The 144,179-nt window shown below is 38.7% G+C and overlaps 1 protein-coding gene across 3 annotated transcripts; it reads left to right on the top strand.

Annotated features, from left to right (window-relative positions):
* Positions 1-24,852: 24,852 nt before the first annotated feature.
* On the top strand, positions 24,853-129,008 carry LOC131076211 (uncharacterized). 3 transcript variants are annotated; one of them, XM_058013275.2, is made up of 6 exons: positions 25,283-25,415; positions 44,910-44,958; positions 127,061-127,134; positions 127,643-127,722; positions 127,952-128,106; positions 128,246-129,008. In XM_058013275.2, exons 1-6 carry the CDS (start codon positions 25,407-25,409, stop codon positions 128,611-128,613), a joined length of 735 nt encoding a protein of 244 aa, XP_057869258.1. In that variant the 5' UTR covers positions 25,283-25,406; the 3' UTR covers positions 128,614-129,008. The 3 variants fall into 3 exon arrangements, with proteins under 3 accessions (XP_057869256.2, XP_057869258.1, XP_059073061.1); XM_059217078.1 differs by having other exon boundaries at positions 25,289-25,415; positions 44,874-44,958; XM_058013273.2 differs by lacking the exon at positions 44,910-44,958 and having other exon boundaries at positions 24,853-25,415.
* Positions 129,009-144,179: the final 15,171 nt, after the last annotated feature.

The raw sequence follows: 144,179 nt of genomic DNA, 5'->3' as shown, positions 1-144,179 counted from the left end.
GAAGGACAATGAATAAAGTGATGCTATTTTGAGTATTTAGAGTTATCTTTGTAAGCCCGGATACACTCATCCAAGGGGGCTCACTTAGTGAGTATTCCTGTGCATTTGTTAACTTAGTTTCCCTTTCTACTGCAGTAGTCATTCTGGCAATTGACTGTTCCTCCAGCCACTGGAAACAGATCCTGTGACTGTTCCTACGGCCAAAGCAAACAAAGTAATTCTTGTTTGTCATCTTTGGACTTAGTTAACAAGTTCTTTAATTGGGTTTTATGCTAATGCATAGTTTTCATGTAGCCATTCAGTTGTTACAATTCTTGCTTACTTATTTCAAATAGGTTTAGTTTTTGCAGTAATGCAGAATAGCTATTGCAGGAACTTAGTACATATATAGTGCAGACCCATTTCAAGTAATATGTCCCTGGGTTGATAAACAAATAAAATTCAGTTATGGAGATAATAACTTCATAGAGTTAATGTCCAAACTTTGGGTTGAGACTTTAGCTATAGTTATTGTTCCTATTGGTGAAGCAAATATTTTTGGCGTCATTGTCAGGGATGGTGTTAAGCTAAGAACCTGTTATGGTTATTAATTTTTAGCTTTTAGTATAGTTGTTTTTGATAAACTCGATTTGTTTAAAGTAATTCTCGTGAATCTGCATGCATAGATGAAGAAGAGATGGTCAAGGTAGATTCCTTCCCAGTCGTCCTAACCATACAAGACTCAATCCATATGACCCCCCAGATGTAAATCCTTTTGCTACACTATACCAAACTCCAGATAATTTGAACCCTCTTGAATTTGAACTTCTGGAGAACAACCTCCATTTCCTCTTTGGACCTCCTAAAGAGGAACTTCATTTGGTAACTCCTCCTCAAAGCCCAATGCAAGGAAATCCACCCCCTGGTGGGAATAACCCACCTTTTTCTATTTTTGATCAGAATGATAATGCTAATCTTAAGAACATTCCAGCTTCTTCCCTTCCTAAATTCTATGGATTAGTAACAGAAGACCCCGAGACTTTCTTGTTTGAGTTTAATGTCCTTTGTAGGAGTTTTGATTATACTATAGATGCCCATAGACTCAAAATATTCCCTTCAACTTTGAAAGAGTCAACTTTGAGATGGTTTATGAGTATAGGGAGTAGCATAGTCACTACATGGGATGAGATGAAATGGTTGTTTCTTTTGAAATACAAGGATTATTGTAGAGGGACTGACCGCCATGGAGATGATATTTTTAGAATGACACAAAAAGAAGATGAGAGTCTAGAGGATTATCTGGAGAGATTTCTATTTAGTGTCAAAAAGTCCAAGCATAGTGCTCTAAATGAAGAGTCTCTTAAGTTAATATTTTTAAGAGGAATCGGTGATGAATGCACAGATGATTTGGATCTTATGGGAGGAGGTGACATAACACAATGGAATGATATTGGACAAATTGTCAGAAGTATTCCAGATCTTCTTCTAAGAAGAGTAGGCGTTTCAAGCCGGGGGTTTCTTCATCAACATCCAGTAATGGAGTTTCTCGAATGGATCCTAGCCATCTGCTGAAGGATTTTAAGGAGGATATCATAAATAATATGACTACTCAATTAGACACACTTTCAGCTAAGAAGAAGCATGAGGAAGTTGATGCAATTCTTGCAGAATTCTGCCCACATTGTAAATAGAGGAAAAGAGATTGCAGATGTAAAATGGTTGCAAATCTTGAAGTTCCTAATTTCAAGACAATACAAGGTGATGATGAACAAGTTTTCTATGTTGCTCAGAGAAGGCCAAATTTTTCAAGACAAGGTATGTCTCCTGATCCACTTTCTTTTTCTGGTTACAATGGAAATTCCTATGCACAAAATAATCAATGGCAATCTCCATATGCTCAAAATTTTGGAAATTATCAAAATTGGTATAATCATCAAGGCCAAGGGCAACATTTTTCCAATCAAACTCCACAGTGGCAGCAACCACAAGGAAATTTGTCCCAACCTAAGGGGCCATGGCAACAATTCCAAGGGAATTGGCAACCTGCTCCTTAATGGAGAGGAGGTCAACCATGGGCAAATCAGTCATCTGGTTATCAGCAACCTATGTCGCAGCCACAACTACCTGCAATAATGCCTCCTCCTGCAGCCAATACTATTCCACCTAAACCTACACAGTTGCCCACTCAACCAATGCCAAATTCTAATAACAAGCTTCAGCAACAAAAACAAGTTTATTCAGCTCATCCTAATCAATACCTGACTTATTCTCTTTGTATAAGTGATATTTACCTCAGGTCGAGGACAACTTTACCCAACCCATCTCCATCAGTTATAACTGAGATACAAAAGGAACAAGAAATCTCTAGTCCAATAGCTCAAATACCTCAAAATCAGCAAATACCCCCATTTCCTCAAAGGTTGCAAGCTAAAGGGATTCTACGGGAAGAGGAAATAAGTTTTGATATCATAGATCATCTGAAACACATATGTGTTAAAATTCCATTGTTACTAGCTATTAAGGATGTCCCTATTTATGGTAAGGCACTTAAGGAGGCATGTTTGAAGAAGCCTGGTAGAAAGAAAAAGGATCCGCAAACAGTGCATGTAATGGGTCAATTGGTTGATATCATGTTAGGAAAGGTTTCAATTCCAAAATATACTGATCCTGGTAGCCCTGTTGTGAACAGTCATCAATGGCACTCAGATAAAGAATGCTTTAATAGATTTGGGAGCAACCATCAATGTAATGACAAGAGAGTTTATGCAAAAACTTGACATAACCAGTCTTAGACCTACACCTACAGTCCTACAGCTTGTTGACAGTTCCACAGTTCAGCCTGATGGTATGATTGAAGATGTGGTTGTTACTTTGGATTCTTGGGAATATCATACAAATTTTATGATCTTGTCTCTTAAAGCTACATTGGGAGGATATCCAGTTATCTTGGGAAGACCTTGGCTTGCTATAGCCGATGCATATATTGGATGTCAGTCAGAAGATATGACTATTTCAAATGGAAATACAACCAAAAATTTGGCTCTGTATTCTCCTAGTCAGCCCCAACTTGATCAACAACAAGTCGTTTGGCCTAACATGGGTGAAGAATTTGAGGAAGGAGTTGACTCTGTCAATCATCTTATGATGATTAATAGAGAACCATTCATACAACTTCATGATGATGATTCAATTCTCTATAAAATTTTGACAAATCAGTTGAGACAAGGGCATTAGTCGCAGGTGATAGTATCAAATATTCCAGCATCATATTTTCCTGCAGCCACTGATATTTTGCATACCCTGTTGCCGCAAGAAGTCTACACTTCTCATCTTTCTAAGGCATCTTAGGTTGATCTTACTGTCAAAGTGGAAGTTGATCTAAACAAATATTTGAATATCAACAATCAACTCATAGGGATTCAAAGAATAACACTGGTTGACTTGCTTAAATGTCATCAACACGCTTTTGCATGGGATTACAAAGACATGCATGGCATTGATCCTATAGTTTTTACCCACTGTATCTACATAAAAGAGGACTGTAGACCACTTAGATAGCCACATAGAAGAATTAATCCTGCATTAAGAGAAATAGTTAAAGAGGAATTGTAGAAATTATTAAATGTTGGATTTATCTATCCCATCTCAGATAGTCAATGGGTGTCACCTTTAGTGATAGTTCCAAAGAAAGGAGGTAAATGGTGGGTATGTGTGGATTATAGAGCTTTGAATTTAGCAACCAGGAAGGATCATTTCCCATTACCATTTGTGGATCAGGTATTAGACTCATTGGTAGCAAAGCAGTACTTCTCATTCTTGGATGGATTTAGTGGCTACAACCAGATTCAAATTGCTCTCGAAGATCTGGAAAAGACTGCATTTACTTGTCCTTGGGGAACATATGCATATTTTGTCCTTCCTTTTGGATTATGTAATGCTCCAACTAATTTTCAAAGGGCAGTGATAAGCATATTTTCAGATATCTCTCAGGATAGCATGGAGATCTATATGGATGATTTGACCACCTATGGTTCAGAATTTGAAGAGGCATTGAAGAATCTAAAGAAAATTTTACAGTGGTGTGAAGACTACAATTTATCATTAAACAGTGAAAAGTGCTTCACGATGATGCATGAAGGCATAGTTCTTGGTCATCATATCTCTATCAAAGGAATACAAGTTGACCTAGCAAAAATAGAAGTCATTCAAAACTTCCCTGCACCTGTAAATCAAAAGGATGTCAAAAGTTTCCTTGGTCATGTTGGATATTATAAGAGGTTTATCAAAGATTTCAGTAAAATTGCAGCCCCTTTATATTCTCTTTTGACCAAGGATATGGAATTTAATTGGACTTCATCATGCAATGAAGCTTTCTTGAAGCTCAAATATGCATTGACTCAAGCACCAGTGCTCAAGGGTCCGAACTGGTCCTTACCTTTTCATATTCATATAGCTGCATTAGATTATGCCATAGGAGCAGTTTTGGGTCAAAAGATTGATAGTTTGGAGAATGCAATTTATTTTATCAACAAGAACATGCGGGGGCCTGAGTTAAATTACACTGTCACTTAAAAGGAGATGTTAGCAGTTATATATGCACTTAGCAAATTCAGGCATTATATAATAGGATATCTGATATTTGTGCACATTGATCATACAACAATTAGATATCTCATGAACAAGCCTTCAATTACAGGAAGATTGTCTCATTGGTTACTATTGATGCAGGAATTCGGCATTACAGTTATTGATAAACCAAGTAAATCCAATGTAGTTGCAAATTATCTTTCTAGGCTTCAATTGTAGGACGATCATGCAGCCATAAACGATGCTTTTCCAGATGAAAATGTGTTCCTTATAAAAGCACACACACCCTGGTTGTTGGCATTATGTGAACCGGTATGTGGACATAATGACATTTTATGTTGTCATTGATGTCAATATATTGAAGAGGTGTGAACCGACATATGTGAGAACCGATATAACACTGTGAACCGATATTTGTGCCAAAGTGAAGCGGTGTGCTTGTTCATGATGAACCGACATATAGTTATGGGAACTGGCATATGGAAGTATTGTATGACTACCGGTTGGTAGTCTCAACTCCAGGGTTTCCGGTTGATGTGCTTCAAGCCTGTGTGGCTCAACCGGTGACATTATGTGATGAGTTAGCATTGTAAAGAAGAACATACCGTGTTGCCATGTAAGCCTATGTGCGTGAAGGATCTTGCATGAGGGAGATTGTTCCTATCTACCTCGGGAATGTGCGAAGTCTGTAAAACAGTGATAACGTGTGATGGGTTATCAGCCGCCATAAAATTGGTGGAAATGGACAATGGAGAATGTCTTGAGTTTGGATCAAGATCTGCTGCATTTAATACAGTGTGCTCAATGGTCAGGATTGAACCGTTTGAATTCCTTAACCAAACAGGTTTAGGGTTTAGGGTTTATGCTACCAACCTATCTATTTTCCTATAAGGTTGATGTTGTGTCTCTTTCTAAGGTTGTTGGCAAAAGTTGTGTGTGTGTGTATCCAAGAGAAGGGATACGCGATTCTTGCCAGACCAAAAGGAGAGAAGTGATACCTGCAGAGTGTAAGTGCAGAAGGTGAAGAGGAGCTTCAGTGGATCTAACACCTGTTGATCTCTAACCACCTCAACAGTTGGAAAATCCCTTAACAGGGTAGCCTTAACCGGCTTGCTGAAAATCCTTTAACAGGGTAATTCAAAGCTACTGAGTTCGAAATCCTTTAGCTATTGAATTCTTGAAATCCTCTAACAAGGTAACCTTTAATAGGGTTTAACCCTTAACTGGGTATTGTAGCCATCCCTTAACTGGGTGATCTCTAATAGGATTGGTTCCTAGCAGAACCTATTGTAATGTCTCTAACATGACAAGGCTTCTAACAGAGCGAACTTCTAAAGAGTTCAAAAACAACTTGTGGGTATTCATCCCCACCGTGGTTTTTCCCAGTTGGATTTCCACATGAAAAATATGTGTGTCATGTGTGATGCTTTTATCTTGTGACGCTTTGCTATTGTCTGTCAAGCATATGATGGTTCTGTGTTTTATGTCTGTCAATAAAACATGTTGAACTAGCTGTTATTATGATCTGATGATAGATTACTTGTTTATGCATAAGGGTGAAATGGTAGTATAGTCTTGAGCTGAGTGGAAAGATAAGTGAGTAACCGGTTAATGCTTGTCTCAAACGTTCTTAGCTTTACCAGTTGCACTCTGTTTCAAACCGGTGTCGCTGTTTGCCAGTCATTTGGAGTCTGCTATCAAACCGGTTTAGGACTATATTTTTTGTCTGTACTGATTCACCCCCTCCGCCTCTCAGTACCGGTTTGGTACTATTCGCTCATCATTGAGTTATCAATTGGTATCAGAGCGTCCTCTAGGTCCTCTGTGTTTTAAGCTTAACCGCTTGAGGTAAAGATCCCAGTCAAATGATGAAGAGGGAAGGCCCAAAGTTTAATAGGGAAAATTTCAGTATATGGAAAGACAGAATGAAGATATTCATTAGAAGCATGGGTGCTCAACACTGGAGCTATGTTGAGACTACCTGTGTTGCTCCTACCGGTACCCTTACCGATGACCAAAAGAGAGAGATGCAGGAGAATGGGCAAGTCATGGAAGCCCTAATTAGTAGTTTATCTGACATTGAGTTTATTGATGTTTAGGATAAGGTAAATCCCAAAGAGGTATGAGATACTCTTGAAAATATCTATGGCGGTGATGAGCATGTAAAACAGGCTAAGGAAGAAAGCCTCAGAGGGAAGTTTGAAGATATGCGGATGGTTGAAGGTGAGACCATTCAACAGTATGGAATAAGAATCAAAACCATTGTTGGAGATATCAAGAGTGTAGGTGGTAAAATAGAAGATTCCATTGTGGTGAGCAAAGTCCTGAGATCCCTATTGCCAGTCTATGCAATAAGGGTTGCTGCTATTCAGGAGCTGAGATCAATAGACAAGACTAAGGTATCCCTGGACTCCATCATAGCAAAGTTGATAGCCTATGAGCTAAATAGTTTTGATGGCAGTATTCAAAAGACTGAATCAGCTTTTAAAGCTTCTGTTGTACCATCCAGAAAAGGAAAAGAAGCTAGCACTAGTGGTGAACCAAGACAGAGCAGAGAAATGGATGACGAGGAGATTTTGATGGCATTTGAAGCTCTCCTTGCCTGGAAGCTTCCTAAAGGAACCGGTAAATACAAAGGCAAGATACCTTTGAAATGCTTTTCTTGTAACCGGATAGGACATATTGTTGTAAACTGTCCTAATGGCTAAAACAAGGACAAACCAGAAAGGTTCAAGAAATTCAAAGGAGGAAACCGGAGAAACTATTTGTGGCAGTTGATGAAGGTGTCACAGATGAAGAATTAGAGGACGAAGAAAATGAAGATATTGTGTTTGTTGTTGTCAAAGAAGATGTGTCAGACAAGAAGGCTCTTGTCTCTCGGTTTGATAATTCCAATGAGTGGATCATTGACAGTGGTTGTTCTCACCATATAACTGGTGACCAGAGCAAGTTTCTATCCTTAGAGGAGTATGATGGTGGTGTGGTTTGCTTTGGCAATGATGCACCATGCATGGTCAAAGGTAGAGGGTCCATCTCTCTGAATGGAAAGAGTAGTGTTGACAATGTGTATTGGGTTGATGGTCTCAGACACAACCTTCTGAGTGTTGCCCAACTGAATGACAGTGGCCTCACTCTGAAATTCAAGAATGGAGTTTGCAGAATCAAAGGAAAGAATGGTGAATTGGTGGCCACCGACATGCAGACCAAAGGTAACCTATTTCATCTAAATGCAAATATAAGTACATGTCTTATGGCTAAATTTGATGATAGCTGGATATGGCATAGGAGACTCTGCTATGTAAACTTTGATAACATTGTGAAGGCTAGTAAGATCAAGGGAGTTAGAGGGTTGTCGGTGCTAAGCAAACTGGATAATACCTTGTGCAGAGAGTGTCAATTGGGGAAAATGTCTTCCTCAACCTTTAAAGGTAAATATTTCACTGTTGACAACTTGCTTGATCTTGTGCATACTGATTTGTGTGGTCCTATGAAAACTAGAAGTGTGCAGGGTGATAGGTACTTTGTGATTCTCACTGATGACTGCTCAAGAATGATGTGGGTCACATTCTTGAAGGACAAGTCTGAATCCTTTGCAAAGTTCAAAGCTTTCAAAGCATTAGTGGAGAAGGAAAGCGGTAAAAGGATCAAGTGCCTGAGAACTGATCAAGGAGGGGAATTCACTTCTGGTGAATTCAACAAGTACTATGAAGAACATGGCATCAAGAGGCAATTGTCTGCCCCCCGAACTCCACAGTAGAATGGCCTAGCAGAGAGGAATAACCAGACTATGGTTGAAGTAGCTAGAACCATGTTGATTCAAGGAAAGGTAGCTCACACCTTTTGGAGAGAAGCGGTGAGCACTGCAGTCTACACAATGAACCGGGTACTCATCAAGAAAGGTAAGGATAAAACTCCTTATGAGTATTGAACCGGTAAGACACCTGTGGTTAGCTACTTTAGAGTGTTTGGTAGCAAATGTTACATCAAGAGGAGTGAACACCAGAGCAAATTTGATGCGAAATGTGATGAGGGAATATTCCTAAGATATTCCAACAAGAGAAAAGCTCTCAAGTGTTTTAACAATAGGACTCAGAGAATTATGGAAAGCATCAATGTAAGAGTTGATGAAACCTCTGAGAAAACTGAGGAAATCGGTAGTGAGCAAGCGGTAAGTGAACCGGTTGTCAGTCAACCGAGTACCAGTAACAGTGTTCCTACACCGGTAGATGTAGATGCTGATACTGATGGAGATGAGGATGAAGAAGAAAAGCAAGAGGAATCTATCAAGACCATTCCTTAGTATGTCAAGCTGAATCATGATCCTAAGCAGATCATAGGAGATAAGGATGCAGGAATCCTTACAAGAAGAAAAGTCAGAGAAAACTCATGTATGATCTTTGAATTCGAGCCTAAAACATTCAAAGAGGCACATAAGGATGAAGACTGGATCAAGGCAATGGAAGAGGAACTTGACCAGATAGAGAAAAATGGTACATGGTCCTTGGTACCCAGACCGGAGCACAAAAATGTTATTGGTACCAAATGGGTCTTCAGAAATAAGCTAAATGAGGATGGCACAATGATTAGAAACAAAGCCAGATTGGTGTGCAAAGGATATGCCCAAGAAGAAGGAGAAGACTATGGAAAAACCTTTGCTCCCATAGCCAGATTGGAAGGAGTTCATATGCTTCTTGCATATGCAGCTTTTAAGGCTTCAAAGTATATCAAATGGATGTAAAATCTACATTCCTAAATGGTGTACTTGAAGAAGAGGTGTATATTGAGCAACCAGATGGGTTTTCCCTATCTGAAGACAGTGACATGGTATGTAGGCTACATAAAGCCTTATATGGGCTAAAGCAGGCACCTAGAGCATGGTATGAGCGCCTGCATTCCCATCTTGTGAAGATTGGATTTGAGAGAACAAGTGAAGATAGCAATATCTACTTGAAGTCTGAAGGAGATCAGATCCTAATCTGTGAGGTATTTGTTGATGAAATTATCTTTGGCAGAGATGACAAGATGAGTCATGAATTTGTAGATGAGATGAAGAAAGAGTTTGAGATGTCACTCATAGGGGAGATTAAGTTCTTCATTGGACTACATATCCAGCAGGTGAAAGATGTAATCTTTATCACTCAGTCCAAGTATGTCAAAGAGGTGTTGAAGACCTTTGGCATGGAAGATAGCAAACCGGTTGGTACACCGATGGTGACCAGTTGTAAACTATCCAAAGAGGATGACTCTGCATTGGTTGACGAGAAGTAATACCGATCAATGATTGGTAAGTTGCATTATGTAGTGCATAGTAGACCGGATATTGCACATGCAGTTGGCATTACTACAAGGTTCCAGAAAAGTCCAAGAGAATCCCACTTGGTTGCAGTCAAGTGGATTCTTAGGTATCTGAAAGGAACTATTGACTATGGGTTATGGTATCCATACAATAATAATTTTAACCTGAAAGTGTTCACAGATGTTGATTGGGCTGGTAATGTAGATGACTAGAAGAGCACAACCAGTGATGCATTCTTCCTTGGTGGTCGACTGGTCTCATGGATGAGTAAAAAACAGAGTTGTATCTCTCAGTCTACAGTGGAAGCAGAGTATGTTGCAGCTTTCATGAACTGTACTCAGACAATTTGGATGAAGCATGTATTGAATGGCTTCAAAGTTCTTGTATCTGAACCAGTAAGTATATTTTGTGATAATACTAGTGCAATTAATATCTCCAAGAATCCGGTTTTACATTCTAGAACCAAGCACTTTAAGCTTAAGTATCATTTCTTGAGGGAAAAGGTTCAGAACAAAGAGATTGCACTGGAGCATGTTTCTAGTAAGGAGCAGTTAGCAAACATATTCACCAAGCCTCTCCCAAAGACTACATTCATATACTTAAGAGGTGAATTAGGGGTACTGCCCCTTCCGGAGGTGAACTAAAGTTATATGCTCCACATCAGTCATGTATTGCATAGTCAAATCTTTCTTCAGGATTGATGTGTGAAGGATGCTACTCCTCAGAGGGAGCAGCATAATGGAACACGGAAACGTGTGCCTCCACTTTGGCATTGTTGTCAAAGGGGGAGAAGATGTGAAGCAGAGAAGCTATCTCCAGACATTGGGGGAGAAGATGTGAAGCGGAGAGATATCTTTGTATATTGCCATCAATGCCAAAGGGGGAGATTGTTGGCATTATGTGAACCGGTATGTGGACATAATGACATTTTATGTTGTCATTGATGTCAATATGTTGAAGAGGTGTGAACCGACATATGTGAGAATCGATATAACACTGTGAACCGGCATTTGTGCCAAAGGGAAGCGGTGTGCTTGTTCATGATGAACCGACATATAGTTATGGGAACCGACATATGGAAGTATTGTATGACTACCAGTTGGTAGTCTCAACTTTAGGGTTTTCGGTTGATGTGCTTCAAGCCTGTGTAGCTCAATCGGTGACATTATGTGATGAGTTAGCATTGTAAAGAAGAACAGACTGTGTTGCCATGTAAGCCTATGTGCGTGAAGGATCTTGCACGAGGGAGATTGTTCCTATCTACCTTGAGAATGTGCGAAGTCTGTAAAATGGTGATAACGTGTGATGGGTTATCAGCCGCCATAAAATCAGTGGAAATGGACGATGGAGAATGTCTTGAGTTTGGATCAAGATCTGCTGCATTTAATGCAGTGTGCTCAACGGTCAGGATTGAACCATTTGAATTCCTTAATCAAATAGGTTTAGGGTTTAGGGTTTATGCTACTGACCTATCTGTTTTCCTATAAGGTCGATGTTGTGTCTCTTTCTGAGGTTGTCAGCAAAATTTGTGTGTGTGTATCCAAGAGAAGGGATACGTGATTCTTGTCAGACCAAAAGGAGAGAAGTGATACCTGCAGAGTGTAAGTGCAGAAGGTGAAGAGGAGCTTAAGTGGATCTGCATTGGTATTGAGTGTTGTTACCAGATCATTGTAATACCAGTTGATCTATAACCACCTCAACAGTTGGAAAATCCCTTAACAGGGTAGCCTTAACTGGCTTGCTGAAAATCCTTTAACAGGGTAATTCAAAGCTATTGAGTTCGGAATCCTTTAGCTATTGAATTCTTGAAATCCTCTAACAAGGTAACCTTTAATAGGGTTTAACCCTTAACCGGGCATTTTAGCCATCCCTTAACCGGGTGTTGTCTAACAAGATCGGTTCCTAGCAGAACCTATTGTAATGTCTCTGACAGGACAAGGCTTCTAACAGAACGGACTTCTAAAGAGTTCAAAAACAACTTGTGGGTATTCATCCTCACCGTGGTTTTTCCCAATTGGGTTTCCATGTGAAAAATATGTGTGTCATGTGTGATGCTTTTATCTTGTGACGCTTTGCTATTGTCTGTCAAGCATATGATGGTTCTGTGTTTTATGCCTGTCAATAAAACATGTTGAACTAGTTGTTATTATGATCTGATGATAGATTACCTATTTATGCATAAGGGTGAAATGGTAGTATAGTCTTGAGTTGAGTGGAAAGCTAAGTGAGTAACCGGTTAATGCTTGTCTTAGACGTTCTTAGCTTTACCAGTTGCACTTTGTTTCAAACCGGTGTCGCTGTTTGCCAGTCATTTGGAGTGTCTGTTGTCAAACTGGTTTAGGACTATATTTTTGTCTGTACTGCTTCACCCCCCCCCTCTCAGTATCGGTTTGGTACTATTCGCTCATCATTGAGTTATCACTAGTATGCCGATATTGCAAATTATTTAGCTCCTAATAAGATGCCAATTCATTTTTCTCCTAAGGAAAGAAGTCCGTTGGTTGAGAAAATCTTTAATTTCTCATGGATTGTTGATTGTTTATTTTATACTGGACCTGAACAAGTCATGAGAAGATGTGTAAGAGAGGATGAAACATATGATATCCTTCATGCATGTCATGATGAACCATGTGGAGGAAATTTTGCTGCTAAAATAACAAGACTTAAAATACTTAGCTCAAGATATTATTGGCCAACATTATATAAGGATGCATCACAATATACTAGAAAAAGTGATAGATGCTAGCGCATGGGTAGACCTACCAGATCTGATGAAATGCCATTATATCCCCAGATATTAGTTGCACCATTTGATAAATGGGGATTAGATTTTGTTGGGCCAATTGATCCTCCTTCAAATGAGAAATCTTATATTCTTGTATGTACTGATTATGTCACCAAATGGGTGGAAGCACGAGCTATGACACATGCAAGAGATAATAAAGTGGATGAATTTCTCTATGAAGAAATATTTACCAGGCATGGAGTTCCAAGAGAGATTGTTTCAGACCAAGGACCACAGTTTACTTCCACATTGATTGCAGCATTGGTCAATGAATACAATATCAGGCACATGAAGTCTATCCCATATCATCCACAAGCAAATGGTGAAGTAGAAGTCACCAACAAGGATTTAAAAGCCATTCTTACTAAGACAGTAGCTCTTCATAAGAAAGATTGGTCATGTAGACTTCCTGAAGCCATTTGGGCATACAAAACAACATGGAAGACACCAATTGGTTTTATACCTTTTGAAATGGTGTATGGAAAACCAGCAATGATGCCCATTGAGTTTGATCACAAAACTCTTAGAACAACTCTCCTTCCTGCAGCAACCCAGTAACTTCAACTATTTGCTACTCTGTGGCAATAAATCTCAATGCCTTGACAGATGCCTCTCCTTCATTGAACACATGCATCAATTCAGAAGCAATTTCTTCATTGTAATCTATTATTTTTCAAAAAATAATCAATCCACCCATGCATACAGAAATAATGCTCACACAGCATATCCTGCAACAACATGCCATGAACTACAGGTTCATGGTGGATAGGATCTCCACTCATGACTATTTCAGATCTCAAAATAATTTCCACAACAGAGAATGGGGAGCTGAAATAACCTGCAGAGCGGAAAATATTTTGCTCGAAAATACCTTACTTACTTCCAATTTCTTTCAATGATTTTGGCGACAAGATGAACTGATCACTCATGGCAAAGAAGGTCTTATTCAAAGATGATGTTAGAAAAATCAAAGTAGATTATTGACAAGGACGAATAATTACTCGACTTGGAAAATCGGACTTGAAGAAGACATTAAGGGCGTAGTTCTTGCAGCTTCTACAGGGAACGTTCTTAGCATTCAATAAATTCTTCAAGCATGCTTTCATAGAAATATTTCCAAGTCTTATGGAAATATTATTCTCCGATAATAATTTATTCCATCCATGTCATCCCATTCCATCTCTCTGTCTATCACTTCATTCATGTCACATCATCTCATTTCATCCCTTTTTATTAGTTAATCATTTCATGCAACATTTATTGGTACGACTGCAGGTATGTACATTGTTTATTTTTTATTAATTATGCATTTAGTATTTTGCTATGATTATTACCTATTTTAAATCTACGTACCCTTCCCTTTGTCTTTTCCGCATGTGTGGACATGTGCCATCATAAGTTGGGGGGGTGTTTTATAGTCCGATTTTCCAAGTCGAGTAATTATCCGTCCTTGTCAGTAATCTGCTTTGATTTTTCTAACATCATTTTTGAATAAGACATTATCTACCATGAGTGACCAGTTCATCCTGCCACCAAAATCATTGAAAGAAACTGGAAGTAAGTAAGGTATTTTCGAGCAAAATATTTTCAGCTCTGCAGGTTATTTTAGTTCCCCATTCTCTGTTGTGGAAATTATTTTGAGAGTCGAAATAGTCATGGGTGGAGATCCTATCCGCCATGAACCTGTAGTTCATGACATGTTGTTGCAGGATGTGCTGTGTGAGCATTATTTCCGCATGCATGGGTGGATTGATTATTTTTTGAAAATAATAGATTACAATGAAGAAATTGCTTTCGAATTCATGCATACATTCAATGAAGGAGAGGCCCCTATCAAGGGATTGAGAGTTATTGTCACAGAGCAGCGAATAGCTGAAGTTACCGGGTTGCTGCAGGAAGGAGAGATGTTTCCTGAATCGAAGGATGGGAGAAGTGCTAGGGCAAAATTTACACACCCAGCAAATGGACCCCTAAGGGTGGACAAACAGGGAACTCGACGGATATCTCTTCCAGCGGAATGGCCCCATGTGGCATTATATGTGATGAAATACATTACCTGCGATGGAAGGTACTCAAACTTGCATTCGGTCCATTTTAAACTGCTTAGTCATTTACGACATGGCCGAAGGGTAAATGTTCCAATTTCTATATCACCTTATTTCCATAAGTGCGAAAGAAACACGAAAGGGAGGAAATCATTCTGTCAGTCATCATGGTCTGATAAAATTATTAGTAGAACGTTCTCTTAGGAATGTTTCTCAAATGGCATGGGGGTATTCGAAGACATACTTCAATTTAGGGAGGAAAATGCTTCTGTTGTAGAAGAATTAACAACCCAAGAAGAGGATATCAAAGAACCCTCATCCCCTAGGGTTTTTACAGAGGATGAACCTCTTGTTGCCAATGAAGCTTTGATTATTGCAGAAGAAATGGTGATGAAAAAAAATATTGAGCAACCCTCCATTCATCAAAGTGGAGCGATATCTTTTAAAGGAAAAGGGAAAGAAGTAGAGACAATTGACACAAAAGGAGAAACCATAATACAACCTCAAGCAACGCAGGTTTCTCCTGCAGCCAAGAAGCGTAGGCTAAAAGAAAGTTCTCCTGCAGCAACACCTCTTGCAAGAACCGTTCTTGCAGCCACTCCAAAAATGTATGCAAGAAGGACTCGACGGAGTAAGCAAAAAGTTTGAACGACAGGGGAAGCAATGGAAATCATTTCAGTAGAAACATCAAAAGAAGGGCATGAGAGTCAAACGGAGATTAAATCATAGGAAGAACATGATGCTGACAAACTTTCAAATCTGGCACAAGTAGTAGAACAATTTAAAGAACCTGTTGAAGAAATCTCACACCCTCAGGTAACAACTAATAGACCTCCTTCATCTCTCACTAGTTTGTCTATTGCACTTACATTTTATAGGCAGTGGGAGATAGAGAGTGCTAGGTTACATGGGATTATTGATAAACAACAGAAAGAAATTGAAAAGAGGGATATCAGATTGAGGAATTAAAAGCTAAAGTTGACACAATTGCCAGTATGGTTCCTGAGTTGATACAATGTAGGGCTCCTCCAAGGGTTTATGCTTTGCATCTAAAAGAGCAGTATTTAAGTTTTAAGCTAAATCGCATTGTTAGAGACCTCAGTCCTTCTTTAGATACCCCAGAAGAATTTTATAGTGTTTATCAAACCTCTCCAACGACTGTTAAGAATTTATTATGTGAATTTTATTTGCATAACTATGTTGTAACTTCTGACAATGAATGGAATCCCTTGTTATACATTGCTGACATTCACATAAAATCATTAATGTCATGGGTGCAAAATGAGATCAACATGGGGACTTAGGCCAAAACATATAGAAATTTGGAATTTGACTGTCCATTACCACTCAGAGCTAAAGCCAAGAATCCATGACTTCTTTATTATGATTGGTAGAAATTGTTAGCAAGATATGATGTAAGGAGCTAGGTATTACCAATAAGAGAGGAAACATACTAGGAATATGAACATTTGATTAAATTTGAAAATGCAACTACAATGGACTGTCTGGTTCATCGTTGGAATAATCTTCCAGAAGACTTGAAATAGGGTGAACCTCATTCATTGCCTAATTTTCATGCATCTATACAAAGAGCCCCTAAATACATCCATTTGGGTAAGGTGAAGAGCAATAACTAGCTACCCTTGATATTTCAACCACCTATCCTTATGTGGCCATTATTGGGATGCAGGGTTGCAGATAAGCCATATGAGGAGGCCACCGAAGAAGCCAGATGGGCCAGACTAGAAAAAATGAAGAGATTTTATTGGAATTTGGCTACAAGAGGGACATGACAGGGAACTATTGGTGATTTGCAAGTAAGTGTCCAAATCAGAAATTTTCTTCTTGCCGGAGGATCAACAAGACTCTAAGTTGGGGGACATGATGAGCTGAGATATTAGCTCTTTTTATTCTTGAAACTTATAAGTTTTTTACCCTGTTTTAATTTGTATAATGGGATAGTAATGATGTATTAGAGTTTGACTATATGCATTGCAGATGTTAACTAAACTCATTAAATCCTGTTTTGTCTTGACCAATTATTCTTGTTGCCATGCAAATTATCATAGGTGATATCATGTGTAAAATGTATAAGTGATTTGATTAATTAAAATAGACATATGTGTATGCTTGTATGTTCTATCTTTTTAATTGCAGGAATAAATAAGATGCTACTTGGGCAGTTTTTTTGTCACGTCAGTAAGGCAGTTGGAGATATTCAAGGGGCGGTTAAAAGTTCAAAACAACAAAGAGAATAATGGGCGTAAGGAGCGGCAAAGGAGTAGCGAGGCATACAAGACTTATTTATGTCTGTCTTCAGTAAACTTAAATCTTATAATACCGCCATGCTATATTCTTGGTTGCAGTTTAGTAGTGATCCACGTTTTCAGTGGCTTAACTCTGCTTGTTCTCTGTCATAAATATTCTCCGCCTTGTTTAATTGGTGTGACCTAGATTGTAGGGAGTTGTTGTAGTTTTCTTTTAAATAAATGTCTATGCCTCCTCTCCGAGGTTAGAGAGGAAGAGAGGGGAAAAAGATACAGTAGATTTAGAAATAAAGTTGCAGAGTATTTTTAGCTTTCTTTCATTCTGTATGTTGTACCGACTTTTGAAGGACAATGAATAAAGTGATGCTATTCTAAGTATTTAGAGTTATCTTTGTAAGCCTGTATACACTCATCCAAGGGGGCCCACTTGGTGAGTTTTCCTGTGCATTTGTTAACTCAGTTTCCCTTTCTGCTGTAGTAGTCGTTCTGGCAATTGACTGTTCCTGCAGCCATTGGAACAGATCTTGTGACTGTTCCTACAGCCAAAGCAAATAAAATAATTCTCAGCTTTAGACTTAGTTAACAAGTTCTTTAATTGGGTTTTATGTTATTGCAGAGTTTTCATGTAGCCATTCAGTTGTTACAATTCTTGCTTACTTATTTCAAATAGGTTTAGTTGCTGCAATAATGCAGAATAGCTATTGCAGAAACTTAGTGCATATATAGTGCAGACCCATTGAACAAGTAATACGTACTTGGGTTGATAAACAAATGAACTTCAGTTATGGAGATAATAACTTCATAGAGTGAATGTCCAAACTTCAGGTTGAGACTTTAGCTATAGTTATTGTTCCTATTGGTGAAGTAAACAAACGTGATGCGTTGCTCGACGACCACTTTGTGTCTTTTGCAAGAAAGTTCTACCAAAGGCAAAAGCAAGGAAGACGATGACTACAGGGCCCTTTTCAAATTCCTCACCAAGGAATGGGCTTGGAAGCTCATCCCCAATAAGAGGCATGGAAAAAAGAAATAGTCTATTTCTATGTCTCGAATGTCCATTTTTTTTTGTTCTGCCCTAGTAGCCTTCGGGCTGATAGTTTTAATTTCTGTTTATATTTGAACTTATCTACATGTTGCCCTGCATGGCAAATGTTTAAAATGTTTATTAAGACTTTTATATATCTGTTGAACTTACGTAGAATGATCACAGTTTTTAATAGAGGAAAGTAAGAGGGTTGTAATTTTGCTGATATTCTACTGACAGTTGGCTTGCCACTATTTCTTTGTTCTATTCCTGGGTCAGCCCCCTTGTTTTGGCTACTTTTAATATCAAAAACATATTTAATTCTGATTTTCTTTTAATATGGAAAATGTATTTAATCCTAATATGATAATTTTAATTATATTATTGTACATATAGGCTTAAATATATTAATAATATTTAATTTAATTATATACTATATAGAAAATATATATTAATATATTTATCAAAGATATATATTTTATATTATTAAATTGCATGAGAAAATATTTAGATACAAATTATAAATAATTTGAAAAGAAAATTAAAACATACTAATTATTATTTTAATGACCTAAAAATAAGATTCAAATTATTTGAGCCAATTAGATTGAAGAAAAACAATTTCTATAATTTGAAAATGTAAAAATCATGCATAAAAAATTGAGTGCAACCCATTGCAATAGTAGTAGCCTAACGACAAGTAGGGAGAGCCAAACCCAACTCATACATTAATAACAATATAATATAATTATTTATAATATATTGTATATATTATATGTTATAACTAAATATTATAATATTAAATTTATAATATATAGTTATAATATTATATATTTTATTATATATATATTTTAATTTTTAATTTATTTTTTTAGGGGTAAATGTTTTTAATCCGGAGCTATGAATCGATGGGGCTTGAACCTTGATGGCAAGAACAACAACACAACAACTTAACCATCACAACATGCCACTATTGACTATTATTAAAATATATTATTATTAAATAATATTTTGATTAATATGTATGCTTATAATTTTTATATTCTTTTAATATTGCTATTATATTTTATTATTATCAATTAATTACTAATATATTAATTTTTTAATTATATTTTTAATATTGGTTATATTTTTTTTTTGATCGGTAATTTTGTGGTATATTGATTCCAAAAAAGAGATACAATCATCTGAGGCCATACCAGATTTAAACATCGACCCAAAAACTAATAGTCCTAACCTACTATGGGGAGCATTCAAAGCTGCAAATAAGGAAATAAGACACCAGTACTGTGCATCTTTGCACTAACATATTACAGTTATCCATAAAATATAGTTTTTAAAAAAACTAGCAGTAGAAGTAAAGCAAAACAAATTTATAGACCCGTTGCCACTCAGTCGGTATCGCTTTGGTTCATCTGCTTTTCCTCCTCATTTGCAATATCTGCCAGTGCTTTTCCTTTTGCTGCTTCGGTCTTCATTTTCGGGATGCAATCCAAACTCCCGAAATCAGGGTCTCCTTCTAGACCTACTAAAAACTGGACTGCCTGCCCTTCCTCAAATCAGTCTCGCAATTCTCTCCCAACCTCCATACGTGCCACCACCTTGAGGGCTTTCAACACTTCATCTATTCTGATTAGTTTGACGTAGAGCTTCATGGCTTCCCAGCCTATGCGAGCTTGCTCACGACATTGCTCCTTTATTCGATTTTTCGGCCCTCGAACAAAAGGTAACATCTCCTCCTCAACATCTCCCTCCTGAATGTGGATTCCTGTCTGAGGGACAACCCACTCCAAAATGGAGTCAAGGTTGATCAGATAGTCCCCGTCAATCAACTTTGTCATCGTGAGCTTTATTTTCTCCACCTCTAGTTCAAATTTGCATGCCCAGGCCATAATCAAGGAGTAAACCTCCATATTCGTCTTGTACCAGAAGTGAATGTGTGACAACTCCTCCCCCAACATTAGACACGCTACACTCCACAGTTTCTCTTCTTTGTATTTGAAGAGTCCTTGCATTCTTTTATCCGACACTGTCCCCAGAAAAGGAACCAATTTCTTCTCGGTTCTCAGAGTAAAATTTGCCTCCATTGAACCTGCACAAAACTGTTATCTCCAAACACTACAATGCAAATGACATAAAAACTCTCATTAATCAGATTATTTGATAATACTTCGCTCACAAACCAAAATAGTAATTCCTCCATCATCGTTTGTGATGGGTCATAAATGCATAAACAATGATATAAAAGGAATGAGATTTCGCAACAGATTTGTTGCCCTCCGCCATCATCTCGAACATATACTCTGCACTCGATAATTGCCTCATTAATTGCAGTGCCTTTGAGAGGGCGTACTTGTCATTATGAGCTGCCTTGCATGCATATTGATTATTTCATGCTTCTAGGACTGCATTAAATCCACTTCCACACTCTGCCATCTCCCTTCCACCACTTGGCCATTTGGCTTGTCATGTCACATCCGATGTTGGAGAGAAGGTTCGCCATTGCATTGGCACCTCACCTGACGTGGGAGACCCAAAACTCCTCGAAGAGGTTGAGTTTTTCTCGAATGATCTCCACCCAATGGGATAATTTCCATGATGGGGTATTGCCCTTAGCTATTGCGTTGATGATCACTTGGGAATCTACTTCCAGGTGCAACTTTGGGATTTTCATGTTTATAGCCAATTCAGTTGCCATAAGTGCCACCTGTACCTCTGCTTCATTATTTGTTCCATCCTGCAGTTGTTGTGCACCCTTGAAAAGGACTCCCACTCCTGAGGTTCCAGGGTTTCCCCTAGATGCCCCATCAAAGTTTATTTTTATCCATTCCTTGCTTGGCGGTTCCCATTTAACCTCCTCTTTTTCTAAAGGGGGATTTACCTGCAGGGACCCATTAACGGGTTAATATTGTTTATATTACTAGTATACTTATGTTTATAAAAAACTTTGTAATCTGATAATAAAAGAGTAAATAGTTATATATTTAAATAAAAATAAATAAAAATTAGTAAGTAATTTTCGAAATAATTGCCATTTTAAATTCTCAATAATATTTTTTTATATTATATTATATTTTTTAATAATAACATAATAAATACAAAAAAATTGCATAAAAATAAATATTATTTTAATTTTTACATTTTAATTATATTTTACTTTTACATGAGATGAAATGATAAAAAAATCATTTTATTTATCTAAGAGTTATTTTGATAGTTATACTAAAAGAGAGTCAATTTATTTACTTAAGAGTTCTTTTGATAGTTATAGTAAAAAAGAGTCAATTTATTTACTTAAAAGATTGCTTTATTTAATTTTGTTCACTTAATAGCTATTTTATGATTTTAGTTTTACTTTTTATTATTTTAAAGTAAATTCTATATTATTCTTAAATATTTTTTTGTTAACACATTCACATTGTCCACGTTATTATTATATTATTATATTATATATATATATATATATATATATTTTGATCGGTAATTTTGATATATTAATTTTTAGAAAATTTCAACAATCTACTAGGGCTAAACGGATATCAACATTAGCCCCAAAAATAGTTCAAACCTACTATGCAGAGTTCCAGCTAAACAGAAAATAAAAAGTATCACAGTATTGTGCATTTATGCACGACATATTACAGTAATCCATAGAAGTTTTTTTTTAAAAAACCAAACGAAGCAGAAAGCAAAAAACCCCCAGAGATTTGCACCATGACCGCTCAATCCGAGTCACTCTGGTTCGGCTTCTTCATCTCCACGTCATCGATGTCCGCCCGACTTCATCTTCGGGATGCAGTCCAGGTTCCCAAAGTCTGGGTCACCTTCCAGGCTGGCTAGGAACTGAACTGCTCTCCCCTCCTCGAAACGGTCCCGGAGCTCTCTTCCCACTTCCATGCGCGCCACCACCTTCAGTGCCTTTAAAACCTCGTCCGTTCTTATCAACTTCACACATAGCTTCATGGCTTCCTAGCCAAGTGGAGCACGTTCCCTGCATTGCTCCTTTAAATGACTCTCAGGTACCCTGACAAACGGTAAAATCTCCTCCTCCACTTCTCCTTCTCGGACATGGATTCCGGTCTGGGGGATCACCCATTCCAGAATGGAGTCCATATTAATTAAGTAATCCCCATCAATAAGCTTTTTCATTGTTAGTTTAACTTTCTCCACTTCAGGTTCGAATTCGCACGCCCATGCCATTATCAAGGAGTAGACTTCCATATTTGTTCTGTACTGGAAATGGATATGCACCAATTCCTCCCCCAGCATTAATCTAGCCACACTCCACAGCTTATCTTCCTTGTATTTGAAGAGACCTTGCAGACGTTTGTCCGAAACCGTTCCTAGGAAAAGAACCAATTTCTTCTCTGTTCGGAGCGTGAAATTTGCCTCCATTGAAAACTGCTTGAAACCTGTTAAAACCAGAGAACTAAACTACAAAGACAAAAAGAAGCTTCATTAATCTGATTTTTGGCAAATACAATGCACAATATTCAAATTGGTTATAAATCTGCCATCGTTTGCGATGGGATATAAATGCATAATCTGTGAAATAAATGGAAAGATATTCCACAGCAGATTTCCTGCCCTCCGCCATTGTCTCAAACCAATATTTTATGCTTTTGAACTGCCACATTAATTACAAAGCCAGTGATATCAAGTACTCGTCCTTGCGAGCCGTCTAGCGTGCTTGCTGGTTTGGCACTTCACTAACTGCATTAATACCACTTCCAAACGCTACCATTACCCTTCCACCATTTGGCCACTTGGTCTGACATATCACATCCAACATTTGAGAGGAGATCCGCCACTACGTTAGCACCTCTCCTGACATGGGAGACCCGAAAAGCTTCAAATGAAGTAAGTTTTTCACGTATTATCTCCACCTAATGAGATAGTTTCCAGGAGGGGGTGCTACCTTTCGCTATTGCATTGATAACAACTTGGGAATCCCCTTCCAAATGTAGTTTTGACACTTTCATGTTAATAGCCAATTCCACTGCCATTAGTGCCGCCTGTGCTTCCGCTTCGTTGTTTGTCCCTTTCTGAAGTCGTCGGGCCCCCTTGAATAGGATAATCCCCTTATCATCTCTTGCAACTACTCCCACTCCAGAGATTCCTGGGTTTCCCCTAGACGCCCCGTCAAAGTTGATTTTAATCCACTCCTTAGCTGGCGGTTCCCATTTAGCCTTGTCTTTTGTTGGTTCGGACAGGGGACTAACCCTCTAGGACCCATTAACGGGTTATTATATTATATATTATTATTAATACTATTATGTTCTTAAATTATTTAGTAATATTGTAAAATAAAAAATAGAATTTTTATAATTTTTAGATTTTTAAAATTTTTAAATTATATAAAAATAATTTGCAAAATTCATTAGAAAATTAGAAAATTTATTTTTGACTACCATAATTACAATCCTCAAAATAATGCAAATATTAAATAATATAGGTTAGTGTTAGTATTAGGGTTCAATTAGGATTATTGTTAGTGGTATTTAAATTTAAATTAATTATTATGATAAAAATATAAAAAATGAAATTTCTTTTATATGTCTTGACATTTTCTTTCTAGATATAATATTCTCCTTGTTTCTTAATAAAATTATTTTATGGTCATTTTTACAATATTTGCTTAATATTTCATATTTTATAAATAATAATTTAGATCATTATCTTTATAATATAAACTTGACAAAATTTGTTTTTAATAAATAAATACTAATGACAACTTTAATTCTATTTATCAAATTTGTCTTTTATACATAATTTGTTGTCACTCTAGAAAACTTTATATTTACACATTGTATTTGCTAATAATATAAAATTAAAAAAAAATTTAAATTTTAAAACATTGAAAATCTTAAAAATTATTGTGCAATACAAAATATTAGAAAATGTATAAAATTATTTTAGTAGAATATGTAAAATATCATCTTTTATGAATTGAATTACCATCCTCAATCTAACATGTAAATTTTTAAAAATATATAACAAAATTAAATAATATCATCTTTTGATCATAGTTAGAGTTAGGGTTAGGGTAAGGGTTAAGGTTGGCTTAAGATTAGGGTTAAGGGTTGGTTAAAATTAATGTTTCCATTCTAAAATAAAACTCAAGTTAGGGTTAGGATTAGTATTAGGGTTCAATTAGGGTTAAAATTAGTCTTGGAATTCAGATGCACAACTACCATTCTAGGATAAAGCTGAGGTTAAGGTTACAATTGAATTAAGATTAGGGTTAAATTTGATTGGATTTAGTGTTCATAAGATTTAAGTTGAGGTTAGAGATAGTGTTATGGTTAGGATTCAATTATTATTAGTTGTAGGGTTAGTATTATGATTAGAGTTATTGTGTGTTTTATTAGGTTTAGAATATAATTAAGGTTATGGTTCTATCTCCATAACCCTAATTCAATTTCTAACCATAAACTTTAACTTAATCCCAACCAAACTTTAATTCTAACCTTAATTTTATTTTTCACATTAACCCTAACCCTAACCCTAACCCTAATTAGTGGATAACCTTAAACTTAATATAGAAGACATATCTATGATCAAATATTAAATCTATTCACTATAAACCCAGTGTAAAAAAAGACGTGAAGAGCACTTACTAGTATACTTATATTAAATAAATATATATGTAAAATATGTTTGAGACATATCTTATAATAGAAAAGAATCATTGAAAAATAAATATCTAAAACATATCTGTCATCTGCATGTCAATTTTTTTCAAAAATAAATTTTTGTTTAAGACTCTTTGATGTGATTGTAGATGCCTCTTGACATAATTATAGAGACCATGATTTTTTTTTTGGACTGTTCCGTTGTCAAATTCTTTAGTTATTAAGAACACAGCAGACCAAATTCACGGAAGAATGCTGTGTGGAGATTGAAACAAGCATGTACGGAAGCAAACAATTCTGAATTTGCAGCTTTCTAAGAGTGTACAAGCCTCAGACCTTTCTGGCGGGAGTTCTTTCCATAAAATAAATACCCTATCAGCTAACTAATTAGATTTCAAATCAAAATTCCCAAAATATATAAAAATAAAAATAAATTCGAATAATTTTTTCTTACACTTACTAAACATAAACATACATTATTACACCGGGACAGAACAATTCAAAATGTGCCCCGAAGGAAAGAAAAGAGGTTAACATGCATACCTGATACCTCGCACATTTCGAAGACAAAGCTACATACACTACAGTTTCCAACTTTTTGTTTTACAGTTCACGGTTTAACGCGGCATAGAATTTGTAATTGACGTTAAGGGAAATGGAAGGAGCAGCAGGATCATCATCATCATCAGTATGTCAACTGGAGGGAATTGCATGCCTGGCTCTACTACCATCGGGTTCCATTTCTGGCCATTTTATCACCCATCCTTGTTCAAAATGTTTTGCTATCTATGGAACTCGTACTTACCTTCTACCCTCTCTCTAACTATGAATATCTTGTTCAATCAATTGATTGGAGCTTATTTATATCGGCACATTGTTTTGTATCAAAGCGCAGGATTTGCATTTACAGTTGATTGTTTAGTTTTCTACTCTTGCACTGTAAATTTATTTTATCAGTTTCTGAATTCTGTGTATCTGACTGAATAGAAGAAACGAAAAAGACTGAAAAACGAATTACAAGTCCGACCTTGTTATATCATATTTAACCCATCTCGATAGCTTTTTCTGTACCTCTCCAAGTTTCTCATGGCTTAGATTCAATAATAGTACATGCAAGAAGGAAGCAATATCGACCTTTGTACCATAAGCCATAAGCAAACCTTAAACCCTAAACTCTCAGCTCTAAACAAAAAACCACTGCCCCTTGTGCATTGAGACGAGTTATAGACAAAGATATGTTGTTTTAGTAACCAATGCCAAGCTATCCGAGTCTTCAGCATAACTTTACTGGTTTTGGGGGAATCAGCTGGGTGAGATCAAGTCCATCTTCATGATCTACTTTTGAGACAATGGCTCAGAAGAATCCATCTCTTATGAGCATGAGTAACATTTTTCAGTAGAAGATTTCATTGGCATTTTTTAAAGTTATCCGGATATTTTAAACAAAGAGTTCAGTTAGAAGCAGTGGTGTTCATGCTGTAATTTAGAGTACCATGAAAGAAAAAATATGCCCTACCTTTGTCTGTATTGCTGATGATTCATGTTTGTTGAAGGGAGGATCTCGTCTCTACAGCCTAGAAGGGTTTGATTACACTGTTGTGGGCTCAGCGCAATAAGGCTATTGTAGGATACTGTTAGTTTTGGCTATGGAGATATAATGAAATGAGAAGATCAATATGACAAGAATAAACTGTATTCCTATCAAGAATTCAAATAGAATTAATCAATAGAATGAGATTACAAAGGAGTCCCCTTGGTTATATAGGCTAAGGTGTAAATAGAATTGCGTAAGATTATGATATGAGACATAAAGTGATAACTTATTATCCACTTAAGGTTGGAAGAGTCCTATGTGTTCCCTAAGTAAATTTAAGTTACATGTGTGATAAGGGCCTAGGTGTCAAATTTGCTAGGTACAATACCCCTTTTACCCCAACAGATACATTTCACAATTCCAACTAGGTTTGGAATCTCTATTTTTAGTTGGCGTGTTTTTAATTGTTTTAATGGTTTTCATGGAATTAGACAGTCCATAATAAGATTTAAGCTTTTGGATATTTATCTTGGTATAAATGTATTTTACATTTACAGCTGCTTAAGTCCAACTTAGGCATTTAGCATTTTTAGGCATCTATATTTAGTTGTCATTTTCCCTTGCATAAATATTTGTAGCTAAGTTGGTCATGGTTGGTTTCTACCTTCCCTACCTATTCTCTCATTCTATTGGGACACGCGTCATTTCCTATACTCTCACCTCTTTTTCTATTGCCTATATAAGTAGGCTATTGTACACATTGTAACATAGATGCACTACTCGCCGAGTTTTTTTGCTTGGCGAGTAAATACGACTCTTACTCGCCATAAAAACTCACTGAGTTTTTGGCGAGTTTTTCACAAAAACTTGGCGAGTTTTTATAAAAAACTCGGCAACATTAAAAAAAGGCCCAAACATGTCAAAAAAAATCTATTTTTGTTTTTTTAGGTCAGTTTCATTCTCTTCATCAGAATATATACATGAAATATAATATTTAAGTATAAGTGACATTTCAATTTCAATATGTCTTGTCTTTTTCCTTTCTTATATTTTAAGTTATATTTCATGTATATATTGGCAGGATGTTTGAGTTTGGTTTCAGATTGCTAGGAGTTATAATGCAAATTCTAGGTTTTAGAAGATCTCTTTTAATTTTTCAAACTTAGTCAAACTTCAGTAATCAGTATGCTCCTATCAACATTCTTTCGCTCTCTCTATCTCACTCACTTTATCTGCCCCGAATTTTAGACCTATCCATCTCCCTATCACTCTTCCACTATCCCCCTCTCTACCACTCTCTATCTCACTCTCTCCTCTCTCCCCCAAGATCTAGACCTATCTCTCTACCCCTCTCTTTGTCACCCTCAGACCTCGGCGAGGGGTGCTACCCTCAACCTAATTTTAATTTGCAGATGCTTGGTGGCAAAGTTGGGGTGGAAATACCCCAAATCTCAAAAAATTTGCCCTCAGAATCTTATGTCAACCTTGTAGTTCATCCAGTTGTGAGCGCAATTGGAGCTTGTTTGAGGCCATTGACACGAAGAAGAGGAGCAAGTTACCTCAAAAACGCCTCAATGACCTTGTCTTTGTGCAATATAATCTTTGGTTGCGCATAAGGTAGAGGAGCCACCAACTGGTCTAATTGATTTGGATGATATAGATCCTTACAATGACTGGATATCACAGGAGCAACCTCCATTGTTTATAGAGGATGACATCAATGATTTGGAGAGGTAGGCTATGGAGGAGGAGGGTGGTGGATTTGGTTTCACACTGGATGACATTGAGGAGGATGAGGAGTCATTGCCAGTGCCAGGTGCAACTAGAGACAGAGCTACATCTGGGATGGAGGATGAGCCACAACTTGAGCTAGTTGTTGATTGTAATTAGGGATGGCAGATTCCATTTGCCTTGGGCAACATTGGAATCCGCCCAAGGGGGCCAACCCCTTCTCCAACGTGTAGGGTTGGGCCCTATACCTCACGACATCACGCTACAACTCCACGCTACAACTCCACGCTATAGCTCACACGCCAACATGATAGGGCCAACCCTATCCCAATGCATTTCGAATTAAATAAATTTAAAGGTCTTTAATTTATAAGGCAAGCTGACATGATTAGGAGTATTGCTCCACATATAAATAAACATAAACTTCACATCATTATTCACTCATTTCATGTTCATGCGAAATACTCATATCTGCCTTATGCGAATTGAAGGAGAAATATTACAGCGAAATATGTCTACTATACCAGCGAATTACATCTGCCATTAAAGTGCGAAATTCATCCATAAGGAGAGTGAACTGAAGTGCTAAAGGCTGCAGACCAGCAAAGTGCAGGTTTCATGTGCAATATAATACAGACCTAGGGTTTGGATCTGACTACTGTTGGAAGTGTTAAAGGGAGCAGATTTGACAACTTGTTGCTTGTGAAAGTGCAGTCTTGTGAAAGACATTATCAACCCTAAGTGCAATCACCTTCAAGTACTTGAGATAAGTGTTGTAATGTTCATATGAATATAATCTATAATCAGATCTAAGGATCTTTTCTGGCTGGGTTTTTCCTCCTAGGAGGTTTTCCCAAGGTAACCGTGTCTAGTTCTTATTTTGCTAATTTCTTGGTTATGCTTAAATCTGGAAAACTATGAATCTTTCATTTAATTAATTTAGTTAGCAATCAAATTCTGATTTTCTGAGTTTACATTAATCTAAAAGTGTTAAAATCAACATGGTATTAGAGCTATAGGTTAGATCAACTTTCAGTTTTCAGAATTTAGTACTCCTTTATTTCCAGATTGTTGTCTCATTCTCAGGTCAAGTGAATGGGGCTGAAAGTTGAAGATAGGCTTGATGGAAATATCAATTTTGCTGCATGGAAGGTTCAAATCATGTTGGCCCTAGAAGAAGAAGATATTCTCCACTTCATAGAAGCGAAAGAGCTAACTGAACCTAAGGATGCTGCTGAGCTAAAACAATTCAAAAAGGATGCTGTCAAGGCTAGAAAGCTTCTCATTGATTCAGTTAAAGACCACCTTGTCACCTCCATTGCCTCATTCACTACTGCAAGGGAAATGTTCAGTCATCTACAAGGTACCTATGAAATTAACAGTCTCAGTAGGGCAATTACTTTAAGACAACAACTACTTAATATCAAAATGTCAAAAGAAGATTCTGTTATTTCCTATTTTATGAGAATTTCAGAACTAAAGAATCAACTAGGTACAATTGGACATAACATAGAAGACAAGGACCTTGTCATGATTGCCCTAAATGGTTTATCACACTCATGGGAGTCATTTATTCAAACCATAAGTGATAGAACTGAGTTACCTACCCTTGATCGCCTTAAGAATAATTGCATCCAAAAATAATCTCGTCTTATCACAAGAGGGAAAACAAAAAGTCCTCATATAGATGACCAACACATGCTTGCAACCCAATGCAAGAAAAGTGGAAATTGGAAGAAGCACTATCCAAAGAGAAATAGAGAATTCAGACCACCTAGTTCTCAGCACTCTTGGAAGAAACCAAGAGATATCTCTCGTGTTTGATGTTTCAGATGTGACAAATTTGGTCACTATGCTAAAGAATGTCAGAATGATCCTACTCAAAGAGAAGTCAACCTAAATGAAGTCTCAGAACAAAATGATGACTTCTCATCTCTGCCCTATCAAGCAGCATACCTACAGACAGTAATACATGGCTGATCGACAGTGGTGCTTCCAGACACATCACAGGCTACCGTGATCATCTTTCAGACTTAGTAGAAAAAAGATACCAGTCTTCACGTGGTAATTGGTGATGATGCTCGATATTCGGAAAGAGGCTCTAGCACTACTTCTTTAAACTTAGAATCTGGTATTTCACTTCACTTTAGTGACATCTTGTTTGTTCCTGGAATTAAAAGAAACTTAATTTCCATTTCTGCTCTAGAAGATAAAGGTTATCAAATTGCATTTTCTGAGGGTAAAGTACTTGCTTGGTCTAAGAAATCTAGTTTTAAATCTGTTCGTGTAATTGGTAATAGATATGATAGTCTTTATAAGCTCTCTACTAACCCTGTTCAAGCCCTCATTAATGAGGCTCCTGAATCCTGTGAGCTATGACATAGAAGACTTGGACACTTACACTATCAAGCACTTCCCTCTCTTGAAAAGTTAGTCAAAGGTATGCCTAAACTCAGTCAAATTCATGATAATACTTGCAAAGGTTGTGCTATAGGTAAAAATGTTAAAAGTCATTTTCATAAAAGTGAAAATAGAGCTAAAGATAAACTAGAACTTGTTCACTTTGATTTATGTGGTCCTATGTCTATAGCATCTCCTAGTGGATTTCTTTATTACGTAATTTTCATAGATGATTTCTCTAGGAAAACTTGGACCTACTTCTTGAAATCTAAAGAATCTGATGAAGTCTTAAGTAAATTTAAAGAGTTTAAGGCATTAACGGAAAACTCCTCTGGTAAAAGAATTAAATGTTTAAGATCTGACAATGGAGGTGAGTACACCTCCGGTAGCTTTTATGATTTTTGTGTTGAGTCAGGAATTAAGAGGGAGTTTTGTGTTCCATACAATCCTCAGCAAAACAGAGTTGTTGAAAGGAAGAATAGGACTATTGTTGAGGCTGCAAAGGCTATAATTTATGATCAAGATTTGCAGACCTTTTTATGGGTTGAGGCATCTAGAACAGCGGTATAAATCCAGAATAGATGTCCTCACGGTGTTCTAAAGAGCATGACCCTTGAAGAAGCCTTCACATGATCCAAACCAGACATCAGTCACCTCAGAATTTTTGGAAGTCCTGTTTATGTTCATGTGCCCAAGGAAAAGCGAACCAAGTTGGAACCCTCCGGGAAGAAAGACATGCTATTCGGATACAGTGAATCCTCCAAGGCCTTCAGAATCTATATCCTTGGTCAAAGGTATGTTGAGGTAAGTAGGGATATTACTTTTGAAGAAGATATTGCTTTTAAGAAATCAAAAGGTTCTTTGGTTATTGATGAAGCTAATGACAATCAAGATATGAATATTGATGCTAACCTTGAGATTCAGAGGGAGCCTGTTGAACCTCCACCTCAAGAAGAACATAATGATCCTCCAGAGCCCATGAATCCTATTGACATTCCTAGTGACATTGTTGTTACCAAAAAGAGGCCACTTTGGGTAAGAAACACCATTCAAGAAGCCGAAAGATTTGCTGCTCCCAGTGGCACCTTCCGTGAAACCAAGAGACCTCAAGTATTCTCCAACTACGTTGCATTGATGTGCAATCTCATTGAATCCAAACCTTGCAATGTTGAAGAAGCCTTGAAGCATCATGCCTGGAAGCTTGCTATGGATGAAGAGTATCAGTCAATCATCAAGAATGATGTTTGGGATATTGTGCCCAGACCCAAAGGTAAATCTGTTGTTTCCTCTAAATGGTTATTTAAAATTAAACATAATGCTGATGGTAGTATTGAGAAATATAAGGCTAGATTTGTAGCTCGTGGTTTTTCTCAAAAGGAAGACATAGACTATGAAGAAACATTTGCTCCTGTTGCTAGATATACTTTTATTAGAACTATAATAGCTATTGCTGCTGCTAGAGGTTGGAAGCTACATCAGATGGATGTTAAGACTGCCTTCCTAAATGGTGTCATTGAGGAAGAGGTCTATATTGAACAACCTGAGGGTTATGAGATTCAGGATAGAATAACTCATGTGTGCAGGTTGAAGAAAGCTATGTATAGCCTCAAACAGGCTCCTCGTGCTTGGTATGAAAGAATTGATAAATACTTGTTAAGTTTAGGTTTTTGTAAAAATGATGCTGACTCTAACATCTACTTTAAGTTATCCAATGATGAAATGCTAATTCTAGTTTTGTATGTGGATGATTTATTTCTTACTGGTAAAGATGAACTTATCATTAGATGTAAGAAAGAACTAGCTTCAGAATTTGAAATGAAAGACTTAGGTCTAATGCATTATTTTCTAGGTTTAGAAGTATGGCAAAGATCTAATGAAATTTTTCTAAGTCAAGGAAAGTATACTATTGATATTTTGAAAAGATTTAGAATGATGGATTGTAAACCTATGTCTACCCCTATGGAATCTAACTTAAAGAAGTTAAGTGTTTCTGCAGCTAACTCTGATTTTGCAGATCCATCAGAGTACAGGCAGTTGATTGGATCATTGATGTATCTAGTTAACACTAGACCAGACATATGTTTTGCAGTGAATGCTCTCAGCCAGTTCATGAGCATGCCCAAACATGTCCATCTTGTTGCAGCCAAGCACATCCTAAGATACTTGCGAGGCACAGTTGGTTATGGGCTGAAGTATCCACTTAACACTTCAATAACCCTGGAAGGTTATTCAGATGCAGATTGGGCTGGAAGCGTCAAAGATAGGAAAAGCACTTCCGACATTTGTTTCAGCTTAGGATCCGCAATGATCTCTTGGGCTTGCAGAAAACAATCCTTAGTGGCATTGAGTACTGCTGAAGTTGAATATATTGCAGCAAGTGTAGCTTCTAGAGAAGCAGTGTGGCTTTGTAAGCTTCTTGCTGGGCTGTTTGGTCAGCCTTGGGATCCTACAGTTATTCATTGTGATAATCAGAGTTGTATCAAAATGTCTATCAATCCAGTGTTTCATGACAGGTCAAAACATGTGGAAACTCATTATCACTTCATTCGAGATATGGTACAAAGAGGCTCCATTTAGCTGAAGTATGTCAGCACTGATGAGCAGGTTGCAGATATTCTTACCAAGCCTATATCCAAAGTGAAGTTTGTGTACTTCAGGGACAGACTCGGTGTTTTGGAAAATGAAACCCTGATTGAGAGGGAGTCTCAACCTCAGTGATACATTGTGTTGTATCAAACCACCCTCTGCGGGCAATGTAAGGTGGTATTGTAATCTTCTCAAGGAGAAGAGTAATTGTTAACCATCCTCTGCGGGCAATGTAAGATGGTAGAAAAGATCCTCTCCACCCTCTGCGGGCAATGTAAGGTGGATCCAGTCTATGCTTGTGTGCGAGCTGGAAGATTATATTATGTAGTTCTTGTTGACGTGTTTTTTATGACGACGTCCAACACAGAATAAAGTTGCCCAACGGTCACTTCACTCTCTCTTGATCAAAGTACGATTGCATGCTGATATAGTAGGAGAATCAGACAACCAACTCCAAGGTTCCTTTTATGTTGCGGATGTGACTCAGTTGGCAGATGTGATTGCTGGTAATCCAAGGGGGCCTTACGTATGTCGAAGAAATTTGTTCAAGCTTAAGAATTTATTGATGCGGATGATTTGCAATGAAGCTCTAAGTTTTAGATTTTTTGGACTTTGAAATGTGGAGAAAGTAAATAGGAATAGGGTAGAGGGAAACTAAACTAAAGGTAATCTAATCCTAAGAACAAGGAGACGGGATAAACTTGTGCAAAATCCAACCGCGCTTCGCTTTGCCAGCAAAGCACAACTTACACGAAGGCGGTGCAATCTTCAGGGGGAGTGCTAAAGATTTTCAAATCGTCAAAAGAAACCATCAGATAGAACAATCTCTTCTAACAATCGAAGTTGAACATACACATATAACGAGGCTCAGACTAACTTTGCATGGTATGCAACAATCAGCTGCACACCAAAAGTATGAGCAAGAATTTGGCAACAAGTGATCTTATCAAATCCAGTTCATCTAATAGCATGAAAATAAATCTAATCTATGAAGAGAACGAGACCATGTGAGTTCCAAAACAACACAAGAACACACCAACAATTGAACAATGTATTAAGTGTTTGCTTCAAAAACTCTTAGCAACAATCTTTGACGATAGTCTCTCCCGATTACAAATGAGGGGGGTCACCCCCTTATATAGGCCTCAAGCCCAGATTACATGCAAAAACCTAATTAGGGCTTGCCCAAAAGATTCTCCACACATGATGCAACAAGGTGGGAATCTGCATTAAATAACCCACTATGCCCACTTACAATAAATTTAAAAGGGCCTAAAATAGCGCCCATGATGATGATCATGCCTGGAATATAACTGACGTTGTCATAAATACTCATCACTCTTCAAGCGACGGCGACATGCAAAAGAATCCGTCATAAAACCATTATGAGGGGGACCACATGCAAGAAGATTCCCTTATCCTGTGGTGGCATGCGTTGACCAGTCCCGCGCCTAGGCAATGTTCTCTTCAGCCATAAATACGCCATCATGGTTCAGTCAAAAGACTTTTGTCCAAAAACGGACGACCATTATCTCGTTCATTAATGGCGTAAGTAACGAACCTACCGATGACGGCTTCCAATTCTCCGATGGAGACACTTGGCACATTCTTGATGTTGAATTTCATCAAGGCAATCTCCTCTTCACTTCTGGAAAAGAAACTTTCCCAATCCGCCATAGCTTCCTGTGTTTTCTTCATCATACCGGAGAATGAAGAAACATTTGCAAAATGTTCCTTGGGAAACGAACCGACGAAGAAGAAATCATGCAATTGGGACTTCAAAGAATTTACTGTTATTCCCTCGTTGCTGAGTTTCCTTGAAAATAAAGCTTCCATGGCACTGAGGATTTCTTCCTGTATCCCTCTGATGGATTCTTTCAAGGTGACGGAATCAATGCTGAATTTATCAAGGGTGTTCTTCCCTGAACAGATGGCATAGAACCATCAGGGAAAGTCGTAGGCTTCATTCTCCTGGATTACTTTCCCGTCTACCAGTGTTTGCCTTGGAGTCCTCATCAGAGCCCTGAGTCGGGAAATGGTTAAGTCTTGGTAGACATCAACATCTTCCCATAGTCCTTCCGCCGTTTCCAACCTACTTAGGAGGGCTACGAACCTCGAATGGAGCTGAGCTAGATCTTCTACAAATTTCCCTGCCTTAGCATAAACATCCTCTACCCATTCTCGGGAATTCTATGCCATTGCCTTTGTAAGTTCTGCATCGTCAATTACTTCCTTAGGAAGGAAGGGAGGGGGAGTGGATGAAGGACCTGCTTCCCTGAGGGGTTTCTTGAAACTCCTGACATACTCGCATAGAAGTTCGTTTTCCTCCTTCAGCCGCTTACATTTTGCTTTTGTTTTCAGCAATTTCTCCTTCATGGCAAAGGAAGAATCGTCAAAATCTCCCATTACTTGACCGGTGGAAGCATGGCCAAGATCCACCTGTTTGATGACGTAATCTTCCTGCCTGATCTCACTCCTATCCCTATCCACAGTAGGTTCAGCAATGTGCAAGGTCTAGGCTCCGGATTCTTCCTTGACTACCTTGGAAAACTTCCGGGGGGCCTTCCTTTCCGGTGGCTGATCCATCCTCTTCAATAATTCTTCTAATTCCTGAGCAGGATTGGGCGCCCCTCTTGTTTCATTTCCCAATCTGCCTACCAACCAATCCAGCGCGGGTATGGAATGGCTGTACTCCCCTGCATGCTCCCGCTCTTGAGATTCCTCTTCCATTTCGCCAAGGATAGTCTCTATGAAATTATCTTGGCGAACTTCTTCCAGGCGCAGGGAAACCTCTTGCCTCTGACTTTTTGGCTGATGACGGCCCTGTGAAGCATTGATGCTGAGTATATCAGGTGCTGGAACGTTTCCTGGAAGTGGGCCTGCGGGATGTGGGAACATTTCTACTTCTTGTACGCTCGCGGAGCTGACTGGTGAATGTTCCCTTCTTGTCCTCGTTCTCTTTTGTGGAGGCTCCTCCTGCTGGGCTTCCTGCTGAACCTCGCGCGGGATTTCTTGTTGAGCATCCTTCGTCTTTGTTATCCTTGGCCTCTTTGGGGCACTTTTTCCTTTGTCTATCTGGGCCTCTTTTCCTGCCTGACCCTGTGAAGAGTCTTCGGTTGCCTTGCTATGAGAATCCAGATTTCCCATCAACTGGTATGTCAGAGGGACATGGTTTTCAACCAACTTTCTTGTCTGCCTGTCAATCCAGTGCTTAGTGAAATTTAGCACTGGCCTAGCCAAAATGTTCAAATCATCTACCTCAGGCTCTGACCAATCTGGCAACAGGATAGGTTGATCTTTTATCCTCTCGAATTCGGGTTGCATCAAATCTGAGTCTTCCTTTACCTGATCTGGCACCTGATGGATCTCACTTATTCTGATGGTATCGAGGGGCAGTCTGGAGTGCATTCTTCTCCGGACCTCAAAGTCATCCTCGACACCGGCCCAGTAATCCTCCAAGTGAAATCTGTGTATGAATTTGACACCAGCAACCTTCTTGATCTGGCAGTAAGGATCATATTGGGCCCTGGAAGTGTAAAATGGTAGTCGGTAGAATGCCAACTCGCCTGCTGCTGCACTTTCAACGGCCTCCAATCTTGGGCATATCTCCATGAAATCTCCTAAGACAACTGGAAATTCAATAGACTGCTTCTTCTTCTTCTTCTGCAGCTGATCGTAGGCAGTCAATTGCCTCATGAGCTCGAGCAGTATAAGCTTATCTGACGGATATCTAGGCAATTTGTAAGATTGGAAGGAGAAACCCTGTGTCCTGATGTAGGTGAACTTGGGGAACTGCAGGAATGCGGCGCCATACTTCTGGACCAAAGCACTTGCTTGCGGAGACAACCTCATGTGCAACTTATTTTGCATAAGTCGTGTCAGGTAGATGGTGAAGGTGTCATTCACCAACTTGTAAGAATTCACGTTGTGGAGATGCAGTTGAGGATAACATTCATGTACCTTTAGCTGAGCTGGCCCGCAACCCATGATTCGTCTTGCTGGCAGCCCATCGAATCCACCCCTTTGTGCCAGCATATAGAATAGGTAGGAACTCATGAAGAAGGACTGAGACCTTTTCTCTTGCAGGTTCTTCAATTGTTCGTGCAAGTAGTGGCTGATCAATCTAGCCCAGTCAATCAATGTATTAGAATTCATGATCTCGCCAATGTAGAACATCCAAGGCTCGAAGTTCACCGTGTGTGAGCATCCCATTACTCTGCTCAGCATTTTTATCATGTCCACATATTCTTGCTTGAACTCGAAGATTGTGAGAGTTTTGGGCATCTTGGAAACGTGTACTCTAGGTTTCAGCAACCATTGCTTGTTGATCAAATCAGCACACCTGGTGGGGCCTGCTTCATAGACTGCTGGGGCTCCACTGCTGGTCCTGTATGTCATGGAGTAATGTGAAGGGATTCTGAAGGCTTCACCAATCGCCTCTGGAGTCAATGTTGCCAGTACCTTGCCGTCTGGCGTTGAGATCGTCTTCCGCTCCAGATTGTAACGTGCTGCACATTCCAAGACTAGATCTGGGCATTGAATGGCGGGAGGAAAGCCAACTGCTGCAACTATTCCACTTCTCACAATCTTGACAGCTGTCGGAGATGGATTGTGTCCTGCAGTTCCGAACATTCTTATCTTGAATGCAGCCCAGTTGAACGTGCCGAAGTTGGTATCATTGATCTCTTCCCATCTTGAATTCAACCGAGAATGGGGGAGAAAACCCTTCGTCTCTGCTTTGATCATTGCTTGCCTGAAGATAGTAGCTATCCTACTAGGTTCCGCCATCCTGGGAATATTTCAAAATGATGAAATAGAGACTAAGTATAAAAAACTTTTTACTTCTTTACTCTTCCTTTCTTGAATCTCGCACGTGAAAAATGAAATGTTTTATCCAACTTCTATAGAATTCTCAAGAGGCATCAAATTAGTAACTGTATTTATGGCGTGTTATATTTTCCTTAGTTACTATGACATGCAAGGCAGTTTCCCATGCATGTGAGTTCGAATTTAGAACCTTCCTTAAATGCTGCCAGTCATGCGTCATGCTTTGGAAGATTCCTCCTGCTGTCTCGTTGATTCCGTACTTTCCAATTTTGGAGGGAGATTGCAGGATCTTTCTCAGGATTTGCTCAATTCCACTCTGACTTGTCATCTCCTGCCGTCGAAGGAACTTTCCCGGCCTTTTCTCCATATCCCTATTTTTTAGGAATCTTCCTAAATTTTAGGAGTCAGGTTCATTGGATGGGGAATTTTGTCCCAATTCGGAATCTATAAAAATTTCCATATTTGGCCGGGATTTGATGTCTAAAAATAGCATAATTGAAAATTCGCCCGAGGGGAATTTCTGCTTTTATTCTTCCTTGACTCCTTGGAATCCGTGCCTTCGGCAAAATTTCAAATTTTCTGTTTGGGTGAAATTTTACCATGCCAAGGATTCATGAATTTTCCACTTGTGAATGCCTTCATGATTTTAGCGCCCCAGACCTGACCTGGGCGCATTTTCACCCTGTCCATGGAGAGGCAGAAAATTGCACTTGTGAATGCCTCCTTGGTTTCAGCGCCCCAGGCCTGACTTGGGTGCATTTTTGCTTTGTCCATGGAGAGGCGGAAAATTGTGCCCGTGAATGACTTCTTGATTTTAGCGCCCTAGGCCTGACCTGGGCGCATTTTTGCTCTGTCCATGGAGAGGCGGAAAATTGTGCCTTTGAATGACTTTTTGATTTTAGCGCCCCACGCCTGACCTGGGCGCATTTTTGCTCTGTCCATGGAGAGGCGGAAAATTGTGCCTATGAATGACTTCTTGATTTTAGCGCCCCAAGCCTGACTTGGGCGCATTTTTGCCATGTCCGTGGAGAGGCGGAATTTCCTGATTGTGAACGACTTCCAGACTTAGAATATTTTGACCTTCCACTTCAAGGATGATTCTTCAGATTTAGCCATTTTAGACCCCTGCCTGTCTGCTTTCAACTTTCCAGATTTAGAAGTGATTGTGCATGTTGACTCTCCGTCGTCTGCTAGCCTAACCCTGCCACAAATAGACTTTCCTGAAATAGAAACTTTCCAAAATGTTAGAGTTAGAGCCCAAGATAGGGTGTAGGATGACTTACTAAAAATAGAAATTTACTAAAAATAGAAATTACTAAAAATAGTAAGTTTGATTTTTGGCAAAATGGCGACATTCTGGGACTCGAAAAAATCCCTAAAAAATAGGGACTTTCTAAAAATAGAAAGTTACTCCGTTTGGGCTCAAATTTTGCTGAGAGGTCCCCTGAAGGGTTCCGACTCCAGTCGTATGCTTAGTTTTTCCAAAACCCTAACAGGAACCCCTAAAATCTAGGACAGAAGGCAAAACCCTAGAAAAGGACAAAACAGGCCCTAGACCTCACAGAATTTGTTTGACAGAGAAGCAGATTAACCCCAACTGACTCCCAAACACCCGTAATGCGGAGAGATTGAAGAGATTGCCACTAACACACACAAAACGAAAGCCAAACGACCAAAAGGGCCTAAAAGCAAAGGGGGGTCCCTATCTGGGATGGGGTGATGTGTGATTAGGTCACAATAGTTCCATTATATGCTTGTGTGCAAGATGGAAGACTACAATATTCTGATTATGTAATCCATTCTTTGCTTGTGAGCAAGATGGAAGATTATGGTTATGTTTCTCTTCCCTAATTAAGAGGGAGTGTTGATTTTAATTAGGGATGGCAGATTCCAATTGCCTTGGGCAACATTGGAATCCGCCCAAGGGGGCCAGCCCCTTCTCCAACGTGTAGGGTTGGGCCCTATACCTCACGACATCTCTTAAAGACTCCATGCTACAACTCCACTCTACAGCTAACACGCCAACATGATAGGGCCAACCCTATCCCAATGCATTTCAAATTAAATAAATTAAAAGGTCTTTAATTTATAAGGCAAGCCAACATGATTAGGAGTATTGCTCCACATATAAATAAACATAAACTTCACATAATTATTCACTCATTTCATGTTCATGCGGAATACTCATGTCTGCCTTATGCGAATTGAAGGAGAAATATTACAGCGAAATACGTCTGCTATACCAGCGAATTACATCTGCCATTAAAGTGCGAAATTCATCCATAAGGAGAGTGAACTGAAGTGCTAAAGGCTGCAGACCAGCAAAGTGCAGGTTTCATGTGCAATATAATACAGACCTAGGGTTTAGATCTGACTACTGTTGGAAGTGTTAAAGGGAGCAGATTTGACAACTTGTTGCTTGTGAAAGTGCAGTCTTGTGAAAGACATTATCAGCCCTAAGTGCAATCACCTTCAAGTACTTGAGATAAGTGTTGTAATCTTCATATGAATATAATCCATAATCAGATCTAAGGATCTTTTCTGGCTGGGTTTTTCCTCCTAGGAGGTTTTCCCAGGGTAACCGTGTCTTGTTCTTATTTTGTTCATTTCTTGGTTATGCTTAAATCTGGAAAACTATAAATCTTTCATTTAATTAATTTAGTTAGCAATCAAATTCTGATTTTCTGAGTTTACATTAATCTGAAAGTGTTAAAATCAACACTAGTCATACCGAGCGAGGAGGCACAATCACGCCCACAACAAACTTCTAGGATCAGACCCTCTAGTTCTACCTCTCCCTTAGTTTTTACTAGAGTTGGGAAGAGGAAGATGTAATTGTATTGATTTATTTACTTTTAGTTCTACAAAAACTATTTACTATTTTGCTTCCAGCCATTAGCATTCCTCATGAGGATGCGATTTTGTACTCACTTTGCATTTAAATATATCTAGACTCAGCTTATTTATTTTGTGTTCTCATTTATTGACTCATGGGATGCATCTTCTCATTGAATTTTGCCAAAAAAATGCATTTCTAATTAAATTCAAGCAATTTTTTAAGTTGCCAAGTTTTTTTGTTGAGTAGTGGCCGAGTTTTTCCTGAGTTTTTTTTCAGGCCTTGGCAAGTTTTTGCTAATGGCAAGTAGTTCAACTATGCATTTTAATATATCTCAATATACATTTTTCATTCTTCTGGTGAAATATTATTTCCTCTCTTGTGAAGGTTTTCCATAGGTTGTGATTATTGGCCTCAATATGGTATTAGAGTAGGAGACTTGCATTTCTTTCCATTTTTGAGAGCCCTCACTAGAATAGTTGAGGTCCTGGGAAGATTGCAGATTGGCGATATATCTCTGTTGCCATTTCATTTTTCAGCTCCCAATCTACTACATATTTTCATTCTTAGTTTATTGGGTTTTATTAACCTCAGCATCATTGTTACTGCGATCTCATCTTGCTTGGGAGTATGCTCAGTGGTCCAAATGATATATATTTGGATCAAACCCTTTCTTGATTGCGATTTGCATGTATTACGGAGCTATACTAGTTAGGGTTTGCAGCGTTCAATTCTTGGTGGCAAGAGGCAGTGATACATTTTCTTTTGATGCTGTAATCCAATTTTGATTTGTGATAGCCGTATTCACCCTAGTGTGCCAACAAGAGTGCTTTGTTTGGTCAGCGATATATTACTCAATGATAGGTGCTTCGATTGGTTGCTCATTACCAGCGTTTAGTTACAAGTTTTTTTGATGCCTCGATGAATGTTTTGGCTTCATGTTGGCTAGCTTTGCACTTGCAGGGCACATCATTATTGTGGATCGGCTTCTGCAAATTTATTGGGTGACATCTCCATTTTGCTAGGCTGTAGTTTGTGTTTGCAAGAAGGGCGATTGCATTTTTTGGCTTCACCAATTTTCATTGGTCCCACATTTTATACAACCTGTGAGTTTATTGTGGGAGGTAAGTGGCTTATTGTTCGATTGCCTTTTTTTTTCATTTGGCACGATAGACTCGAGGCTTCTTGATCAAGATGTTTTTTGAATCATTGATAGTGGCATATCATTTGTGAGGAGTCTCATATTTGGTAGTTGGGCAGATCTTTGCTCTCCTTGCCTTGGCACGAGCTTTGTTTTTGCATACAAGCGACTCTCTTTGTCGATCGACCTTTGTTGTTGATACATCGAGCAGTGATTTGTGGCATTATTTGCCATTTCGTGGCTTCCTTGTCATCGAGCCTAGGCAGACTGTCAACAAATAACTCTCCTATGCATCATTGGATCGACCTCTATATCCTTGGATGGTCTAATTTATTTTGATGTCTCGGCAGTGAAATCAGCCTTCTTTCATGGTGTTTGGCTATTGGTTTTTGGCAGGGCACTTTGTAAGCTCGATATTTGATTGGTGTGATTGCTAATTGGCTAGCATCAAAAGTTTGTTCTTTCTTGTTTGATAGTAGTTTCCAGTGATCGACGCAAAGGCCACGTTGGATTTGGTGAAGGTGGCTATTATCTTCGTTTCCACGATTTGTTTGGTGTGTTGTAGCTTTGCTATTTCTTTGGACGGGCGCATTGCAGTGATTTGAGGGTCGTCTCATTATCTTTGCTATCTCTCTAAGTTTGCATTGATCAAGTATTTGTGTGCAGCCTCTGATTGGCTATTTTTTCATTTATTAAATTGGGCTTTATGAAATTCAAGTCTCGAGCAAATAATTCTTTTGGTGCGGATTAGGGTTTGGTTTCAGCATATGAAATTTGACGGTGGGCCTAGTTCGTAGGTTTGAGGTGGTTATTGGGACAAGCCATTTTGCACTTTATATTGTGTGCCACTCTCTTTATGCATCATGAGCATTGCTCACATATTAAATGGTTGGCCTCTTACGTGTGTAAGCTTGGACATGTGTGGTTTGATTGACTTGTTGAATGTGTGTGGAGATTTGGTGCTGCTGTTGACTTTGGTATATGCGGTTAGCAACTTGGTGATTGGTATTTGGTGGCATGGGTCACTCGCCACTGTTCGCCATCGTGTCCTAATTGGGCCATTTTTTTTTGCTTGGCTTAATCAGATTCAGTTTTTGTATATCAATCGAGGTTTATTGGTGTTTGAAATTTTATGCAAATTTCTATTTCGCCATTTTTGCATATCGTTATTTGGGAGTTTCTAGTATACGTGATGGCACTATCTTTGGTTTTTTGAAGAATTATTCACGGGGTTTTCATTTCATCCTTCTTTAATTATTTTTGAAGAGGGGGAACTACAAAAAATGGCGAGATGACATTATCACTCATCCTAGATGGCTTCACTTGTTGCCATATTTGTATAATTTAGTTCCTCTACCTAGCACACTTAGTAAGAGATTTGCGTGGAATTGCAAAAGGGATCATGTCCTAGGAGTCATTGGTATGCATTTAGATGATGAAATTTTGGAGTCTAATGTTGATTTTGAGTGTTCTCATGCTCTTTGGACTCACATTTGGGAGATATATGGAGATTATGATTCTTAGCCATTCCCAAATGATCCTCTTTCAGAGAAGATACCCTATGATTGCAATACTATTAGGGAATTTGATACCTTGTAGTATTTTGAGACTTAGATGAGGATGAGGTTGCTTTTGAGGTTCCTAATTCTTCTTTCGAGATAGTTGATCCGCCTTCACTTCTATTGACTCCTTATCCAAAGTCATTTGTGACTTCCATTGTTCATAATCAGTTGGAACATCACTGTCTTTCAGACTTGGCTAAAGGACACATTGTCAGTGATTCATTGCACGAGGTATCTATTTGTTTTTCTAACTGGGATTCCTATTTGACAAACATTGATTCATTGTTTGTGGAGTCTTGCATTTCAGATTTGGAGGACATGTTTGAGGGGTTATCTCTCCTCTTTGATAGCAGTCTTTGCATTTTTGTTGTCACATCATATTCGTCTTTGGAGCTTGTTCTATATCAGTTTCCACATAGTTTTAGTTTGTCACCATCTTGTTTGATTGGGCATGTACCTGATTTGATTGTGGCATCATCATCTTTCATGGACAAGGAGACACATGAGTAGTTTTTAGAGATATCATCATACATTTGGATTCCACTTCCTACCAATTCCTATCCAGAATGGGAAGCATACTTGCATCTATACACAATTTTGTTTTTTCCTAAGGGCAGACAAGTTTTTTGTAAGCGTTGGATCTTGTTTTGTCTTCAAACACTTACGATTTTTGAAGCGATTATTCATTATGGGGAGGCTATCCAGTCTCTCTTTTTCCCTCTTATGGGTGGGCTATTGTTGTTTTTTCGTGATGGATGTATTCTTGGGGGGTATTGGTGTTGAGACCTCCATATATCACTTCATTCCTCACTTGTACATGATTTGCATATCTCTTTTTTGGAGAGGAGATTTGTCCCATAGGGTTTTCTACTTTTCTTTGTTTCTGAGAGATTAGTTGCATGATTAGTTGTGCATGGATACCTAACATGGCCTAGTAGTTGGGACCCATATTGCATCATCATTTGCATAATATTTCTTTTCCCTAAGTTGCACTGAAGGGGGGGTGTTGGAGTAAATGTATTTTATATTTAAGGTTGCTTAAGTCCAACTTAGGCATTTAGCATTTTTAGGCATCTATATTTCGTTGTCATTTTCCCTTGCATAAATATTTGTAGCTGAGTTGGCCGTGGTTGGTTTCTACCTACCCTACCTACTCTCGCATGCTATTGGGAAACATGTCCTTTCTTGTTCTCTCACCTCTTTTTCTCTTGCCTATATAAGAAGGCTTTTGTACACATTGTAATATATCTCAATATACATTTTTCATTCTTTTGGTGAAATATTATTTCCCTTTTTGTGAAAGTTTTCCGCAGGTCGTGATCCTTGGCTCCAACAATTATTCTTGTATTTTCTACTTAAATCTTCTTTTTCATTAACACTATAAGTGGCTCCTACCAGCTGCTGTATTCACATCTCTTCTAATAAATAAATGTTTTCAATGATAAAAGAAATTGAACTATTGTTGGTTAAGAGTGGCCTCCTTCCCTAAAAGTCCATGGTTAAGTGGGTTGTAAGTAAAAAAGGCTCTCTTTTCTGAGTAACTTAGGTTCACTTTGTTAGTGTGTGTTTTTATTTTTCTAGTGGATATTTATTTTTCTGTTACTAGGTTTTTTACACTTTTTAATTAAACTCGTTTAGGTTAATAAAGTGAGTGTTACCAAATTTTCGCTACAGCTAAATTTGGCGGCTTGTTACAGGCCTTACACATTGCAATTGAAGAAAGGTACACAATTTTTTTTTACAAGTTTCTTCATTTTGCACATTCTGATTTAAAAGTCAAAGTTGTTTCACATATGCAAATATTCCAAAGAGATAATAGCAAAAGATTGCATAGAGATAGCTTTTATATTACATGAAATGTGTAAGGTGTCCCACACAAGCCATGGGAATAGCTGAACCAGCATATAACATATGAAATGTACTATATTGCTGAATAAAAGAAGAAGAGAATAGATAGGGTAACATAGCCATCATTGCCTGATACTAAGTCTTCAGGGGGTCTTCAAAGTTGTCATCTTCTCTAGATCTTGATCTTCAAATAAACCTGCAAATGATGAGAGAGATGTTAGAGCTCTGGTTATGAGACCTTATTTGTTCTACAAACAGAATATTGTACATCACATATGCCATAGTGATCAAGCAGATACCATGTTTTATCTAACATGTTTGTTTCATGTGTAGAAGCAGAGATTAAATAGTATATTAGTGTTTTATCATTTATGCATGTGGGGTTAAATGAGGCCCCCACAAGGGTTGAGCTCAGCATGCTAACGTGTCAATAAGGCTTCAGAGAACAGAAACTTGTCACCCACAACAGTGAACTCTCGAGGTCACTGTTATAAATGACACTTCAGTGTCCAATGGACCATACTGGCAGGCTAAAAGGGTGGACAACACTAATGAGGTCTCAGAATGATCATGTTGTCTTAGTTTTTGTGCAATAAACAGAGTATCAGAAGCATCTATGTGACTGTCATACAGTCAGTGAATGAGTGGCAGAGCATCATGAGATCAGTCACTAAATATCAAGACAGTCACAATGTCAATCACAGTGATGTGTATCACAGAGAGAAAAGCCTTATTTATGAAAGATAAAAGGTTTGCTTTACAGTTCACAGTAAGATTAAATCTCAAGAGGTGATAATACTCAGTTTCAGGATGCAGCATGTACAAAAGGTTTCAACAGTGGACTGCATAAGCAACCTTAGTGTCAACCATAAAAATAGCAAGAAGGGCTACCAAAGTCAAAGATATAATGATAAAAGACCTCAGATGTCAAAAGATGGACAACAAAGTGCTACCCACTGTCATGAGCATTTGAGAATGAATATCAAAGTTTTAGTGCATTCATTAATATATCAAAGGTATTTATCAAACAGATGCACTCAAACAGTGATTAAAAGAAGGAAAGTCAGTATGAATCAAAGGGGCACATAAAAGTAGTCATCTTCATCAGGACAGTAGATGTAAGAGCACATTATGATCACCATGAAATACCACACAAGGTCATACTAGCATAGAAGATCACAAAGTGGCAAAATAGAATGACAGCATTAGCAGACCTTGTAAGGATTTGACAGTAAGAGTGGTTTCCATCAGCAACATAATGATCAAAAAATCTTCGAAGATTAATGAGCCATATCAAATATCATCCTTATTGTTAAGGAGTGGCCACAAAGTCATGAATGACAATAGTTATCAAACAACATGATAATTAAGTTCAGAGCAGCAATGAAATGGCATCACAATTATGAGATACAGCAAAAACCATCAATCACTGTCAAATACAGTAACAAGAGCAATCACCATAAAGGCACAAAGGTATACAAAGTATCCACTGTCTCAGAACAGTGAGAATTGAGCACTCATCATTCATTAATAGCAGCAAAAGACAGAAAGAGTGATGATCATCCTTGCCCAAGGTTTTCTAGGTTACAGGTACAACACTGTCAAAAGGTGTTGTCCATGACAATTAAAACATCACAGAGCAGCTGACAGTCAAAGAATTTTGAGGCCAACCATCTGCAAAACAGTAAAAAGGGTATATTATATACAGTAAGTTTTATTACTAGGCAATGATACTACCATATTTTGAATAGCCACATCATGGCCAATAACAGTGAACAGTCTTTTATAAAAGTACAGTGAAAGACTTGCACCAAAAGGCCTTATACCAGTATTGAGGAAGCAATGATTCATTTTGTTAGATGCAATCACTAGAAGGCACATGAAAGATAGTCATTTGTGAGTTTGTAACTGTAGAAGATCATACAAACACAGCCATTAAGGTCATCTCAAACCTGTAGAATCATTCAGTCACCACACAAGACAAGGACAGTTACAAAGATTTTTAACAGTCATGCCATAACATCAGTTATTACAACCACAAGATAGCCATGCAATCATCAAAACAGAGAGTTGCAACATAACAGAACAGCCCTTAGCATGATAGCACAGTGAGCCACAATGAGAATACTAACATCAAGACTGTGAGGAAGTAGTCTCAATGATCATACACAACCAACACAAGCAGTCATGATGAAGGGAAAAGCATTGAGATAAATCAATAGTGAACTTGCAAAGATCATTATTGTGAGAAAATCATAGTTTGAACAGTGTATTACAGGTAAAGGGCAGCCATATTCTACTTGGTGAATATGAATACTTGTCAGTCATCCCAAAAATAACATCTTCACAGTGAATTCCAAAGCTTTATGACAGTTATGCCTCTTATAGACACTCAAATCAGCTAGAGCACATCAAACACATAAAGAGTAATGTTCAAGGTTAATGCTTACTACACAAGACTCCTTGCAGAATTTTATAATGTCAAATGGAAAGCATAGAGCTGTTTCCAAGCCATAACAGGACTTGCCACAGTCTAGAAGATTCACCTTCAAATCTTAAGGGACATAATGAGCCGTCCTCAATCCATTAAGGAATGCAAGGAGTATAAAGCAGTCCACATTGAAATGACAGTTCACTGTCATAAATAGCAGCCTTTCAATGATTTTGCTTTGAACAATAGAGAACTCAGAGCATTAGGCTGCAACAATACAAAAGTGGCAGGTCTGAGATCAATGCAACTCCCATAACTAAGCACACAGATTCCAGAAATAAGCAGTCACTTTAACAGCCAACAAGAATATCCATAACAGTCATGCACAGATTTAAGAGTGTAGATGCAATTATGAAAAGCAGTAAATACATAAAGAACAGATCAGAGAAACGACAGTGGTATTTTTGACATAAATAAGAGCAGTCCTTTATCAAGGTTTTACAGTCACAGTAAAAAGGGAATCTTAAACCATTAACACTTGCTAAGCAGTCCCTCATAAATAGTCGAGGCATAACAATGACCACAAAAAGGCCATCTTAGCAGTATCAAGTACAAAGAGCTACCAAAGGAAGTAATGTAATATAACTATCCATAATAGTAAGCAGGGTTAAAAGCAGCTGTCATCACATGAATTAACAGTCACTCATATGGGCCCGACACAGAAAATCCCTACCATCAAAAGAAATCTAAAGGATGATATCACGAATTCAAGGGGTTCTTAAGCAATTTAGAATGAAGTCATGATTGAGAGGCAAATGATAAAGCTACTATTACTGTCATACAGTCCTAGTGTGCAGTCCTTAGATAGCCTCATGAGTCACAGCAGTAACAGTGCAGAAGCCCTAATCACAGTTCAACAAACTATAGCCGTGCACAATGAACAACAGAAAAATACAGCCACGAAGACACTATTAGGGCAGTGACAAAATGACAAAGACATGCATAGACAGTGATATAAAGACAGAGATACCATATGATTAGTCATTTTTGACAGTCATGACTGAATTTTATTATAATGACAACCGTTAATGATGGTCAAATCAGTCTTCAAGTATAATTAGTGCAGCCAAAGCATAGGTTTCAGTCCATGGAACTGTGGATCAAACCCTAGATTCGTGATTAAAGTTCTCCCACAGAGTGTTTCACTGTTACAAACATCAAAGTCAGAGGCTAAAGTTTATTAGTAATACAGGTTAGACAGCCTAAGCTCAGTATGCAGTAGTCTCATCATAAGAACGAAGTCCAAACAGTGCAAGGCAGTCTTGTGACTGTTTATAACAGCAATCAAAAGGACTTGTGCAGAAAATGACCATCATGGCGGTCACATAACACACAAAGATATTTATATTAAAAAAAGTCCTAGTTGTATGCATGACAAAAGGCAAAGATCCTGCGAATGGCAGCATGAAGGAAAAGGCATAAGACTACATACCACGCGGCCAAAGAACATCTTCAAACTGAAAAGTCCAGCTCAAGCCTCAGAGCCTTCAAGTCCAGCTTGAGCAGAATACATGCATAATGGCGGCCCACATCAGGTTTCTCTCCAAAAGAATGAAAAAAGAATGAAGGCTATGATTAGGGTTTTCTCAACCTATTCACGCATTAATCCGAATATTCATGAGGGTTATTTTAAACATTCTTTTAAAATAAATCATTTCTTATTGTTTGCTCCGAGGTATTGACTTTAAGTCAATAAACCTTGTGAGCTGCATGTAACCCTTGTGCTATAAAAGGGTTCAATATATCATAAAGCGTGATGCCTTTATATTTTGCATGTTATAAATAATTTAAAATAATATTATTAAAACAATTTTATTAATTGTTTTTAATAATGTTATTTTAAATTTTTTAAAGAAGGCAATCACTTTGCATGTAATCATATCATATCATTAATAATTTTAATTTAACATTAATTAAAACAATTTTATTAATTGTTCCTAATAATTGTTAAATTAAAATTATTTATAAGTGCACTTGAAAAGATTAAGGCATATATATTGTGCATGCAACATGCAGTAAGGTTTAAAGACTTACTTGATCTTTAAGATCATGCAATTATCAATGCCTAAAAATGGGGTTTTTAGAGCCAAACATAGCAGTTCAACATCAACAGAGTTTCACTTGCATGCCCCTTTTTAAGGAGCTATTTTGGCTCACCAACAGTCATTTTTGGGAAAGTTTTGCATGCTTTTATGCATGCTTTTTGAGCAATTTCGACTAGCAGGGTTCACATGGAGATTATTGAAGATTGATTGTAAAATAAAGCTAAATATAGAGCCAGCTATATTTAGCTCTTTTTTTTTTTTTTTCTTTTCTTTTCTTTCTTAGGACTGTTTTCTATAAAGTCCCTTCTTTTCTTCTATTTTTGGCAGTTCTTTCTCTCCTCGGCATGATTGTAGACTGTTTTAGGCCCTTTCATGCTCAAGGATAACATTGTAGCTCATATTTTGAATTTGTAGCAGCAACAACTCCTTCATTTTTCAATAAAATAGCAGCAAATTTCCTTCTCAATACTTCTTGTCTGGTGTTGAATGAAAGATATTGATGATTTTTCTGTGATTCATTCTTCAAATCCTCTAATGTTGTGTCTTTCAATTAGTATTAATTCAAGAGGATGCATGGTTAATGTAGGTTATAGATTGTGTAATCTGATTTTGATGGGTTTGTAGTTGGGAAGACAATTTATTTTCCTTCAGGCAAGCTTTCTAATTAGGCCCTTTCTAGGAAATATTTATGTATTCGCATGTTCAGTTGAGTTGTGAAGTATTCAGGGTTATTTGTTGAAGGTTTTGTGAGTTAAGCAGTTGCAAATCTTAGAAAAAATATTTGGTGCATCACTTCGTAGGATAGGTTTTTTAATTACATGCATTCATCCTATCCCTTTTCCCATCAAGAGTTATTTGCAGGAGATTCATCATATAGGAAGTCGGCCTATAATCCGGAGATCTACTTTCATGATAGGCATACCCACAGGCCTGAAAGTATTCCCATGTTTCACAAGATTGTTGGGTTTCATACTTAGCATTTCAAGCGCAATCCTTTGTGACAATGATGAGTATTAGTGTGAGTGGTGTGAGGTGTTGACATCTTCTATGGGAGTTATATTTACTTTTTTTGGACACTTTTAGTGTACTCTCCCTATTGGTTGTATTTGCTACATCCCCTCTCTCAATTATCTATATATATTTACTCAGCTTGTATTTGTGTCTTTTAATTTGATATTGTTATTATTTCCTAATGCTACTTTGTTTCTTGAGCATTTGTATTATTCTCTTGGAGCTTAACTCTATAATACTATTTTGATTTTTAAAATCATCTATATTTATAGTTCAATAGTTTCTACTCTTTGCACTAGATCTTGGTTTATCGTCTGGTTTGCAAATTCCAACATGCTATTAGAGCCTTTGGTGCTAGGATAGATCTAGTTTTCATATTTGAAAGATTCAAGGGATGGGGATAATCAATGGGGATAATCAATTTTCTTTTAGGTTTCCTAAACATCTAATGTGCTATTTCGTTGCATCTTTAGATGATTTGGAGAGTTTGATAGAATTTTTAATCTCTATTATTTGCGCTTCTATTTTTTGAAATTTGGGTGATTGCAGCTTTTTAGAAATCCTAATAGCATTTTCAGTTGTTCCATGGTGTTCAAAAGGCTCAACAAAATCAAGACTTTCTTTTGTTTCGTCAAAATTGGAGATTGGGAAGTTTGTTTGCAAATGAGAATTTGAACGGTATATCAATCATGCTTCTTGTTTCTAGGATATTTTGAGTCTAAATAGACCCTACCATTGTGTTCAAAAGGCTCCAAAGTCCTTATTTTCATATAAAATTTGTCTTGTGCAGGGCGTTTATGAGACAATTATCTTTTGGAGGAGGGTGTTCAACTTTTTTTATAGGGAATAGGCTGATAGCTAGTAGTTAGCGTAGTGGTTAGGCCAATTGTTAGCAACTAGTGCTGTTAACTACAAATTGTTGCAGCCAACAACAGTTAGCATTACCAATTGTCAATTGTTGCCATTTGTAAGTAGTCCCACTGTTGCTTCGTTCAATCCTTTGCAGCCCTTGTGATTGTTTCACCTCCTTGACCACCTCCTTGCTAGTTAGCCCTTTAGCCACTAGGTTGCCATTGAATCATTGTTGCTACTAGTGACACCACCTTTTAGCTACTGAAGTGTCGCTCACTAGCCACCAGCTAGCTTTTGCTCCTCTCTATCGTGCTTCTACGATTTTCTTAGCCACATCAAGTCTTTTAGAAATTGAAGCTTTTTTTAGAATCTGCTACGCAATTTCCATTTTGATACTTTCAAGGGCCATAACATGTGCATGTAGATTTATTTTGGGTCCTATTTTTTTAGAGGGTATTTTTCTGTGTACTATGTATTGATGCTCTCAAATTGATCTTATATTGTACTAGAATCTAGTTTTAGTATTTGGACATTTTTGGGCCCTACAAGAGTTCGAAAATTTGATACTCACATTGTAAATCACATTAATCATAAAGCGCCACACATTGATACTTAAGATCAATGACATCAAGGATTGGTTTTTAGCCATTGGTTGGAAGATGGAAGAAGAGGACATGTTGGTTATTGTCGCACCTATATTTTTGCGTCATTTCCAGTGCAAAGTGATCCTCACTTTGGTTGCAAAACCAAGGCTTTATTTCTCCACCTCATTTCTTATCATGTATAACTGATTTGAGAAATCTTCATGGGTTTGTGATGCTTAGAAGGCATCTTTAGTCATTGTACTCATACCCTTCATTTTGTCCTAAGTACCCAAGTTGAAAAGCCAAGAATTTGTCTAATTGTGAGGGTTGCCAAGGTTCCCTTCTTGTAGAATGCTCAATTGGGTATCTCCATTTTAAGTTTGAAGGATATTGGGCTAAAATTGAAAACATTATTGTGTTGCAGAAGTTTTGTGGAGGATATTTAGGTTTTGCGCAACTTCAAGCTTGTTTAGGATATATCCTTCCACCCCTCAAATCTTTGCCTCATCTTTCCACCCTTCAAATCTCTGCTAAGATCTCCTTTTGCGAAACTTGAAGCCTATCAGGGATATGTTTTATAGGTCCATAAACCTCTGCTATATCCTAGTGCCTTCACTTTCTCCATCAAGATCTCCTTTTGTGGAACTTCAAGCCTATCAGAGATATATCCTATAGGTCATAATTTCCGCAAGATCCACTATACCCTAGTATTTTTACAATATCTACTTGTTGTGACCTTTTCACACATTGCCCCATTGCTAACGGGGACCCCCTCTTTTTTGGCTTTTGGCGTTGTTAGGTTAGGGTTTTGGCTGCTTAGTGGGCAATTTTGCGTTTCTTGTGCCCAAGTCTCGGAGTTTTGATCATCCCTAGTGTCGTCTAGGGTTTTGATGTTATAGGATCACGTTGCAAGCGTTGATATTTTAATGATCCTAAGTTTTGTCTAAGTGTTAGCGTTAACGTGTTTTTAAACACGCGCATTAGTGATTTTAAAAGTGCCAAGGTATTGCTAGAACTTTTGGAGTTGTTTTCTCGCTCCTAAGGTATTATTTATATTGATTTTGCACTTTATTCCAATATTTTCCTAGCATTTTGCTCATATTTTTGGAAAATTTGCCTAAGTCCAATCTAAATTTGAAGTTTCTAAGTGATTTTGAGTGGTTAAAATGATAAAATCCTAAGGGAAATCCACATTCCAAGGGTTAGAGGGTCAAATTCCATGCGAGAGGTGCTTTTCCCCTCACATTCCAGACTACCCAACCCATTCCCCCACTCAAAATCCACACTACACATGGGTTTCCCCTGAAATCCATACTGGCTACTATTTTTCCCCACTGTTTATCCATACCTGGATCGATTTTCCCCTGGAAGTGTTAAAATTTGGCTAAGTGTCAGGATTTATCCAAATTGCCATCAATTTTCCACCAGGAGTGCGGACTATAGTGCGGACAAAGTTAAGGATGATTCCATGCTCGGGTTGATTTTCCCCCAGGGTGTTTTGTGACAAGTTACTGTGGAGTTTTGTCCAGATTTTCATCCAGACATAGGTCGATTTTCCATTGGGAGTATTTTGATGAGTTTTGAGTCCGGATTTTCATCCAGACAAAGGTCGATTTTCCACCAGGGAGTATTTACTGCCATCGATTTTCCCCTGGGGAGTTTTTTGTGCATTTTTGATGAAGTTATGCATGGATTTTTATCCAAGCTAGGATCGATTTTCCCTTATGGGGAATTTTTTGACAATTTTAATGTTTTTTAAAGGGATTTTGCAATCCCAACCCAAGTCGATTTTCCCCTGGAGGCTTAATTTGGACTGAAATTGCAATATTTTAATAAGTAAGCCCCTTTTTTAATTGCTTATAAATAATTATTAACGATTATTTAAAATTTTAAAAGCAAAATTTAATAACTTGCAATAATCATTTAATATTTGAACCTTCTAGAAACAAGTTAGGTTTTTACCAAGCAAGTATTTAAGCAAGTGTTTTATCCCACATTGCTTGTGTGGTGAAAGTAAGAGGTAAAAGCAAGTATAAGAGAGGAGCCTTAGCATTATTTTATTATTAAATTTGCCAGGTGTCTCCATGAAAGGCGATTTTTGTCCAAGTTGGGTGAATTTTAGCAAGTGATTGAAGTGAAGTGTTGGGTTGAGGATTCTTTCCTCCTCTATTTTTTCCATCTTGCTGATCTATTCCCCTTTGCTGCCATTACAGACCAGTTCTAGATTTTCGATTTTTGCTAAGTTTCGCAATTTTTCCAAATTTGGCAATTTTTGGTGAAAAGTGGCGAGTTTGTGTTTGGAGACTTGGGCGATATTTTCCTCCATTTTTTGCTTGATGTTCCAAACCTCCATTGTTGCAAATCAAGGCTGCCGTTAATAACATTTTCAGAATTTGACTTTGGCGCCATAGCTGGGAAAATTTTGATTTTGCTTGGAAAGGTGTTTGGTGCCACATTTTGGTGATTTTCATGCATGCTTGGTGGCTGCCATCATTTCTAGCTTGCTGATTCGCTTCAGATCTGAGGTTTGCTTCAGATTTGACCTCCATTAATGGCTGACCATTAATTTTCAGACTTAAGTTTTTATTGCCCAGCCAATTCCAACTTAGGCGATTTGCACTTGGAGGTATTTTGTGGAGTTTTCTGTGCATTTTCAGATCTTCTTATCGCTGTTGCAGTGAGATTATTCTTGTGAGTATTGATGAGAGAGGTCTTGAGTTTCTCCCGCATATGGGTAGATATACAGATGAATAAGTTAGTTGACATGGGTGTTCCCTTCACCTATGAAAGGATGAAGCCAGAAGAGTCTACTTTCGAGGATGATCAGAGGACTATCAACGATGTCAGGATTCATGCAGACGAAGAGAGTCAAGCTCCCAAAAGAAGGAATAACACGTCAAGAGAAGTCAAGGCCAAAGGGAAGAAGATTGAGGAGGTGAAGAAGAAACAAAAGACTATCATTCCTCCACTTATCATTCCTTCACCCCCTTCCAGTGTCTCATCAATCGAAGTGATTGAAGTAACAAAACAAAACAAGGAGACTCAGCAGTGTTCCAACACAGTGATACTACCAGGAAATACTCAGGAATTTCATGCCACAGCGACATCTGCACCTCCTAATGAGAATGATGATTAGCCGGGATCCCCTACTGTCCTTTTGGAAGTTAGTTTGGGAAATGAGGTATATGATTGGACCAGGAATAATCTTGATGATAATGATGATGTTATCTCGGCATTGGGAGGACTTGATCGAGAAATATGTCTCGATGATGGTATGGAGATGGCCGCTATTCCCGAATGGCTGATGAGAAGTATGGAGAAAAGTAAACAAATGATAGAGGTATAGCCTATTAACGACATTGATGACTACCTAGCTAGGAGTGCTAAGGAGAAGGAGCCCAAGAGAGCGGAGATTTTGTCGCACATAGCTAGAGATGAGACAGGAATGCGGATTGTGCATATTGTTGTTCCTATTGCGGGCGTGACAACGGACATTGCTACTCCTATGGATTTCCAGATCACTTCAGTTGCCCTTGGTCGTACATCCAGAAAGCAAGAATTTCAGGAGGTTGGTGAAAACCTCAAAGCAATCGATGCAAGGATAGACAGAGAGATTGCAGAGAAAGAAAGGTACAGAGAAGAGAATATCAGACTTAGAGAGTATATTGCGGGGACAAGGCGTGAAGATCCCACCCTTATTTCCCCTATTGCAGTTGACCATGGAATGCATTCACACTGTGACGTAGCGAGAGGTACACTCTCGAAGGTGGAAAAGTGGATTGAGAGCGCAAGAAAGCAGGCAGATGATTTCCTTACTCAGTTTGTCCATGCATATGATAGGATAAAAGGGCTCGTATTCAGAATCCAGTATTTGGAGGGAGTTTGGGAAGAATTCCAGCCTATCCAAGAGAAGACTATTCCACGCCTCCAAGCTTTGAAAAAGATTCCTAATTCCACCTTGGTCATTGAGAACATTGTGCACAATGGAGACAACTATGATTTCCATGGTTGGCATTGTTCATTAGTTGTGAAGAAGTCAACTTATGAGAACGCCCAGTCGAGTTGTATGGAGATGGAAGGATTAATTCAGGACATTCAAATGAAGATCCTTGCCTCGATTGAGGAATTATTGGGTGTTGATGTTAGTGATGCTAGTGGTTTACACTTAGCCAAATTAAGAGACAAGATGAAATTTATGTATTTTTGCCAGTTGGACTCTTTGAAGAAGAGTCAGATAGATGACTTGGTCTCTTTGTTGATTCATGTTCATAGTTCGCAGAAGCTCATGCCAGAATGGGAGAATACTTTGAATGCTTGGACGTGATTGATTTACAACAGGATACCTTGCAAAGCATTTCCATGGAGGAGTTAGATTCAGTATTGACTAGATTCTTGGAGTATGCTAGGAGAGAGATGTAGGGAGGAATCTTCTAGAAGATTCCCTATTTGATGACTAGGTATCTTTTCATTGGGCCATATGTTGGTGGCACCATTTTTTATGTAAACCCTAATTAGGGCAATTCTAGGGTTTTGTTGGCATGATCTCGACCGTTGATCTTAGATCAATCTTGGCCATCCATTTTGTAAGAGACTCTATATATGCCTCCTTGTCTCTCATTTGTAAGGGAGAGTTTTTGTAGAATTGTTGGTATATGCTGCAGCTATTTGAATCATAATCATTGTTCAATTGTTGGTGATTTCGCTCTTCAAGTGTTGTATTTGCATTCATGGTTCTCAATTCCTCCAAGTTAGATTAGAATTTATTTTCATGTATGTTAGATTGAGTGGAAGATTTGTTGAATTTATTTGTGTGGAATCCTTAATCCATACCACTAGCCTCTTGCCAATGGTAAGTGCGCCTTGTGTGGTCAACTGGAATTTAAGTAAGCTTAACTTCAACTATTACACGTCCCTTGACAAACATCAACTTGGATGGTGTCAACGTTTGATGGTGATAGCTTGAAAATCTTTAAGTATACCTTAGACGATTGCACTAAGCTTGTGTTAATACCTGATTGTGAGACCTTGCCTAGTTTGATTCCACTAGATCCATTCATCATTTCCTACATTCCTAGGCTTAGAATAGATTGTCTAAACCCTATTCCTTTTCCCCGTTTTTTAGTAAGAAGTAAAATTCAGAGCCATATTGATAAATCTTAAGTTGTCAGCACACCTATTCCGCATCATTCATGATAATTCAAACATTTGTGTAAGTCCCCAAGTGAACACAACAATTCACATCGACCATTGAGTTACCCACTCGTCAAGACTTGACATGTAGAAACCTTGGAATCATTTTAGTTGATCTCATTCTTAGCATCTGGGTGATTTTGTTGAAGAGAGGGTAAATTATCTTGGTAATTTATTCTGTATTGTTATGTGCGTAAAATACACATCAACACTACTATATCCCAGAACTTCAACAATATCCACTATACCCCAAAATTTTCACAATATCCACTACCCTAGTTTTTTTTGCCAAGATCTCGATTTGCCATAGGTTCCCACAAAACTTCAAAAACATGTATTTGATCATTGATTGAAGTGGGGAACGTAGCATTTTCACGCCATGAAAGGAAATATTAGTTGCATGAGAAGATGTCACAAATTTCTCTCATTTGATCGCAAAAGTGAATTGCGGCATGCTATTAATGTTGAAGACTCTTAGCTGTCACAAAGAGTTGCACTCAGAGCATTGCTTTTTAAAATTAAGCAAATTCCTTTTTCTCTAGGACCATGTAGTTTCGTTTTTTTCTTTAAAAGGGGAAGTCAAATCATTTGTAAAGGGTCTGAAAAGCGTCCAAAGGGTTGTGAGGCCAGTTTATTTATGACTTGGGAGAAGTTGTAAAGAGGTGGTCATTTATAGGTGTGTTGTAGGTGGAGTTTGTGTCTGTAAGCCATTACATGATAGTATTACCGTATCCCAAATAATGCATATATGGGTATCATACTGCAGTGTAGTTGTCTCCAGCTTGGAATGCAATGCTCTTTGAATTAAATAATTGATTGTTGAATTCTTTAATACACATTTGTTGTGATGAGTTTTTCTCATGGTTTGCTCTTTGTTTAAGGAACAATATAAATGCTTACCAAGGGATAATGGGAGTGTTATAATTTCAATTGGATTGCCAAGAATGATCATATTGTAGGCTTATGGAGATCTCATTATCATAAGGTGATATGTTTTAATAGATCACCCGGACATGTTTGGTGCTGTGATATAAAATGCATGACATGCGACTTTGTAGCCCATGATAGGTAGTGATTAGTCCTTTGCAATTCCCATTTCCAAAATTGTTTTAAAATTGATAAATCTCAAGCCATTTTTACTTTATTTGTAATTATTTGCATACTTATACCAAAATTGTAAGGGTGATAGGGAATGGAGTAATCATGTATGCAACTGTATAACTCCTTGTTATAACTATATGAAGTCTTTCATTTGTTAGGTACTATAATTCGTTCATGTCTGATATTTAAATTCAATGTCATCAAGGGTAAACCCCCTAGGTCTTGCAGAGCCTAAAGTGCAGAGGAAACAAATTGAAAGTGTTTCTATTTTTTTGGCCCAACTTACAACAACTTTGAGCATAAGATTAGGTTAGTCTTTAGGAGTTAATTGAATACAAGCTGGGGAACCAACAATTTTCATGCTAAAAAGCTTACCATGTGCTTATGAGCATTTCATTGAGACACTCAATATCATCGCTATGGATGTTGACTTGAAGTTTGAAGAGGTATGCAATAAGCTCTTACAACAAGATAGATGGAAATAATTCGGCAGCAATAATGAGAGAACAAGTTGTGATTAGGTATTTGCAACCAAAGACAAAGGCACAAGCAAATGGTCACCAAAGACAAAGGCAGTAAAGAATTTGAAAAACATCATGTCATTATTGTGGGAAGTTGGGGGTCATATGAAGAAGCACTACAAAAAAAGGTTGGTTGAACAAAAATCCAACCAGGGAGGGCCTTGTCTGAATCAACAAAAGGCTCATGTCATAGTGCATTCAGAAGAGAAGGCATCAACTTTCTATGCATACATGGCCTGAAGACTAGTAGATCAGTCAGGTCATTTACATGGTACATTGATTTAGGAGCATCATGTTACTTCACCAATAGGCAAGACTGGTTCATAGAGTACACTGCTTGCTCCGATTTAGTGATCTTTGGTGGTGTTGACTGTTGAGAACTGTAAGGTTGTAGGCAAAGGGATTTTACAAATAGCCTTTGGAGGGAAAAGGTTACTTTTTTTCAATGTATGTTATGTATCGGGTATGGAGATTTATCTACTCTCTGTAGGTCAGATCATGCAACATAGTCCTAACCTCGATATTATTTTCAGCAAACACAAATGCACTATCATTGACAAGGACACCATGAAGATTATATCTTTTGGTATAGAAGATCATGGACTATATAAATTGGTTGAATAGGGATTTCAGTGGAGTCCTTTGAATGCCATTACTACACTTTGTTATAGAACACCATTTGATGATGAACAAGCTTGGAGAGCCAAGAGAGTCCTACTACTGGTTCATGCAAATATCTGTGGACCAATGAACATGACATTAGTCACTAGTTGCAAGTATTTTCTTTTGTTTGTTGATGATTTTAGTAAGAAAATGTGGGTATGTTTTCTAAAATTAAAATCCAAGGTGTTCAATGAACTTCAAAAGTTCAAAGCATTAGTAGAAAAGGAGTCAAGTTGTGCCATAACCACTCTTAGGTTTAATTATGGAGGTGAATTTATTATAAAGAATTCAACAACTTTTGTGCTCAATACTATTAGCAACCTTTGTGTTTGGCATTGATGTCAGTGTATTCATGTTGTTTGATGTCAATGTAATTGAACCCTAGCCTGAAAATTTACCAGATACATTTACTTGCAGCATCACAATCTGTAACAATATATTTCTGTATAATCATTGTGTCTTCATGAAGTTTTCTCTGCATTTGATCTGCTAGTATGAAGGATAACTGCAGTATGTTATTGAGATGGCGGTATATCTTTGTTTCAGAATGATATGATAATCAGAAATTATTATTCTAGATCATTCTAATAAAACATGGAAACAGAGTTAATCCAATCTTACCAGACTTTATCCGCATTGTTCCAATCTGTATGATGTATGACAACAGTTATAATGTGGGAAGGATATCAGATCGATTATTGAAGATAATATTCAGACATGTCTGTGCCACGAATTCTGGTTTAACTGTTGTATTTGCTGTCATTTTATGCTTGAGTTCTATTTGTAACTGATTGCCACCTGTCTTGGGAAGTTATATCAGCAAACCGTCGATATTGCAAGTTAAGCATATCATTGTTTTATAGAAATGATAAAAACCATCGATATTATATGTCAAGAATATTATTATTTAATAGAGATCATAAAAGAAATTAATCAGTTGGAATTAGTTAGCAGTTGGAAACAGTTACAACTGAGGAAGACAGTTTGATGCAGTAGGTGGGGTTCCAATCACCAACATGTAGACATATCAATACTAAGTATGCATATTTCACAACAATGGGCTCAAAACTTCCTCATAACCCAATCAAGCAACCATGACAACATTCTTGACACAAGAACATCTCTGAATGAGCAAGGATTCTGATAAGGTTTGTTTCAAACATCCCATCACCATGATACTTCACAACTTCATGCTTCCTCTTCACAAAGACACCTTGCCTTATAGGCTACAAATAGGAAATGAGGGCTTTAGTGTTCACAAGACTCAATCTACTTCAGGAACTCCTTAAATCCTCCCAAACATTACATTTCAACACCTTAGCAACTCCCAAAAAACACAAATTCCTCTAACCGTCACAATTTCCACATAACATGTCCTAGTTTCTAGTAGCCCTGTCCAGAGACAAAACTGATCACAATTCCCATGAACAAATCAATCCCACAAACCAAATAGAGTTTCAGATACCCTTTTGGGAATTACAAAATATATGTAAAACAGAGGTATGGTTGTTTTGGAACATGTGTCTCACATAATGACTGTTAATCTGCTTATGAGGGCTAATTTAGAACAGCAAATTGGGTTTTTTTGGTATAACTTTCACTATAGAATTCATAACAGAAATATAAAACCAGTTTTAGATACCCATTTTGAAGCTATACAACATATCTCAAAATCGCGTAAGGCTTCTTTGGAACATAACCCTAAAAAATGGACTGCCACGCTAGAAAAGCCTAATTTCTGAACTGGGTAACTGGAAAGATTCGACCATTAGACAACTTAAACGACTTTTTCTTTAGGACTGGTAAGAATGAAAAAGTTCTGTAATTCAATTATATTTCCAACCATATAAGATTCAAACCCTCATCATGTCTGTACAGGCCGTATTGAACAAAAGAGCAGCAAATTTCTGAAAAAAAGAAGAAGAGAAAAATGAGGTTACTTATTCATTTCATCTTTCAACCATCCTCACCACCTTCCTCCACGCTTAACCACGTACAAATGATTTACAAGGGCCTATTTATAACTTACTACACATTTTGTAACTTCTCCAACTACCCCTTAATAACTTTGTCTCTTCAACTTCCTATTTTAAACTTTTACAATGACAACTTTTTTTGCATTGTGACAACATTTACAACATTTTACATACTTTGCCAATTTGAAACCAAATGACCCTAACAACATTGTAAATGGTCTTTTAAGACCTTATTACATCACAAAATGATTTTCTTATGCCTAGACCCTATCTACTTGACCCCTTACATCAAAATTTGAACATGTTTTAGGTGCTCCTGCACCACAGTTTGTGAGAAGTTATAACTTCTCCTTAATCGATACTCATATATTTTATGATGAGAGACGTGGTTTTGTTGTTGGTTGATGGCAATTATCTGAAGCATTGAATGGGACGAAAATTTAAATGAACATCAAAAAGTTCGTTGAAGAGGTTCATATGAAATGATTTTGGCAATAACTTTCTACAAAAAACAACAGTTCAAATGAGGGTGATATCAATTGTTAGAAGCCTGACAAGTATCTTTGCAGTTGTGTATCACTCAATGAATTGGTGAGACTATTTTGAATCAAATATCTAAAGTGGATAAGATTTATTCTAAATAATACTTGCTTGCAGATTTAAGATTTTGTGAAGTGTGAATCATAGCAGTGATATATTGAAACCTTATTGATGAGTTTGTTCTGAGTTTGTGTGAACAGGTTTGTTGAAGATTGCAAACACTTTTCAGACTGTAAACACCTTGTTTTTCAGATTACTAAGTTTATCAAGTGTAAAGGTGTTCAAGAATATCTTATGAGATTAATATTCAATTTGTGACAATTTGTTTATCCATATTCAGTGCTGTAAATTGTAATGATTCAGATCGGAAAACATTGATAAGTTGTTTGGTTTGTAACATCCTTATGTTTGATGCTCCAAGGATGCTGAGTTGGTTCTCAGTTTGTTAAGTTGAGATTTTTTAGGGAGTTGGTGCTTTCAGACAAGGAATTTGGTGATTCCTTAGGATTGGTGCCCTAAATAATTTGTACACATTATAAATTTGTGAGGCTGGATTAGGACATTAGATCTTAGCAGCATTTCTGACTGGTTTTTCCTATTCAGGATTTTCCACTTATTTTCTTGTGTATTTACTTTATTGTGTGGTTGCACTTGTTTCAGTTTTAGTTTCAGATTTTACAAACTTCATCAAAATTCTAAATTGTTAAGGATCTAAAATATACTCTACTACTAATTCAACCTGCGCCCCCACCCCCCCCCCTCCCCTGCGCCCCCGCCCCCCCGTGCCTCACCTCTTGGCCCCCCACACCACCTCTCAGTAGTAGAATTGTGTTCTACAAACATGACATCAAAAGATAGGTTGCCATACCCAACACTCCACAGCAGAATGGAGTACTTGAGAGACGAAACCATACTATAATAGAGATGGCTTGATCTATGATGGAGAACAAGAGTGTTCCCAAAAGATTTTGTGTTGAGGCAATATATATTGCAGTTTATTTGCTAAACAAGTCTCCCACATAGGCGATGAAACATAAGACACAAGAGGAAGCACAGTCTAGGAGGAAACTAAAAGGTAGTCATCTTAAGGTCTTTGGTTCCATTGCATATGCCTGGATTTTTGATGAAAAGAGAATCAAGCCAGTTCCTAAGAGTAAGAAATTGATGCTTATAGGGTACAATGACAATCATAAACCCTATAGGTTGATTGATGTTGACACTGACTGCTTGAATTTTAGTAGAGATGTTGTCATTGATGAGGAAGTTGGGCCTTTCCAAACATCTCCAAATTCCAAATTATCGAAGACAAGCTCATTGTGGCTTAGGATAAAAGTATTCAGCTTCAAGAAGCTCCACCCAAAAGAGAGGTTTTAGAGTGCAATAAAATAGACTCAATTTTCATTGATGACAACCTAGATCAACATCTAGATGACTCTAATACAAGAAGCCCAAGTCATGATGACAATGCTGTTTTGAATGTAGAGTCTCCTAAGAGGAGACCAAACTGGTGGGCAAGTACCATTGGAGATATTTGGGCAAGTTGAATGACTGAGGGTAGATCATCGAGAGGCAAAAACAAGACAAACATAGTCAACTTTGCTTTCATGGCCAATTTTTTGGTAGTGTAAGGGCCACAAGTGTTTGCTAAGGCAAAAGAAAATCTTGATGGAAAAAAGGCCCATGGAAACTGAATGTGAGTCTTATGAAGAATGAGACAGGATCTTTGAGATCTTCTACCAGGGAAGAATCCCATTGGTTGCAAATGGGTATACAAGGTCAAATACAGAGCAAATGGTACACTTGACAAATACAAAGCTAGGTTGGTTGTTAGAGGGTTCTCATAGAGAGAGGGCATTGACTATGTGGAGATCTTTGTTCCTACAATAAAGATTAGCACCATTCGATTGTCTCTAGCCATGGCAACTTAGCTTGGTTGGTCAGCTCATCAAATGGACATAAAAATTTCCTTCATCAATGGATATTTGGAGGAAGAAATGTACATGACTTAACCGTAGAGATTTTAGGTTGTAGAGAAAGAGCATTTTGTATACAAATTGAAGAAAACTATATATGTTCTGAGGTAGGCACCCAAGGCACGGTACATCAAAATCGACAAGCATTTGGTTAAATAGGGATTTCAACAAAGTCCTTTGGATGATAATTTGTATGTCAAAATAATGGGTAATGATCTCATCCTTCTTAGCATATATGTGGATGATATCATTATTACAGGTAGTGAGGCAAGGGCTATTGAACAAATTAAATTTTTTATTAGTAAAGTTTTTTGACATGACCGATATAGGCCTCCTACATTACTATCTAGGTGAAGTTTGACAAATAGGTGGCAATATTTTTATTTCTCAGTCCGAATATCCTAGGAGTTTGCTCGACAAATTTAGAATGATAGGTTGCAAAATTTTGTCAATACCTATGGAGAAAGGGCTGAAACTTTCAGCCAAAACTAACTCAAAGGTAGTTAATGAGAACTTATAGGCAACTAGTGGGCATTTTTATATCGTATAATCATTAGACTTGATTTGAGCTATATTGTGAGTTTCATTTCCGAATTTCTGACAGCACCAAATGTACAACATTAAGTTGCAGCAAAGAGGGTATTGAGATATGTGAAAGGGACACTTGACTTTGGCATTTTGTACAATAGATATTTTTAGCCTTGGTACGAGTGCAGTCATATGGACCAGCAAGAAGTAGCAAGCAATAACTCTCTCCTTGATTGAAGCAAAATTTCGAGGAATAGTAAAAATGACATGTGAGGTAGTATGGCTCAAAAAAATGCTTTTGGACATAAAGATGCCTCAAGCAAAGCCTTCATCTTTGTTTTGTGACAATCAAGGGGTGCTCAAACTTGCCAAGAATCCAATCATCCACGAGTGAACCTAACATTTGGAACTACATTGTCATTTCGTCAGACAACTTGTGGAAGATGGATGTGCTATGTTGCAGTTTTGTCCTTTAGAATATCAAACTGCAAACATCCTTACCAAGCCTTTGGGTCTTGACAAATTTATAAAATTTCGACATAAGCTTGGTTAGTAAATTGATCATAAAGAGAGGGTCTTAAAGTAATGCTTTATATTGTAAATGACAATTAGTTTTTAGGAAAGACTTAGGGAATCTTCTTTAATAAAGTCTTGTTGATCTCAAGTTTATTTTTTGTTTTATAGTTGTTAATCTCAACCTTCGAGTTGTTAGTATTATCCTCTTTGGATTAGGTTTTTGCAATCCTCTAAGGATGCTTTTGCACCTTATTTCATAATGGATTATTATGCAATCTTGTAATCTTTTTGTGTGGTGTTTTTGTAATATAAACCAAATGTAGTAATTAAATTCAATTTTATAAATTAAATCTAACCATTTAAAAAAAACTAAAATAAAACATTATAGCATTGAAATTAATAAAACATAAGTTTTGCAACCTGTAAAGGCATTGAATGTTGTAAACTTGAAAAGCCTAAATGGGGGTGGCAAAAACCTACAATTGTAGGTAGGGAAAGAGGAACTTGCTATGTGTAGGGAGGATACGTGCAAGGGCATTGTGAGTGAGATACTTGAAGGGCATTCAAGTAGGAAGGTCAAGAGTTTTAATGACAATTCAAAAAACAGATTTAAGGTTTTTTATAGGATTAGCAAGGAAATTATGAGGTAGATACTTATTGGAGATTCATGCAATGAGTTTGGGAGTTTTAATGACAATTTAAAAAAAGGATTTAAGGTTTTTGTAGCTTAAAAATTTTAATTTTTTCTTTTTGGTTAAAAAAATTGCAAGGTTGTAGGGATGACAGGAAGACTCCACAACATCCCTTGTAGGGGTAATGTCCTTGGGACATCCTCCTTGCGGGTGGTGGTAGGGGGATGGTGGAGGGGGTGTCTTATCCTCATCTTTGTGTTTTAGGGATGTCCTTGTCTTGGAAACATTAGGATTTTAGGGGAATGCCCCTATGTATCATTGACAATATAAACTACCATCATACTTGTTCAAGCCATTATACAATTTTAGAGGATTGAATGTTGTCCAATTCTGAAATTAAGTGCAAAAACAAGAATAAATCAACACTTAAACTTAGAAACACGAGCTTGTAAGGGCAATTGCACACCTACCAAACATTGTTAATAAAAAAAAGAACAATTATAGACAATAGATACAAGTACAACTTATAGTTGCTCCAATTGCTCACTATCAAGTCTCCAATGTCCCCTAAATTAAGTTCTCAATTTGATCATTACAACACTTACACAAGTTTATAATGATGCAACCCAACTCCTCATGCACTTATATAGATGTTGGTATGTCCTTGTGCACTAGAAGGTCCTAGAAGTGGAATGGGATCAAGAACCATCAAATTAGGTACTTCAAATTATGAGTCTAATGTATTGGGTGGAAATTTCCCCATTGTGTAGATTGATTTTCAAAATATTTGAGGCAATTTTGAAATCGTCTCTTTAGGAGAACCAAACAATTTCAAAATCTGAGGCAGTTTTGAAACATCTCCTTAGGGGAACCAAAAATTCCAAAATCACCTCTTGTATGGACCAACATTTTCAAGACAATGTCTTTTACATTGCTAATCATTTTTAGAAAACCTCAATTTGATATGAAATTTCAATTCCAGATTTTCTCTATGGTGTGCCACTTTGCTTGCTTTATAGTTTTCTCCTTGAGTTCAACTCCCTGTTGGTGGTGGTTTTATGCACGTTCAACACAAAATAAAATACCTAGAGATATCCTATTCTCTCTTGATCAAAATCTTCTATGTGATAAACAGTTGAATTGTGTGATCACAAAGATGACTCCAAGGTTCCCAAATGTGTACGGATAGTCTCGGTTGGTTTGTTGTGATTTGCTGGTAATCTCAAGGAGGACTTACGTAATTGTTTGAGGAGTTAATAAATTAAAGGATTCCGCTGATTCCCGACACTTGTAACTTTTTTTTTTTGGAATGACTTCGCAATAAGCTCTTTCCAATCCTACTTCTACTAAGACTTGAAAAAAAAAAAGGAAAAAAGGGTGAGGGTTTAGAAAGAATTCTAATCTTAAGCTAATCCTATGAACTCTAGAGACAAAAACTGCAAAAGTGGAATTTAAACCAATTCTTGTTTTACCAAATTCAACAACTACACAAGAACAGTGCTATCTTCTAAGGTATTCAAAAGATTTTCATATCACTTATATTCACCAACATATTGAGCAATGAATATAGTATTAAAAGTTAAGTTTTCATTTAGTTGTTTAGGCTAACTTTGCAAAATAATTGAAAATCATTCAATTATAAAAAGTATGAACAAATCAAATCCACATTAAGCAATTTTATCAATCCAAGTCATTCAATCTATCAACTTGGAAATTAAATCTATTCTAATGAGAGCCAAGAAACCATGCTAACTTGCAAAAGTGGACAAAGATTTACCAAACTTCAATGAATTATGTCTATTACTTAAGAAGTATCACTACAACAATTTCTCTGAAATCTCTCTTTAATAAATGAAAAGAGGAGGGTTTATATAGACACCCCAATACAAAGCAACGGTCTACATTGATCCATGATCAATGGCCATGATTAAAACATTAAACTCTAATTAAGGCAAGCTACAACAATTATCTAAAACAGACCAATGAGAAATAAACAACTATTAAATCCAACTTTCTTCTAGAAGTGGGCATCCCTTATCCTTTTCTTTGGCAGCAAATTCAATGAACTTGGTCACTATGGGGTCGAGCTCTTTCATTGGGACACTTGGCATAATGTCAGTCTTATATTCCATCAGGTCCATCTCATCTTCACATTTGGCAAAAGTGGTTATCCAATCCATTTATAGTTTTCGAAAACCATCCTCAATGGACAAAAATGAGGATGCCTTGCTAAAATGTTGCTTCTAGATTGGATTTGTAGAAGTGAAGAAGTTGCTCTGAACTTTGGCTTTCAAGTTTTGTACATCCAAGTCCTTGTCTCGAACTATTTCCTGCTCAAGCACATCAGAGACTATGACGAAAACCTTGTCTTGGACAGCTTTGATTGTTTCTTCTATTCTGGCATCATCAATCTTCATCTTCTCCAAGACTCTCCTCTAGCCACTAAGGTGTGATACCATGTGCCAGAGTCATATGATGTCCTAGCATCAATTACATTTCCATTGACTAAGTCTTGTTCAAGGATTCCTATCAGCACCTTCAAACATGGGATTGACTTCTCTTGAATAGAAAATCTTCCCAGAACTCAACTATGCTCTGGATTCTATATATGAATGAAGAGATCCAACCATAGACTTGTGCCAATTCTTCCATGAATTTGATGGCCTTGTTTGCAACTTCTGTAATCCATTCCTTGGCTTCTTTGGCTGCCATCTTCATTCCTTCAAAGCTCTCAATTGATTCTTGTAGAAGAGAAAAAGGTGCAAAAGATTGAGGGTTTAGGGAATCTAACGTAAGTCCCCTTGTGAATCCAACATAATCACATCACACCAACAGAGCTTATCCACACGTAGAGACCCTACATACCAGAACCTTGGAGTTATTTCGATTGATCCTTAGGCAAATCTTCAACTTTCAAATAACTTTGTTCAAGAGAGGATAAGATACCTTGGTATTTTATTCTGTGTTTGCATGTGCATGAAAAACACATCAACAAAATTGGTGCTAGAAGGAGGGCATGATCGTGATGAACGCCTGAACAACTGAAATCCAGATTCTATCAATTCCTGTTTGTGGGAATAATTTTAAAGACTTTTCACCCTCCTCCTGCACTCAACAGCATTAGAAGAAAGGGCCTGATCGCTTTGATTGTTTGAACAGTTGAACTTCAATTCATATTTACAAGGAGCAATCTTAAGGATTCGCATCCTTCTCTTCTCGCTCAACAGGATTGAGGCAAAAGAGGGTGTCAAAGCGATTGCGAACTCTTGAATGCAAGGAATATCAGTGGAGAGCCTTTTTTCAACGCTCAACAAAGGTGGTACAAAGAGAGGAGGTGATCGCTGGGTCGTCAGTTGGACTTGCGAAAGGAAGGAAGCAGGTTGGAACCAGTTGAGCTTTCGAAGCTAAATTTGAGATTTCAAGATCTCTTTTATTCCAAAAAATCCCCAAAAAGTGAAAAATTAGGAAAATCCCCCCAAAAAATCAAAAAATTCAAATAATCAAAAAAGAAAGATTTCTCAATGGAGGAACAACAACAGTTTCATGATGAGCAACAAGTTGATATTCTTCAACTTTGGTGGAAATTGAATATACAACTTTACCCACTGTTAGTGTCCCCTCAATTTTTCATTAAAATTTCAAGCTTGCGGGTTGCCTTATGGTGTCTCTTTTCTTTTCGGTCTTTGTATTTCCTTGCTTTGAACCTATGTCGTTGAACCTTTAAACAGTTCAAAAGGTTCAAGGTTCAAAGCGCGTTTTGCGTAATGTCTTTAGCGGCCTTTATCTTCACTAAAGTAAGCGCGTTGCCATTATGTGTTTTGAACTTTGAACCTGTGAACCTTTTTTGGTTCAAGGTTCAAAAGGTCCTTTTGCGTGAGTCGCGGCTATGTAATGTTATTTAACGAGCAAGGGTAAATGTGTTTAAGTTGGTATCGAACTTGAACTTGAACCTTTTGTATTCTCGGTTCAACGGTTCAAAGTTCGAAGTCCTTTCACTTGTTAGTTATCGTTATTGCTCGTTCCCGATATTGTTTTGAGTCGCTAGTTCACTATTGTTCTCACTAAATGAACTTGAACCATTGAACTCCTTGTGAGATGGTTCAAGGTTCAAAAAGTTCACTCTAAGCTGATTCTAAGGATTTTGATAACACTAGAGGTAGTGCGGTAAGAAAGAATATTCCTGACATCTAACAGTTTAAAATTGTAAATTTGGAAAGTAATCATGAGGACATTAACTATTTGTGCGGAGGTGATGGGCAATTAAGAAAGTGTTAGGTTTTCAGTCATATCACTGTTACTTCACACGTTTGAATGAATGATTATGAAGCGTGTGTAGATTTCTCTCGATTTTCCTTCCCGTTTGCTTAAAAAGACATGTAAATTCATAGGCAAACTTGTAAAGGCTGTAGCTGTTATAATCGAACGAACTGGAGACGCCGAAGGTAAATTCAGCTCTACTGAGAGGGTTTCACAGATTCATGGTGGTAAGAGGTGAGTTCAGACAATTTCCCTATACTGTATTTCTTTAGTTCAGAAGATTTGTCAGTGTAAGAAGAAAATCTTTGGTTTTTTGGAGTAGAATTCCATCCTGCTTTAGAATTGCTTGGTAAAAGTATAAGTAAGCATTACGAGGCCGATACTGCCGAAACTGGGTTGGACATCATGTTTGGTGAGCATTTTGCCAGAATTAGATGATACTTCTTTAGCTCATGCCGACCTAGGGGATTTCTTAGAAAGAGCCAAAAACCCTGAAGCTGGTTCAATGATGGAGAAAATTGTAAGAAGCGGTCTCGTTGAAGCCGCCGCATTTTCGCTTGCTGCCCCATGCCCAGATTTGGTAATAGCCTGCATGAATAGGTATGATGCTGCAAATAGATGTATAAGAACCAGTAGTGGCAAGCTGTTAGTTGATATTAACTGGGAAACAGTAATGGCAACGATGGGAATCCCGCAGAAGGAGTCATATGAGGACTGGTCAATTGGGACCTCATACGCTTTCTTCTCTGAGAAGAAAAGTAAATATAGAAGCGTAATTGCAAGAAACTGGCTCCTCAAAGTTCAAAAGGGAGGGTCATGGCTGCCGAAGCCCCTTACCAGGGAGCACTTCATCACAGAAGTGCGAGACATTGTTATACTCTTGAATAGGCTAAAAGGGAATTCACACTCCTTTTATTGGGAGGGATGTATTTTTTATATTCAAGTGCTTCTATCAGGTGACAGATATCTTGACTGGGCGCAAGTAATTGCAGAGAGACTCCATGAAGGTTTAAGTAATTTTGTGAGCATGTCTAGCTTTTATATGTCTTCTTATCTATTCTACATATTAGCCTATACTAGAGATTGTCACGGCTTGCTCAATGAACCATGGGTGGATGGTATGAAAGTCTATGATTACTATCCTTTATTGCAGCAACAAAAATATGTGAAACATATTGTCAGATGGAATGGTGTCTTTGTAGGAAGACTTGCTTTTGAGCTACAGGGTGATGTAAATAAAAGAATGTCAGTTGAAGCTATGGAATTGATAAGTATATATGGCAGCTTCTTCATTCAATTTCCTAGGTTTACCTATCTTCGGGTAGGTGGTTTTGAAGGTGAACCGTTTAAGCTACCTAGGTACACCTTTGATAGCCTTGTACTCATTGAAGTGAGCAGACAACTAGCTCATGTTGATAAAAGGTTAGGGGCAAAAGGTGAATCTGGAGTTGCCTTTCCCATTGAACTTGGATACTACAACTGTAAGTCCGTGTTTGATGCTTTGAATTTGGAGTTGGAATTTAAGAAGATGAATTTGCAGCCCTATGTTGCTAGACGAAAGTTTGATAGCAGGGGCTATGTTGTTGAAAACCTAAATGTAGATGAACACTTCTGTCATGAACCCCAGTTGGAAGATTACTAGGAAAATTGTAGTGATGAGTATGAAGTAAGAAAGAGGCTATGGTCAAGATTTACTCTACAGCAAGTAATAACCATGAGACTTCTCATCAATGTGTCAGGGGTACAGGAGGAAACAGGGGAGGATGTTCTAGATCTTGAATTTAATAAGGAAGTTCAAGGGCAGCCAATCCCTGAGATTGACTGGGATAAAAAGGAAGACGAAAACATTTAGGCCAGGACTTTCAATGTTATAAGGAGAATTGGGAAATGGTTAAGGGATCAGAAATTTAGAAAAAGATCATGTTGACGTGTTTTTTATGACCGCGTCTAACACAGAATAAAGTCACCAATGGTCACCTTATCCTCTCTTGATCAAGATTAGTCCGTATGCTAGGATTACTTAAAGTTCAAACGGCTAATTCCCAAGGTTCCTTCAGTGCGTGGATGTGACTCAGTTGTTTGATGGGTTTGCTGATAACCCAAGGGGCCTTACGTATGTTGAAGAAACTTATGCAAGCTCAAAGATTTTTTATACGGATGATTTGCAATAAAAGCTCTAGTTTTGGATCTTTTGGATTTTGAATTATGTGGAAAGTAAATAGGAATAGGGTAGAGAAAAACTAGACTAAAAGTAATCTAATCCTATGAACAAGGAGACGGGATATCTTGCGCAAAATCCAACCACGCTTCGCTTTGCTAGCAATGCACAACTTATACGAAGGCAGTGCAATCTTCAGAGGGTGTGTTAAAGATTTTCAAATCATCAAGAGAAACCATCAAGTCGAACAATCTCTCCTGATAATCGAAGTTAAACATAAACATATAACAGAGGCTCAGGCTAACTTTGCACGGTATGCAACAATCAGCTGCACACCAAAAGTATGAGCACGAATTTCACAACAAGCGATCCTATCAAATTCAGTTCGTCTTACAACATGAAAGCAAATCTAATCTATGAAGAGAATAAGACCATGCGAGCTCCAAAACAACACAAGAACACACCAACAATTGAACAATGTATAAAGTGTTTGCTTCAAAAAAACTCTTAGCAACAATCTCTGACGATAGTCTCTCCTGATTACAAATGAGGGGGTCACCCTCTTATATAGGCCTTTGTAATATCCCACTAATTTTTTTTTGTTTTTTCAGGCCAATAGCAATTCATCCACAACAATTACCCGTTAAGGTTAGAGTAATAAGCAAAACAACTAAAGGGAACCCTTACACCTTTTGTTCACCGAGAGCCCAGACTGGGAGGGTGAGAGCATACGGTGTTTCGAGGATCGTCAGCATCAATAAACAAACTGAACATTACAACTGCATGGGCGGCAAGCCATCCCCTTCTGCTTATCCAGCAGGATAGAAACTAAACTTCTTGGCGGTAAACCGACCAAGGGAACTATTACAAGAAATAGAAGTTCAATCACTCTACCGCGTATTTCAGCGGGAGGACATTACATTAACAATCACTCTACCGCATATTTCAGCGGGAGGACCAAAACATTGAACTTTATCACTCGACCACTTATTCAGCGGGAGGACATTACATTAAAACATCACTCTACCGCATATTTCAGCGGGAGGACTATTTATCAAAGAAAACTGAATTACAAAACTGAGAAGGCGGCAAGCCAGCCTCTTCCACTTATGCAGTGGGAAGTACAAAATAAGTAGATAGAATGGGATGCTCAGTACTACTGAAACAATCCTTACAATAAGGAGAGGAGATGAGAAGATTAACTGCAGATTTCTACACAATACTGTAATTTTCTGTTACACTGCTCTGCAGGCTGAAAGTACAGTTCCAGCAGCCCATGAAAACATGAAAATACTCATAACTCACTCAATTCTTACCCGAATTGACTCAAATCAAGCCCAATCCCACCATACATCCAATACAATGACAACCAATCACAGCCACACCCCAAACAACCCTCTTTTTATTTTGCACGCATCCCAATGCAACCCAAAAAACCCACGCCTAGACTAGGAATTTCGATTTTGCATAATTAAATCAATACTCAAACAAATGGGCTAAAAACTTACAAACTTATTTGCCAGTGCTGGGAAGGAAGATAGGAATAATACCCATAACTATCAGACGCTCCAACAGAGAGATGTGAGCAAAAATGTGTTTCAGCCACAGGCAAAACCAGCAAGTCCAGAATCGTTGCAACACCAAGATGTCTATGGCAAAGCTCTGAAAGCGATAGGAGAATACAAGGCACAGCTAGGTACTGTATTTCAAGTACGAAACCGGGTAGCACTAGGGAGACGCACTCCGAAGCCTCAAGTTCTGTCGCCAATCCGGCAGCATAACATTACAGATTTTCAAGATGGTGCAAATGGGAACCCAAGCCTCATATTTATAACTTCATTCTTCAAATCCAAATGACATCCCTCCAAATTCCACGCTTGCATTTGAATTTCATTCCACTTTCATGTGGACCCAAGAGTAGCGCCCAACTCCCTAAGTCAAAAGTCACGCCCAAGAGAGGGGAGGACCCACGTTGGACACTTAGGCACAAAAATGGCGATGTAATAGTGAAATAATATCCCTTTTTAAAAAAACATTTCACATCCCATAAAATAATTGAATTTCGCCCAACTTAGGATTAAACAGGCATTAATCCCGAATTTAATAAACCAGCATCCAATAAATAGATTAATTAAATATTAACCTTAGGAAAGGAAATAATATTTAATTATGTTGCAAATATCTCCCGCACTGATTATTATCACCTCCAAGATGAAACTGAACCCAGACGACCACAAACTGCTGCAGAATTCAAACCCCTGACTACTGCCAAAAATAGAAATGTGCCACCCAGCCACTTACTAAAAATAGTAAGTCAAGAATTAATGCTCAGAAAAATATGATCATCGCGTCCAGAGGCAAAGCAAGGAGTGTTCGGTCGGACAATGGCACCAGAATGGTCATCCCCTGACTTACTAAAAATAGTAAGTCTTCGTTTCATCGATGCTAGACCCTGATTACTCATTCCACCTAGCCTACGGGTCTCAGGAATAGGCTAATGGACCTCTGAAAGAACATCAGTGAGAAGGGGACATTACAGCCTTAAGCCATGATTACATGCAAAACCCTAATTAGAGTTTGCCCCAAAGATTCCCCACTCAAGGTGCAACAAGGTGGGAATCTGTAATTAATAACCCATTATGCCCATGCACAATAAATTAAAAGAGCCCAAAATAGCACCCACTCAGCACATTAAATGCCTCATGACGTTGACCATGCCCGGAATATAACCGACACCATCATAAATGCCCATCATTCTCCAAGTGACGGCGGTCATGCACGAAGAATCTGTCAAAAAACCATAATGAGAAGGCGACATGCAAGAAGATTCCCTATCCGGTGGTGACATGCATTGACCGGTCCCACGCCTAGTCAATATTCCTTCAACAATAAATACGCCATCACTATTCAATCAAAAGACTTTCGTCCAAAAATGGACGACCATTATCTTGTTCATTAATGGCGTATGCAATGAATCTACCGACGACGGCTTCTATTTCTCCGATGGAGACACTTGGCACGTTCTCAATGTTGAATTCCATCAAGGCAATTTCTTCTTCGCTTCTGGAAAAGAAGCTCTCCCACTCTGCCATGACTTCCTGCGTTTTCTTCATCATACCGAAGAATGAAGAAACATTTGCAAAATGTTCCTTAGGGAATGAACCGACGAAGAAGAAATCGTGCAACTGGGATTTCAGGGAGTTCACCGTTATTCCTCCGTCATTGAGTTTCCTTGAAAATAAAGCTTCCATGGCACTAAGGATTTCTTCCTGTATCCCTGTAATAGACTCCTTCAAAGTGACAGAGTCAATGCTGAATTTGTCAAGGGTGTTCTTTCCTAAATAGATGCCGTAGAACCATCGGGGGAAGTCGTAGGCTTCATTCTCTTGGATCACTTTCCCGTCCACCAGAGTTTGCCTTGGAGTCTTCGTCAGAGCCCTGAGTCGGGAAATGGTTAAGTCTTGGTAAACATCTACATCCTCCCATAGTCCTTCTGCTGTCTCTAATTTGCTTAGGAGGGCCACGAACTTCGAATGAAGCTGAGCTAGATCTTCAACGAATTTTCCTGCCTCAGCGTAGACATCCTCTACCCATTCCCAGGAATTTTGTGCCATTGCTCTAATAAGTTCTACATCATCAACTACTTCCTTGGGAAGGAAGGGAGGAGGAGTGGATGAAGGACCTGCTTCCTTGAGGGGTCTTTTGAAACTCCTGACGTATTCGCATAGAAATCTATTTTCCTCCCTCAACCGCTTACATTTTGCCTTTGATTTCAGCAACTTCTCCTTCATGGCTAAGGAGGAATCTTCAAAATCTCCCACAATTTGACCGATGGAAGCATGGCCAAGATCAACCTGTCTGATGACGTAATCCTCCTGTCTAATCTCACTCCTATCTTTATCCACTGCAGGTTCAACGATGTCCAAAGTCCGGGATACAGATTCTTCCTTGACCACCTTGGAAAACTTTCGGGGGGCCTTTCTTTTCGGTGGTCGATCCATCCTCTTCAATAATTCTTCTAACTCCTGAGCAGGATTGGTTCCTCCTTCTGCTTCATTCTCCAATCTACCTATCAACCAATCTGGCGCAGGGATGGAATGGCCATGATCCTCTGCATGCTCCTGTTCCTAAGATTCTTCCTCCATTTCACTGAGGATAGTCTCCACGAAGCTATCCTAGCGAACTTCTTCTTGGTGCCGGGGACTTTCTTGCCTCTGACCTCTCGGTTGATGGTGGCCTTGTGAAGCATTGATGCTGAGTATATCAGTGCTGGAACGTTCCCTGGAAGTGGGCCTGTGGGATGTGGAAACATCTCCACTTCCCGTACGCTTGAGGAGCTAACTGGTGAGTGCTCCCTTCTTGTCCTTGCTCTCTTTTGTGGAGGTTCCTCTTGCTGAGTTTCCTGTTGGATATCCTTCATCTTTGTTGCCCTTGGCCTCTTTGGGGCATTTTTTCCTTTGTCCATCCGAGCTTCTCTTCTTGCCTGAACCTGTGAAGAGCTTTCGGTTGCCTCGCTATGGGAGTCCAGATTTCCCATTAGTTGGTATGTCAGATGGACCTTGTCTTCCACCAACTTTCTTGTCTGCCTGTCAATCCAGTGCTTACTGAATTTTAGCACTGGTCTAGCTAAGATGTTCAAATCATCTACCTCAGGCTCTGACCAATCTGGCAATTGGATAGGTTGATCCTTCACTTTCTCGAATTCGAGTTGCATCAAATCTGAATTTTCCTTCACCTGATCCGGTACTTGATGAATTTCACTTATTCTGATGGTGTCTAGGGGGAGTCTGGAATGCATTCTTCTCTTGACCTCAAAGTCATCCTCGACACTTGCCCAGTAATCCTCTAAGTGAAATCTGTGTATGAATTTGACACCGGCAATCTTCCTAATCTAGCTGTAAGGATCATATTGGGCCTTGGATGTGTAAAATGGTAGGCGATAGAATGCCAATTCCCCTGCTGCACTTTTAGCGGCCTCCAAACCTGGGCATATCTCCATGAAATCCCCCAAGACAATTGGAAATTCAATAGATTGCTTCTTCTTCTTCTTCTGCAGCTAATCATAGGCAGTTAACTGCTTCATGAGCTCGAGCAATATAAGCTTGTCTGACGGATAGCTAGGCAATTTGTAAGAGTGGAAGGAGAACCCTTGCGTCTTGATGTAGGTGAATTTGGGGAATTGCAGGAACGCAGTGCCATACCTCTGGACCAAGGCACTTGCTTGTGGAGACAACCTCATGTGTAACTTATTTTGCATAAGTCATGTCAGGTACATGGTGAAGGTGTCATTCGCCAACCTGTAAGAGCTAACATTGGAGAGGTGTAGCTGAGGATAACATTCAGGCACTTTTAACTGAGCTGGTCCGTAGCCCATGATTCCTCTTGTTGGCAGCCCATCGAATCCTCCCCTTCGTGCAAGCATATAGAACAGGTAGGAGCTCATGAAAAAGGACTGAGACCTTTTCTCTTTTAGGTTCTTCAATTGTTCATGCAAGTAGTGACTGATCAATCTAGCCCAGTCGATCAATGTATTTGAATTCATGATCTCGCCTATGTAGAAGAACATCCAGGGCTCGAAGTTTACCGAATGTGAGCATCCCATTACTTTGCTCAGCATCTTTATCAGGTCCACACACTCTTGCTTGAACTCGAAAATTGTGAGAGTTTTGGGCATCTTGGAAGCGTGCACTCTAGGCTTTAGCAACCATTGCATGTTGATCAGATCAACACACCTGGCAGGGCTTGCTTCATATACTGCCTGAGCTCCGTTGCTGGTCCTGTACATCATGGAATAATGTGAAGGGATTCCGAAAGCTTGACCAATCGACTCTGGAGTCAATGTTGCCAGTAACTTGCCATCTGGCGTTGAGATTGTTTTCCGCTCTAGATTGTAATGTGCTGCACATTCCAAGACCAGATCTGGGCATTTAATAGCGGGAGGAAAGCCAGCTGCTGCAACTATTCCACTTTTCACAATTCTGACAGCTGTCGGGGATGGATTATGCCCTGCTGTTCCGAACATTCTGATCTTGAATGCGGCCAAGTTGAACGTGCCAAGGTTAGTATCACTGATTTCTTCCCATCTTGAATTCAATCGAGAATGAGGAAGAAAACGCTTCATCTCCGCTTTGATCAATGCCTGCCTAGAGATAGTAGCTGCCTTGCTAGGTTCCGCCATTTTGGGAGCACTTCGAAATGATGAAAATAGAGACTAAGTATGAATAATCTTCAGTTCTCTACTCCTTTCCTGAATCTTGCATGTGAAAAATGAAATGCCTTTCCCAACTTATATAGAATTCTCAAGAGGCATTAATTTAGTAATTGCATGATGTGTCATACTTTCCTTAATTACTACGCCATGCAAAGGCAGTTTCCCATGCGTATGAGTTCAAATTTAGAATTTTCCTTAAATGCTCCAAGTCATGCGTCATACTTGGAAGATTCCTTCTGCCAACTCGTTGATTTCATCCTTTCCAATCTTGGAGGGAAATCGAAGGATTTTCTCAGGATTTGCTCTATTCTACTCCAACTTGTCATCTCTTGCTTTTGAAGGGACTTTCATGACTTTTTCGACATCCCTACTTTTTAGGGATCTTCCTAAAATTTAGGAGTCAGGCTCATTGGATGGAGAATTTCATCCCGATTCCGAATCTATAAAATTTTCCACATTTGGTCGGGATTTGGTGTCTAAAAGTAGCATATTCGAAAATTCGCCTGAGGGGAATTTTGCTTTTTTATTCCTCCTTGACTCCTTGGATTCCATGCCTTAGGCAAAATTCCAATTTTTAGCTGAGGTGAAATTTTCACTACGTCCATGGGTTCATGGATTTTTTCATTTGTGAATGCATTCTTGAATTTAGCACCCCAGCCCAGTCTTGGGCGCATTTTAGCCCTGTCCATGGACTGGTGGAATTTTCCTCTTGTGAATGCCTTCTTGGTTTCAACGCCCCAACCCAGTCTTGGGCGCATTTTAGCTCTATCCATGGATACATGGAATTTTCCTCCTGTGAATGCCTTCTTGGTTTCAGCGCCCCAATCCAGTCTTGGGCGCATTTTAGCCTTGTCCATGGACTGGTGGAATTTTCCTCCTGTGAAGTTTCAGCGCCCCCGCCTAGTCTTGGGCGCATTTTAGCCTTGTCTATGGACTGGTGGAATTTTCCTCCTGTGAATGCCTTCTTGGTTTCAGCGCCCCCGCCCAGTCTTGGGCACATTTTTGCCATGTCCATGGACTGGTGGATTTTTCCACTTGTGAATGCCTTCTTGAATTCAGCGCCCTAGCCCAGTCTTGAGCGCATTTTTGCCATGTCCATGGGCTGGTGGATTTTTCCACTTGTGAATGCCTTCTTGGATTCAACGCCCCAGCCCAGTCTTGGGCGCATTTTGGCCATGTCCATGGACTGGTGGATTTTTCCACTTGTGAATGCCTTCCAGACTTAGAATATTTTGACCTCCTGTGCTTTTGAAGTGTTTTCCTGAGCTTTCCATTTTAGGCATGGATTTCCAGCACTTGACCCATTTTTGGCTATCTTTATCTACTGTCTGACTTTCCGGAATTAGAAATGTCTGTGAATGCCTGATCCTTGTCGCCTTGTTTGACTGACCCTGCTAGTACTGACTTTCCAAAAATAGAAACTTTCCAGGTGTCAGCATTAGATCCCCAAACAGGGTGCAATAATGACTTACTATAAATAGAAACTTACTAAAAATAGTAAGTTTGATTTTTGGCAAAATGGCGACATTCCGGGACTCGAAAAAATCCCTAAAAAATAGGGACTTTCTAAAAATAGAAAGTTGCTCCGTTTGGGCTCAAATTTCACTGGGAGGTCCCTTGAAGTGTCCTGATTCCAGTCGTATGCTTAGTTTTCCCGAAACCCTAACAGGAACCCCTAAAATCTAGGACAAAGGGCAAAACCCTAGAAAAAGGACAAAACAGGCCCTAGACTTCATAGAATTCATTCGACAGAGAAGCAGACTAACTCTAATTGACCTCCGATCACCCACAAAGCGGCAAAGCAGAGAGATTGAAGAGATTGCTACCAACACACACAAAAACCAAGGCCAAACGACCCAACGGGCCTAAAAGCTAGGGGTGTCCCTATTTGGGATGGGGTGATGTGTGATTAGGTCACAACAGATCACTCATGTCTTCCCATGAACTAAGAGTTGGTTCACATGCAGCAACTCAACTTCCTATTTCATCTGCTAACGAGATTGTTGATGTTGCAGGTGGTACAAAGCCAGTTGTTGAAGAAATTCAACCCAGAAGATCAGAAAGGTCCCTGCTGAGTTCCTCACCAGTCCAAGTGACTCGGGCAAGAAGCAAGAAGAAGAAGAGTAAAGAGCCAACATTGAGCCAAATCGTTGTAGACCTGGATCCAAGTGAGGAAGTTGAAATAATAATGGAGCAACAGGAATTGAATGAACCACCGGCACAAGATATGGACACAGGTAAAGAACCAAAGGGTGAGCTGAATCCAATGAGCACCCTAAGTATTGTCAATTCACCGAGTACTCAGTCAACCCCTCCGTCCAAAGAACCTTCAAGCACTCCGCGATGGTTAGAGGCTTCCATTGGGAAGAAACGCAGTGTGGTCCCAATTACAATTCCTATGGAAGATATGGTTAGTAAGTGTCTTGGAAAAGTGTCCAAGCCAAAGAAACTTAAAACATAGACAATGCTTGAGGTAGATGAGGCAACAGGTCATTGGACAACCGAGATAGCTAAACCTATCCCAGGCAGAGACTCGGACAAAGCCATTGAAGATGACTTCACTGTGGAGAAAGTTGATTTGGGTGTTGCTTCATGAGCGGTTGATGTCAAACACTTGGAGTCCTCCACAAAGAGGATGATTTCTAGATCATGGAAGGATGAAAAAGATAAAAAGGAGTTGAAGCAAATCATCACCCAAATGGCTGAATACATTAAGGCCATACACCATCCAAGTCCCCAACCCTTGTCACAAGTGGCAGTATCCTTCGACCCCAAGTCTCCAGCGAACCAAAAGATGTTAGATCAGGTTCAGAGGAACAGAATGGTGGCGGAGATGTTCAATAAATGGCTTGATCTCATAATACAGCAAGGCTCAGACTATATTGTTAGTTTGGTAAAAGTATACGAAGATGCTGTGACTGTAAGCAAAGAATTGGAATTAGAAGTTGTTGCCTGGGAGAAGGAAAGGACTAAGTGGGTGGCAGTACTTGTGCAAATGAACGATGTCCAAAAATTTGGTGTGATGAAGTTCTTGGCTGAGAAACCTGTGGAGAGTTTGGATGGCAATGTACTATATGTGTCAAAGAAGAATGTAGAGTGGTGAAATTCAATCATCAAACAGGGCCACAAGGAATCTACAAGATTGCTGAAAGGATTGACAAATCTAATTGACACAATGCAAAAAGATCTTAAGTGCATTGACATCCAACTTATGAAAGAAGATGCTCAGACAATCGAAGCTGCTACAGATATGGCAAAAATCTTCCAGGAAAGGATACAATTCATCAGAGAAACAAAATCTTTGACTACAGATGATTTCTCGAAGGTGGCTAGAATAGAATCAATGCTCACAGTTTGTTCTGATCATCTGGAGGTGCACAAGGCAAAGGTGTTGCAGGTAAACATGGATAAGGAGGTCTGGAAGCAATGTATTGTGCATATTGGACTCCCCTACTTTCAAGTCATCTTGAACTTCTCAACTGCACATTTGGAGTGGTGGGGCATGTGCAGTTCCGCAACAAAGCGGGATAAATCAGCGGCTTCCTCTGCCACGACAGAGTCCTAATCAACCAAGGGATGAGCTGTCAGCTGATCTATGGCTGTTGTCTCAGTTTATTTTGTTTTTAAGCAAATGGTTTCTTTAACCTGTGGTTAAAGTTAAAGTTTGAGTTATGATGTAACAAACTATTAGCCTGGAGGCTATTTATGTTAGAAGTTAGTTTTATGTAAGGGTCCGAAAAACTGTGATTTGGAGGAACAGTTTTGATTTCCTTGAATTTCTCTAAGCAAATATCTCTGGTATTTGAATGAAAAATGATATTTTGGATGCAATCTTTTAAATCTGTGTATTTGATGGATTAGTGATCTCTGTTGGGATATATGTTGATGCATGAAATATATCATTTCATTTACCAGTTCTCTTTGTGTTCTTGATTCATTGATTTCATTATTTGCAAGTAAATTCATTGTGGATTAAGTGGTACTGGACCCCCTTGTCCTGTGAGGCATGAGAGAGAATCGATCAGTGTTCATACTGCTATGTGTTTGCTTTGTTTTGAGTTTATGAAATGAACATGTGTGGAAGTAGGATTCTGTGAGCTCTTCATTTGAAATAGATCTTCAAGATATTCTTTCAGTTTTGGTTTTGTAAGCATTCTTTTGTGTTGATGAATGCATGCGAAAACTTTTCGCGCTTTCTGGTTAAAAGTGTATTCATTTCAAAGTTTTCTGCATAAAAATTCATTGTAAATCTCACGAGGAGTTGCCCTCTAATGCAGAGGATGAGCTTATAATCGGATCACCCAATTGTTGGTTTATTTGTTTTCCTTTCATAAAGGGGTGTGCATGAGTCATATTGTAATTCAAAATATAATTTAAAGAAAGGGGCAAATCTGTTAACCAACACCCACGCAGATTGTCCGAGTTTGCAAGGCCAAGGCAGTGTCGAATCCATGAGACAGATGAACATGATGAAATGCATTGCTTGAAATACCTATCAAGAATAGAATTGACAACGCAAGGAAAGATCTTCTTTTGGGATGTTCCTATGCCAGAAGCAGAAGAAGGCAGTTTCAGTGTCCCAGAGAGAAAGGATCTGTTGACGTGTTTTTTATGACAGCGTCGAACACAGAATAAAGTTGCCTAATGATCACTTCACTCTCTCTTGATCAAAGTAGGATTGCATGCTAATATTGCAAGAAGTTCCAACAATCGACTCCAAGGTTCCTTCAATGCGTGGACGTGACTCAGTTGGCTGATGTGATTGCTGGTAATCCAAGGGGCCTTAGTTTGCATCGTTCTTTCACTTCTTTGCTGTGGCTGGAACTCCATCATCGGATATGGCAATTCTGCGATGCTGTTTCTTCGAACGAACTAAAATGAACTGAAAGTAAAAGGGAAAGGGTTCAAAAGGATCTAAATCTACTCCTAAGAGTAGTGATAACGATGAATAGTGCTCTGGTGGACAAATTTCAAATAAACCAAGCTCTACTTCGCCAAGATCAACCATAACTCTGCAAGAACTAGTGCAACCTTCTGGGGATGCTAGAGGATTTTCAAATCAAGAAAGTACATTTGAATACCCAAAAAACGACGCAATCCAAACGACCATCCACAATCGAACTTAGCGCAAATTCAAGGGGTTCAGGCTAACTTTACACTGCAACTTACAATCAGCAAGATGCAAAAAGTATGAACCATGAAAATTCATCAAACACCATTACATTCTCCATTGAAATCAAAGCACTATACTACTACTCTTAAGTGAGGAAGGTGAAACCATGCAAGCTTTGAAAAAATAATTTAAGTGGACACCATCAGAGAACAACGTTTCACTGTTATTATCTCAAAACTTATCGCAACAATTTCAGACAAAGCTCCCTCCCTTACAAATGAGGGGGGTCACCCCTTATATAGGCCTCAGGCCATGCAAACCCTAATTAGGGTTTTCCCTAAAAGATTCTCCACTCAAGATGCAACAAGGTGGGAATCTCTAATTAATAACCCATCATGCTGCCACTTGGCGAGAAAACCTTGGAGAGAGAAAAACTTCAAGAGGGAGAATCTCTGACTCTAGAAGTATTTTCTTGAAGTTTTTGAACTTGCCTTGCTCTGGAAAAGATTTTCAATGATTTTTCAACATCTATTTTTTAGGAATTTTGCACAAATTAGGGTTTCAAGTCCAAGAGGAAGAGAATTCTCCTACGAATCCAAATCTGTAAAACTTTCTAATTTTGGAGGTCATTTGAGCCCTGAAAATGAATTTTTCAAATTCTTCCCCGGGGGGGGAAATTTCTTGTTCAGTTCATCCTTGATTCCTTCCTTGCCTTAGAAATTTTATCTTCAATTCATCCTTGGATGTGATTTCTTGTTGTGGAGGAATTCTCCTTTGGAAAGAAATTTGTTCCTTACCCTGAGGAAGGAAATTCTTCATGCCTTAGCCAATTTTCATGATTTCCAAGAACTATGTCCTGAAGGAAGAAATTTCAAACCCTTAGCCAATTTTTTCACTTTCTTGGAATTTCTTCTTCTTGGGCGCAATTTTGACTTGGTGGAGGATTCAGTGAATTTTGTGAATCCTCCATGCCTCCTTGGTTTTGGCGCTTGTCCTTCATCTTGGGCGGAATTTTGACTTGGTGGAGGATTCAATGAAATTTGTGAATCCTCCATGCCTCCTTCATTTTGGCGCCCGTCCTTCATCTTGGACAAAATTTTGACTTGGTGGAGGATTCAGTGAATTTGTGAATCCTCCATGCCTCCTTGGTTTTGGCGCTTGTCCTTCATCTTGGGCGGAATTTTGACATGGGCCAGGGATTCATGAAATTTTCCATTTGTCCTTGCCTTCCTCATTTTGGTGCCCAACTGCATACTTGGGCAGAATTTTCACACTGCCATGGATTCATGGAATTTTCCCCGCTTTGCAGTTTTGGAATGACTTCCTGAACCTTGGTGAATTTTTGAGCTTTCCATTTTAGGCATAGGCTTCCAGCACTTGATCAATTTATGGCTTTCTCTGTCTGCTGTCTACTGTCTGACTTTCTGGAATTAGAAATGTCTGCGAACGTCTGATCCTAGTCGCTTTGTTTGACTGACCTTGCCAGTACTTACTTTTCAAAAATAGAAACCTTCAAAGTGTCAGCGTTAGACCCCTAGACAGGGTGCAGGAATGAGTTACTATAAATAGAAACTTTCTAAAAATAGTAAGTTTGATTTTTGGCAAAATAACGACATTCCGAGACCTGAAAAAATCCCTAAAAAACAGGGACTTTCTAAAAATAGAAAGTTGCTCCCTTTGGGCTCAAATTTTACTGGGAGGTTCCTTGAAGGGTCTTGATTCCAGTTGTATGTTCAGTTTTTCCAAAACCCTAACAGAAACCCCTAAAATCTAGGACAGAAGGCAAAAACCCTAAAATTCACAAAACAAGTCCTAGACTTAGCCAAATTTGCTCAAACGAAAGGCAAACTTGACCAATATGACCCCCAAACACTTGCAAAGCGGAGAAACTGACAAGACTGTTGCGAAAAGACCCCAAAAACAAAGCCAAAAGACCGGAAGGGCCTAAAAAGTAGGGGGTCTCCATTTGCAATGGGGCGATTTGTGAAAACATCACAACAGGATCCTCTTTCGAGCTTTTTGAGGATGATTGAAAGTTAGCTTGTTTTGAATGGTGAAATGTATTTAGAAAACATATTGCTACCGTTGTGGTGTAGGATTCACAATGCACTTCACTCTGAATTTACTTGCTTAGTGTGTGTGATGGCCATCAACCAAGTCAGATATCAGTTTGGAACGCCAGTCTTATCCTAAGAAGAGTGCATCGTGAACAGATCGTGAGTGCTTAACTTGCAGCTGAATTCAAAAGAACATATGAACAAGATATTACTACACCATCTGAAAGTGAAAGAAGGCAGTTGCAAGTTGATGATACAAGTTCACCTAATGATCAATGTATTTCAGTGGATAGCTCACCATGCCTTGCACCTGAAGAAGAAGACAATGGAATGAAAGTTGAAGGAACAATTGAGAATGCTCAAGTAGTGGCAAGCGATGATCAAAGTGTTGAACAAGCAATCAAGGACGAAGACTCATTCCTTGACGAATTTTCATTCATGCTACAAAAGGAGATTATTGAGAGTGAATTGCAAGAAGTTTCAAATAGCACGCTTGAAGAAGACAATCAAGTTGACATGTTGAACGAAGAGCTGCAAATTATCATAAGTGAGCCTAAGTATGAAGAACAATTCGAGGGGGTGCTCAAAGACGTCATTACCATCTTACTATTTGAGGGGGCACTGAAAGATCTCATGGAAGAAATACAAATGGAATCACTGTCAAAAATTTTTCAAGACAAACAAGTTATTGTGGGAGATTTAGTTCATCATCAACTTCGGCCTCCTGAGACAATGCTTGAAGAGATCATATTTGATCAACTAGAGGAAATGTTTGAAGCTCAATCTATGAAGGAGTCCCTAATTTTTTAAGATATGCTCGCGGAATTTCATGAGGATGCATGGTTTATGGAAGATGTCACTATGAAAGAAAAGAAGGCCGAGCTATTCGAAGGGGCGCTAAGCTTGTTTCAAGAGGAGCTTCCAAATCGAGGTCATTATGTTGTGAATGCTCGTGGAATGGTACATCACCAGTGGCGGCCTGCTGAAGCAGTTGATGATCTCGTTTCCAACAATGCACCTCCATCCGAGGCCGAAATATGCTAGGTTGCCTCTTTCCTTAATCCTAGCTTTGAAAGTTATTATGATTTTGATTACAGGGGTTTTGGGAAAACAACTTGCATTTGGATAGATCACGGTCCCGATGAACTACCCCAATTGATCATTTTGAGTGGGGATTCGCTTGAATATGAGAGATGTATGGTGAGAGCTTGCTATTTTGTGTTCAAGGATGAATTTGCCCGATTGAGAACCATCACCTTTGCCATGCTCATGTTGCACATATTGAGAAATCATGTGAAGTCATGTGTATATTTTACTTCTGTGAGTTGTGTCAAGTCTAGAAGTCTTGTATATAGCTTTAGAGTAGGTTTTCCTTTCATGTGTTTTAGTTAGAGGTCTTTTTGAGCCTTGTTCTTAATTTGACTTGAGTCATTTGACTCATGATCTTGAATGTCTCAAGTAGTTAAGTTGTTTGCTTTCTTTCGTTTGCTTTTGGTTTGCCTTAGTTGGGTTTGTTTTGTTGTGTGTGCTTTAGCTTAGTTTGCTTTGGGTCAGTTTGCTTTGGGTTTTGTTTACTTTCGAGTCAGTCGTTTGCTTAGTGTAGGTGTCCTGAGTGGGAGCCTTCATTAGTGAGAAAGGCGTTCATGTTGTTTATAATGACTCATGATCTTGAATGTCTCAAGTAGTTAAGTTGTTTGCTTTCTTTCGTTTGCTTTTGGTTTGCCTTAGTTGGGTTTGTTTTGTTGTGTGTGCTTTAGCTTAGTTTGCTTTGGGTCAGTCTGCTTTGGGTTTTGTTTACTTTCGAGTCGGTCGTTTGCTTAGTGTAGGTGTCCTGAGTGGGAGCCTTCATTAGTGAGAAAGGCGTTCATGTTGTTTATAATGACTCATGATCTTGAATGTCTCAAGTAGTTAAGTTGTTTGCTTTCTTTCGTTTGCTTTTGGTTTGCCTTAGTTAGGTTTGTTTTGTTGTGTGTGCTTTAGCTTAGTTTGCTTTGGGTCAATCTGCTTTGGGTTTTGTTTACTTTCGAGTCGGTCGTTTGCTTAGTGTAGGTGTCCTGAGTGGGAGCCTTCATTAGTGAGAAAGGCGTTCATGTTGTTTATCCACACACAAGTAACACTTTGGATCCTATGTTCAGTCCATTTCTTAGATATTTATTCATGAAGTGCTTTGAATCGGAGGTTATTCCTCTCTGACTTTATCATTTGGTTAGGACTTGTACTTGACCTGGAGGAGAAATCACCTTCTATATCTTGATACCGACATCTTTGATTACTATATTTTACACACTAATAAACTTCAAATCATTATGGTTTTCAGGCGAAGTTGTGATTAGTGAAAAATCTAAAATTTGGCTTCAGCGCCACCGCAATCCTCAAACCCTAGTAAGCTTCATTGCTTACGAGCCAAAGGAATTGACGGAATGAAAAAGCAATATCAAAAGAGAAAAAAATGAGAAAATGAAGGAGAAAAAAATCAAAAGAAAAAGAAAATGAGTGAAAAGAGATATCAAAAAATTGGCTAATGGGAACATGCGAGTAACTCCATCGGGGCTATAGACGCCTGGCCGGCAATGGAGCAATATTCGTGAGATTGCGGCGATAACCTCATCGGGGCTATAGACGTCCGACTGGCAACGAGGCTCTATCCAAGATGCTTATGAAGTTTAGACAAACTACGTAGCTAATCACGATGGAACTTCGAAGTCATAATGTTCTTGTTGAGGGGAATGAATACACTTGCACACATGTAGGTAATCAAAGACTAAGTGTCTTGATTTGGGATTGAGATTCTCCTTCCACTTTGAGTACATTTTCTAGTCTCTTGATAAGTTGGGTTGAATTTTCCGGAGGTTCTAAGTGTCAATTGAGTCTTTATCTCTGAAATGTTAAGGAACATTTATTCGAGGTGACGTTAGATGTTGTGACGTATTCACACATTGACCCATTGGAAATGGGGACCCCTACTTTTTGTTTTCTAGGTTGGTTTTCTTGCCTTGCTCGTTTGTGTCTTGGCTGTTGATCTTTGCATTAGAATTGCCAAAGAGCTTATTTGAATAGGATGCTCTCGTTAGGTTGAGATGAACCAATGGGTGGCCCAGGTCAAGGTCTCTTTAAAAGCCCTCTTTAGGTCTGGCCTTGGTCTAGTTTTGGGGTGAAGTCTTGATTAGGATGATGAATGAAGTAAAGATCAAGTGCAATCATGAAGGAGAGAATGGAGGGAGTTAAAGATTTCTTCACTTAGTTTGATGAAGTCCTTTTACTTCTAGGTTTTGATTGGCATGGAACTGGCCTATTTGCCCTTAGAAAATGCCTAATGATCAAGTCTAGACTTGAAAGTTTGACAAGATGAAGAGAAATTTGTGCTAAAAGGCCAAATTCGCTCTTGACCCTTCCAAGGGTGTAGGAGCGAATTTCTTGAGAAAGAGATTACTACCTTAGATTCTTGCACTTCAAGGTCTTGTTTGATGCAAATATACTTGTCTATCCATTAGGAGGAGAATGATGTTGGAACTTGAACATGAAAACTTGAGCAAAGGTGGAGAATTTGAGCTAGAAGGCCAAATTTGCTCCTGACCCTTCCAAAGGTACAGGAGTGGATTCCTCCTAAACTCCCTTTGCCATCCTAATTTGGATGAAATCCCACTCTAGAATGATTAATTGAGAGAGATTAGCATGAATTCACCCTTGGGGATGCCTTTGGGACTTGGTAATTTGGAGAGAAAGTCAAGAATTTGAGCATTATTGCAAAGTTTGCTCTTGACCCTTCCAAAGGGACAGGAGCGAATTTCCTTAGACTCTTCTCTTGCCCCCAGTTTGGATCATGAACCTTCTTCCCATGGTTTGAGTGAGAGAGAAAATGATCTATCCATGCCTTTAAAGGTGAGTTGATAGGAAGTTGAGCGAGGAAATGTGAAGAATTTGAGCTCTAAAGCCAAATTCACTAAGGACCCTTCCAAAGGGTCAGGAGCGAATTCTCTTGAAGCCTCCTTTTGTTCCTAATTTGCATCAAGCTTAGGCTCCAAAGCCTTGATTGAGGTCGATTGAACTTAAAGGTACCCTTAGACAAGCATTGGATTGAATTGTGGTTGTAAAATATTGACAATTTGGGTAAAAACAATAAATTCGCTCCTGACCCTTCCAAGGGTACAGGAGAGAAATTATTCAAAGACCCCCTTTTCACCCAAAGCATTGAAAGGATTTTGTTCTAAACAAAGTAGAAGAGCAAGGACACGAGGCTTGAACATGAAGACTTAAGGTATATTCGAGAATTTGAGCTAAAGAGCTAAATTCGCTCCTGACCCTTCCAAAGGGACAAGAGCGAATTTCCTTAGATCTCCTCCCTTGGTCTTAGCTTAGACCATTACCCTTGCTTCTCAACCCTAATCGAAGGAGTGACCTATCTATGCCTTGTGAAAGAATTCAAACAAGATTGGATGATGAAAATTGAGCCATGAAGCCAAATTCGCTCCTGACCCTTCCAAAGGTACAAGAGCGAATTTCCTTAGATTTCCCTTCTTGCACCTAGTTTGAACCATAAAACCTTGCTCCCATGGGGATTGGAAAAAGATTAATGACTTAAAGTGAATTGAGACCTAGTTGAATGCCCTTGGACCTTGAAAGAGTTAGGAATTTGACCAAGATTGCCAAATTCGCTCCTGACCCTTCCAAAGGAACAGGAGCGAATTTCCTTAGATCTCCCTTCTTGCTGCTAATTTACATCATAAACCTTGTTCCCATGGCTTGATTCGAAGAAGGTTAATCCATCCACGTCCTGGAAGTGAATTGCAAAGAGTTAAGTGATAAAAAGGAAAGAATTTTTGCAAACTTGAGAAATTCACTCTTGTCCCTCTCTAAGGTACAGGAGCGAAATTCTTAGAGGGTCATGTACCTTCCAAAGGTATTGTTGACGTGTTTTTTATGACCGCGTCTAACACAGAATAAAGTCACCAATGGTCACCTTATCCCCTCTTGATCAACTTGATCAAGATTAGTCCGTATGCTAGGATTACTTAAAGTTCAAATGGCTAATTTCCAAGGTTCCTTCAGTGCGTGGACGTGACTCAATTGTTTGATGGGTTTGCTGATAATCCAAGGGGCCTTACGTATGTTGAAGAAACTTATGCAAGCTCAAGGATTTTTTATACGGATGATTTGCAATAAAAGCTCTAGTTTTGGATCTTTTGGATTTTGAATTATGCGGAAAGTAAATAGGAATAGGGCAGAGAAAAAACTAGACTAAAAGTAATCTAATCCTATGAACAAGGAGACGGGGTAACCTGTGCAAAATCCAACCATGCTTTGCTCTGCCAGCAACGGACAACTACACGAAGGCGGTGCAATCTTCAGGGGGTGTGTTAAAGATTTTCAAATCATCAAGAGAAACCATCAAATCGAACAATCTCTTCTGATAACCAAAGTTAAACATACACGTATAACAGAGGCTCAGGCTAACTTTGCACCGTATGCAACAATCAGCTGCACACCAAAAGTATGAGCACGAATTTTGCACCAAGTGATCCTATCAAATCCAGTTCGTCTAACAGCATGAAAGCAAATCTAATCTATGAAGAGAATGAGACCATGCGAGCTCCAAAACAACACAAGAACACACCAACAATTGAACAATGTATTAAGTGTTTGCTTCAAAAACTCTTAGCAACAATCTCTAACGGTAGTCTCTCCTGATTACAAATGAGGTGGTCACCCCCTTATATAGGCCTCAAGCCATGATTACATGCAAAACCCTAATTAGGGTTTGCCCCAAAGATTCCCCACTCAAGGTGCAACAAGGTGGGAATCTGTAATTAATAACCCATTATGCCCATGCACAATAAATTAAAAGAGCCCAAAATAGCACCCACTCAACACATTAAATGCCTCATGATGTTGACCATGCCCGGAATATAACCGACACCATCATAAATGCCCATCATTCTCCAAGTGACGGCGGTCATGCACGAAGAATCTGTCATAAAACCATAATGAGAAGGTGACATGCAAGAAGATTCCCTATCCGGTGGTGTCATGCATTGACTGGTCCCACACCTAGTCAATATTCCTTCGGCAATAAATACGCCATCACTATTCAGTCAAAAGACTTTCGTCCAAAAATGGACGACCATTATCTCGTTCATTAATGGCGTATGCAATGTATCTACCGACGACGGCTTCTAGTTCTCCGATGGAGACACTTGGCACGTTCTCAATGTGGAATTCCATCAACACAATTTCTTCTTCGCTTCTGGAAAAGAAGCTCTCCCACTCTGCCATGACTTCCTGCATTTTCTTTATCATACTGGAGAATGAAGAAACATTTGCAAAATGTTCCTTAGGGAACGAACCGACGAAGAAGAAATCGTGCAACTGGGATTTCAGGGAGTTCACCGTTATTCCTCCGTCATTGAGTTTCCTTGAAAATAAAGCTTCCATGGCACTAAGGATTTCTTCCTGTATCCTTGTAATAGACTCCTTCAAAGTGACAGAGTCAATGCTGAATTTGTCAAGGGTGTTCTTTCCTGAACAGATGGCGTAGAACCATCGGGGGAAGTCGTAGGCTTCATTCTCTTGGATCACTTTCCCGTCCACCAGAGTTTGCCTTGGAGTCTTCGTCAGAGCCCTGAGTCGGGAAATGGTTAAGTCTTGGTAAACATCTACATCCTCCCAGAGTCCTTCTGTTGTCTCTAACCTGCTTAGGAGGGCCACGAACTTCGAATGAAGCTGAGTTAGATCCTCAACGAATTTTCCTGCCTCAACATAGACATCCTCTACCCATTCCCGGGAATTTTGTGCCATTGCTCTAATAAGTTCTGCATCATCAACTACTTCCTTGGGAAGGAAGGGAGGAGGAGTGGATGAAGGACCTGCTTCCCTGAGGGATCTTTTGAAACTCTTGACGTATTCGCATAAGAATCTATTTTCCTCCCTCAGTCGCTTACATTTTGCCTTTTATTTCAGCAAAATCTCCTTCATGGCTAATGAGGAATCTTCAAAATCTCCCACAAGTTGACTGGTGGAAGCATGGCCAAGATCAACTTGTCTGATGACGTAATCCTCTTGTCTAATCCCACTCCTATCCTTATCCACTGCAGGTTTAGCAATGTGCAAGGTTCGGGATCCAGATTCTTCCTTGACCACCTTGGAAAACTTCCGAGGGGCCTTTCTTTCTTGTGGCTGATCCATCCTCTTCAATAATTCTTCTAACTCCTGAGCAGGATTGGTTCCTCCTTCTGCTTCATTCCCCAATCTACCTATCAACCAATTTGGCGCGGGGATGGAATGGCTATGATCGTCTGCATGCTCCTGTTCTTGAGATTCCTCCTCCATTTCACCAAGGATAGTCTCCACGAAGCTATCCTGGTGAACCTCTTCCTGGTGCGGGGAACTTTCTTGCCTCTGACTTCTCGGTTGATGGTGGCCTTGCGAAGCATTGATGCTGAGTATATCGGGTGCTGGAACGTTCCCTGGAAGTGGGCTTGTGGGATGTGGAAACATCTCCACTTCCTGTACGCTCGAGGAACTAACTGGTGAATGCAACCTTTCCGTCCTTGCTCTCTTTTGTGGAGGTTCCTCCTGCTGAGCTTCCTGTTGAATATCCTTCTTCTTTGTTGCCCTTGGCCTCTTTGGGGCATTTTTTGCTTTATCCATCCGGGCTTCCTTTCCTGTGTGAACCTGTGAAGAGCTTTCAGTTGCCTCACTGTTGGAATCTTGATTTCCCATTGGCTGGTATGTTAGATGAATATTTTCTTCCAGCAACTTTCTTGTCTGCCTGTCAATCCAGTGCTTAGGGAATTTTAGCACTGGTCTAGCTAAGATGTTCAAATCATCTACCTTAGGCTCTGACCAATCTGGCAACTGGATAGGTTGATCCTTTACTTTCTCGAATTCGGGTTGCGTCAAATCTGAATCTTCCTTCACCCGATCCAGTACCTGATGAATTTCACTTATTCTGATGGTGTCGAGGGGCAGTCTGGAATGCATTCTTCTCCTGACCTCAAGGTCATCCTTGGCACTTGCCCAATAATCCTTTAAGTGAAATCTGTGTATGAATTTGACACTGACAACCTTCCTAATATGGCTGTAAGGATCATATTGGGCCCTAGATGTGTAAAATGGTAGGTGATAGAATGCCAATTCCCCTGCTACACTTTCAGCAGCCTCCAAACCTGGGCATATCTCCATGAAATCCCCCAAGACAATTGGAAATTCAATAGATTGCTTCTTCTTCTTCTGCAGGTGATCATAGGCAGTTAACTGCCTCATGAGCTTGAGCAATATAAGCTTGTCTGACGGATATCTGGGCAATTTGTAAGACTGGAAGGAGAACCCTTGCATCCTGATGTAGGTGAATTTGGGGAATTGCAGGAACGCAACGCCATACCTCTGGACCAAGGCACTTGCTTGTGGAGACAACCTCATGTGTAACTTATTTTGCATAAGTCATGTCAGGTACATGGTGAAAGTGTCATTCGCCAACCTGTAAGAGCTAACATTGGAGAGATGTAGCCGAGGATAACACTCATGCACTTTTAACTGAGCTGGTCCGCAATCCATGATTCCTCTTGCTAGCAGCCCATCGAATCCTCACCTTCGTGCAAGCATATAGAACAGGTAGGATTTCATGAAAAAGGACACAGACCTTTTCTCTTCCAGGTTCTTCAATTGTTCATGCAAGTAGTGACTAATCAATCTAGCCCAGTCGATCAGTGTATTTGAATTCATGATCTCGCCTATGTAGAAGAACATCTAGGCCTCAAAGTTCACCGAATGTGGGCATCCCATTACTTTGCTCAGCATCTTTATCAGGTCCACATACTCCTGCTTGAACTCGAAGATTGTGAGAGTTTTGGGCATCTTGGAAGCGTGCACTCTAGACTTCAGTAACCACTGCTTATTGATCAAATCAGCACACCTGGTAGGGCCTGTTTCATATACTGCCTGAGCTCTGTTGCTGGTCCTGTACGTCATGGAATAATGTGAAGGGATTCCGAAAGCTTCACCAATTGACTCTGGAGTCAATGTCGCCAGTAACTTGCCTTCTGGCGTTGAGATTGTTTTCCGCTCCAGATTGTAATGTGCTGCACATTCCAAGACCAGATTTGGGCATTGAATAGCGGGAGGAAAGCCAACTGCTGCAACTATTCCACTTCTCACAATCTTGACAGCTGTCGGGGATGGATTATGCCTTGCTGTTCCGAACATTCGGATCTTGAATGCAGCCAAGTTGAACTTGCCAAGGTCAGTATTGCTGATTTCATCCCATCTTGAATTCAACCGAGAATGAGGAAGAAAACCCCTCATCTCCGCTTTGATCAATGCCTGCCTGGAGATAGTAGCTGCCTTGCTTGGTTCTGCCATCTTGGAAGCACCTCAAAATGATGAAAATAGAGACTAAGTATGAATATTCTTCACTTCTCCACTTCTTCTTTCCTAAATCTTGCACGTGAGAAATGAAATGCCTTTCCAAACTTATATAGAATTCTCAAGAGGCATTAATTAGTAATTGCATTCATGATGCGTCATACTTTTCTCAATTACTACGGCATGCAAAGGCAGCTTCCCATGTGTATGAGTTCAAATTTGGAATTTTCCTTAAATGCTCCAAGTCATGCATCATACTTGGAAGATTCCTTCTGCCAACTCGTTGATTTCATTCTTTCCAATTTTGGAGGGAGATTGAAGGATTTTCTCAGGATTTGCTCGATTTCCTTCTAACTTGTCATCTCCCGCTTTTGAAGGAATTTTCATGCCTCTTTTCCACATCCCTATTTTTTAGGAATCTTCCTAAAATTTAGGAGTTAGGTTCATTGGATGGGGAATTTCATCCCGATTCCGAATCTATAAAATTTTCCACACTTGGTCGAGATTTGGTGTCTAAAAATAGCATATTCGAAAATTCGCCCGAGGGGAATTTTGCTTTTTATTCCTCCTCGACTCCTTGGATTCGATGCCTTAGGTAAAATTTCAATTTTTTAGCTTGGGTGAAATTTTCACCATGCCAAGGATTCATGGATTTTCCTTCTCTCCTTGGGAATCCCATTTCAGTGCCTAACTCCAAACTTGGGCGCATTTTTGCTTTGTCTGTGGACTCTTGGATTTTTTCTCCTGTGAATGGCTTCTCCATTTTGGCGCCCCAGTCCAGTCTTGGGCGCATTTTCACCATGTCCATGGATTCATGGATTTTTCCTCTTGTGAATGGCTTTTCCATTTTGGCGCCCCAGTCCAGTTTTGGGCACATTTTGGCCATGTCCATGGATTCATGGATTTTTCCTCCTGTGAATGGCTTCTCCATTTTGGCGCCTCAGTCCAGTCTTGGGTGCATTTTGGCTCTGTCTGTGGATTCACAGATTTTTCCTCTTGTGAATGCCTTTTCCATTTTGGCGCCCCAATCCAATTTTGGGCGCATTTTGGCCATGTCCATGGATTTTTCCTCCTGTGAATCGCTTCTCCATTTTGGCGCCCCAGTCCAGTCTTGGGCGCATTTTGGCCATGTCCATGGATTCATGGATTTTTCCACCATTTAATCTCCCAGACTTAGAATATTTTGACCTCCTGTGATTTTGAAGTGTTTTCCTGAGCTTTCCATTTTAGGCATGGATTTCCAGCGCTGGATTTCCAGCGCTTGACCCATTTCTGGCTATCTTTGTCTGCTGTCTGACTTTTCGGAATTAGAAATGTCTGCGAACGCCTGATCCTTGTCGCCTTGTCTGACTGACCCTGCCAGCATTGACTTTCCAAAAATAGAAACTTTCTAGGTGTCAACGTTAGATCTCTAGACAGGGTGCAGTAATGACTTACTATAAATAGAAACTTACTAAAAATAGTAAGTTTGATTTTTGGCAGAATGGCGACATTCTGGGACTTGGAAAAATCCCTAAAAAATAGGGACTTTCTAAAAATAGAAAGTTGCTCCGTTTGAGCTCAAATTTTATTGGGAGGTCCCTTGAAGGGTTCTGATTCCATTCGTATGCTTAGTTTTCCCGAAACCCTAACAGGAACCCCTAAAATCTAGGACAAAAGGCAAAACCCTAGAAAAAGGACAAAACAGGCCCTAGACTTCATAGAATTTGCTTGACAGAGAAGCAGATTAACTCTAACTGACCTTCAAACATCCGTAACGCGGAGAGATTGAAGAGAGTGCTACGAACACACACAAAAAGCCAAGACTGAACGACCAAAAGGGCCTAAAAGCTAGGGGGGGCCCTATCTGGGATGGGGTGATGTGTGATTAGGTCACAACAGGTACCAAGGCGGAATTCTTGAGAAAGCCTTAATTGCTCACTCAAACAATTAAAGGGATCCTATCATGAGCTAGGTTGAGGGCAAATGGACTTGATCTAGGTGGAAGAAGGACCCAAAAGCCAAGTGTTGACGTGTTTTTTATGACAGTGTCGAACATAGAATAAAGTTGCCTAACGGTCACTTCACTCTCTTGATCAAAGTGCGATTGCATGCTAAGATTGCAAGAAGTTCAAACAATCGACTCCAAGGTTCCTTTATGCTACGAATGTGACTCAGTTGGCTGATGTGATTACTGGTAATCCAAGGGGCCTTACGTTTGCATCATTCTTTCACTTCTTTGACGTGGCGTGGAACTTCATCATCAGATATAGCAATTTGGTGATGCTTCTGCTTTGAACAAACTGAAATGAACTGAAAATAAAGGGGAAATGGGTTTAGAAGGATCTAAATCTACTCCTAAGGGTAATGATATCAACAGTTAATGCTTCGGTGGACAAATTCCAAATAAACCAAGCTCTGCTTCGCCAAGTTAAACTACAACTCAACAAGAACCGGTGCAATCTTCTGAGGATGTTGAAGAATTTTCATATTGAGAAAGTGCATTTGAATACCCAACACGACGCAATCCAAACGACCTTTCACAATCGAACTTAGCACAAATTTGGGGGTTCAGGCTAACTTTACACTGCAACTGACAATCAACAAGATGCAAAAAGTATGAACCATGGAAATTCATTAAACACTATTATATTCTCTATTGAAATCAAAGCACTTTACTACTTCTACTCTAAGTGAGGAAGGTGAAACCATGCAAGTTTTGAAAAATAACTTAAGTGGACACCATCAGAGAACAATTTTTCACTGCTATTATTTCAAAAGCTTATCACAACAATTTCATAAGTCTCCCTCTTCATCCAAATGAGGGGGGTCACCCCTTTATATAGGCTTCAAGCCCTGGCTACATGCAAAACCCTAATTAGGGTTTGCCCAAGAAGATTCCCCACTCAAGATGCAACAAGGTGGGAATCAGCAATAAATACCCCATAAAGCCCATATACAATTAATTACAATTCTGCCGAAAATGGCACCCATAAAGCATTAATTAACCATTACATTTAAAAAGTGCCCACTATGCAATGAATGTACCCTCATGCAAAAAATCACCCATGATGCCATAAATGCACTATCATCTCCTGAATGTGACGGTTGCATGCAAAAGGAATCTGCCATAAATTCAACATGCAATGACTGGGTCGCCATTTGGTCAAATATTCCAGTAATGAATGCGCCACTATACTGCCACGTGTTCAATAGATCCTCGCCATGCAAGTGGACCCCGCCGTCGCATATTTGCTCCTGCATATCTAGAATTGTTGGAGAGGGAAAATTCGATTCAAGAAGAATTTTCTTGAAGTCTCCTCAACTTTCCTTGCTTGAAGAAGATTTTCCATCAATTTTCACCATCTCCTATTTTTTAGGAACTTTCCTAAAATTTAGGACTCGGGTCTAGGAGAGAGAGAGAGAGAATTCTCTCACGACTCCAAATCTACCATCATTTTCAAATTCGGATGATTCTTGATGCCCGAGAATGGATTTTTCAAATTTTTCCCGAGGGGAAATTTCTTATTCAGTATCAGTTCATCCTTGTTTCCTTCCTTGCCTTAGAAATTGTTTTTTCCACCTTCAATTCATCTCGGCGTGGAATTCATGTTGTGAAGGAATTCATTATTTCCATGCCTTAGAAAATTTTCGACTTCCTAACTGGGTATGGGATTTTGACTTTGATAGAGGAAATTCATCATTTCCATGCTCTTCCTTGATACCTTGACTTGGGCACCTGCCTTTGAACTTGGGCAATGATTCTGCATTGGTAAGGAATTTTGTGATTTTGAAGCTTTCCATGACCATCAAGTTTTGGCATCCTAGTACCTTCCTTACACACAAATCTCACTTGGTGATGGAATTTTGAACCTTCTTGGATTTTCCATGCCTGGGCCAATTTGACGCCCTCCTGAGGAGTAGGGTACAATTCCTCTCAAGGCGTGGAATTCACTTTGCCATGGAATTTCTTCCTTCCTTTGATTTTCTTTTCCTGACTTAGCCATTTCAACATCCTTTCCTTGGCCAAAGCGTTGATCCCTCCATTCCCTGGAATCTTGAATTTTCTCCATCTTCCAAGCCTTGTGTGTTTTGACACCTTAATGAACCCTTGGGCGCAAATTCTCCATGGAGGAGGAATTCTTGAGTTTGAGCATTCTTCCAAGCCTTCATGGATTTGGCGCCCCATCTTGTGCTTGGGCGCTAATTTTCTTGGGTCGTGGATTTTCATTTTTCTTTCATTTTCCTTCATCTCTCTTGTTTGGCACATTGATCATGGCTTGGGCGCTATTTCACCTGAGTAAGGAATTCACAACTTTTCCTTCCCTCCTTGACCTCTTTACTTCAATGCCCTACCTAAGTGTTGGGCGGAATTTTGCACTAGAGGAGGAATTTTGTCAATTTGTGAATCCTCCATGAGACATCCATTTTGGCGCCTATCCTTGGCCTAGAGCGGAATTTTGTTGTGGAGGAGGAATTCATGATTTTCAAAGTTTTCCATGAGTCATCCATTTTAGCACCCTCCCTCATGTCTAGGCACTATTTCTCTCTGTGGAAGGAATTCCATTCCTTGTTCATCTTCCTTGAGCATTCCATTTTAGCGCCTTCCTTGGTGAAAGGGCAGAATTTTGACTATGTGGAGGAATTCACAACTTTTTTGTGAATCCTTGAGACCTTTTTAGCACCCAAGTCCACAGTTGGGCTGAATTTCACCACCGTGTAGGATTCATGAATTTCCAAACATTTCTTGACCTGCCTCATCTAGCGCCCAATCATTTCCTTGGGCGGAATTCTTCATGCATGGAGGATTTTGATGCTTTTCACAAGTTCTAGGCTCTTCGTCAGGATATACTGGACTCCTTAACTCCCTCCCTGAAGACGAGGACCCGGTGGGAGAGAAGGTGGATCCAGCAAGACAAAACTATTGCTGCTCCCGTCCTTAATGCAGAGAGACCTCATATATAAAGTATAAGTGGCATCTTCAATATGTCTTTTTCCTTTCTTATACTTTAAGTTATATTTCATATATATTGTCAGGATGTTTGAGAGTGGTTTTAGGTCCATAGGAATCATAATGCAAATTTTGGATTTTGGAAGATCTTTCAAGTTTTCAGACAGTCAAATTTCAGGCCATTTTCGGATCAGGATGACATTGGTGGATTGATGTGAATTTCTGGACTTGGATGATTTTGTATGCTTTCCTCTTCTAGAATAGGAGTTCCAAACTTAACCATTTTTTGATCCAACTTGTTTGCCTTCTGACTCTTCCGGATTTAGAAATGGTCTTCAGGAACGTTCAATCTTCAGCGTCTTTAGAGATATTCAGCTTTCAGTGTTTTCCTGTGAAGGTCCTGCCAAAAATAGATTTTCCCAAATAGTAAGTGTTTCAAAATGTCAAGGTTTGGGCAAAATAGGTCAGAAAAGCACTTACTAAAAATAGAAACTTACAAAAAATAGTAAGTTTGATTTTTGGCAAAATTAGACCAATCAGGGACTCAGTAAAATCCCTAAAAAATAGGAACTTTCTAAAAATAGAAAGTTGCTCCGTTTTGGCTCAAATTTTATTGGGAGGTTCTTTGAAGGGTCCTAATTCCAGTCGTATGTTCAGTTTCTTCAAAACCCTAACAGAAACCCCTAAAATCTAGGACAAAAGGCATAAACCCCAAAAAAGACAAAACAGGCCCTAGACTTTACCAAACTCGCTCAAACGAAAAGCAGATTTAATCAATATGACCCCCAAACACTTGCAAAGCAAAGAAACTGACGAGATTGCTGCGAAAAGACCCCAAAAACAAAGCCAAAAGATGGGAAGGGCCTAAAAAGTAGGCGGTCTCCATTTGCAATGGGGCGATGTGTGAAAATGTCACAACACTAAGTTTAAGAGCAAAGTTGAAGGAATATGAAGTGTTTGAATCAAAAAGAAGAATTTTGCTCCTAACCCTTCCAAAGGTATAGGAACAAAATCCTTGAAGGGACCTCTTATTTCGCCAAGGTGCTAAAAGGATCTTGTTTTGGTTAAGGTTAAAGTGCAAATTGACTTGAGTGCGATGAGGAGTGAAGTGAAAAATCAAGTCTAAGGCAAAGTTAAGTGAAATAAAGTATGGATTGAGCCTAGAGGATGAAATTCGCTCCTGACCCTCTCTAAGGTACATGAGCGAAATTCTTAAGAGGCCTTGAATCTTGCCTTAGTGAGTGAGCGAACCCCATTCCTAAGCAATTTTGGGAGCAAACGACTTGTCTATGCCTAGAGGAAACACAATTATGAAGTCTAAAGCCTTGAAGAGTGAGTGACCATGAGAAATTGAGTGGAAATTGAGCAAAATGCCAAATTCGCTCCTGACCCTTCCAAAGGGTCCAGAGCGAATTTTCTTAGAGGGTCATGTACCTTCCAAAGGTACCCAAGCAAAATAAGTAGATTGAACAAGGACAAAAAGTGTGCCCTTTCCTCCCAACTCCAAGCAAAATTGGTTTAAATGATCTCGTTGATGGTTTGAAGTGAGAAATGCCATGTTAGAATGAATATATCATGTGTACTTAACACCATCTTTGTTTGTTTTGCAGATCAACAAAATCAAGTTGGAGGAAGATCAGGTCAGGACAAGGAGGACCTCTTCAAGTTTCATCATCATCAAGGACACTTCAAATGCGTGGAAGAGGACTTAAAGTGCTTCTAAGTTGAAGGACTTCAAGTGTTCAAGGAGTTGCAAGCAATAGAGCAAGCTATCCTCAGGGTCGTCATTCTACCACATTAAGATATCACAAAATGTCTGAGGAGAGAACATACAAAAACCCCAAGCCAAGATGAGCTACCAGAGAAGGAGTGATTTGATCACGACTTCCTATCACCATTAGGCAAAATCAAGAAGAAGTCTCGTCAAACACAAGGAAGCCAAGGAAAGGTATATCGTTCCTCAAAGCACATCAAGGACGATAGAGGATCAACCAAAGCAAGTACTAGACAAGGTGGCATCCCAGTCACTATTCCTCCAATCGGGAAGGTCCACATCAGCATGTCCAGATTTAGTGAATCACGCTTATGCATGAAGGCACAAACTCCGATGTACCTACCCCGGTTTCCTATTGGTTCACAAACATTGAATGCAATTTTCTCATTGGCTAAAGAGAGTTTGTTGTAACAAACCCTAATTAGGGTTTTCATCTTGAAATCCTAGCCATTGATTGTAAATCAATGAGCCATTGAAATGTAAAGAGCTCTCTATATAAAGCTTTGGCTCTTCATTTGTAAAAGGTTAATAGTTGGTTAATAGTTAATAGTGAATAGATAATAGCAGTAGTTAATAGTCAATAGATAGTCTAAAGAGAATAGAATAGAAGTTAGAGCAGAGTAGGAGGAGAAGGCAAGAGATTGTTGCCCAAAATAGTAAATAAACCTCATTTTTCATTGAAGTTAACGTGAAATATGTTGTTTCTTGCAATATGCATGGTTTCTCGTTGGATCTTCAAGTTCGATGGTAGATAATTAGATTGAATGGAGAAAATTGTTGAATGTACTATTGTGGAATCCGCCTAGTCCATACCACTAGCCTCTTATTGATTGTAAGTGTGCCTTGTGTGGTCAATTGGCATTGAATGAGCTTAATCTCGAATTGTTATACTTACATTGTTCATGCATTAACTTGAATGGTGATAAGTGTCTAATGGTGTAACGATTTGAACATATTCGAAGTGTCCCTTAGAAGATTGCATCGAGTTGGTGTCAAATTGTTCAGTTTGATGGTGAGACCTAGCCCAGTAGGACTCCACCTAGTCGTTCATCCATCTTCTTACATTCTAGGTCGTAGAGTAGATTCCCTAAACCCTCAATCTTTTGCTCTTTTTTATCTCCCGATGAGTAGATAGGATATAAGTTCCAGCATATCAAAGCGTTCAGGCAATCAAACGTAAGTCCCCTTGTGAATCCAACATAATCACATCACACCAACAGAGCTTATCCACACGTAGAGACCCTACATACCAGAACCTTGGAGTTATTTCGATTGATCCTTGGGCAAATCTTCAGCATTCAAATAACTTTGTTCAAGAGAGAATAAGATACCTTGGTATTTTATTCTGTGTTCGCATGTGCATGAAAAACACATCAACACATCCTTGTTTCCCACAATGCCTTTGCAAATCAATCCCTTATATCTGTAACATCTTGCCAGCATGTAAATGATGTAGGAACTCATGTAAAAAGACTGTGTGCTCCTTGTTTCTCAGTTGTCCATCTATGCTACTACTGATTATTTTTGCCCAATTTATCATCTTGACACCGAAAGTGACCTCATTGATGAAGTAGAACATCCAAGGCTCGAATGGGGAGGCTTGAGGTCTTCTCGTGACTCTGTTTAGCAATAGGATGAGGTCTTTATACTCTTCTTTGAAATTTGTCTTGAAAAGTTTCTTAGGCATTTTAGTATAATGAGCCCTTGGCTTTTGTAATCATTGCTTGTTGATTACTTCAAAATAGGATTCAAATTTCGCTTCAAAAATTCTTAAGGTCTCCTCTTTGGTCTTGTATATGGTGGAATGGTAATTTGGAATGTCGAATGCTTCTTTGATGGCCATTTCTCCAAGGTAAGCTAGCACTCTGCCATCAAGTGCCACAACTTGTCTCTCTTGGATGTTGTAATGCCTGGCACATTCTACTATCAACTCATTGCATTGTATAGCTAGAGGAAATCCAACTGCTTGGACAATTCCATTTCTCATCATTCTGCATGCTAATGGTGAAGGAAAGCATTCGTCAAGCCCGTATATTATTTTCTTGAAGTCTTCGAGGTCCACATGGCCAAGGTTGGTATCTCCAACCTTCTTCCATTTTGTCACAATCTTGAACTCCAGTTGTAGTCCTTTGTTATTGAACTTCATCTGCACCTTTATGGAAATCCCTCCTTGAGTCGACATCCACCACCTAAAAAACATGAAAAAAAATCTAAGTTAAAAAAAAAATAGGGGGTTTGTTTGTTTCCAGCTTGGAGTGCAAAGTTTGATGGAATTTCAAAGGATAATTTTGATTTAACTTATGGAATTCTAGAAATTGTAACTAAAATTAGACTTAGTGAAATTTTGGAAATTGAAATTAAGTCTGATTATGAAATTTTTGCCTCCAAATCTGCATAAAGCATAAAAAAACAAGATGATCTTGAGTAAAATTTGAAGAATCTGTCTGAAATGAAAGTTCTCTTGCAAGCCTGGAAAATTTAGAAATTCAGACTGAAAGTTGTTTTGAAGTCTGAAAGAATTTGGAATTCTGAAAAAAATCTGCCTTCAATCCTTAATAAACTTGAAAATTTTGATGAAATCCCTTAAATTGCTTTAAGGAATCGCTTTCAACTTTGTCTCCAAGTGTAGAAATTGACCTGAAATTCTCCTAGAAGTTGCCTTGTATCTGCAATTTACTTCGAAATTTGCTTTGAAGTTTAGAAAAAATTGTTTCCTAGGCTTCAACTTTTAGCCTTGTGAAGTGATTTGTGAGTGAATGAAATGCCAATGCTCATTTTTTGTGTTTAGTTGGAAACAAATCTAGTCTTGTTTTGAACACCAAGTCGAACCTTCTCTTTGTTTCTTGCTTTCATAATCTCAATGGCAATCTCTTGTGCTTTCTTCTAGAACCTTCTCCTTATGGCAAACTTCATCTTGATTCGAATTTTTCACATTCATTAACACTTAGTTAATTTTTTATCCACCTTGGGTGGACTTCACACTTGTTTGAGGAACTTTCTTATGCATAGAGGGTGGACTTCATGTCAATTTGTGGATTCTTCACCAAGGGGGCAGACTTTGCTTGAGATCGTGGAATTTCTTCATGTCTAGGCGGACTTTGCCTGTAACCATGGAATTTCCTCATGTCTAGGCATACTTCACACTTGCTCAAGGAATCCATGCTAAGGAAGGGTGGACTTCAGGGTTGAACAAGGAATTTTATCAAGCATAGGGCAGACTTGGTACATGGACAAGGAATTTTCCCTAGGTTGGAGTGGACTTCATGGTTAGTCAAGGAATTTCATCATTCCTAGGGCAGACTTTCCATGGAACTAAGGATTCTTGGCCCAAACTTCATACTTAGCCATTTTCTTGTGATCTTTCATTAGCATTCCTGATGTTATCCTCTGGATTCGAAGGTGGTTCCATACCTGCTTTGCTTTAGATGAATTTCCTAGACTTGACACTTCTTCTGACTCGCTAATTACTTGAAGATCCCGGGAAAAGCAAAAAGAAACTTTCTACTTTTAGAAAAAAGCAGAACAAAAGAGCAAGTTCTAGGTTTGGCCCCAAAATGTCAAAAATGAAAAAGCAAAAAGTAGAAAAAAGCAACTTTCCTAAAAAATAGGAAGTCAGAATTGATCCCAAAAAATTGTGTTTTTACTTTTTCAACCTGTCTAAGCACATCCGTAGCATCAAAACGTTCTTTATTCTTTCTCCTTATTGATTTGATGAATCCTCCGAATATGAAGAACTTGACTCATTTGCTAAGGTGAGAGACCGGAGACAAAACCCAAGATGCCAAAACACAACCCTGAAAAGCAAAAACAAGGGGGTCCCCATTTGCAATGGGGCGATGTGTGATTACGTCACAACACTCCCCAAGAGTCTTGAGTTACATTTTGTATCTTCCTTTGCTTCCACTATAGAATCAAATCCCTTAGAAATATTGATTGGTTGTCAAACACCAAGTCTTTTGATGAAGGTAGCACTTGCTCTTCGTCCCCATCCAACATGGATGGCTCATAGAGGTGTAGGTATTAAAAAATCACCACCAAATTTGTCATCATGAATGGGAGTAGATCAAGTCTGGAAGCATTATCTCCAACTGCTTTTAAGATAGAATATGGCCCATATCTTAAAGTTTTTTTATTCTAAGCTTGCCCTTTTAACCTTTCCTTGGCTAGGAATGTTGGTATTAAGTGTCATCCACTTCGCTATTTTCTAATGTTCATATTTGTAATTTTTATAAATTATGTGCCCACTTGGAATAGGTGTCCCAGTTGGTAATTTGTGCTTGACAAGTAAACAACACTTAGTTTCATGGTTAAATGTGACTTTGACACTTGTAAGGTGTGAAAAGATGTTACTTTGGGTAAAGAGATTTAAGTGTGGACTAGAATCCCAAGAAGGCTCTTTGGCTGACACATGAGATCATCTTGAAAAGAGATGAATTTGTCCAAGATATTGTGCTGATTTGAGCGGCAAATTTACACATGGTTTTAGTGCACGTTATTGGAAACTTTCTTTGGTTTTTGTTTCTGGTCTTGCCAATATATTTGATGCATGCATTGGTGGTTTGAGAACAACTTAAATCTTTGCTTTTTGCCACAAACGTACTCTTGTTGGTCGTGCTTGTGCATTTGCAATATGGTCATGGATGTTTGGTTGAGATGTTAGTTTGTTAACATGGTGGAGAGCAACTATTAGAGCTTCGGTTGTGGGTGGATTGATCCAATAAAGCTAGTGGTTTGAGATCTCCTTTGTTGTACTCTTGAAAAAGCATTGTAACTTTCTGAATGTATTGTAACACTTTATTTATTGAATAATAAATTGAATGTGCTTTGGAGGCTAGCTTTTTCTTTAAAGGGTTTCCCATGATACATCATGTGCCATGTGTTCTCTTTGCTAGTTAGCTTTAGATATGTAACTTATTTGCATTCTATCTTTTGTGGGATTAATGAATTCTTGACACTAGTGATGATATAGAAATAGTTCCTATCATTTGGTATTAGAGCCATAGTTTTGGCTGCAAGAGGGTTGTTCCCTTTGTGAGATCAATCCCTATTTGAGCAAAAGCATTGTATGCGTGATCTTGGTTTTTAGGCACAAAGAATGGAAACACAACAAAATTGAGATCAAGATTGTGGTTTGGAGAATTCGATTGCATGTTGGTGTGTGTTGTGATGATAGTATTTTGGTGGCTTTAATGCTCCTGTAATAGTATTGTCTATCATTAGGAAATTGAGTTTGGTACATTTGGTTTTTTGGTTCATTTCAAATGTGTCAATAGATTCAAGTTTGTATGATTGGGTTTTGCATTTTTTCTACCTAAAAATATATGTTATAGATTTGTGGAAGACTTTTTTAGACCTTTTTGGATGAAGATAGTTTCAAATCTATTGTGATTTCTTGCTAGGTTCTTGAATGAGTGAAAGTTCCAAGTTGTGAATTTTTTGGCATATTGGATTTGAGGGTTTTCAAATCTAACGTTTGTGCCATGTGAAAAATTCGCATGTTGCTTAAGGGATGCTTCAAGCTATTGTTGTTATGATATCTTTGAGGGTATGAACTTTGGAATTTTCTCTTGGAAAGAAAGGATATTGGAAGTAGCCATGGGAAGGATTCATGCTATCGCCCCTATGACACTTTGGGCAAAGGGGGATTTTTTTTTCACTTGGAGGTTGTCTCGAGCCATTGATCCCGTAGAGTGTGGAGAGTCAAAGTTGGTGCCAAAGTTTTCCCTCAAGCTATACCTAGTGTGACACTTTTAGGGCAAGTATTCTTAGTGATATGAACAAAATAGAGGAGATATCACTATGGAGAGACCTCTTTTTTGGATTGGAGATTTGGTTTTGTCTTGGAAAAATATGCAATTTTAAAAAAAAAGGGATGCAATTTTGAATTTGTATAAGAAATTTATGGCTCTTGGAAGTTTCAATATGGGATGCTTGTGTCTTCTATCACCTAAGCAACTCTCTTAGGGATAGGGAGATCCCTAGATGTGCATGTTTGGGAAGATCCCAAATCATCTTTGTGGTGATATCTCATGGTTTTGGGAAGGTGAGATAGGGAGTTGTCACTCTAGTGACATTTGAAGTGACTTGGAGGGGTATTTTTCAAGATTTTGTCACAAAATTTTCCTCAAGTTGTTGGGAAGAAAAATTCCAAGTTTTTGCCATCATAAGGCCTCAATGAATGTCCCACAAGGGATAGGGGACATGAATCATTCTACAATAAAGAGATTTGGATTACCATTTTGTTGAAGTTTTGATAGTGAGAATAGTTGAGTTACAAGAAATTTTGAGCTATTGCTACATGTTGATGTGTTTTTCATGCACATGCGAACACAAAATAAAATACCAAGGTATCTTATCCTCTCTTGAACAAAGTTATTCGAATGCTAAAGATTTGCCTAAGGATCAATCGAAATAACTCCAAGGTTCTTGTATGTAGGGTCTCTACGTGTGGATAAGCCCAATTTGGTCTGATGTGATTATGCTGGAATCACAAGGGGACTTACGTTTGTACGCCTGATTGCTTGATTTGCTGGAACTTGAGTTCTATCTACTCACTAGGGAGAATAAAGAAATAGCAAAAGATGTAGGGTTTAGAGAGTCTAATCTAAGATCTCGAATGCAAGAAGATGGATGAATGATTAGTTGGAGTCGCACTGGGCTAGGTCTCACCATCAAATTGAACAATTCGGTACCAACTTAGTGCAATCTTCTAAGGGAATTTTGAAGATGTTCAAATCGTTACACCATTAGACACTGATCACCATTCAAGTTAATGCATGAACAATAGGCACATAACAATTCGAAATTAAGCTCATTCAATGTCAGTTGACCACGCGGGGCGCACTTACAATCAGTAAGAGGCTAGTGGTTTGGACTAGGCGGACTCCACGCGAGTGCATTTAGTAACTTCTTTCATTCAATCTAATCGTTTACCATCTAAAATGAAGATTCAACAAGAAACCATGCATATTGCAAAGAAACAACACACTTCACCGTAACTTCAATAAAAATGGAGTTCATTTACAATCAAGGCAACAATTTCTTGCCTTCTCCTACTCTATTCTAATTGCTACTTTATTCACTATTCTTCTGCTATTGACTATTCTACTGACTATTAACTATCAACTAACTATTCAGTATTAACCTTAACAAATGAAGAGCCAGAGCTTTATATAGAGAGCTCCCTACAATTCAATGGATTTGATTGATTTACAATCAATGGCTAGGATTACAAGATGAAAACCCTAATTAGGGTTTGTTATAACAAACTCCTTTAGCCAATGATAAAATTACATTCAATGCTCGTGAACCAATAGGATCGAAGTTTGTGCCTTCATGCATAAGCGTGGTTCACTGAATCTGGACATGCTGATGTGGAGCCTTTTGATTGGAGGAATAGTGACTAGGATGCCACCTTGTCTAGTACTTGCTCGTATCTCTTTTGATACTCAATTGAGAAGTTAACTTTGATTAACTCTTCTAAAACTATCTGCTTCTTCAATGTACCCTTGCACTGACTTTGGTTGATCCTGCTTCGTCCTTGATGTACCTGATGAATAGCGTATCTCTCCTTGACTCTCTTGTGTTTGATGAGGCCTCTTCATGGTCAAGTCACTCCTCCTCTGGTAGTTCACCTCGTCTTGAAGTGTTTATAAGATCCTTCTTTTTGACATCCTGTGGTTTCTTCATGTGGTAGAATGAGGTCCTTGATGATGGTTAATTGTACTACTTGCAATTCCTTGAACACTTGAAGTCCTTCAACTTAGTAGCACCTTGAGTCCTCTCTCACGCATTTGAAGCGTCCTTGATGATAATGAAACTTGAAGAGGTCGCCCTTGTCCTGGCCCGATCTTCCTCCATCTTGATTTTGTTGATCTGCAAAACAAACAAAAATGGTGTCAAGCACTTATGATATATTCATCCTAACATGGTATTTCTCACTTCAAACCATGAACAAGAAGGCATTAAGATCAATTTCACTTTAGACCCTCTGGAAGGACAGGCCCTATAATGAAATTTTCGCTCTGGACCCTCTCCAGGGACAGGACCTATAATGAGATTTTCGCTCTAGACCCTCTCCAAGGACAGGACCTATAATGAGATTTTCGCTCTAGACCCTCTCCAAGGACAGGACCTATAATGAGATTTTCGCTTTGGACCCTCTCCAAGGACAGGACCTATAATGAAATTCGCTCTAGACCCTTTGCAAGGACATGACATAATGAAATTCGCTCTAGACCCTCTGGAAGGGTCAGGAGTGAAAATTGACAAAGTTGCTCAATTTACCTCACATAGACTTCATTTTCAACCTTACCTTACCAAGATCAAATCATTCGCCTCCAAAATTGTTTAGGCATAGGTTTTGCTCAAGGGCTTAGGCAAAACATTAGACCTCCTAGGAATTTCGCTCTGGACCCTCTGGAAGGGTCAGGAGCAAAATTGACATTTTGCTTGATTTTCCTTCATAAACCTTCATTTCTCATCCTTTTCTCATCAAAAACAAGTCTTTTGCCCTTGAAAATGCTTAGGAATAGGTTAGCTTAAAGGCTTAGGCAAGGTACAAGACTTCCTAAAGAAATTCGTTCTGGACCCTTTGGAAGGGTCAGGAGCTTAGGTGAATTTCGCTCTAGACCCTTTGGAAGGGTCAGGAGCGAAATTTGTCTTTTGACACCATTCATCTTCCATTCATCACCACTTTGTCTTGAACTTAACTTATCAAACCTGCTCCTACCATGATCAAGTCAATTCGCCATCAATTTAGCTTAAAACAAGGTTCTTTTAGTGCATTAGGCAAAATAGAGTCTTTCTAGGAATTTCGCTCTGGACCCTTTGGAAGGGTCAGGAGCTAAGATGAATTTCACTCTGGACCCTTTGGAAGGGTAAGGAGCGAAATTGCTCCTTTAAACTCTATTCACACTCAACTTGCCTAGGACTTGTCTTTTCCACCCTTTTCTTGTCTTGCATGACCACCATTCAATGCTTCTAGTGAGGAATTAGGTCATTTGGAGAATTTCGCTCTTGACCCTTTGGAAGGGTAAGGAGCGAAATTGATACTTATGCTCAAATTCCTAACTCTTTCAAGATCCAAGGGCATTCTTCTAGGTCCCAAATCACTTTAAGTCATTAATCTTGCCTTAATCACACCACAGGAACAAAGGGTTCGACCCTAACAAGGAGCAAATAGGTGTTTTAAGAAAATTTGCTCCTGTCCCTTTGGAAGGGTCAAGAGCGAATTTGGTGTTTTTGCCCAAATTCTCCATTTCTTCAAAGACGCCATGGGAGCAATGTTTGTGATGCAAATTAGGACCAAGAAGGGAGATATAAGGAAATTCGCTCTGGACGCTTTGGTAGGGTCAGGATCGAATTTGCGGAATTAGTCTTAGATATCATCCAAACACTCAAACTTCACCCTCATTCACATTGTTCTCACCTTAGGACATGCTAACAAATCACCTTAAGGAAGTGTATAGTTCAAAATGTTGAATCAAAAGTGCATCTTAACAATTTCGCTTAGGTACCTTTGGAAGGACAGGACCTAAAGAGGAATTTCGCTCTGGACCCTTTGGAAGGGTCAGGAGCGAAATTCATGTTTTAGGCTCAATTTCCTCATCCCATCTCGTTCCAACTTGCTCACAAGGCATAGATAGGTCATCCTTCATCTAGTCAAGGCCTGTAAGCAAGGATTATTGTAATGTCCCCTTCTCCGCAGTGATTAGTTCTGTTGGTCGTTAGCCTAGTTCGGAGGCCCGTAGGCTAGTTGGGGGCAGAAATTAGGGTTTCCTATTTTCTAGGAGGATTCTTTGGTGATTTCAAGGGCTATATGTGGGAGTTTGACAGTTTGGATTATGGATTCCTTCTAGGTTTTCAGAGAGCTTCGGGATGGTTTGACATGCATCTGCATCAGGTGACTTTTTCCAAGCTTACTATTTTTAGTAAGTACGACGATTGCTCAGTGTGTGGTTAAAATCACTTTGGAAACACTTACTATTGTTAGCAGTATGCTATTTTTATAAGTACTATTTTTAGCAGGATGTCAACAGGCTTGTTCAGATAGCTATTTCTGACAGGTTAGTTTAAGCAATTGGTCTTCCCTCATTTTTTGGTGCTATTCTTGGCAAGGGTTCCTCAGCTCAGTTCAGTGACTATTTTTGGTAGGGCAATTCTCTCAGCTTGTTTCCCCATATCCTTGGAGCTTGTTTTGGCAGGTTCAGTATTTGATGAAAAATGGTGTTTTAAATTAAATTATAACTTAAGGCAAAGGTTGGACGATTTATTTAAAAGGGGTTGCTTAAGTTATATTGATATATAAGTCATTTCCTTAATTATATATTGGGTGATTTATTGTTGAGGAAAAATACTTTATAAAGTGAAATATTAATACGGCAAGATGGATGCCTTATGGAGAAATAAGTTAATTTTATAATATATTTCACTTATCTACCTTGGATGCCACATTATGATTTTATTGTCATTTTTATAAAAATATTTGCTCCTATGAGAAGGTCGATTTGGAGAAAGGAGAAATGAAATGTAATTTCAAAATAATGTGAAGTGAATGTGCATTTGGATTTGGCGTTCATTTGGAGGGATTGTGAATTTGAATTTGAGCCCTCAAAATCTATAAATGAGAGTGTTGGACTTCTCATTTGGTATGAAATGAATTTGCATCGTTATGCTGCCAAATTGGCGATTGAAAAATCTGAGCTTCGAAGTGTGGCTTCCTAGCTAAGTCTCAATTTCGTACTTGCAAGATAGTACCTAGCTGTGTTCATGTATTCCCAGTGCTGTTGGTGAGTGAGTTGCAGATTGTGGAGTGTTTTGATTGAGATTGGAGTGTTTTCTGGTTGCTGGTCGCGGGACTGCTGAAAGTGTATTTTGCTTGCACCTCTTGGCCAGGCGATTCCATCATTCGGGGTATCGGCTCATCCTTCCTTCCTACCACTGGTGATGCATATTGTAAGTTTTTAGCATTTTATTTTGAGTGTGGATTTTTATATTGAAAATCGAACTTCCCACGTTAGGCGTGGGGTTTAGTTAATGCATTGGGAAGTGTGCAAAATAAATATGGGTGTTTTGATGGCTTTCCTTGGGTTTGTTCTCATTGTGGCGGGTATAGCAATTGTTTAGAACAGATTTTGGGTGAATTGGGTGAGTAATGAGAGAGTTGTGAGCGTTTTAGTGAATCCACAAGCTGTTGGTTTTGCAATTCCAACTTGCAGATTTTTGATGTTAGCAGAAATTTCATGTTCTTAATTGGATGTTCAGCATTACTCTCTTCTCACATTATCTTGATTATTGTAAGGTTAAGTAGTAGTACTACTAACCAATTCTGCCTTGTAAATCTCACCCCGCTGAAAAGTGGAAGAGGCTGGCTTGTCGCCTATTTTCAAGTAAATTGTAATTCAGTCCTCCCACTGCATAAGTGGTCGAGTGATGTCTGATTGTAATGGTCCTCTCGCTACATAAGCGGTTGAGTTGAGTTTGTTTTGTAATTTCAGTCCTCTCGCTGAAATATTGCAGTCGAGTGATTTGTGCCTTGTGTGTTTCTCTTGGTTGGTTCACCGCCAAGTTTCTTGCATTCCCGCTGGATAAGCGGAAGGGGCTGGCTTGCCGCCCAGTATTGTATTTCATTTCATCTTTCAGCAGTTTGAGATCTAACAATCCCCTATTCACCGTATGCTCTCACCTTCCCACATTGGGCACTTGGTGATCAGAAAGTGGAGGGGTTGCAATCTTCAGCAAGTTTTCAGTTTATGCTTTCTAACCTTAACGGGTTATTTGTTGTGGATGATTGTTATTGGCCTTATGATCTTGGAATCTATAGAGGTAGGGATCGATTCGATCCATTTCAAAGAATTGTAAAGATTAAGGGAGGGAAGTTTATACACAAGATTGACATCGAATACTATTGGGCCAATCTCATGGATGAGTTCGCAGTTAGAAGGAAGATGTGGTGGCGGATGTTAGTGGACTTCATGAGGAAGTGTAACTTCTTCTCTATTCCAGATTAGGTGCAAGATGATGAGGATCGCATCCATTCGTAGCATAGTTTTAAAACTCGTGGACTTGCGAGTCTTTTGCAAGGACTCGCGCGACCCAGAAAAAAACGTCATGCAAGCTTTAAAATGAGTTTTTTATTTTATTTTTTTGCCTTCATTTGGTGTAACTGAGGGAGTGAAATATCTCATGAAGGGTTGTTTTTCACAGTGTTCCACGGGGACGCGTGCCCCCCTTTTTGAATTTTTTGGGGGTTAAGGGGTAACCCTAATTGGACATGGGCCAATAGAAAAATAACGCCCAACGCCTTTATAAAATAATAAAAGTATTTTTGGCCTTGCGAGGTGCTGCCCCCAAACCCCCGTCAAAAAATATAGGGGGAAACTGCGCTGATGGAAGTAGGGAAAATTTAACCTCCGAGTCTGATTAGGCTCCATATAACAACATAATTAGCATTGAAGAAATCTTGGTATTATACATTTTAGAGTTGAAAGTTTGAAACTATGAGTATGAATGATGAAATTTCAAATATTGCGCGTTTGTAGATCATATGACATGTGTAATGTTTCAATTATGGCTCTTATGTTCTCTAAATGCATTAATTTCTTTATGTTTTTTTGTAAAACTATGTTGTTTTTTTTGTCGAGTCTATCGCGAGTCTTTCACGAGTTCGAGTCCGAGTCCAAATTTTTGGTTTGTCGAGTCGGTGGCAAGTCTGAGTTTTAAAACTTTGATCCGCAGTATGCAAAGGAGAAAGACAAGCCTATCACGTTACTGAAAAATAATTGAATGAATGATTCAATAATCGGATGAATTAATTGAACGATATACAAAAGTATATATAGAGGTTACAAGACGATGTTCTATAAAAAGAACTAATCGTTAAAGTGAACTACTAAAAAGCTAAACGCTAAATTAAGCTTAAAAGCTAATTACTAAAAAAAGTAAATGACCATTAAACAAAGAACTAAAAATAGGTGACTAAAATAGAATTAAATATTCTAATACCCTCCCTTAATGGTCTTTCTATCTATCACACCAAGTTGCCCTCTAAATTTGAGAAACTTTGCTGGGCTCAAAGACTTGGTGAGGATATCTGCAGTCTAATCTTCTGTAGGAATGTACTGCAGTATCACTGATCCATCTTCAACATGCTAGCGAATGAAATGACAATGAAGCTCCACATGCTTTGTCCGCTCATGGAAGACTGGATTTTTGGCTAATTTCAAAATCCCTTGATTATCACAAAACAAGGGAGTAGGTCTTGGTTGAGACATTTGCATGTCTACAAACATCCTACGTAGCCAAATCGCCTCACATGCTGCCTTAATAGTTCCTCGATACTCTGCTTCAGTCGAGGAAAGAGCTATTGCCTGTTGTTTCTTGCTGGTCTATGTGATTGCACCTGTACCCAAGCTGAAAACATACCCAGAGGTTGACTTTCTGTCATCAACACAACCTGCCCAATCTGAGTCTGTGAAACCAACCAGCCTAGGATCTTTGCTTCTACTGTATAGAATGCCAAAATCAGGAGTGCCCTTCACATATCTAAGCACACACTTTGCTGCAACCCAATGTTCAACTTTTGGGGCTGACATGAAGCGAGAAATATAGCTCACAACATAACTGATGTCAGTTCTAGTGGCGGTGAGATAGATGAGGCTGCCCACTAGTTGCCTGAATGAAGATTCGTCCACTACAGGTGAATCTGATTTGGCTGATAATTTCAGCCCAATCTCCATAGGTGTAGATTCAAGTTTGCAATCTTGCATTCGAAACTTATCCAATAGGCTCTTGGCATACTTTGACTAAGAAATGAATATGTGGCTATCAGTTTGCCAAACCTCTACATCGAGACAATAATGGAGAAGTCCCAAATCTGTCATATCAAAATGCTTACACAAATTCTGTTTGACCTGCATGATCAAATGTGCTACACTGCCAGTAATGATGAGATCATCAACATAGACTACTAGAAATAGAATATCATCACTAGTATGTTTGACATACAAATTGGGACCTGAAGGACTCCTCAGAAAGCCTTGATCAATCAAGTACTTATCAATTTTTATGTACCATGCACGAGGAGCCTGTTTGAGGCCATAGAGTGCTTTGACTAGTCTACATACCTGGTGTTCCTTACCGGCAACCTTGAAACCTGGAGGCTGCGTCATGTAGACTTCTTCCTGCAAATCACCATTGAGAAAGGCACTCTTGACGTCCATTTGATGGACTTTCCATCCAAACTGAGCTGAGAGAGCGAGGACAAGCCGAATGGTACTCATCTTGGTTGTGGGAGCAAATGTCACCTCATAGTTGATGCCCTCCTTCTGTGAAAACCCTTTTTCTACTAACCGAGTCTTGTACTTATCAAGGGTTCCATCAGCTTTATACTTGATTCTAAACACCCATTTGCAGCCAATGGGCTTCTTCCCTGGAGGAAGATCTGACAATACCCAAGTGTTGTTTTTCAGAAGACTATGTTGCTCAGCTGCCATAGCCTTTTCCCACTCAGGTACACCTTTAGCCTCTATATATGTCTGAGGCTCATAAATACTGTGAATGTTGGCCATAAGAGCAAAATTAACTATGTTTTGCTTACTCTTGCCTCTAGCTGATCTACCCTCAATGAACTCATCATCATGAAGATCATCAATGGTCTTGGCCCACCACTTAGGCCGGAGAGTAGAAGTACCAACATTTGCTGTAGGATGAAGAAGATTACTTGGAATATCTGGAGCAAACTCCTCTGCATGTGAATCCAGAAGGTCTTGAGGAAAGTCAGGTGGTGCAATGTCATGCCTGGGAGACCCCACAACTGTAGAGTCAATTGAATCCCTCCCATCAGGTGGAGCTAAGGGAAGGCGAACACCCATACTTGCAGCCTTTGGAGGTTGATCCTTAGTGCCCAAATCAAGAGAGGAAGGATGAAAAGGCCCTCTTTCTTCATCAAATACTACATCTCAACTGAATATGAGGCGATTGGTGTCTATATCAATCAGCCAATATGCCTTATGGTTGTCACTGTAGCGGATGAACATCAATTTTTGACTCTTTGGATCAAGTTTGGTGCGCTTGGCATCTGGAAGCCAAACATAAGCTGTAGAGCAAAAAACTTTTAAATGATTGATTTTGGGCTTCCTGCCAGACCAAGCTTCCTTTGGAGTCATCTTCTTAACGACCTTTGTGGGAGATCGTTTCAGAAGGTAGACTGTAGTGAAGACCGCTTCCGCCCAAAAGTGTTTTGGAACATTTCTATGCTCCAACATAGATTGAGCCATCTCAGTGATTGTACAGTTCCTGCGCTCAACAACACCGTTCTGTTGAGGGGTGTAAGGTGTGGTAAGTTGATGCTTAATGCCATGTGATGCACAGAAGTTTGTGAACTCTGTAGAACAAAATTCCCCTCCATTGTCGAACCGAAGAGTGACTATCTGACAGCCAAACTCTTTTTCCACTAAGACCTAAAACTTTTTAAACATGGTGAACACCTCTATTTCTACTTAAGAAAATAAACCCACCCGCGTCTACTGAAATCATCAACAAATAATAGAAAATACTTGCATCCAGTTGTTGGTGTTGGAAATAAGCCACACCCAGACCGACGATGGACTGGTCCAAGAGGGGCCAGTAGCTCAGTGGTAGAGCACTCCAGCAGCGTATGGAAGGTCCTAGGTTCGAGTCCTAGCTAGTCCATGTCTCAACATGGTATTAGAGCCAAGTCCAGGCTAGGAGCCCCAAGCACACGAGAGGTGTGGCTTAAGGGGGGGTGTTGGTGTTGGAAATAAGCCACACCCGGACCGACGATGGACTGGTCCAAGAGGGGCCAGTAGCTCAGTGGTAGAGCACTCCAACAGCGTATGGAAGGTCCTAGGTTTGAGTCCTAGCTGGTCCATGTCTCAACACTAATGACTGATGGAGTGTTCATGGGACAACAAATATCCGCATGAACGAGTTGCAAGACCTTGGATGCTCTCCAAGCGTCTCCATCTGAAAACGGAGTCTTATGATACTTTCCAGCTTGACACGCTCCGCAAACTCCATGATTCTGAGTTTGAATCTCAGGTAATCCTACGACTAGATCCTCTTGAACCAACTGAGAGAGATAGTGGACATTCAGGTGTCCATATTGCTGATGGAAGTACTCCTAGCTGCCATGGCGAGCTCCTGAGAACTAGTACAATCAACAAGTCTATAAAGACCTTGATCCTCAATGCCAACTGCAACTGTAGTGCGAGTTTCCTTGTCAACAATGTTGCACTTGTGTAACCCAAAGACCACATCCAGCTGTGGTGAATGCTGCATAATCTGACTGATTGACAGTAGATTGGGCTTCATACTAGGTACAAAGTATACATTGAGGAATATCAAATCCCTCCCACTAGATGAAATCTTAACATTGCCCTTACCGACAACAGTATGCTCTTCGCCTTCACCAAAGATCATTGAATCAATGAAAGGCATGTACTCTGTAAACCAATCTCGACAATGTGTGAAATGCCGAGAGGCTCCAAAGTCAATGTACCAGGCTGATGATTGAACATCATCAAATGAGGTTTGGGCCATGAACGCATAGAAGTTAGATTCCTTCTGATCAGGATGCGTGGCAGAATTGGCTTCTGCTTGGACCCTCCCTGTTTGGATTGTTGGGATGCTATCAATTTCCTACAATCTTTCACCAAATGGCCATATATATGGAAGTTGGAACACTGTAAGCTCTTCTTCTTTGAAGACTGTTGAGGTTGACCTTGACCTTGTCCTTTCTGCTAGAAGGACGAAGCTTTACCCTTGTACTTATGTGAAGCTGAGGTTGTGAAATCCTGTTCAGTGGATGAACTAGCTCTACTTCCAAACTGCTGCTTCCATCGATCCTGCTATAGAAGCTTGTTGCAGAGATCAGGAATCTTCAAATCAACACTATTAGAGGAGATATTGAGCGTATCAATGAAGTGCTCGTAGGAACTGGGAAGGCTTTTCAGCTTGATCACTACCATATCCTCTTCCACCATGGTTCGCCCTATAGCTTCCAACTGGTCACGAATGTCCTTGATCGTCGTAAGATGTGCCTGGATAGATGACTTCTCATCCATCATGATAGAAAATGGCATTTTCAGAAAGAAAGCTCGGCTCTTGTCGGACGTTTCATGAAGATCCTTCAAGATATCCCAGATCTCTTTAGCTGTTTTACTTGAAGGCACCTGAGGGAGTTGATCATCTGTGACTGAGAGTTTGATAAGCACGACAACCTCTCGATTCTTCGCATCATGTTTATCTTGATCATCACCTGTTGTTGTAGGACGAGATTCCTTGCCCAAAACAATCTGATCAAGGCAACGATACTCAAAAATGGTCAACATGCGCTGTTTCCAGGTGTTGTAATTGCGGTCGTTGAACTTCTGACCGTGTTCCAACATGATGTTGGTCAAAGATGCCATCACATAAATCAAGGGTGAACGAGGTCAACCGAGTGAAAGCAAGAGACAAAAGATACTGATTTAAAAAATCAGAATAGAGGCAACAACAAAAAATTGAAACCCTGGAAGGGAATACTTGGCACGAATCCCAATGCATGAATTTCAAGGTTTGGAAGAAACCCAAAAATTAAAATTTTCTACAGATTTAAAACATGAGAATTTTTTGAAAAAAAAACTCGGAAAATAATAATCTGCAAAAAATAGTATTGATTTTAAAAAAAAAATCAATCAAAAAAAACTAGCATAGATCCCGAGGTAACTATCTGCAGAAAAAAAAAAAGAACAATTTAAAAAAAAACGTAAAAAAAAAAGGGTCAAAACCCCAACAAAATTCCTAAAACCCAAAAAATTCGCGAAACACAGAAAAATCGCGAAATCGATGCAGGTGTGAAGAAAACCCTAGCCATAAAATCGCGTCAAAACGCGAGAATCGTGAAATAGGTTGTTGTAGGTTGGGAAAATTGAGAAAAAAACCCTAGTTGGCATAGGTGGCACATTGGAAAACGTGAAAAAATCGCGATAAAAAACCCTGCAAAAATCGCATGGCAAAAAAAAGAAACCCGCGTCACTAAAAACACGGCCCTGCAAATGTGTTGCGAAAATCGCAAGAATGGGGGCTTTGAAAAACGCAGGGCTCTGAAAAATATTCTCCACCTTCCTAAAACCTAGCCAGAACCTGCAATAAATTTCGCCTAGAATAAAAACGCCTTGCACATACTCCAAATCATGCCCTAGCAACCCTACCAAAAAAAAAATCGCCCAAGAAAGAATTTTTTTTTAAAAAAAAATTTAAAAATTTTACAAAATTTTTCAATAAAGAAATCTTTCGAAAATTTTAATTTTCATGCTCTGATACCATGAAAAATAATTGAATGAATGATTCAATAATCGGATGAATTAATTGAACGATATACAAACGTATATATAGAGGTTACAAGATGATGTTCTATAAAAAGAACTAATCGTTAAAGTGAACTACTAAAAGGCTAATTACATAAAAGAGGTAAATGACCATTAAACAAGGAACTAAAAATAGGTGACTAAAATAGAATTAAATATTCTAATAGTTACCTAGTTGGTCATAGCCTGAGTTGGTAGATTTGACTATTTTGATGAGAGATGTAAATGATTACTCCAGAGAATGGGTAGACAAGTACATTAATGAGTCGAGAAAACTAGAGGTCACCCTAACCTATGATAAGATGAGAAATGAGGAGTCCTCTCTTAATGATGATGAAAGGACAATAAACAATGTTAGAACACACAATGATGAGGAGAGTCGGGCTCCCAAAAGAAGGAAAGGTATGCTTGGAGGATCACAAGCAAAAGGCAAGGAGATGGTTAGCCAAGAGTCAAGGCACAAGAAACATAAGTCTAACACTCCTCAGTCTACCATGAGTTCCTCATCCGTGAAGGAGAGTGATATGATAGAGAAGGACAATGAGTAATAATGGGTTTCCGACATGGAAATCCTACTGGAGAATGATCTAGATTTATATGCTACAGCATAATCGACACCACATGAAGAAGATGAAGAGCAGCCAGGATCTCCCACAATTCATCTTGAGGTCAATTTGGGCAATAACGTGGTGGATTTGACTAAGGATAAAGATGATGATGATGTTATTTCAGACCCGAGAGGACTTAATCAGGATTTATACCTTAAAGATGGGATGGAATTTTCTACAATTCCCGATTGGTTGCTAAGCAACATGGAGAAGAAGAAAGTGATAGAGGCCCAACACACAAAAGATATTGATGACTTCCTAGCCAGGGTTGGCAAGGAAAAGGAAAAGAAGAAGGCGAAGATGTTCTCTAGGATTACTAGAGACAATATAGGAACACATATTGCACAAGTGGCTGCCTCGACAAGTGATAAGACTAGAGATGTGATCACTCCTATGGACTATCAAGTTACCACAATTGACCTTGGACCTACTACGAAGAAACAAGAGTTTCAGGAGCTAGATGATACTGTCAAGGCAATTGAGGCACGATTAGAAAAGACTATTGAGAAGAAAGAGATGCTTGAGAGTGAGAACAAGAGACTCAAGGAGTTTATTGAAGGGATGAATTCCCTAAGGCGTGAGGATCCTTACCTTTGTCTCGCCCATTGCTATTGCTCATGGATCCTCCTTTGATCATGAGGCGATGAGGAATACCTATCAAGAGGTTGGAAAATGGATAGAAGATGTTTCAAAGCAAGTGGTTGATTTCCTAGCTCAGTTTGTCCAAGCACTTGATAAGACAACGATGCTCATATTCAGGATGTAGTACTTGGAGGGAGTTTGGGAAGATTTCCAACCAGTGCAGGAAAAGACTATTCCTTGCCTCAAGGTGTTGAAGCAAATTCCTATGTCCACATTGATCCAGGAGAGAGTTGTTTAGGAAGGCAATGTTTATGATTTTCATGGTTGGTATTGCTCTTTGGCCATGAGGAAGTCGGTGTATGATCATGCAAAGCAGGAGTGTATGGAGATCGAAGGATCCATTCAAGAGATACAATCCAAGATCCTTACATCTATTGAAGAGTTACTGGGATAGGATGTCCACGCCTCCAGTAGTTTGAACTTGGAAGAGTTGAAAGAGAAGATGAAGTTTATTTACTTCAAACAATTGGATTCTATAAGGAAGAATCAGCTAGATGACTTGGTTTCTCTCATGATTCACATCAATAACTTGCAGAAGCTTATGCCAGATTGGGAAAGCATTTTTGATGCTTTCTCAGATGCCTTGGATGTGATCAATTTGTAGCAGGAAGGTTTACCCAGTGTTACGATGGAGGAACTCAACTCGGTCTTAGCTTGATTCGTTGAGTATGCAGCTAGAGAGAGGGATGCAGGCCGAAATCTTTTAGAAGATTCCCTACTTGATGACTAGGCGTCATCCGATTGGACCTCCTTTTTTATTCCACTTTTTGATGTAAACCCTAATTAGGGCAATGTTGGCATGATCTCGGCCCTTGACTCTAAATTAATCGCGGTCATTCATTTCATTTGAGACTCTATATAAACCCATTTGCCTTTCATTTGTAAGAGAGATTTTTGAGAATTGTCGCCTATATGCTGCAAGTTTGAATTTAATCATTGAAGTTTGGTGATTTTATGATATATTGAAGCATTGTGTGGTTCTCATGCCTCCAAAATTTAGATTAGAATTTGTTTTCAAGTATTTTAATTGAATTAAAGAAATTGTTGAATGTATTTGGATGAAATTCATTTATCCATACCACTAGCTTCTTGTTGATTGTGAGTTTGCCTTGTGTGGTCAACTGAAATATAAATCAAATTTAACTTCAATTTGTGCTTGCTCCTTGATATGCATCCAATTGATGATGTTGATGTTACTTAGTATGAATTTGAAAATCTATAAAGTTACCTTTAATGATTGCACTAAGCTTTTGTAAAGTTGTTCTTTGATGGCAATACCTAGCCTAGTCGAATTTCATGGAATCATTCACTATCTCTTGCATTCTAGGATTAGATTAGAGCTTCTAAACCCTCATCCTCTTGTATTTTATTTGAAAATCTTTGTTAGAATAGATCAAGAGCTCAAATTGCAAAATCCTAAGTCGTTTGAAATCATTGGCAAGCCTACTCCATTCATGATAAGTTTGAGATCTTCAAGAACAATTGTGCAAGTCCCCAAGTGAAAACAACAATTCACATCAAACCATTGAGTTACCCACATGTCAAGAACTGACCGTAGAAACCTTGGAATCGTCTTAGTTAATTAGATATTTAGCATCTGAGGTGGTCTTGTTCAAGAGAGCGTAAAATGCTTTGGTATTTTATTTTGTGTTCGAAGTGCCTAAAAACACATCAATAGGAAGCAATTTTCCTTTGGAGTTATTTGATTGTATTAAGGCCATGAGTCATCTTTAGACTTTGGGAGACATCGATCATGGTGCCATGATTAGCGTTGTAGTACTTTAAGTGGGAGCTTTGGTAATGATGTGGTATTGTGCCATGGGAAGCTTTGGAACACTTCTAGTGTGAATTTTGGCATGATATGGGTGTTTTTGAGCAAATTTGTCAAGTGGAAACAAACAATCTTCCCTTGTGAAGATGTAAATCATGACATTAGGAGAAGATCTTGGATTTTGCAGTGATCATGCAATAAGAGTTTTGGTGGTGATCAGAGCTGGGTGAGGCTAGTGATCTCCTAACGTTTGGAAATTGGTTGTCGGAACAGAGAGATTTGATGAGGTTTCCACAAAAAGATCAAGGATCCTAACACTTAGAGTTGGATGAGAGTTCAACATGCTTGGTGGAGAATGATTTGATTTGTTTTGCCCACTTGTTCTTCAAATGCATTCTGATTTTGTTATGTCTTCCCATTTGACTGAGTCTTGAACTATGGTGTTAGCTTTGAGGATGGTTTTGTCTTGAGCCACGGTGTTGTGTTTTTTATGACACCTCAAACATAGAATAAAATACTAAGTATTCTATCCTCTCTTGAACAATGACCTCTTGAATGCTAAGCTATGTGATCGTATGAAATGACTCCAAGGTTTATACTATCAGGTCTTGACGTGTGGATAGACTCAATTGTTGATGTGATTGCTGGTAATCCAAGGGGACTTACATTTATGAACTATGCTGGAACATGGAATCTAACTTGCTTGAAAAAATAAAGATAAAAGGGATAAAGAGTGTAGAGATCTAATCTACTCCTAAGAACAATAAGAATAACATATGATGCTTTGATAGACAGATATCATAATCAAGCTTTGTTTTGCCATGCAAGAACAACTACACAGAATTGATGCAATCTCCAAAGGAATAATGAAGGGTTTTCATATTATGAAAATTCATCAAATACCCAAGACTAGTGCAATTCAAATGAACATTCACAATCAAACTTGTGCTTAATGAGGTTCAAACTAACCATACATTGCAACTTACAATCAACAAATTACAAATGGTATGAACAGGAATTCCATCAAGATATCATAACATTTCTCGACTACAATCAATGAACTTTATCTAAACTTGAGAAGTGACAAGAAACCATGCAACTTGTAGAAATTACACATAGAATTCCATCATGCTTCAACGAAGATCATGTATTAAATTCAACAAGTCTTGGCAACAATTTCTTCTTTCTTCCTCTTACTCTACTGCTACTTCTACCAACTATTAACTATTTCCTATTTAGCCACTATTAATCTTTACAAATGAGAGCATTGAGCCTTATATAGAGGACTCATCACATTTTGAAGGCTCGGATTGATTGTCAAATCAATGGCCAAGAGGGCCAAATCTCCGCTCTTGGGCTTAGATAGGACAATCGAGGAACCTCCATTATGATCTCCTCCCCAACTCTATATTGATGGCTATTAATCTTAGGATATGAAGCATGGATAGGGAAAGCAGGTACAAGCACCCCACTAGGTAGGACACCTTGAGTGGATGTCCATGTTGCCTGCCATTGGGGCCAAGAGGACCAAAGTTCTGGTCTTGGGTCTAGTATGGGATGGCTTCAGGCAGACCTATCATGCTTTTTCTCTCACACCCTAATGTGTTTGAAACGATGTTATATATATTATATGAATATCATGTGTTATGGACTAACCCTAATAATGGATACATATTATATATGTGTATATGTTTCTTATGTTATGATTGCAGGATTCAATTCCAGGATCACATTATTTAAAGAGATCTTTTACTTGGCAAATATGTAACCCTAACCCTAATTTGTTGCAATGGTGATTCTAGGGAAAACTCTAGGGCAATTAGGAAGGGGACATTACAATAGACAAAACCTAGACAAGTTCATTTTAATAGACATTCAAGAGCAATATTTGTTGTTTCAAATCAGATCCTTAGCTCCACATGTTTTCAAATTTATGATCTAAAATCAGAAATAAAAATTGGAGACCAAAGTGAAATACATACAGATTTATGAACCTAAAACTAGACACTGATACATAAGGAGAACTCCTAATTTCATAGATAGCCTTGAAACATGTTTACATCAAATTTCAGGGAGAATTTTGATAATCTCCCCATACAAAATTTGGATTCAGAGACAAGAAGAAACCGACAAACTCTGAAAATAAAGGATTGAACAAATAACATGACAATGGGATATCACACATCGATACCCACTATCCTACATCTATATTATCTGAACCAAATTCCAACCTTGAGCTCCCAGCCTACAAACAAACTCTACAAAGGTCTTCTCTCACCTTCAACCTGCAAGTAAACCTTAGGGAAGCTAACCAAACTCAACTTTTTTCTTCTTCTTTTACAACTTTTCTCTGTATGGCACTGATTAGAAGATTCTAGTCAACCAGTGAATAATGGAACTCCCAAATGCAGCTCTCCAGATGTGGCGCCATGCTTCCAAGGAGGTCAAGGTTTGAAGTTGAGGAGTCAAAATTTGTGACTCCCTCCAAATGTGGCATCATTCATCAAGGATTAATGCAAAGTCAAGAAGTCAACTGTATCCTCCATGTAGTCAACATGAAGAAGACTATGCATGCAAGATTCTCCTTCCAAAGTAGCTCCCCTTCACACAAGCTTCCTAATAAGTGAAATGGCATGCAAATGGGAGTTACACATGCAAGTTGAATGGTCAATATGTAAGTGGACCACCAACCCAACTGCCTTGTGAGAAATTGGGAACCTTTGTTTTCCAACAGGGGTCACAAACTTTCAAACAAGTGTTAGTTGGGGTCCACCGTGGTTTCCTTCTAAGAGGAATGGTGAAATTGGGAGGGAAAACATTTGAATTTTAATTTGAAGCATCAAGATTGCTTCATGCACCTAAAAACACAAGGCTAAACTACAAAATTCCAAAATTACTACAAAATATCTTTTTGGTTGATGATGATGGCATAACCCCTGAGAGGCTTCTGCATCGGTATCTACCCTTTACATTTGCTGAGAATTATGTCATGGATTGCATGAATTAAGACAACAGCAACATGGCTTGACCATTTTGTCAAAATCTTACACGTTGAACATCAAACTGTAAATTAGTAATTGCATGTTTAAAATCAACCTACACAAAATCTTGAACATGGTAACTATGTGAGTATGGTCCCAGGAACATTTCATTTTTATTGATTAGTATGAGATGAGATAAAGCCTTCTAGAAAGTTTTATAACACCTCCTGTTTGATAAAATGACTGTCCTTCGCAGCTGTGTTCTGAATTGCTGTCTTGTTTTTTACAATTCCAAGTGTTGTAAGTACATCTCACTTATTAACAACATTCAAGATTTTCTTCTTTTTTATATTGATAAATTCCCCTTGTAATGTGTCCTCCATCTTAGTGCCACAACCAAGGGGTATCTCCTCTATCAAATTCACCCAGGACTTGCAACTGGCTTCCATTGGAGTATGCCAAAACCAGAATTGGATGTGGGAGTTTACCTAACCCAACATTCAGCGTTTGTACATTTAAGCATGGTAAAAGTCTACTGGGAATTTTAACACGGGTCTCCACTACAAAACCTTGATTTACCACTTGAGCTCATCTCATTTGACCAGAACATTCAAGAGTTACTAAAGTAGAAAATACAGGTAGTACCAGGAAAGTGATTTGTCTTTCTTCTACATGATTCTATACATGTTACATTGTTTATACCGAGGTCCTGTCTTTTGGGTACCTGAAGAAATATTTCTTGCCAAAATTAAAATTATGTTGAATTGACTGTTAAAGTAAGAAGGGAAAACATTTTTACAATGTATGTATGGAATTTGTTTGGAAATTTTGACTATAATAGTATCTTCGCAAGTGACCATTTTCTATGAAGAGGTAGTTTATTATAACTTCACGTCATAAATACTGTATTATTTAGTATAGACCTGTTTTCATATGAAGCATTTCTCTATTGTGTTTGATTTGCTTAGCGGGGATCTAGAAGAAGATGAGGAATTGTCTATTTTTTACTAATAATTTTTGGGGCTTGTGTTGCTTGAGATATTGAGATCTTAAACTTTCAAATCTTGAAATGGTTCTTGATCTTTTGGCTAATAGGTTGGATAATTTTATTTTTAAATTTTCAGAAATAGCATGTCAAAGGGAGTGCAGCAGAGGTGAAGATTACCGGTTGATTAAACTAACGATTTTTGATTATTCTGTGAGTTGCTTTGTTGCCTACGCTGTGGGTCTTTTCTTTTGATTTTGCGGTAATGTACTTCTTTGATAACAATTATTAGACTGAAGCGATCAAGCCTTGAATCAGTATATTCACAGACATGATTTTTTTTTGTTATTGCAGGACTCCATCAAATTCTTGTCTTGTAACTTTTGAACATTGTGCTTTGCATTTTGTTGACATCTTAGCAAGTATTTATATGTTAACTGTAAATATTAAAAAAGTGGCAGTCATTCTGAAAACAATATTTGAGCTTACCTGTGCTACTAAGTGAAACTTTACCTTTAACTAGGGCTCCTGTTATCATCTTTCAGTTAACAATTTGTAAAATCTTTTCCAGTGCCTAGAAGGTATTTCTACTTATAGTACAAGATGGTAGTGGAAATGATTTTTCTTATAGATCACTCCTTTTCTCTATGCTTGGAAATTTTCTTAGGTTTTTTCTTCTGGTTTTGTTATGTACTAATATTGAATACCCATGGGAGGGCAGAGCAAGAAGGAAATTGATGTCATGGTGGAGTGTAAAGGTCAAGATGCTGCTCGGTTCCAGAATGTAGATCATGTCCATGGGTATCGTTTAAATATTGGATTTTGTTCAATGCTTCCTTATTATCATGATTGCTTTCTCTGATTCTCATTACTAGTATTAAAATCATACCCTTTTTATAATGCTCAAAATTGTCACAACTCATTTCCTTTGGTATGCCCTACAAAATACAGTGTCTGTTAGCAATTTTTTTATAATTTGTAGTTTGACTCTGGATCATTTGAGAACTAGTGATGCTAATTTTTTCTACAGATGGGAGGAAGATGTTGTCTCCATGGTTGCAAAGAACAAAGAGAAGAACAATGAACTTTTCATTTCCTTTGAATGTGAGACTTTGAAAGCAGAAAAGGATGCAGAAGACCATATTAATCGTTATTTGCCTCATTTGATCGGACAGGAAGCTGTAGGTATGGTTCCATTTAAATTATAGAGTATGAGTGTAGATGCTGCATGCCAATCTGAGATTGTTGTTTCCATATTTTAATCCCAGTTCAAAATTGACAAAGGCAGACTGACTTATTTTGCTGTTTGACACTTTATATGCAGTGAATATTGGTACCATGAAAATTCAAGGACTAAACTTCAATTCAGATGATAATCAAGCAGATATGTTAGAGGACAAAGAGCTGGATACGGGGCTTCCTGTCACAGGAAGTGTTATAACTTTCAAACTGGAAAAGGATTACAAATATGAGCAACCTGATTGTTCTGTCGGAAGCAACATGGCAAATGATTATGATTTATCAAATCTGTTGGGAGTTTGTAAGCAAAAATCAACCAATCCAGAGGAAGATATGATTAGACAAATACTGGCAGAGGAGCTTCAGGCAGAGGGTGTTACTGGAAACATCCCAGAAAATAAATGGGAGGATAGCTCGCTAGGCTGGAAAATCAAGAAACAAGTCTTACCATGAATTGAAGAATGATGGCATGGTTGTTTACTTGAAGGTGACAACTATGTTTTTTAATTCTTTGCCTGCCTGTTGATCAAAAACTTTTCGAGTTGTGTGAGGCTGTTTTCCAGTCATAATGACAATTTCCATGCAGATAAAAACTTGCAGAATATGTAAATGGTATAGAATCTATAATTGGGATGTGAGGTCATCTCAATGATGGTCTACAGTGTACTACATCCAAAGGAAGTGACCATTTTTTGTGTTCCAAAAGTCATTTCTATTTGGTGAAAACCTTGTCTGCCCATTTTCGAGTCTTCTGCTCAAATAAGTTTAGTTTTCCTTTGTATATTTCAGGCATTAGGTTGTCTCCTCACTTTCTGCATTATACTTATAGGGGTCATATTTCACACAAATTGACATTTTATGTTAATGAAATGATCTCAAAACTGCCAAGTTTTAACCATAAAATAAATTATAGAAGATATTTGGAAGTGTTATGCAGTTGCACTCATAAGCTAATTAACATATTTCTGCACAAAGTTGTCATGTTATCTGGGATTTAAATGGAAAAGAGTTGGAATGAACATACCCCAGGGCCGAGAAGGTGCAAGTTCATTGCTGCAAATTACCACCATGATGGACAGTGTAGAATGGCATTAGATGCCTGCTCCCAATTTATGTTGTACATTCAAGGTAAGGATGCAAACTGAGCATCTCGTTGCTTTTTGACAGTTAGCAAATGAAGTGTTGCATTAGCTTTTTAAGTCTCCATTTCTTTCCAAAACAACATTGAGGATTGTACCATTACATGAGAATACATTTGTATTGCCATGCCACTGATTATATTCATGAGTTAATAAATTTTTTCTCTCACATGAGAAATCTCCATATGCTACCTCATCACAAGTGCAGGGAGCATCTTGTCTTGCTAGCCAATAGTGATCAAGGTCTTTAATAGCAAACCTCATCAATTATCATATGCTACAAGTTTTAGACCAAAATTGAATGAAAATACATAAAATAATAAGCAGTTAACCTACAGTCCACTAATATATATATTGAGTTGTTTTCCAGAACAAATTTTATTTTAACCAGGAAAAATAGTGTGATGATGACATATGAAGTCCAGATGTTAGCGATGCGCGTTCAAAAGGATACCTTGGTACTTAGCTAAATATGCAGAGGACTAATGGATGTTACACATGATAATAAATGAATTTTTATTTAAAGAACGTTATGCAAACATATTAAACACGTTAAGGATAATCGGTTACATATCAGCCCTCTGCTCTTCACATAGAAGTTGATCAATCCAAGACATTTAAACAAGTCTACAGTTAATATAGCTGCAGAATTAAGCATATTACATCTCGTCAAGACATTCAAAGAAAGCTGCTAATATATCTGCTTAATAAAACATATTACATCTCTTCAAAGGAATCCAAACAAAAAGGCATCATGTTTATATCATTCCATATCAATTTTGTGAATGCAATGCCATTTTATTTCCAGTCCAGATCTCTACACGCTAGGCGGTTAATTGAGGTTTGAATGTTGTTGACATATTGGAAATTGGCTTGGTTGATGCGTCCTTGTGTATGAAGACTTAATAGTGGACGACACAAGACCAATTTAACATTCAACTGGTGGTTGTAATGAATGAAGATTGAATTGATTATGAAGAGCACTTTGCATTCTAACCAATGAAAATAAAGAAAAAACTGTTTAGATGTCAAGGTTAATGTCTCCTAACTTAATATGCAGGCTTATCCTTATAAAACTTTCAAATTCCTTGGACCAAAGGAATTTGGAGAGGTATTTATCTTGCTATGATGCATTTAAAATGCCCGGAAACATGTAGTGTGCACAACTATTTATCACTATAATAAATTCAAATGTGTTGGATAATATATGTATAGTATGTACAAGTATTTAAAATCTTTATGAAGTGCTCATATGCTTTGGGTAATATGCAATACGAAGAAGCATTAAACTCCACTTAAAAATCAATAGCAAGCTTGCTTTTAGTTAGTATAATTAGGAATTATTATAATTTGTTAGTACTTGTGTAGTTGGCTTGTAATGTTAGTTCATTGTTGGCAAGAACTAATTACCATCGACATATAGATGGTCAAACCAAGATTGTGAACAAATGGGTAGAAGGTTACTTTAAAAATTATGTTGTTGATTAACAAAATACCTAGATCACGTGACACTACTTACGGGAGCATTGTTAAGGCTCCTTGTAACTCCCTAACCAACCTCATTGTGAAAACATCTTTTACCCTTCTAAACTTGTGGTAGCTTTTCTCTAGTTGTAGGTTAGGTAAATAGGTGTAAATTTGAATTTGATCATAAAAAACTTCCCCAAGACAAAGTCTTGCCCATAGTCTTGTCCATGCTAGAGCATAAAACATATATGAAGGCATGGAAAAACCTATTGAGAAAATTTTGAAATCATATAATAAAGTTTGTCATTGACTAAGGTGGCCCAATTTAAATACTACTATCCAACACAAATAATATGCACAAAGAAAAGCATCCATTCTTCAAATTCATGGGCATTCATGTTGCCTTTCAATATATATAACAATATGACGATGTCTACAATTTCACCCTTGAAACAAGATTTATGTAGGCCTTTGGGTGGTTAAGACTTGCCCCTTTTGAGCATTGCATACTATTGGTGTACGTTTTATCATCTACCAAATATTAGAATAAGATACCCAAAGGTATTCTATCCTCTCTCGAAAAATCATTGTTGATTCAAAGGTCTATATGTGCGAACAAGCAACTTTAATGGGATAGCTACTTGGGTAGTGTATGCTGAAAATCTCAAGGGGGACTTACGTTAACGAATTTCTTTCAAGCTTTTGGATTTAGATAGATTTATCAATTTCAGGCTCTCTTTTTTTGGATTTTTTGGGATTTAGACTTTTAAAAAAGGGGAAAAGGGTATAGGGTTTAAGAAAGCTGATCTAAACCTAGGAATTCTAGAAACGGTATTAACTGGGTGTTCTCGGGAAACCGCACTTTGCTTCGCCACACTAAGGACAACTACACAAAGCGGCTGCAATCTTCAATGGGTTGTGCTTATGATCGAAGTTTTGGCATACACAGGGGATAGCCTCAGACTAACTTTGCACAGTGAAATGAAAATCATCCATTCACCAAAAGTATGAGCGGAGATACACTGTTAATTAATACTTATTTAATCCTTCATTCAACTCTAACAACTTTGAAAGCAAATCTAAATTGACTTCTAATTAATGTGTTGAGGAAATTGAAACTATGTTAATCACTCAAATAACAGAGATTACAAAGTCTTAAGAGAAAGCGCACATGCAATGTATTATTTGAAAAAATGACCTTCACGCAACAATATATCAAAAACCTCACTCTCTAAATGAGAGGAGGTAGCCTTATATAGTTTTCCAGAAAACAATGAACGATTGAGATCAAACAGTGATCAAGGGCCCAGATTGAAAGCTACAAACCCTAATTAGGGTTTCTCAAAACTCTATCAGTTCAAACAAACAAAAGAGTGACATGTGGCACAACTGCTATTATCATTGAAGTGAGTGTCTAGTTTCCCTTTTTGCAGATTTAATGTATCTGGACAGAATGAAGCGAACCTCTTCCATAGTGACACTTGGCAAGTTACTAATCTGGAAGTCGACGACATCCACATCATCAGTACACGTGGTGAGGATGCACTCCCACTCAATTCCTTGGGCAAGAAAGTTTTCGTCAATGAGGAGAAAACTCGCAATTCTTGAGAGATCCCTTTTATCAATCATCTCTAAGACTTTGAAAAAGCTCGACTGAATTCTAGCTCTCAGGTTCTCTGCCTGCAGGTGTTTTTCTCGCATGCCCTCTCTTTGCCAAATTTCTAATGCCACATGAAACACTTTTCTTAAAATTTCTCTAACATTCTTCTCAATCTCAAAACACTTAAGTCTCAAATTTCTTCAGGACCTCAATCTTAGTGACCAAAGCACAATACCAAGTGTTAAAATCATACTTATCCTCAGCTTGGATGACACTTGCATCTATCAAGTCTTGCTTTGACAAACCTCAGATAATCCTCAATTGTAGAAGTATTTCATTTTGGATTTATTCAATATCCTCCCAATTTGTAGCCAAGTCCTAAATTCTGCTGACTAATAAAGAAGCCGACTCATGTGCTGATACCAAATTTTCCACAAGTATGTCAGCCTGTGCTGAAGCATCTGAGGTCCATTCCTTAACTTGCCCGAATGTGCCCTTCATGTCCTCATAATCTTTCATCGACTCCTGCGGCAAAGGCTGCGGAGGGGTAACTGGCATCTCATGATTAAGTGGCTTAGTTAGAAGGAGAACATATTTTCTCCATTGTTGATTCTCTTCCTCAACCTTAATTATTTTCTCCTTTTCCTTGGCTAGTCTTGCCATGAGGGCGTTGCAAGAATCATCAAAATATTGGATCTCTTGAGCCTGAGTAGGCTTACCCAAGCCTACTGTAGTAATCTTATAATCTTCTCGAGCAACATCACTCTGGGTCTTTCCTTCCTTCGGTACAACTATTTGAACCATTCTGAACCTTGCACTATCCCTCTGAATCAAAGAGAATTTTCTAGCTGGCTTAGGTGGTTTAATCACAACTGGTTCTTTCACCTTCGCCAAAAATGTTGCAGTACTCTCTTCTGAGTGGGTCTCATTAGGAACCCTAGCCCTTATCCTTTCTCTCAACCAATCAGGAATAGTTGATTGCTCCTCAGTGTTTTTTATCAAATCCACCATCTATTTCTCCAAAGCCAGTAACTATACCATCAAATAAAACCGCTGGAGGCTCAACTTGTTCCTTGGCTGGATTTTGGAGAGCCTCTCTCATTATTGGTGCAGGAGCACCTGAGCACCTGAGTGCTCAAAACCCATCAGGTATAAAATTTTGTTGCATATTAAGCATGTGTGTTTGTTTTATGCTTCTAGTAGGTTTAATAGGTTTGTCTAGTGGTTTAATAAGGTTTGGAACTCATTTTGTTGAAGAGTTTCCAAGATTTTTGATTTTTGCTCACTAGGCCAAAAATTGTCAAATCTGGGTCAAAATGAGCATTTTTGCATTTTTGTTGTTTTAAAGCCTAGAAAGGCATTGGAGCATGTTTATTTAGTGTTTCCAAATGATTTTGAGTCATTAGATTGAGTGCCAAGTCATCGGGAGTCAAAATGCAACTTTTGAGCAACAAAAGTTGTCAAAAAGTTGTCAAAAGTTGTCAAAATGTGATTTTTGGTGGTTTTGGTAGTTCCAGCCTGTACCTGTCCGTACAAGGGCTTTAATGAGATGGCACATGTATAAAAACCATGTTCCCATCATTGTATGGGTTGGTCTTATTGGAAAAAGTGAAAAAAAAAACACTCTTTTGCTCTTGTTTTTGTGAGTTTTCAACTAGTTTTCTGCACTTTGTGAAGTACAGTCCGTACCATGCCATAAACAGGCTGTACTGATACTGTTTCTCTTTGTGTATGAACATCATTTAATGCTTAAGTAGTTGTATTTGAGTTTTATTGGTATTTGAATACTTTTTGCTTGGAGTGGTTGTGTTAAGGCATTGGTTTGAGTTCTCAATGGAGGTTCCTCTATGGTCCAATCAGTTTCCTTGAAGTTTGTTCATCCATGGCTTTGAGGGAACTTGTTGGATCACCTGTACATACTGTACCATACTCCTATTTTCTTTTTCTAGCAATGCATAAGAGTTGGTAAGCCCATGGCAAGTGTGTGAAGGCAACAACTTGGCTTGGGTTCTCTTTAAAAGTTTTGTATTGTACCTTGCTCTCATAGCATTGTACATTGATATATTGAAAAGTGTTTAAGTTGAAAATGACAAAGTGAACTTACCATTCTTGTCCTTTCATGACCTGGGTGGATGTGAAGATCCATATGAAAATCTGATTCAAAACAGTGAGTCACTGTTTTCCTGCTAACTGTTTGTAGAAATTCCATTGCCAACACTCATTTGGAACAAATGGAATGATTGGAAATTTATTTTGTAATCTGGAGAAGTGTTTTGAAAGTATTTGATTCTCAAGTAACTAATGTTCTATGGTTATTGTTGTAATGGACCTAAATAAGGATCCACAAGGAGAAACTCACAATATTTCAACTTGTAATGCAGTCATAATTTTATGAAGATCTTGTATGATCAAGCTTGTAAGACCTTTCAAGAAGGTTGAATACTTTGTATCAGTTTGTCATTGACATCCACGTGCAGGCCAAATACATATTCATTGCAGGTCTAAAGGCAAAATATATGCAAACAGTCAAAAGACTGTCAAAAACAGTGAAGGCGGGTTCACTGGTGACAGTCATACAAAGAAACAGAGTTCTTATTTGCTTTGAAAATGGTTCTAACTCATGCATAATCAATAATGCTTCTTCATTTGATGTTCTCCATGCATATTTGGACTTTATATTGTTGAAAAAAATAAATGCAAAACTAGGAAATGCTGCTGTTACAGTCATTTGGACTGTTATTTCAGTGTGAGGGCAGCAGTATGACAAGTGTTTGACCAAAAGAAAGTTGTAATAAGGCAAATTTGGAACTTTGATAGCATTTGTGGTATGTCAAAGCATAGTTTGAAACATTTGGTTGGGACTAGTAACCTGAAGAAGACCTTTGTATTGTAAACCCTCACTAAAACCATTCAAAACCCTTGAAAAGTGACTTAAATGGTGGAAAATCTTCAAACAGGCCGTACAACACTTGGATTAGAAAAAATCTTTGAGGTTGCATCATAATTAGACCATTCCTAAAAGGGTTTGTCATGAAATTGAGCAGATTTAACAGGGTGAGCAAATTTCACTAGCAACTAGGGCTAATTCTAGTAGCCTTTTTAAGGTTGATTTGGCAAATTGGTGAAATCGGGAAGGAGGGAAGAGTTGTAGTTTGTTTCAAACCATCAAAGTTGACAAGTGATGACCAGAGACAACCTTCTATGAGCTCATCAGCAATACATTTCAACATTTGATCAAAATTGACTTTTAGAACCTAGTAATGCTTTGAGTAACTCAACACTCTTGTATCCAAAATTGGGTAGTTTCACTCCTGCAAGTGAAGGACAGTCAATCAGACTTTGCCAACCTGTTTAGTAGACCATCAAACACATCAACATGCCTGAAACATTGATAGAGGCAAGCAAAGATTCATAAATCATGGTTCTTCAACAGTTGCCCATTCCTGGAAGAGAGGAGATCCAGCCAGTTGGACAACCAAACTTGTTTGTTTTTAGTGACACACAAGAGGACCTCATTTCAGACTTGAATGCTCTAGCTTGGAAGGTAAGGAGGAGTGATGTGCAGTATAATAGGGTGCAAGCTGTGTTGAACAAAGAGGAGGAGACAGGAGAAAGGTTTAGGAGAATGCCATTTGCTCCTAGAGATTGAATGGAAAGATAATTGAAACAAAGCCCACTAAAACTTGAAAAGACTAAGTCCTACCTTACCTCCTCATCATAGTGGTATCAGAGCCAATTCAGATTTGGGTTGAGAGATTAGCATATGTCTGGTAGTGAGTCAGTGGGAGACAACACCGACAACATGGTGACCAATGCAGAGTTAGCAAAAAGGATGGAGGATCAGGGTGAAGAAAATAGACTCCTTAGGGAAAGATTACAACAACTTGAAAGAAAGTTGAACCAAGTAGAAGTCAAGACCGAAGAAGTCAGTGAGAGAGTAGAAAATGCTGAAGATAAGAAGGAAACCTTAGAGGAAGAAATCCCAGAACCAGATCCAATCTTGGATAAAGAACAAGAAACCTTTTTACAAGCTTTGAAAGCTTTGACTGGAAAGGCCCTAGATGGAGTGTCCCTTTTTAGTGGCAAGATGGAACCAGAAGCACTGATGGAGTGGATAGAGGGTCTAGAGAATCACTTTGAATGTGATGGCATCACTAAAGCACAGAAAGTGAAGGTAGCCAAATCCAGAATGAGAGGGGCAGCCTTGACCTGGTGGAAATTCATCCAAGAGGAAAGGGTGAAAGAGGGAAAGAAACCCATAACCACCTGGAAGACAATGGTGACTAAGATCAAAGACACCTACATGCCTGAAGATTATGAAATCCAGTTGCATAGGAAGAGACATAACTTGAGACAGAAAGACCTAGATGTCAGTAGTTACACTGAAGAATTCCAAAAACTAAGCCTTAGATCTAAGGTACAAGAAGATGAAAATGTCAGAGTAGCTAGATATCTCAATGGGTTAAGATGGAATATTCAGGAAGAGTTAAGCCTATGGTGTCCCAACACATTACAGAAGTGTTATCAATTAGCATTGAAGGTAGAAGAGAGAAACAAGAAGAAACAAGAACATAATGGTAGAGGCAGAGGCAGAGGAAACAGAGGCAGTCATAGAGGCAGTTTTGGGGGAAGATACACAGATCATAGGTCCCAAGGAGAGTCTAAGCTTATTGAGCAAAGCGGGGATTCTCAGAGCAGACCCAACTATAGGGGTAGGGGATCAGGCAACCCAGGAAGGGGTAGATCTAATGGACCTGGAAGAGGTTCATACTTCTCCACAATGAAGTGTTACAACTGTCAGAAACTAGGCCATCCAGCATATAGATGCCCATAAAAGCCAAGCTCATCTCAAGGAGGTGATAAGAGAGTCCATTTTGTGCAAGAGGAAACCACACCAAATCAAAGGTGTCTACCATCAGAAGAAGGGGAAAACCTCATGATCAGGAGGATCCTCATGAAAGAACCACCTCAGAAAGATATGTCTCAAAGGAAGGCTCTTTTTAGGATCAAATGTAAGATCCAAGGAAAGGTGTGTAAAGTTATCATTGACTCAGGATCAACTGATAACATTATATCAGAAGAAGCTGCTACAAAACTCAAACTACCTAGAATACAACACAATGAGCCCTACAAGGTCACATGGTTGGAAAAAGGGCAGCATGTATTAGTGAGTGAACAAACATGGGTAGAGTTTAACATAGGGGAGTACCAAGATAAGATTTTGTGTGATATACTACCTATGGATGCTTGTCATTTGCTTTTAGGAAGACCTTGGCAATTTGACAGGAAAGCACAATATGATGGAGAAAAGAACTCATACTCATTTTTCAAGAATGGTATCAACTATAAAATTCAGTCCCTTAATGAAGACAGTGAGGGCAGCAAACCACAAGTTCCCAAAACCTTGTTAGTTGGTGAAAAGGAGTTCATTCATACCTTAGAAGAAGGTGATGGCATAGGTTTCGCATTGGTGAGTAAACCAGTTGATGAAAAGAAAGAAAAGAAGGTAGAAATCCCATATGAGGTGCAGCAACTTCTAGATCAGTTTAAGTCCATTGTTAGTGATGGTCAACCAACCTCTCTACCTCCTCAGAGAGCCATTAGCCACCAGATTGACTTCATCCCAGGTGCATCCTTGCCAAACAAAGCTGCTTACAAAATGACACCTGAACAAAATCAGGAAGTGGCAAGACAAATTCAAGAGCTCTTAGACCAAGGATTGATTAGAAAAAGTATTAGTCCTTGTGCAGTACCCACAGTGTTAGCACCTAAGAAAGGTGGGGCTTGGAGACTTTGTACAGATTCAAGAGCAATAAACAGGATCACAATCAGGTATAGATTCCCCATTCCTAGAATAGAAGATCTTATGGATTGTTTAGGGGGAGCAAAATACTTCAGCAAGATAGATCTAAAAAGTGGATATCATCAAATCCGCATCAAAGAGGGGGATGAGTGGAAAACAGCTTTCAAGACAAATGAGGGGTTATATGAATGGCTAGTCATGCCATTTGGGTTAACAAATGCACCCAGTACATTTATGAGATTGATGAATGAGGTGTTACATGACTTTATAGGCAGATTTGTAGTTGTGTACCTATTGACGTGTATTTTATACACCATCATACACAGAATAAAATACCTAAAGGCATCTTATCCTCTCTTGAGAAAAAGCCTCTAACTGCTGAAGATTCGCATAAAGGATCAGTTAGGATGACTCCAAGGTTCTGGTTAGTAGGGTCTCTACGTGTGGACAAGCTTCCAGCGGTATGATGTGATTTGCTGTTTCCTCCAAGGGGTCTTACGCATTCCGAAAGTTCAAGATTTTACTAAACTAAAGAAACTATTCAAAAATAACAAAAGAGTAGGGTTTGAAAGAGGTCTAATCTAATCTAACCCTAAGAATGACTTCGTGTAGACAAGACTTGGCAAGATTCAACCAATTTCAATTTCGCCATAAGATAACAACTCTATTGAAATTGATGCGATCTTCTAAGGTAACAAAATGATATTCAATGCATCAAAGATCAAAGACACTACCACGAAGGTACATATCCAAGATACAATAATGATTGAAGATTAAGGGACTCAAAGTATTCTCCAGTTGACCACGCAAGGCGTTCCTACAATCAACAAGAAGCTAGTGGTTTGGATTACGAATCCTACCAAAATCAAGTCTCACACTATATCCTTCAAATTAACACACTACTTTGATTGAGCATGATTCGAGTAGATTAAACAACCATGAAGATAACCAAGAAAGTTGCAACAAAACACCATAACTTCAATATTTTATTGATTTCCAAATCATCATGTACAACAATTGCTTGAATTCCTCTCTTCAAAACTCAATCTTGCTACAAAATAAAATTGCTTCTAACTCTAATCTCTCTAATACAATAAACTCTCTGATGTCTAACTATTGACTATTACCAAATGAAATGAAAAATGGGGGTATAAATAGCATCCCCAATTACAATGAAAGGTCCAGATCGAAAGTAGATCAACGGTCAAGATCATGACACCTAAACCCTAATTAGGGTTTGTTACAAATGGCCTCCTTTTTACTGAACAATATTAAATACATAGCCAAATATTAAATTTGGCACAAAAATCTAGGAGACATAAACCAATGACAAATAAGATGCCATGTCATCTATAACAACCTTTCATCTAGAATCTTATTCCCTTTCCAATGTTCTTTTTTGGCATATGCAATGAATCTTGTCACGATTCCTTCGATTTCTGCAATTGGAATTTCGGGAAGATTCTTCATACTCTCTTCCAAGTGGATGACCTGATCGAATGCATCTAGAAGAGCTGCGTCCCAAGTAGATTCAAGTTCCTTTGTTCTTTCAATTAGGAGCATGGTGGCAAACATTTGATCATATTGCTCATCTGTAACATTTGCGTCCTTGCAAAAGATGACCTTGATTCTATCCTCTAATTCCTGCATATCCACATCTGTCTCGACTTCGATCCTTCTGCCAAGGATGGTACGAAGTACCTCAAATACTCTGTCCTGGATCGGATTGATCACCTCCTCAACTTGGCCACATCTAACACTGATGTCCTCGAAGAAAACACTCTTCATATGGAGTAAGGTTGACCACTAAAACAAACTGTGAGATTCTCCATCCAAGATCTTCTCTTGCGCTAAAACTTTCCTTGATGTGTGTCTAATTACCTTCAAGACGGGAATGATGACATCTTTGGTATGGGCAAATGCAGCTACTGTTATCATCAAATTGTGGATTATCTCAAGAACTTGGATAGCTTGATGAATAATCTTCATCATCCTTGTTACAAATTCTATGGCCACTGTATGAGATTTATCCATCCAAGTACTTGTACGTTGGACCATGTTCCTGAATCTTTCTGCCTCATTGATTGATTGAAGTGGAAGTGCTTGCACTGGTGATCTAGTTGGATCCTGACGTCCCAAAGGTTCATTGATGTGACTGAAATATGTCCTCCATGCACCGACCTCCCTCTCAAGCTTTCTATTCTTCTCCATTTCTTCTTTAAGCTTGTCTTTCAATGCTTCAAATGAATCGGTGGCATCATCTAAAGTCTGCTCTGCTGTAGATGGTCCTAGCTCAAATGTCTGTATATCATATTCCTCTGCTAGGATTTCACCCTCATATTTGTCTACTGTCGGTGTAGCTATCTGCAGTTTTCTAGATCCAGTCTCACCTCGAATCATCTTGGACATCTTGGTAGCCTTTCTCTTCTCTGTCACTTCCTGGGAATGTCCAACAAGGCTCTCTAAATCAATTGCATTGTCCTCGTCTTCTACTACGATCACCCTGGTTAATCTTTCCTTCAACCAATCTGGGATAGCTGACCTTGTCTCTTGAACTTGAATTTCCTTATGTACTATTTCTTCTTGTCTGGGAGGAGATGATATTTCATTGTCCTCTTTATCTTCATCCAACTCATAATCTTGGAGAGATCCATCTGGTGACCCTTGCTGTGCCTGTCCTTCTTCCTGCCTGTCGTTCTGTACCATCGACTCCATGGATTCTTCCACTTGAATTGTTCTCTTCTCAGGTCTAGAAGAAGTACCGGATGATTGATCTTTGTTAGCCTCTTGTTTCTTCTTGGAAGATTCTCTCTTTCCAGGTCTCTCTTTCCTCTTCGAACCTCTTGGATGGAGATTGCCCTCACTGGCACATCGAAGGTTACCTTCACCTGAATTTCTAGGATTAGGATTGCCTTCACTCACACTAGCTCCACCTTCGGCTGGTTTCTCCTCCAAAGTGAAAGTCATAGCTATGCCTTGTTCTCTCAACTTCTGATGTTGTATGTCAACCCATCTGCGAGTACAAGACAAGACTGGTGCCATCAAAGTATCTAAATCCACGACCTCGGGCTCATTCCAATCTAACCTTATTGTTTTGCTTTCTCGATCATAGGAAGACTGGATATGTCTGCCACTGTCCTGAGTTTGGTCGGCCAATCTATAAATCCTGCATTTCCTGATGAAATCCAAAGGCAATCTAGAATGCATTTTCCGTTTCACTTCAAGATCATCTAAGAGATTCATCATAAAATCTTCTATTTGGTATTCATGCCTAAACTTCCTACCGACTGTCTCCTCTAAACGTCCATGTGGATCAAAGCTTTCTCTCAAAGCAAAAGATGAAAAAGAATACAAGGCTAACTCCTTCTCTGCGTCATCCCTGGCTAAAGCATTAGGACATACCTCAACTGAGTTACCCAAAATGATAGGTACTGGAATTCCATTCTGATGTCTGTGTCTGAATGCCCTTGCATATGCTGCCAACTGTCTTGTTACTTCAAGTAACACAATTCTGTCTGTGGGATATCTCGGCAACATGTATGGAGGTAAAGGACATCCATGCACCCTGATATAAGTGAACTTGGGAAACTGAATGAACCAAGCACCGTACCTCTTTATGAATTCCTATGCATCCTGAGATAATCTGTTGTGAATTCCACCTTGCAACGTCCTTGTGATGTTCATCGTGAAGGTATCATTAACTAACTTGTAGTTGCTCCCTGGCGGATGATGCAAGTAGGCATAGGAATCACAAGCTCTGACCTCGCCGGGTCCTCTTCCAATCACTCCTCTGTGAGGTAGTCCTGCGTACTCAACACTCCTAATCAAGGCATAGATGAAATATGAACTCATGTGGAAGGACTTAGTAGCCTTGAGTCTCCTCAACTGTACGTCTAAGCAATGGCTAATCATCCTAGCCCAATGTATGGTACCTTTTCCCTGAACAATCACCTGGATGAAGTAAAACATCCACTTCTCAAAATAGAAGGCATGAGGGGCTCCTGTAACTCGGTTGAGCATGGTAATCAAATCTCTGTACTCCTCCTGGAAATCAATCCTGTGCGGTGTGTTCGGGACCTTGCTTAGACGGGGACGACTCTTAAGTAACCAGTTCTTATTGATTATGCTTAGACAAGCATTTGGATCATCTTCGTACATTGACCTGGCTCCTTCTAAGCTCTTATATATCATGTCCCTGTGCTCTGGAAGATGGAAAGCTTCACTTATAGCTTCCTCTGAAAGGTACGCCAAAGTGTTTCCCTCATTGGACACGATCGTTCTGGACTGTGGATCATAGTGACGAGCACACTCGATCATCAACTCATGGCACTGAACAGCTGGAGGAAAGTCGGCCGCCTTAATGATGCCTCTCTCGATTATTCTCTGGGCGACAGGTGATGGCTTGCCAATGTAAGGGACCTCTCGAAACTTCTTCGTGCTGAAGTTACCCAAGTTGGTATCTCCAATGTTGCTCCACTTCGACACGATCTTGGTCTCCACTTCTTCGGTCTTTTGATCTTCTTTCATGAGAGCTGAACGACTGGTGGATGCTCCCGCCTTTGGGGTTGCCATACCTACACAACATTTCACAATAAGAAGCTAGATATTGCAATGCATAACATAGATTAGAGAGTAAATTTTAGGAAACTTCATGATAAGTCTTTGAGTTATCATTTCCTAAAATAAAACGATTGAGCTAGGAATTCAAAATCCAAAATTTAAGCTATGACGATCTAAAATTAAAACAATAAAACCAATATCGCCATACCTCAATAGAGAGCTAACTCTAGAATGCAAAATGAATAAAAAAATCGCCTAGGCAAAATTGACGTTTCAACGTGATCTTCAAATAAATGTCCTTCTTATCAATATCGCCACCCTTCAAGTCTTTGACGTGATCTCTAATGCATTTGACAAATTCGCCACCTTTGGTATGTCCTTGACGTGATCTCCTCTAAATGATCGATCCTTTGTCAATTCGCCCAAGTGAAAACTAGGTTCGCACTCCTCAAACACAATTCGCACTTTCTCCTTCAAGATCGCATGCAAGAGATGATAAATGATGATGTGAAAATGACGATCTTCATCTCCCCTTTATAGGCGCTTCTCACCATAATTACCTTAGGCCGACTTGTGTAAAAATAAGGCAATTTAAATGATTTTTAAATAAATAATAAAGGCCGACCTCTAAAATACCAAGCGCTCCTTTTGATTTTTTTATTAATTTAATAATTAATTATTAAATGCCTTCATTATTATTTAATAAATTCGATTTTTCTCACAAGGCAAAAAAAAAACAATTAATTAATTAATACCATGCGCTATTTTAAATGCTTTTAATTGAATTTTTTAATTTATTGATTTTCCTAGCATTTAAAATAAATTCAAAGAAATGTGTTTGAGCGCTAAAATTTAAAAATGCAAACCTTATCGCCCTGGTCCCTTGGAGAGGGACAGGAGCGATCCATCAACTTGTCTTGATTCTTGCAATTTTTTACGTCCAAAGCCTTCATCTCTACGTTGCATTTGGCATTTACGTTGGGTCCTTCGAGTTTGATTGACTTGTTTGTGCGAAGGAATGTCTTTAAATGTGATATCGCCCTGGTCCCTTGGAGAGGGACAGGAGCGATCCTTGTCTTCTAGCTTGAAATTTATCGTTTTTGATTCTAACTCTTCGTTCATTGCCTTCCAAATGGCGTTTTAGACCCTTTGCAACTTATTTTGTTATGATCTTCGAAGGATAATAGGTGTTTTGGCAAATATCGCCCTGGTCCCTTGGAGAGGGACAGGAGCGAACTTAGGTGTTTTGGTCTCGTCCTTGCCTTCTTCGACTTGCTATCGCCTTCATTGCATAAAATGAAGTCCCTTGATCCTTTCTTGGTCGCTTGATATATGATAAACTTTCAAAATTTATGCCTTTATGGAACTTTCGCTCTGGTCCCTTCCTGAGGGACAGGAGCGAAGTAGGGTATTTTAGTGCAAATTCTTCAATTTGGTGATCTTCGTAACT

The sequence above is a fragment of the Cryptomeria japonica genome, chromosome 3 (assembly GCF_030272615.1).
Source record: "Cryptomeria japonica chromosome 3, Sugi_1.0, whole genome shotgun sequence".
Lineage (NCBI taxonomy): Eukaryota > Viridiplantae > Streptophyta > Pinopsida > Cupressales > Cupressaceae > Cryptomeria > Cryptomeria japonica.
This window is presented reverse-complemented; position numbering and strand designations above follow the sequence as displayed.

Bases quoted from the DNA above. Each gene is read 5' to 3' on its own strand.
- LOC131076211 (XM_058013273.2), top strand. From the start codon at position 25,274: ATGGAAGGAGCAGCAGGATCATCATCATCATCAGTATGTCAACTGGAG. The intron at 127,723-127,951 runs GTATCGTTTAAA...TTTTTTCTACAG, and splicing joins AATGTAGATCATGTCCATGG to ATGGGAGGAAGATGTTGTCT. The intron at 128,107-128,245 runs GTATGGTTCCAT...CTTTATATGCAG, and splicing joins GATCGGACAGGAAGCTGTAG to TGAATATTGGTACCATGAAA.